This window comes from Callithrix jacchus, chromosome 6 (assembly GCF_049354715.1).
Source record: "Callithrix jacchus isolate 240 chromosome 6, calJac240_pri, whole genome shotgun sequence".
Lineage (NCBI taxonomy): Eukaryota > Metazoa > Chordata > Mammalia > Primates > Cebidae > Callithrix > Callithrix jacchus.
Genome location: NC_133507.1, coordinates 42,301,875 through 42,446,053, shown reverse-complemented (window position 1 = coordinate 42,446,053; position 144,179 = coordinate 42,301,875). Strand labels below are relative to the sequence as shown.

The 144,179-nt window shown below is 36.9% G+C and overlaps 1 protein-coding gene across 2 annotated transcripts; it reads left to right on the top strand.

Moving 5' to 3' along the window:
• The first annotated feature begins 48,228 nt into the window (after positions 1-48,228).
• ITGAV (integrin subunit alpha V) lies at positions 48,229-139,109 on the top strand. Of its 2 annotated transcripts, XM_003733200.4 has the most exons (30): positions 48,229-48,716; positions 61,197-61,324; positions 80,936-81,027; positions 83,398-83,512; positions 88,775-88,836; positions 91,519-91,564; positions 94,841-94,966; positions 95,802-95,846; positions 96,978-97,021; positions 97,108-97,164; positions 99,745-99,797; positions 100,273-100,475; positions 105,305-105,496; positions 108,222-108,267; positions 110,505-110,612; positions 112,566-112,624; positions 114,138-114,292; positions 117,253-117,390; positions 122,108-122,175; positions 122,823-122,970; positions 123,446-123,538; positions 125,262-125,341; positions 125,711-125,791; positions 126,233-126,338; positions 127,287-127,445; positions 128,247-128,360; positions 133,864-133,977; positions 134,068-134,175; positions 135,065-135,187; positions 135,450-139,109. In XM_003733200.4, the coding sequence occupies exons 1-30, from the start codon at positions 48,532-48,534 to the stop codon at positions 135,543-135,545; spliced, it is 3,144 nt and encodes a 1,047-aa protein (XP_003733248.2). In that variant the 5' UTR covers positions 48,229-48,531; the 3' UTR covers positions 135,546-139,109. The 2 variants fall into 2 exon arrangements, with proteins under 2 accessions (XP_003733248.2, XP_078183317.1); XM_078327191.1 differs by lacking the exon at positions 88,775-88,836.
• Positions 139,110-144,179: the final 5,070 nt, after the last annotated feature.

Genomic DNA, 144,179 nt, shown 5'->3' with positions numbered 1-144,179 from the left:
TCTAGCAACAAATTCCCTCAACTCTGTTTGTCTGAGAAAGTATTTCTCTGTCACTTTTGAAGAATAATTTTGCAGAGTATTCAGTTCTAGGTCAGTGGGGTTTTTTTCTCTCAACACTTTATTTACTCCACTCTGCTTGCATGGTTTTTGAGCAGCCAGATGTAACTCTTATCTTTGCTCCTCTATAAGTAAGGTGTTTTTTTTCCTCTGGCTTCTTTCAAGACTTCTTTTTAAACTTTTGATTTTCTGCAGTTTCAATATGATATGTCTAGTTGTAGTTTTTTGGGTTTTGCTTCTTTGGTGAATGATGAACTGCAATTCTGCTTCTTTAGATCTCAATAAAAGTAGGGAAAACTTTTAACTTTAGGGAACCCCCTTCATTCAAAAGAGCCCTGTGGGATTTGATTCGAACACAATTGAGAAAGAGGCAAACTTTAAACACATAATCTCTCACACACTTCAATGATGAAAGGAAAAACATATACCAGGAAAATGACAAATACTTAATGCAAATCAGAAAATTCTGCAACTTTGTTGAAAACAGTCTAGGTTTTTTCTGCCATAATTGGTTTAGTGTTGCAGGATTGACTGTAATCCCTGCTCAAAATCAGCCCTAGAGCTGTTTTCATACTACCAGTTTCAGGAGTCTAGAGTTACATGATGGCTTGCTGCATAGCTTAAGTATTTCGTGTTCACTGGCCACAAAATTACTTCCATATTCTTTGCAATCTTTTGTCACAGAAAGTGCAGTTTCAGTGTTTGTTGCTTTTACAGAGTTCTATCCGTTTCTCTATTTTCTTGTTAACTCAGTGAGTCATGTTTGTCAAGGAGATCTTCTTTTCCTAATACATCATAGGGCCCTCTTTTAGAAAAGGGAGAAGATAATCGTTTTATGAGGTAACAAGGCAGTTGTTGGTCACACACATGAGCCAGTGAAGTCCAGTGCTTAAAAGCGCGGCTCTGCAGCCAGACCATTCAGAAGCAGCTCCCGCCTTTCTTCACTACCACTAGCTGTGCATCCCTGGAATTTTCCCTTGGTTTCTCCTTTGTAAAATTGGCATAATAGGTTTGGGTGTCAGGATTAAATAATCATTCATATTATGAAGTTTTTAGAACTAAACTTGACAGAATATACACTCAATAAATATTATACATCACAATTAAATAAATAACATGAATATATTGTAGTCTTTTGTAGTTTTCTTCCTAGGTGTACCTTGCCTTGGGACTCAGTGTGACCAAAACACATTTGCACACCTACATCATTTTTTCATGTATTTTGTTTTTGTTTTGTTGTTGTTTTTGTTTTTTTGGCCTTTCCGCAAATAATCCTGGGCTTGTCCCTGTAGAAAATCTCCACTATATTAAGAATAGTTCAATATATAAGGGGTGAAAAAGACAAAGCAGAGACGTCTTGGGCAAGATCATGAGTTCATATTCCTTGCCATATATTGCTTTGTTTGCATCAAGTTATGGTTGAGATAATATGTATAAAGTGCTTTAAACCATGCCTGGCTGAAGTGTTCGTTTTCGATTAGGAGAGAGGTAGAGAGAGGCATAAAGTAGCAAAGAATCTGAGAGAAATCTCCAGTTATCAAAATGATTACCAAATCCTCCTAACTACCTTTCTCCAAGTTTCCTAAACACACTATGCTCTCTCCTGATACCGGAGCCCTGTGAATCCTTGTTGTTCTGCAGAGAATGCTATTACCATCGCCAACTTACCCGCTCTTTCACCTTTTTTTTTTTTTTTTTGAGACGGAGTCCTCCTCTGCCGTACAGTAGCACAATCTTGGCTCACTGCAACCTCCACCTCCCAGGATCAAGCAATTCTCCTGCCTCAGCCTGGGATTACAGACATGCACCACCATGCCTGGCTAATTTTTGTATTTTTAGTAGACATGGGGTTTCACCATGTTGGGCAGTCTGGTCTCGAACTCCTGACCTCAAGTGATCCGCCGTTGCCACCTTCCAAAGTGCTGGGATTACAGGTGTGAGTCACTGCGCCTGGCCCACTCTTTTACTTTTTAACACCTGCTCCTCTTTCAGATCTTAGCACAGATGTTGGTTCTTCCTGAAAAAAATTTTTCTTTGATTCCTACCTAAGTCAGGTGTTCAGTCCTTTGTTATAAGGAAACTTCATAGTACTTAACTTTGTCTGCAATTGTGTTTATGATTATTTCTTTAGTCTGTCTACTTGTGGTCAGTCTGACACATGTTAACCAATCTGTAAATATTTATTAAATAATCAATCAGTATTTCTCCCATACTCACACTTTGAAAACTTTCTTCTTCTCACTGTGAATGTAAGAACAGTGACTTTAAAAAGTAGCCACAGGAGAAAAGATTTGGAGGCTATTTCATCATGTGGCTACATCATCTTACGGTTACATCATTTCATGGCTGCATAACTAGGGCAAAAGCAAAAAAGGCATAAATCTTTTTGTTGGTGTTGTTTGTCTGCTTTTTCCTGAGACAGAGTTTTGCTTTTATTGCCCAGGCTGGAGCGCAGTGGCACCATCTCGGCTCACTACAACCTCCACCTCCTAGGTTCAAGCAATTCTCCTGCCTCAGCCTCCCAAGTAGCTGGGATTACAAGCATGTGCCACCATGCCTGGCTGATTTTGTGTTTTTAGTAGAGAGAGGGTTTCACTATGTTGGACAGGGTAGATTTGAACTCCTGACCTCATGTGATCCACCCACCTCGGCCTCCCAAAGTGCTGAGATTATAGACGTCAGCTACCACGCCCAGCCATAAATTTCCTTTTAAAAAGTGTAGGGAGTGTAAATTAGTTCAACCATTGTGGAAGACAGTATGGTGATTTCTCAAGGATCTAGAAATAGAAATTCCATTTGACCCAGCAATCCCATTACTGAGTATTATAAATCGTTCTACTATAAAGACACATGCACACATATGTTCATTGCAGCCCTGTGTACAATAGTAAAGACCTGGAACCAACCCAAATGCCCATCAATGAGAGACTGGACAAATAAAATGTGGCACATATACACCATGGAATACTATGCAGCCATAAAAAAACAGTGAGTTTGTGTCCTTTGTAGGGACTTGGATGAATCTGGAAACCATCATTCTCAGCAAACTGACACAAGAACAGAAAACCAAACACCACATGTTCTCACTCATAGGCGGGTGTTGAACAATGAGAACACATGGACTCAGGGAGAGGAGCAGCACACACTGGGGACAGTTGGAGGGGGCCAGGGGAGGGACAGCGGGGTTGTGGGAAGGGTAGGGAGGGATTACATGGGGAGAAATACTGGATATAGTATGTACCTACGCAACAACCCTGCATGACCTGCACATGTACCTCAGAAACTAAAGTAAAATTTAAAAAAATAAATAAAATATATAAAAAGTGTAAGATACAAGAGTTGTAAGTGTTCTTACAGACTATCTGGTCCAACTTCTTTGGTATTGACAACACAAGAAAATTCATTATTTAGATGTTTGGGTTGAGGACTTTATCCAGCGACCTTCCAAGCAACAACTCTATATACAAATAAAAAATGTGTTTTAACTATAAGAGCTTAACTGTGACTCATCAACATCTGCTTTCATTAAATATTTTTCTCTCAGAGACTAAAACCACTTACAAAGTTAGAATAATACTTGTAACTTAACACATGGCAAAGGGCAAGACTTTTATGCCACTTTCTTTGTAATTCTCTCATTTTAAATCTTAAGTGAATTTCCTCTATCATAGGACTTTTGTGAGAAATATTTGAAAGGATCTGTTGACCCATAGCTGCAGAACTGCTTCAGTTTGCTTTAATAAGGGAATAATCAAAGTCACTTCTAATTTAAGTGAAAAACTACTATATTTTGATATTGTAACCTGAATATTAGAGGATTAAAAAAATTCCAGGCTGAGGGAAGAAATCATAGTTTGTTTTGGTCATCTCTCCTTTTTGTCTTCCTTATTCCTTTCTGAAAATGAGAAATTTTGCCCCAAAACTGCCTCCTTACTGCCCAGAGCCTTCCATAATAGTTCTTCAAATAACAGGGTCACTATGCTGTGTTTCAAACATCCTATACTTTATCTGTACATCTCATTCCTGCTCTGTTCTTTCTCTACTGAGTAAAAAATAATGGAAAAACATTCACTAAAGAACATAATCACTGTTAATGTGTTAATAGGCTAACATCCTGTTTCAACAAGATAATAATATCCTTCACCCAGTTCAAATCCAGCATTCCAGGAAGTCCCTCAAGAATGACTAATCTGGGGGATTCCAATCATGGCATCAGACTCATGGGTTGAAATATATGTTAGCAGTTCAGGCTTTCTCTCCTTGTCCTTTAAATGACACTGTATAAAGAGCTTCCTGTAATTGACTTTGGGCAAAGTAGACTCTGGAGATCAAATAACCAGTTACTACCAGTTAAACAGCCTACAAATCCAAGAAAACAACAAGTTTTGTGTGAATTAAAAGTTGTTTCTTTTTTTTTTACCCTTTATTTTTTTTATTTTTTATTTTTTTTAATTTTTTATTGGATTTTAGGTTTTGGGGTACATGAGCAGAGCATGCAAGACAGTTGTGTAGGTATGCACATGGCAGTGTGCTTTGCTTTGCTTCTCCCCTTCACCCACATTTGGCATTTCTCCCCAGGCTATCCCTCCCCACCACCCCCTCCCACTGGCCCTCCCCTTTTCCCCCCAATAGACCCCAGTGTTTAGTACTCCCCTTTCTGTGTCCATGTGTTCTCATTTTTTATCACCCGCCTATGAGTAGGAATATGCGGTGTTTCATTTTCTGTTCTTGTGTCAGTTTGCTGAGGATGATGTTCTCCAGATTCATCCATGTCCCTACAAACGACACAAACTCATCATTTCTGATTGCTGCATAATATTCCATGGTGTATATGTGCCACATTTTTCCAATCCAGTCTATTATCAATGGGCATTTGGGTTGATTCCAGGTCTTTGCTATTGTAAACAGTGCTGCAATGAACATTCGTATACATGTGTCCTTATAGTAGAACGATTTATAGTCTTTTGGATATATACCCAGTAATGGGATTGCTGGGTCAAATGGAATTTACAAGAGACATCTTCAGCAAAGCTAAAGCAAAGGAGAGACAAAAATAGCAATCAAAAGATTAGTACTCAGACTATATGAAGAACTTCTACAAATTAAGAAAACATAAGCAATCCAATAGAAAAACAAGCAAAAGTGATGAACAGGAAATTCATTAAAAATTAAATGCTAATGATCCACAAATGTATGAAAAGATACTCAGCCTCATTTGTAACCAGAAAAATGCACATTGAAAAATCAATGACACATACTTTTGTATACCAGATTAGCAAATATTTAAAAGTTTGATATTATCAAAATATGGGTAGGAAGTAGGGGAATCCCTAGTTTTTTAATATACTGCCAGTAAGAGTGTAAAGTGATAATGCCATTTCTAAGTATCTACAATGTGTAAAATGTGTGCTCTTTAGAAGCAATTCTATGTCTTCTTTTCATCCTAGAAAATACTTCACATATGCGTCATGAAGCATTTACAAGGCGCTAACGGCAGCATCACTTGTATAACAAAATATGGAATAATACTTCTCTGCTGTCTTATTCTCCAAACTGAAATCAATAAGTGCTAGCACCCTCACTTTCTAGAGGGATCCACTAATGACCCCAAAACTTGCTCCCTAAGGATACCTAAAATTGCAGGCATATAATGTGGGGAGCATGATGGAAAATAGCCTAAGAGGACAAGCAAACAAGCAGAGAAAGAGTCTGAGTCTTTCAGGATATCATTAAGCCAATGACACTAAACTCTGAAAGCCTTACTACCTGGGGATTTCCTTTTTTAAGGTCGTTGATGTCTGTTGCAGGCATTTTTATTAGGTTTCTAGCCTTCCTTACCTAGTCATCCACTAACCTCTAAACCTGATACCTTCATTGACTTTTATGCCCTATTCACAGTCTTCCTCTCCACCTTCACCCATGTCAGTCTCCCCTGGATAAACACTGACATGTGAATCATGAAGATACTGAAAGTAACACTAAATAATACAAACTAAACTTTGAGCCCTGATTAGGTGTCAGGTGTGAGACACTTCACATACATTGTCCCATTTAATCCTCACAACGGTTCTAAAAGCCAAGAACTAATTTGAACTTCATTTTATGCATGAGAAATCAGACATGGTAAAGTTTAGTAACCTGCACAGGGTCACCCAGCTAGAAAGCAGTAGAGCTGGGATTCTGACTGCAAAGCTGATGTCTGTAAACACTGAATCATATTCCTACACAGTCTTTCCTCATTGCTTTCTGGACTTCCTGAAACGGAAGCTCCGCACCTGTAGGTAAGACCCACCTAGACTTACTTGATGTGGTTTCACTTCCAGGACTTTGATCTCTGGAAATTCACAGTCTGACGTTAACTTAAAATACTTCATTTCTTCATGATCATTGAACTTGTTTTTAATCCTACTAGTGTTTGTGTCTTGAACTCTCTCTTTCCTTCAGGGTTTCCTCCCTTTTCTGAGTTTATTTTTAATATGAATAATATGCCAATTCTTGAAGATATCGATACATCATCCCATTTAATTCTCACTCTTCACCACCACACAGCACCTTCAACACCACACAGCATCCCTTGCCATTTTTCTTTTCTCTCATTCCTGTCGTAGCATTTTCAAACTCGGTATAAATAAAAATATGCTTTCTCTACTGTCACTTTCTGGACATTTAACATTCTTAGGGAAAGTGAATATGCTGGATCTACAGCAATTTAATGTGTCTAATTTTAGCTAAATCTAGGTCTCATTACTGCCCAGAAAATATTATATTCAGGTACAGTCAATTCTCAGCCTTTCATATGGCCCTCCTGTCCTTCACCTTCCACTCTATTTCTGGTCATTTCTCAGAATATATTAATCACTTTCTCATTTCCCGGTAAGAGTCAACATATCAGATGTAGAGGTTGTGCAGCTTCATTCTCTCCATCTCAGTGTCTGTTGGTAATTCAGTCTGTTCACCCCTTTCCTTTGCTCTTGCTTCTAATGATAATGGAAGTCCCACCTTGTGAGCTTCAATTTGGGCTCTATTCCCATTCTTCTTCATTTCCTTTAGGATCTTATTCCACCAAGGGCCTCTCTTGATGATGTCTTCATTTGCTCTCCGTTTGAGTTTCTAAAAATATTCTCTCTCCTTATAAAGATCCTTCCTTTGACTTTCTGCCCTCTCAGTTACTGCCCTGTGTTTTTTCTTCTCTTCTTTGGAAAACGTCTTTAAAAAGTAGGCTACCATCATAGCTTCCATTTTTCCTACCACCCACTCATTCCTCAGATCCTTGGAATTTTAACTCCACCCTTGGTTCTCTTTCTAAAACTATTCTCTCAAAGGTCACTAATTACCCCATAATTGGAAAAGCCTGCAGTTTTTCCCAGGCCTCCGTGTACCATTCAGCACTGTTGAACATTCTTCTGTTTCTTGTGACTTCTTCCTTCGTTGGTACTGTGACTGGTATCATTCTGGATCTACTTCTGGATCACTAATCTTTCTTTACATGTCCTTTCCTGTTCTTCTCTTCCTTCTTCCATCTGCAAAGCACAGACACCTAGTAAAGTTCACCCATGCACCTTTCTCCCAATGTTTCCTCAGGATTCTTAAGAATGATCTCTATGCATACCATTCTAAATATACCTAAGGTCGCACGCAGTGGCTCATGTCTGTAATCCCAGCACACTGGAAGGCCCAGGTGTGTGATTCGCTTAAGTCCAGCAGTTTAAGACCAGCCTGGGCAGCACAGAGAGACCCTGCATCTAAAAAAATAAATTCATTTAAGATAAAATATAAAAATATATATACTTAAAGCCCAGACACCCCTAAGTTCCTGATACACATAGGAAACCACCCTCTATATATCTTCAGTTTAAATTTTAAAATATCTGTATCGAGCTGTCTAACAACCAATTTTCTAAGTGAGGTAGGTACTGACAAGGTTCTTTAAAGAACCCATAGTGAATGATGAGATGAGAGTCAATTATCTATCTAATATAATTGCAGTAGTAGTAGTAATTACAGCAATGATAGCTAACATTTATTAAATTTTGGAATATATGCCAGCCATCAGGCTAAATGCTTTATATTTAATAATTTATTAAATCTTCACAACAACTTTATGTGGGAGTTCCTAGTACTAGCCTTTTAAGAGGTTCTACACACAGATATCTCACAAATCATTACAACAACCATTAAAGTAGTTATTCTTATTATCCTCATTTTGAAGATGAGCAAATCAATGTTTAGAGAGATTAAGTATCACATATCTAGTAAGTAAAGGAGCCAGTATTTGAACCTGTCTCAATGAGAATGATGACAATGGCCATAGCTATTATTTCTTAGCACCTACCATGTGTCAGGACCTGTGCAAGGTAAAGTATATGTGTTGGCTAACATTCAGAAATCTATAGGGTTGTCCTTTTAACGTAATAGAAAACTCAGGCTAAGAAAGGTTATATGAAATGTTCTAGATTATGGAGCAAATAAATTGCAGAATTGGTGTTGTAGATATCAAAAATGGCAAAAAGAAATTATTTGCAATTCCTGCCACAAAGAGGTAGAGTCTGTTTCTCCACCACTAGAAGGATAGAATGGAGCTAGAAGTAGCTGAAGTTATTCACTAGAATCTCCCATTAGCATTTCAAACTCAATATCCAAGTCTGAGCTAATTGTTTTAACACTTTTGTTGGTGATGTTTATGTGTCTGACTGACCATAGGATGGGCAGAGGAGGTGTTACTTCTGGATGTATCTATGAAAGAGTTTCCAGATTAGATTACCATTTGAATTGGTAGACTCAGTAAAGTAGATTACCCTTCCCAATGTGCTGTTCATCACCTAATCCACTGAGAGTCTGAATAGAACAAAATGTGGAGGAAGGAGGAATTTTCTCTTCTGCTTCCTCCTGCCTGTCTGCTTGAGCTGGACGTCTCATCTCATGTTCTCTGGTCTTTGGACTAGGATTTACACCATCAACTCTCCTGGTTCTCAGACTTCCAGACTTGGACTGAATTATACCACCAGTTTTCCTGGGTCTTCAGTTTGTGATCCTTCTTAACCTCCAAAATTATGTGATATACATGTGTGAGAAACTAGGAAACACATATCTGTAAATGGATAGATTGACACATATCCTCCTGATAGTGTTGTTTCTCTGGTGAACACTGACTAATATACTTCTCTAAAATAAATCTTTTTTATGTGCTTTATTCTGATATATCATGGTTCAGAATTAAACAGATAGGGAACTAAATCTCTATGTTACACCAGTTATTCTCATCCCCCAGCCTTTTAATTGAATCTGTATTATATACCCTTCCCTGGCTGATCTCCATTAAATGCAACTCTAAAGTTAGTGCCCAGTTCAAAATCTTTCTGTGGCTTTCCATTATATTGCCCAAACATGTCTAGCCTCTTCCCTACTACCTTACTTAAATGCTAAGTTTCAGCAAGAATGAACTACTTGTTTCTCCGTAACTGTCTCCCCACTACCCTCCCTTCCCTAACATACATACATACTCATGCTTTTCTGCCTTAGTGGCATTGTGCTTTGCTACTCCCACCCCATTTTAAATATCCTCTGTTTTAGTCTGTTCTGTGCTTCTATAACAATACCATAAATTCGGTCATTTATAATGAATATAAATTTATTGGATCATGGTTGCAGAGATTGGGAAGTCCTAGATTCAGAGGCTGACATCTTGAGAGGAATTTCTTGCTGTATCATCCAATGGCAGAAATGCAAAGAAGGCCAGAAAGACCAAGAGTGGATTGAACTTACTTTTATAATAAATTCAAAGTTCCAGAATAATGACATAAATTCATTCATGAGAGCAGATCCCTCATGACCTAATCGCTTTTAAAGGTCCCACCTCTCAATACTGCTGCATTGGGGTTTAAATTTCTAACACATAAACTTTGGGGGACACATTCAAACCATAGCATACTTTCTTCCATGAGTTTTTTCTTTTTTTAAATTGATACTTAATTGATGTACATATTTTCAAGGTATATATGATATTTAGATACATTCATATAATTTGTAATAATTGAATGAGGATAATTGGGATATTCATTATTTTAAACCTTTATCTTCTCTTTATGCTGGGAACATTCAAATTATTCTTTGCTATTTTGAAATATACATTAGACTACTCTTTACTATAGTCACTCTGATTATTTATCAAACACTAGGTCTTATTTTTTTCTATCTACCTGTAGTGTTTTTTTTTTTTTTTTTCTTGAGACAGGGTCTCACTCTGTCACCCAGGCAGTGGCACATCATGGCTCACTGCAGCCTCAATCTCCTGGGCTCAAGGGATCCTTCTGCCTCAGCCTCCCAAAGTAGCTGGGACTATGCTCATGCATGACCATGCCTGGCTAATTTTTTTTTTAACTCTTTGTAGAGATGGTGTCTCACTATGTTGACCAGACTGGTCCTGAACTCCTGGCCTCAAGTGTTCCTCCCTGTTTGGCCACCCATTAGTTTTCTCTTCATCCCCCTCATTAGTTTTTTCTTGATGCCTCTGGATGGCAGTCATTTCTCCTCTTTTTTAATTTTTCATAACACTTTGTTTTGCGTTTCTTGTTTTCATTATTCATCTTGTGTTATGGGTATTTATGAAAAGTCATATATTTTACTAGATATCCACCTCTATTAGCAAGAGATGATATCTTAATCATTAGTGTATCATCTATAATAACCTCTCTGAACCTTATACACAATAGGTTTTGAAAATTTGGAAACCCAATAAATAAAATATTATTTTTCTTCTAAGTCAAACCCAACTGAGGAAAACATATTAAAGTCAGATTTATAGAGAAATATCAGCTTTATTACTGATAAAAACTAAATTGGAAAATGTGATTAAATGACTTGATATTGTAACTCTGAAACAGTAAGCTTATTATCTACCTTGTCATGGAAGAGATAGACAAGCCTAAGTCTCCCCCAAAGGCCAGGCCTGCCTGCCTGGTGGAGATCCAGACCAGAGCATACCTGGTCAGCACAATGACAGGTCCACTGACCACACAGCCCAGTTCCTTCCCCAAAACCCATCAATCAAATAAGTCACCCTTCTTCCGAAGAAAAGTGAGTGACATGGAAGAGAGATCTGAGGTAATGGTCCAGCTGAAGTCCCTCCATATAGAAACATGAGGATTGGCCTTGATGAAGATGGTGAAACCTGAAAGGACAGTCTATCTTCCGCTAATACCCAACCAGATTTATGGAACAAGGAATAGATAAAAAGTGATTGATTTAATCTAGAGATGTACATTAATGTAAAATGATGATAGTGATGGTGGCAACATAATTTTACATGAGTTAGGGCATCTAAGGCTTTTCATTGTATTAACAAAATTATCACCCCTATAACTATGAAGCATGTACTATATTATTATATCTTCACTTTATAGCAAAAGAAACTTGGATAAAGAGAGTTTGAAATTTATTCAAGTTCACACAGCTAAGTGTGAATTCAAAAACATTCTTCCTTTAGAACCATTGTAAGCTGAAAATATTAATGACCCTTTTCAAATGTCTGTGCTGTATAAACCTCCCCAGCCCACACACCACTTCCCTGCCCCCAGCAATTTCAATAACTCAAGGTTTATCTCTAAGTAGGTTATTATTGCTTTGATAGTTTGCAAGTGAAGAATGTTATTATGTGGCCAAACCTTAGACAGTTGCATCATTAATGAAAACCCCAGATGCTTTTCAGAATCTAGATAGCCTTCTGTAAGTAACAAATAGTATCTTCCAGTTCTATTTTTCATTGACTGTTTTTCCGTCATAAAATGTGTATTTATTTTAAGTGATAAAACCGTCTTGTTTTCTGTTGCCTCCCTTATTCTCCAACACATGTCGTGTTGATTTTATTTTCTAAAAAGTTCAGTTTACTACTAAGACATTTTGCTTAGCTAAGAAAACATGAAGAGGCTGTGTGGAATGAAGGTATTAACACAGAAATTTTAAAAATCCCCTGATGATTAAATTCAGGCCCTGAAGACTGAAATGATTGTCTCTTGGGACACACTGAGTCAGCACTAATCAAGAGTGACTTGTTATGAAAAGAAATAGGTACATGCGATAGTTATTGAGTGTGGTTGCCTGCTAAGCTGCTACCAGTACAAAGCTCCAGAAATTCACTCCACACGTGTCTAACACCAGAAAATAAATCCCCCCAGCATTGGTGTAAGTGGAGGATATGTGACTACATGCATTCTAGAAATCCCAGAGTACCCTGAATAGGGTAGGGTACGGTAGAGTAGGGAAGCAGGACAAGGTGGAGAGCAACACACACAGACATTTTTATAGTGCCACAGTCATTCAGTTGCATTTTCATAGCTACTTTAATGAAAAGTTTAAATTATCTTTGGAAGTTGGACAAAATCTGGGCAGAATCCCTATATGCCTTGCTACACTTTAAGAGCCCCTTCTCAGCCACAGCAATGGCGTTGGACACCCATAGGAAGTTAGCAATTTCACTTAGCTGCTCAGGGAATGTCTCTTGGTCTGACACCAACCCTTCGTCCCATATTCCATTCACTTTATTTTGGCAAATCCAGTGTCATTATTATTCAACAGTATTTATTGAACAAGGGCCCTATATAAAATAATTAAAAATTCATTAAAGCTGTAGTCTCAGAAAGAAGGAAAATACATTTTTCTATATAAAGCACTTATCTAGTGCTTAGTGCATAGTAAGTGCTATATAGATATTAGTAACAATAGTAATAATGTTTCCTATTTTACTTGCCTAGAATCAGCCTTTCTTCTTATTTCTCTTAAATTCATGTCTTGGTTGAACTCGAATTTTGCTCCTTGGCACTTTCTTGTATCCACTAAACTCCATGTTTTTCAGACAGTTGGCCAATTTCTATCATTCTGTTTCTCAGTGTTCTCTCTCCCTGTCAAACACATACATAAACACACACACACACACACACACACACACACCCCTTCAGGATCAGAGCTCAGGTTCAGTGCCTCAGATTTAAATAGATACTTCTCAACATTTAAATTGGTGAGTTCACAAGATGGATAAAAGATTTAAATGCAACCTCCAAAACTGTAGAAACCCTGGAAGACAACCTAGGCAATACCATTTTGGACATAGGTCCTGGCACAGATTTCATGACAAAGACACCAAAAGTGATGGAAACAAGAGCAAAAATTTACAAATGGAATCTAATTAAACTTAAGAGCTTCTACAGAGCAAAAGAAACTACCAATAGTGTAAGCAGACAATCTACAAATGGAAGAAAATATGTGCGAATTATGCATCTGATGTAGGTCTAATGTCAAACATCTATAAGGAACTTAAACAAATTTACAAGCAAAAAATAAACAACCCCATTAAAAAGTGGGCAAAGGTGTCAGGTATGGTGGCTAATGCCTGTAATCCCAGCACTTTGGGAGGCCGAGGCAGCTGGATCACCTGAGGTCAGGAGTTCAACACCAGCCTGACCAACATGGAGAAACCCTGCCTCTACTGAAAATACAAAATTAGTCAGGCATGGTGGCGCATGGAGGAGGCTGAGGCAGGAGAGTCACTTGAACCTAGAAGGCGGAGAGTGTCGTAAGCCAAGATTGCACCATTGTACTCCAGCCTGGGCAACAAGAGTGAAACTCCACCTCAAAAAAAGAAAGACTGTGGAAAGGACATGAACAGGCATTTCTCAAAAGAAGATATACATGCAGCCAACCAGCATGTGAAAAAAAAAAGCTCAACATCACTGATCACTAGAGAAATGCAAATCAAAACCACAATGAGGTACCATCTCACACCAGTCGGAAGGGCTTTTATTTAAAAGTCAAAAAATAACAGATGCAAGCAAGGTTGTGGAGAAATTGAAACACTTATATACTGCTAGTGGGAATGTAAGGTAGTTCAATCATTGTGGAAGACTGTGGCGATTCCTCAAAGACCTAAAGACAGAAATGCCCTTTGACCCAGCAATCCCATTACTAGGTGTATACCCAGAGGTACATAAATCATTCTACCATAAAGATATATGCACATGAATGTTCACTGCAGTACTATTCACAATAGTTAAGACATGGAATCAACCTAAGTGCCCATCAATGACAGATTGGATAGAGAAAATGTGGTACACATACACCATGGAATACTATGCAGCTGTAAAAAAGAATGAGATTATGTCTTTTGCAGGAACATGGATGGAACTGGAGACCATTATCCTTAGCAAAATAATGCAGGAAGAGAAACCTAAATACCACATGTTCTCACTTATAAGTGGGAGCTAAATGATGAGAACACATGGATACAAAGGGGAAAAGCAGATGCTGTTTAGCGGGGGGCTACTTGAAGGTGAAGGATGGGAAGAAGGAGAGTATCAGAAGGTAAATAACTATCGGGTACTGGGCTTAGTACCTATGTGACAAAATAATCTGTACAGCAAATCCCATGACACAAGTTTACCTATATAACAAACCTACGCATGTACCCCTAAACATAAAAGTTTAAAAAATAAATTTAATGGAATCTTGTTTATATAACATAGATTAACTCATAAAGATTACATAATGATCTGTTACCACAGGATGTTTTAGGTTTGTAAAATTATGCTATTGATTTGAACTATTCATGTTTGCATACTTTTTTAAGGTAGATATATCATCACTAATGTAATTGATAGGTTTTTCCTTGCATGTGAGTTTATACCTATGTTCAAAGATTTTTGTTTACAAGCTAAAAGAAAATATTTAAACTTATAAAATAAAACTAAAGTCATGAGTTTACACCTTAGTTATAACTGAAAGTGAAAAAAAAATACTTTTCTATTCTGAAAAAATTATCTATCTTCAAAAGCATAGTAGTATAGACCTATCTGCTAAAAAACACACTGGTGAATGATCATACTTAATTACTTGAAATTTTGTTTCCACTTAAAATGTAGGTGCTGAATGAGCAATTCCTCTGTTGAGGGATTATATACATCTTTCCAGTCAGGGGGATGTTGTTCAAAATATTTTTTCGAAGAACATGAGTTATGATGATTTCACACTTACCGAAAAGAATTATAATTCCTGTTTGAAAGCTACTGGAAGCTCAAATGCTTCTGACTGTGTCGGATCTGACTGGAAACAGAGCCCTTAAGTGAATGAATCATTGAATAAAATCATTATTAATACTGACATTTCATCAGGAACTCAGCTAAACCCTTGCCTTACAGCAGCTTGCAGTATAATGAGGAGCTAGGACAGATGTATATATAAGATGAACAATACTGGGCGCAGTAGCTCACGCCTGTAATCCCAGCACTTTGGGAGACCGAGGCGGGTGGATCACGAGGTCAGGAGATCAAGACTATCATGGCTAACATGGTGAAACCCCTCTCCACTAAAATTAACTGGGTGTGGTGGCACGCACCTGTAGTCCCAGCTACTCAGGAGGCTGAGGCAGGAGAATTGCTTGAACTCAGGAGGCAGAGGTTGCAGTGAGCTGAGATCACACCACTGCCCTACAGCCTGGGTAAGAGAGGGAGACTCCACTCAAATAAATAAATAAATGAAATTAAAAATAAAGATGAATGCTAACAATCAGCCTGGGTTATGTGCCAAATAAGTAGCATAGCCCAGTACTGCTGACATATCTAAACTGGAGTGTGGAAGAATTATTAGCCCTTTTTACCCATAAGGAAATTTCACACCTAATGGCAAAGCAAGGGCATGTTTTCTCAAGATTCCCACTGTGTATAACATAGCAGCATTTCAGCAATTCCTCCAACACATGGCAAGACAAAATTATGGGAAATTCAGTAAACTTATCCAATATCTGTTTACAACTTATACTTGGGAATTAACTCCCTCTCCACTTTCAGGCTATGCAGTTAATTTCCTAAGCAGCTAATTCCGCTTCTAGCCCTGAAGCATGTTATGCGATACTGACACGACCAGAGTATCGTTTTCTATGGTGTTCATTACTAACTCACAAGCAGGTCGATCATAGTAATGAAACTGTCCCACTGTGTTAAAGCCATCAAGGTAGCAGACTCCTTTCCTGCTGGACTTGAACCAGAAAGATTGTGAAGACGAGGCTGTTGCAGCTCTCATCACCACAAGGAGTCTTAGAATAAAGCCTGATTGTAACATGGAGATTACAGCTGAGCCAAGAGATAGACAGAAGCCAAGCCCTTCCTACTTCTGCATTTTTCAGTTACGTAAGCCAAGAATTAATCTCTTTCTTAAGCTTGTTTGTGTTTGAGGGGTTTTTATTTTTGTGTTTTGTTTTTGTTTCACATAACTTGCAGGTTTGGTAAATTTTATCTTAGGCAAACAGAGGCTAATTTAGGAGCTGGATGTTAAGGAAACTCCCTTCCTCTCCAATCTCTTTCTTCTCAGGAACCCATGAGTCAGATGCCTAAAGCCTCACTGGCAAAATAGATCAGTGTGCCTGCTTTAATGAAACTTATACTATTAAAGTATATATTATACAAATAAGTGTTAATTTTCAATTGAGATAAGTGTTTGAAAAGAGAAACTGATGGTCCCATTGATAAGGACCTGTGAGAGAAGTGGCCCAGTGAGGGAGGCCAGGGAAGCTTTTCTTTAAGGGGAAACTTGAAGGAGGGTAGACATTTCCTAGATGAGGAGGGATTCTGTGACAGAAGAGGTACACAGCAAGGCTGAGATTCTCAAGGACAGTGTGGCTGTGACACAGGCATCGAGGTTTGTAGGATCGTGTGGGATCTTAAAAAATGTGTTTAGGATTTCAACATTGTAGAATGAAATGGAACTAATTTATTTCTGTTTTAAAGAAATAGGTCTCATTTATATCCCTGTTTCTGATCTTATTGTAACAGCTCTGAAGAAAGGCTTATGTTTGTTTCAACTAAGATTATCCAGTTCTTGAGTCTATAATATATCTGAGTACAAAATAATTTAAAAGAAAGAAGGAAAGAAGGGAAGGGAGGGGATGGGAGAGGAAGAGAGGGGAAGGGAGGGAAAGGGGAGGGAGGGGAGGAGAGGGATACGGAGGGGAAGGGAAGGGAAAGCAGCGGAAAGGAGGAGAAGGGGAGGGAGGGGGAGGGGAAGGGAAGGCAGGGAAGGAAGGGGAAAGGGAGGGAGGGGAGGGGAGGGATGGGGAGGAGAAGGAAGGGAAGGGAGAAATGGAGAAAGAAAAGTGGGGAGAGAGGGAGGGAGGGAGAAAGAGAGGGAGGAAGGAGGGAGGGTGGAAGAGAGGGAAGGAGGGAAGGAAAAAAGGAAGGAAGGAAGGAAATAAAAAGAGAAAAGGAAAAGAGATCCAAGATGGCTGATCATTAGCAGCTCGGGATTGTGGCTCCCAGTGAAAGTGCAGAAAACGAGAGGATGCCACACTTTTAGATGAATTTTTGTAGCTCACAGACCAGGAAATTCCCAGAAGAGGAGCCCCACAGGTCGCCACCACAACTCTTGTGGCTGGCATGGCAGTTTTGCCAGCGCCTTGGCACAGCAGTTTTTGGTGCAGTCAGAAAAGTACCATCAATCTTAACACCACTGTTTTAGTGGCGCAGTGGGTTGCTCAGATTCCAGCACTGCTGAATCAATAAATTGGACGTCCACTCAGAAACCTAATTAGAAAGGCAGTAATTACAAACACAACAGATGGATAAATTTATAATGAAGGGAAGAAACCAGCCTAAAAAAGCTGAGAATGCCCAAAATCAGAATGCCTCTCCCTCTACAAGGGATTATAGTTCCTCATCAGCAATGGAACAAGTTCTGATGGAGAAAGACTGTGTTCCATTAACAGAGGCAGGCTTCAGAAGGTGGATGATAAGAAACTTCTGGGAGTTGAAGGAACTTGTTCTAACCCAATGCAAAGAAACTAGGAACTTTGAAAAAAGGTTTGATGAAATGCTAAAAAGAATAGATAATATAGAGAGGAATATAAGTGAATTAACGGAGTTGAAAAATACAACAGGAGAACTTCGTGAAGTATGCACAAGTTTTAATAGCCAAAATGATCAAGCAGAAGAAAGGATATCAGAGGTTGAAGACCAACTTAATGAAATAAAATGAGAAGACAAGAATAGAGTAAAAAGGATAAAAGGGAATGAGCAAAGTCTCCAAGAAATATGGGACTATGTGAAAAGACCTAATCTACGTTTGATAGGTGTACCTGAATGCAACGAAGAGAATGAATCCAAGCTGGAAAATACTCTTTAGGATATCATTCAGGAAAACTTTCCCAACCTAGCAAGGCAGGACAATATTCAAATCCAGGAAATACAGAGAACACCACAAAGATATTCAAGAAGAGCAACCCCAAGGCACATAATCGTTAGATTCACCAGGGTTGAAATGAAGGAGAAAATACTAAGGGCAGCCAGAGAGAAAGGTCAGGTTACCCACAAAGGGAAGCCTATCAGACTCATAGCCAATCTCTCAGCAGAAACCTTACAACCCAGAGAGAGTGGATGCCAATATTTAACATCCTTAAAGAAAAGAACTTTCATCCCAGAATTTCACATCCAGCCAAACTAAGCTTTACAATTGAAGGAAAAATAAAATCTTTTGTGAATAAGCAAGTACTCAGAGATTTCATTACCACCAGGCCTGCTTTACAAGAGCTTATGAAAGAAGCATTACACATAGAAAGGAACAACCAGTGTTAGCCTTTCTAAAAATATACCAAAAAGTAAAGAGTATCAATGTAATGAAGAATTTATATCAACTAATGGACAAAATACCCAGCTAACGTCAAATGGCAATAATCTTTAATTTAAATTGACTAAATCCTCCAATCAAAATATACAGCCAAAACCCATCAGTATGCTGCATCCAGACCCATCTTACTTGCAAGGATACATAAAGAGTCAAAACAAAGAAATGGAGAGATTTGTCAACCAAATGGAGAGCAAAAATAAATAAATAAATAAATAAAAAGTAGAGGTTGCAATTCTCACCTCTGATGGAATGGATTTGAAAGCAACAATGATCAAAAGAGGACATAATGGTAAAAGAATCAATGCAACAAGAAAAGCTGATGATCTTGGATGTGTACGCCCCCAATATAGGATACATAAGACTTGTGAAGAGACGTGAACTCCCACACAGTAGTAGTGGGAGATTTTGACATTATTATTAGATAGATCAATGAGATAGAAAATTAACAAGGATATCCAGGGCTTGAACTCAGATCCAGAACAAGTAAACTTAATAAACGTTTATAGAACTCTCCACTTTAAACACACAGAACATACACTCTTATCAGTACCACATCACACCTACTCACAGGTTTAAATGAAATATTGGTTGGCCATTATTAAGCACAACTGATGGTATGAAGGAGGTTTTCAATACCCATTTTCAGACTGTATTCTAGCCTGGGCAATTAAGCAACACTCCCGTTCTCTCTCCCTCCTCCTCTTCGTCTTTTTTCCTCTTCTCATTCCTCTTTCTTTCTTTCTCTCTAAAAAAAAGGAAAAAAGAAAAGAAAAGAAAGAAGGAAGAAGGGAGGAAAAGATATATGTTTTAAGGTCAGTTGTTTAAACCTTTAGTCCCCACATTTGTCTCCATCCAGATACTCCCCTACATTATTTTCTTTCTCATTCTCAACTTCTCAACTTCTTCATGGCTTCTGCCTTGAATGCCCACATTCTCCCACAACCCACCCATAAATGCTGCCTAAGCCTGCCCTTCCTTACCGTTTGCTATGCTCTGAGTCATTCTCCAACTCTAGGTCCCAATGAAAACATATATACCTGTGTCTTATTCCTCAGGCCTTTTTCAATTTTATAATCATATAGTTGTGATCACGCTGTATAGATGTGGTGAAGACTGCCAGCTGCCTAGCTAATGTCCACTGGTCCCTTCTTTCTAAGTAATATAATCCTCATTTTATTTGATTTATTAAGGTGAATCCTCTCAAACCCTGCTGCTGCCTTTTCAACTTTGTGGAATATTTTAATTTTTTGTTGTTATGTCAATAATATTCACAGCATCTTCATCAGGAGTAGATTCCATCTCAAGAAACCACTTTATTTGCTCATTCATAAAAAGAAACTTCTCATCCATTCAAGTTTTATCATGAGACTGCAGTATTTCAGTCATATCTTCAGGCTCCACTTCAAACTCCAGTTCTTCTGTTTTTACCACATCTGCAGTTACTTCCTTCACTGAAGTCTTGAACCCCTCAAAGTCATACACAAAGATTGGAATCAACTTCTTCAAGATGCCATTAATATTGATATCATGCTGTCCTCCCATGAATCATGAATGTTCTTAATGGTATCTAGAATGGTGACTTTTTTCCAGAAGGTCTCCAATTTACTTTACCCAGATCCCTTAGAGGAAACACAAAACGTATTTCTTTTTTGTTTCTGAGATGGCTTTTCACTCTTGTTGCCCAGACTGGAGTGTGATCTGAGCTCACTGCAACCTCCACCTCCCAGGTACAAATGATTCTCCTGCCTCAGCCTCCAGAGTAGCTGAGATTACAGGCATGTAACACCACACCCAGCTAAGTTTTTGTATTTTTAATAGAGATGGGGTTTCTCCATGTTGGTCAGGCTGGTCTCGAACTCCTGACCTTAGGTGATCTACCAGCCTAGGTCTCCCAAAGTGCTGGAATTACAGGCATGAGCCACTGTGCCCGGCCATATTTCTTAAATAATAAGACTTGAAAGTAAAAATTACTCCTTGATCCATGGACTACAGAATGTATGTTGTGTTAGCAGGTATGAAAATAACATTCATCGGAAGATCCAATATGGCCCTTTTAGGAGCAGTTCCGGATTGCAGCTCCCAGTGAAAGGGCAGAGGGTGAGTGGACGCCGCATTTCCAGTTGGATCTTTATTGCCCACAGACCAGGAAAATCCTAAGTGGAGGAGCTCTACGGGTTGCCAGCATGGCAGCTTTGGCCAGCACGGCTGTTTTAGCCAGCATGGTGGCTCTCCATACAAAATACAGTGGTCTGGTTGCCCTTTTAAGCTGGCCAGGAGATTCCCAGGCAGCACCGTTTTTTCAGCTGGCACAGTGGGTTGCCACATGGGAAATCACACAGATCCTGGCACCCTTTCAGCAGGCAACTGGAACACCTAGGAGAGAGTCAACCGTTCAACTTAAAAAAAAAAAGGTTCTGAGGCAGGGAGCCAGGTGATCAGGCTCGGCAGGTCCCACCCCCACAAAAACAAACAAAAAAAAAAAAACAGCAATTGGAAACGCTCGGGGTTGAGGGTTTCACGGCAAGCACAGCTGAACCCAGGATGGTGCAGCTCAGTGGGGGAGGGGCGTCCGCCATTACTGAGGCACTCCACCCCTACAGAGGTAGTCCACCATTGCTGAGGCAGCTTGCCATTGCCGAGGCAACTCATCATAACAGAGAGAGTCCACCATTACAGAGGCAAGTCACCATTGCGGAGGCAGTTCTAACCACACCCATATAAATAGGACTATAGGGAAGCTCAACGGCAGCAGGGCAGAGCTCAGCAAAGCCCCTGCAGGCAGACAGTAACTAGGCTGCCTCCTTGCTGGGCAGAGCAGCTCCGGAAAAAAAAAAGGCAGCAGCACAACGGACACTCATAAATAAAGCCCTAACTCCCCGGGACAGAGCACCTGGGGAAAAAAAGGCGGTTTATGAGTTCTGCTGCAGCAGACTTAAACATACCTGCCTAGCAGCTCTGAAAGAACAACAGAGCTCACAGCTCAACACATGAGCTCCTACAAAGAAGAGACTATATCCTCAAGCAGTTCCCTGACCCCCGTATATCCAAAGAGTCACCTCACAAAAGCCTGATCAGACTGACATTTGGTGGGCATCATTCTGGGACAAAGATAGCAGAAGAAGAAACTGGTAGCAACCCCTACTGTTCTACAGCTGCTGCAGGTGAACCCCAGGCAAGCAGGGCCTGGAGTGGACCTCAGCAGTCCTACAGCAGAGAGGCCAGACTGTTAGAAGGAAAACTAGGTAACAGAAATAACCTCATCATCAACAACTCAGAGACCCAATCTGAAAATCAGCAACTACACAGATGACAGGTGGATAAATACATAAAAATGGGAAGAAACCAGTGCAAAAATGATAAAAACACCTGAAACCAGAACACCTCTCCTCCTACAGGGGATCACAACTCCTCACCAGCAAGGGAACAAAACTGGATGGAGAATGAGTGTGATGAAATGACAGAATCAGAATTCAGAAGGTGGGTAATGAGAAACTTCTGTGAGCTAAAAGAACATGTTCTAACTCAATGCAAAGAAGCTAAGAACTTTGAAAGAAGATTTGAGGAAATGATAACAAGAATGGACAACTTAGAGAGGAATATGAGTGAATTGAGTGAGCTGAAAAACACAACATGAGAACTTTGTGAACCATGCACAAGTTTCAACAGCCAAAATGACCAAGCAGAAGAAAGGATATCAGAGGTCAAAGATCAACTCAATGAAATAAAATGAGAAGGCAGGATTAGAGAAAAAAGTGCAAAAAGGAATGAAGAAAGTCTTTAAGAAATGTGGGACTATGTGAAGAGACCTAATCTATGTTTGATAGGTGTACCTGAATGTGACAGAGAGAATGAATCCAAGCTGGAAAATACTCTTCAGGATATTATCCAGGAAAACTTCCCCAACCTAGCAAGGCAGGCCAATATTCAAGTCCAGGAAATACAGGGAACACCACAGAGATATTCCTCAAGAAGAGCAACCCCAAGGCACATAATCGTTAGATTCACCAGGCTTGAAATGAAGAAGAAAATACTAATGGCAGCCAGAGAGAAAGGTCGGGTCACCCACAAAGGGAAGCCCATCAGACTCACAGCAGATCTCTCGGCAGAAACCCTACAAGCCAGAAGAGAGCAGGGGCCAATATTCAACATCCTTAAAGAAAAGAACTTTCAACCCAGAATTTCATATCCAGCCAAACTGAGCTTCTTAAGTGAAGGAAAAATAAAATCCTTTGATAACAAGCAAGTACTCAGAGATTTTGTCACCACCAGGCCTGCTTTACAAGAGCTCCTGAAAGAGGCACCAAACATAGAAAGGAACAACCAGTACCAGCCATTCCAAAATCACACTAAATGCTAAAGAGCATCAACATAATGAAGAATCTACAACAACTAATGGGCAAAACAGCCAGCTACCATCAAAATGGCAGTATCAAATTCACACATAACAATATTAACCCTAAATGTAAATGGGCTAAATGCACTAATCAAAAGACACAGACTGGCAAATTGCATAAAAAGCTAAAACCCATTGGTGTGCTGTATCCAGGAAACCCATCTCACATGCAAGGATACACAAAGGCTCAAAATAAAGGGATGGAAAAAGATTTACCAAGCAAATGGAGAGCAAAAAAAAAAAAAAAACAGGAGTTGCAATTCTCGTCTCTGATAAAATAGACTTTAAAGCAACAAAGATCAAAAGAGACAAAGAAGGACATTACATAATGGTAAAAGGATTGATACAACAAGAAGAGCTAATGATCCTAAATATATATGGACCCAATACAGGAGCACCCAGATACATAAGGCAAGTTCTTAAGGAATTACAAAGAGACTTAGACTCCCACACAATAATAGTGGGAGACTTTAACACTCCACTGTCAATATTAGACAGATCAACCAGACAAAAAATTAACAAGAATATCCAGGACTTGAACTCAGACCTGGAACAAGCAAACCTGATAGACATTTACAGAACTCTCCACCCCAAATCCACAAAATATGCATTCTTCTCAGCACCACATCACACCTACTCTAAAATTGACCACATAATTGGAAGTATAGCACTGCTCAGCAAATGCAAAACAACTGAAATCATAACAAACAGTCTCTCAGACCATAGTGCAATGAAGTTAGAACTCAGAATTCAGAAACTAGCTCAGAACCGCACAGCTTCATGGAAACTGAACAACTGGCTCTTGAATGTTCACTGTATAAACAATGAAATGAAGGCAGAAATAAAGAAGTTCTTCGAAACCAATGAGAACAAAGACACAACATACCAGAATCTCTGGGACACATTTAAAGCAGTCTCTAGAGGAAAATATATAGCAATAAGTGCCCACATGAGAAGAGTGGAGAGATGCAAAATTGACACCCTATCATCAACATTGAAAGAGCTAGAGGAGCAAGATCAAAAAAACTCAAAACCTAGCAGAAGACAAGAAATAACTAAGATCAGAGCGGAACTGAAGGAGATAGAGACACGAAAAACCCTACAAAAAATCAATAAATCCAAGAGCTGGATTTTCAAAAAGATGAACAAAATAGACAGACCATTAGCCAGATTAATTTTTAAAAAAGAGAGAGATTAACCAAATAGATGCAATAAAAAATGATAAAGGGGAAATCAACACAGATCCCACAGAAATTCAAACCATCATCAGAGAATATTACAAACAACTCTATCCACATAAACTAGTAAACCTGGACGAAATGGATAAATTCCTGGACACTTGCATCCTCCCAAGCCTAAACCAGGAAGAAGTTGAAACTATGAATAGACCAATGACAAGATCTGAAGTTGAGGCAGCAATTAAGAACCTACCACACAACAAAAGTCCAGGTCCAGATGAGTTCACAGCCGAATTCTACCAGACACACAAAGAGGAAATGTTACCAAACCTCCTGAAACTATTTCAAGTAATCCAAAAAGAGGAAATTCTTCCCAAATAATTTTATGAGACCAACATTATTCTGATACCAAAACCCAGCAGAGACTCAACAAGAAAAGAAAACTTCAGGCCAATATCCATGATTAACATAGATGCAAAAATCTTCAATAAAATACTGGCAAGCTGATTGCAACAGCACATCAAAAAGCCTATCCACCATGATCAAGTAGGATTCATCCCAGGGATGCCAGGCTGGTTCAACATACGCAAGGCTATAAATGTAATTCACCACATAAACAGAACCAAAAACAGAAACCACAGGATTATCTCAATTGATGCAGAGAAGGCCTTTGACAAAATTCAACAGCCCTTTATGCTAAAAATCCTCAATAAATTCGGTATTGACGGAACGTATCTCAAAATAGTAAAAGCTATTTACGACAAACGAACAGTCAATATCATACTGAATGGGCAAAACCTGGAAGCACTCCCTTTGAAATCCGGCACTAGACAAGGATGCCCTCTCTCACCACTCCTATTCAATATAGTACTGAAAGTTCTAGCCATAGCAATCAGGCAAGAAAAAAAAATAAAGAGTATTCAAATAAGAAAGGAGGAAGCCAAATTGTCTCTATTTGCAGACGACATGATAGTATATCTAGAAGACCCCATCATCTCAGCCCAGAATCTCCTGAAACTGATAAGCAATTTCAGCAAAGTCTCAGGATACAAAATCAATGTGCAAAAATCACAAGCATTCCTAGACACGAATAACAGACTTAAAGAGAGCCAAATCAAGAACGAACTGCCATTCACAATTGCTACAAAGAGAACAAAATACCTAGGAATACAACTAACAAGGAATGTAAAGGACCTCTTCAAGGAGAACTACAAACCACTGCTCAATTAAATAAGAGAGGACACAAACAGATGGAGAAACATTCCATGTTCATGGTTAGGAAGAATCAATATCGTGAAAATGGCCATACTGCCCAAAGTAATTTACAGATTCAATGCTATCCCCATCAAGCTACCAATGACCTTCTTCACAGAACTGGAAAAAACCACCTTAAACTTCATATGGAACCAAAAGAGAGCCCGCATAGCCAAGTCAATTCTAAGTAAAAAGAACACAGTGGGAGGCATCACACTACCGGACTTCAAACTATACTACAAGGCCACAGTAATCAAAACAGCATGGTACTGGTACCAAAACAGAGATATAGACCAATGGAACAGAATAGAGGCATAGGAGGCAACACAACATATCTACAACCATACAATCTTTGATAAACCTGACAAAAACAAGCAAAGGGGAAAGGATTCCCTGTTTAACAAATGGTGTTGGGAGAACTGGCTAGCTATGTGCAGAAAGCAGAAACTAGACCCTTTCCTGACACCATAGACTAAAATTAACTTCAGATGGATTAAAGACTTAAACATAAGACCTAACACCATAAAAACCCTAGAAGAAAATCTAGGCAAAACCATTCAGGACATAGGAGTAGGCAAGGACTTCATGAACAAAACACCAAAAGCATTGACAACAGAAGCCAAAATAGACAAATGGGACCTAATCAAACTCCACAGCTTCTGCACAGCAAAAGAAACAGTCATTAGAGTGAATCAGCAATCAACAGAATGGGAAAAAATTTTTGCAGTTTACCCATCTGACAAAGGGCTGATATCCAGAATTTACAAAGAATTAAAACAGACATACAAGAAAAAATCATACAAGCCCATTCAAAAGTGGCCAAAGGATACGAACAGACACTTTACAAAAGAAGACATACATGAGGCTAACAAACGTGAAAAAATGCTCATCATCACTGGTCATTAGAGAAATGCAAATCAAAACTACATTGAGATACCATCTCACACCAATTAGAATGGCGAACATTAAAAAATCTGGAGACAACAGATGCTGCAGAGGATGTGGTGAAATAGGAACACTTTACACTGCTGGTGGAAGTGTAAATTAGTTCAACCATTGTGGAAGACAGTGTGGTAATTCCTCAAGGACCTAGAAATAGAAATATCATTTGACCCAGCAATCCCATTACTGGGTATATACCCAAAGGATTATAAATCTTTCTACTGTAAGGACACATGCACATGAATGTTCATTGCAGCACTGTTTACAATAGTAAAGACCTGGAATCAACCCAAATGCCCATCGATGATAGACTGGACAGGGAAAATGTGGCACAAATACACCATGGAATATTATGCAGCAATCAAAAACGATGAGTTCACGTCCTTTGTAGGTACATGGATGAACCTGGAGAACATCATTCTCAGCAAACTGACACAAGAACAGAAAATGAAATACCGCATGGTCTCACTTATAGGCGGCTGTTGAACAATGAGAACACATGGACACAGGGAGGGGATCACTACACACTGGGGTCTGTCGGGGGGAATAGAGGAGGGACGAGGGGGTGGGGAGTTGGGGAGAGATAGCATGGGGAGAAATGCCAATTATAGGTGAAGGGGAGGAAGGCAGCAAATCATACTGCCACATGTGTACCTATGCAACTATCTCGCATGTTCTTCACATGTACCCCAAAACCTAAAATGCAATAAAAAAAATCTTTAAAAAAAATAATAATAATATTCATCTACTTGTACATCTCCATCAGAGCCCTTGGGTGAGTGATTGCATTGTCAATGACCAGTAATCTTTAGAGTGATACCTTCCAGCAGTATGTGTTAACAGTAGGCTTTAAATATTTGGTAAACCATGCGGTAAACAGATGTGCTGTCATACAGGCTTTGTTTTTCCATTTGTAGAGCACAGGAAGGGTAGATTTAACATAAAAGGGCCCTGGGATTTTTGAAATGGTAAATGAACATTAGCTTCAACTTGAAGTCACTAGCTGCCATCACTCCTTCAAGTCAGTAAGCCAGTCCTTTGAAGCTAGTAATTAATTTCTTCTCTTTAGATAATAGTGACAATGATAAGTCATAGATGACATCTTCCAATGTAAGCCTGTTTTTTCTACATGGAAAACCTGTTGTTTAGTGTGGGCACCTTCCTCCATGATCTTAGCTAGGTCTTCTAGATAACTTGCTGCAGCTTCTAAATCACCACTTGCTGCTTCACCTTGCCCTTTATGTTATGGAGATGGCTTCTTCCTTTAAACCTCATGAACCAAGCTGTGCTAGCTTCAAATTTTCTTCTGCAGTTTCCTCACTTCTCTCGGCCTTCATATAATTGAAGGGAGTTAGTACCTTCTTCTGTATTAGACTTGGCTTAAGGAAGTATTATGGTTGTTTGGTCTTCTATCCAGATGATGAAAACTTTCTCAATATCAGCAATAAGGCTGTTTCACTTTATCATTTATGTGTTCACTGGAATAGACCTTCTTATTTTCTCCAATAACATTTCCTTTGCATTCACAACTTGGTTAATTGTTCAGCAAGAGTCCTAGTTTTCGGCCTATCTCAGCTTTTGATATGCCTTCCTCACTAAGCTTAATCATGTTTACCTTTTGATTAAAGTGAAAGACATGAGATGCTACCTTTCACTTGATCACTTAAAGGCCACTGTAGGCCTGATTTCAATATTTGTTGTGTCTCAGGAAATAGGGAGGCCCTACCAGAGGGAGACAGATGCAGGAATGGTCAGTTAGTATGGTAATCAGAACACGCACAGTGTTATTTGGTTAGGGTTCTTAGTGCCTCTAAACAATTATGATAGTAGCATCAAAGATCACTGATCACAGATCATCATAACTGATAAAATAGTAATGGAAAAGTTTGAAATACTGCAAGAATATTGCGAAGTGAGCACATGCTGTTGGAAAAGTAGCACTGATAGACTTGCTTGATGTGGGGTTGCCGCAAACCTTCAATTTGTAAAAAAAAAAAAATGCAATATATGTGAAGTGCAATAAAGTGAAGCCCAATAAAATGAGATATGCCTATATAACATCAGGTATTCTTCCTGAGAATTTCTGTGGTGTGCTTAGTTATGTGGATGAATTTTGCTTGGGTGACTTAGGTACCTGAAGTTTCTGGACTCTCAGGTATCTAACTCTAGGCATGATCTTTTGCAGGGAGCTTTCACTGTTGTTCATATTTTGGAAATCCACATACCACTTTTCCTGCTTGTTCAAAACTACTTCCCAGGAAATCCACATGCCATTTTTCCTGCTTGTTCAAAAGTACTGCCCATTTCACACTCTACTTTGCCTTGTTTCTAGATGAAATTCCTGAAGTATTTAGGCAATGTGTCTTACTAGGCCATCATTTATACTTCATACTTTGAAAGCTTCTTCCCCTACTAACTAAATATGACAACTTTTATTCTGGGCTTTGGATAACTGGGCTTCATTAGAATAAGTTTGTAATATTGAAATTTGGCTTCTGATATCTGGCCCTTTATTCTGGAAACTAAAACTGGTCCTGATTTACAACTAATCTTGCTAGCTTTTTACCAACTCTCTTCCATCCCTTAGTGATTCATTTTGCTTATTCTCAATTTGTCACCTTTACAAGATCAGGGATATTGGTAGATCCTCACCCTCCAGGTCTCTCCAGTTTGCTAAGAGCAGACCATGACAACCAGAACTGCTATTACATCTGGTAGAGAGATAATTGCCAAGTTAATTTGGAGAGTTGTAGCAGACACAACAAATTGTTGATCTAATAAAATATTAGCAACCATGTCAGAGATTAGTTCTAAGAGAACCCTGACATCCAGACAATAAAGGGTGACATTTATTATGCAGTTACTTATGTAGTTGACATTTCCCCAAGCATTTAAATCTCTTTCTTATTTAATCTTACCGAAACTATGTGTAGTACAGGCTATCAAATTCTGTATTTCACATATGCAGAGATAAGAAAATGGCTTTTATCCAAAAGACAAGCAATTAACACATGCTGATGAGGGTGTGGAGAAAAGGGAACCCTTGTACACTGTTGGTAGGGGTGAAAATTAACACAGTGTGGAGATTCCTCAGAAAACTAAAAGCAGAATAACATATGATCCAGCAATTTCACTACTAGCTATATACTCAGAAGAAAGCAACCACATTGAAGAGATATCTGCACTCCCATGTTTACTAAAGCACAATTCACAATAGCCAAGATTTGGAAGCAGCCTAAATGTTCATCAATAGATGAGTAGATAAAGAAAATGAAGTACATACACAATGGAGTACTACTCAGCCATAATAAAGAATAAGATCCTGTCATTTGCAACAACATGAATAGAACCAGAGGACATTATGTTAAGTGAAATAATTCCGGCACAGAAAGACAAATTTTGTGTGTTTTTACTGATTTGTGGGAGCTGAAAATTAAAACAATTGAACTTATGAAGATAGACTAATGGTTACCAGAGGCTGAGAGGGATAGTGTGTGTGGTGGGGGTAGTGGAGATGGTTAATGAGTACCAAAATATAGTTAGAATGAATAAGATCTAGTATTTAATAGCACAACAGGGTGACTATAGTTCACAACAATTTATTGTACATTTTTAAATCACTAAAGGAGAATATAATTGGAATATTTATAATTGATAAAAAGAAATGATAGATGCTTGAGGGGATAAATGCCCCATTTGTCCTGATGTGATTATTACATATTGTATGCCTATATCAAAATATCTCACATATCACAGAAGTATATACAACTACTAGGTACCCACAAAAATTGAAAATTTAGAAAAAAGTTTAAAGTAAATATAAGAAAAAAATCACTAGTACCTTCTTTTGAAAAGTGTCTGTTCACGTCCTTTGCCCATTTTTTAATGGGATTGTTTGCTTTTTTTATTATTATTTGTTTAAGTTCCTTGTAGATTCTGGATATTAGACCTTTGTCAGATGAATAGATAACAAAAATTTTCTCCCACTCTGTAGGTTGACTGTTCATTTCTGATGACAGCTTCTTTTGTTGAGCAGAAGCTCTTTAATTAGATTCCATTTGTCAATTTTTGCTTTTGTTACGATTACTTTGAGTGATTTTGAATGGGTCATGAAATCTTTGACCATTCCTATGTCCTGAATGGCATTACCTGGATTTTCTTCTAGGGTTTTTATAAATAAAGCTCAATATCACTGATCATTAGAGAAATGCAAATCAAAACCACAGTGAAATACCATCTCACACCAGTCAGAATGGCAAATGTTAAAAAGTCAAAAAACAACAGATGCTAGTGAGGTTGTGGGGAAAAGAGAACACTTACACTCTGCTGGTGAACGTGTAAATTAGTTCAACCATGGGGGAAGATGGTGTGGTGATTCCTCAAAGATCTAGAACCAAAAATACTATTTGACCCAGCAATCCCCTTATTGGGTATATACCCAAAGGAATAGAAATCATTCTATTACCGAAATACATGCATGTGTATGTTCATTGCAGCACTATTCACAATAGCAAAGACACGAAATCAACCCAAATGCCCATCAATGATAGACTGGATAAAGAAAATGTGGTACACATACACCATGAAATACTATGCAGCCATAAAAAGGAACCTGATCGTGTGCTTTGTAGGGACATGGAGCTGGAAACCATTATCCTCAGCAAACTAATGCAGGAACAGAATACTAAACACCACAAATTCTTGCTTATAGGTGGGAGATGAACAATGATAACTTACGGACATGGGGAAGGAACAACACACACTGGGGCCTCTCGAGGGTTGGAGTGGGAGGAGGGAAAGCATTAGGAAAAATAGCTAATGGATGCTGGGCTTAATACCTAGGCAATGGGTTGATAGGTGCAGCAAACCACCATAGCACGCATTTACCTATGTAATAACCTTGCACACCCTGCACATGTACCCTCAAACTTAAAATAAAAATTAAAGTAAAAAAAAAATCATGAACTAGGATTTTAAACGATCTTATACAGCAAACAAAACCTGTAGTCTTGTGTTTTCTGCTTTTGTGTTTTCACTAATTTAGTTTTCCTTTTCGTGAAGCAACCAGATCCAGGAAAAGTTAAGGACACTAACTAAAAGTGGGCCATCTATTTATCCTGGCTGTGTTCAGCAATAGCGCTGGGCTTATCATGCACTCAAGCAGCTCTGGAAAAAGGTCTCTGCAGATATAGTCACTCAACAAGAGAAAGCAGTTTGGTCATCCTTTCAGGCCATAATTATATTCTAGTTCACTGAGCAGTAGTAATTAATTGTACTTTGTGCCCAGTGTTAAAACAAACAAACACAATGGGAAGGGCAGTGTCTGGTAAATGCCACAGGCATTCTTGGAATTTAAGCTAGTTTCTTTGAATGGTGTAAAGGGAGTTAATGGCTCACTTTCTCCCACAATAGAACCAGGTTTCAATAGGCAGCAGACCTATATAACAGCACTTTCACCCCACCCTCAAGGGAGACTTGAAATTTGAGAGCTTCTGATAATAAAACAGAAACTTTACCCAAAAAAAGCATTAGCATTGCTTATATTCTGTCAAAACATAAGTTATTTGTACAGACCTATACAAAGCTTCTCCTAGGTAAGCACTTGGCAGAAAGGCAAATAAATGGAAAAAATACAATTTTTTTTTAACTCTGAGAAGACTGTCAAAGGAAATTAACATATACATTTCCATAGTGATGTGGCTAGGAAAAAAATGTAAAAGCATTGAGGATACATTGAGTGACTGAGTGTGGAATCATAGACTAAAAGGCTAGAAGAAACTATTTAATTTGTGTTTGTTTGCTTATTTGTTTGTTTGTTTTTGAGACGGAGTTTCGCTGTTGTTACCCAGACTGGAGTGCAATGGCAGGATCTCGGCTCACCACAACCTCCACCTTCTGGCCCAGCTAATTTTTGTATTTTTAGTAGAGATGGGGTCTCACCTCGTTGACCAGGATGGTCTCGATCTCTTGACCTCGTGATCCATCCACCTCGGCCTCCCAAAGTGCTGGGATTATAGGCGTGAGCCACTGCGCCCGGCCTGCTTGTTTGTTTTTTGAGGAAGGGTCTGGCTGTGTCACCCAGGCTGGAGTGCAGTGGCACAGTTACAGCTCACTGCAGCCACAGCCTCCTGGGCTCAAGCAATTCTCTCACTTCAGCCTTGAGAGTAGCTGGAACTATAGTCGTGTACCACCATGCCTGGCTAATTTTTGTATTTTTTGTAGAGAAGGGGCTTTGCCATGTTGCCCCAGGCTGGTCTTGAACTTCTGGGCTTAAGCAAACCACCCACCTAAGCCTCAGAGAGCTGGGATTACAGGCATGAGTCACGCGCCTGGCCAGAAACTAATTTATCCTTTATTTCTTGATGGAGAAACTGAATTCAAGGAATCTATGAGAACCTTCCTAGGGTTAGTCAGTGACAGAGCTTGGATCCAACTTTCAGCCTCTGAAATTGTGTCTAGCACCCTTTCTACTTCATAATACTTCCTCCGAGGAAAGAATGAGAAATAATTGTTTTATACTACAGAAGCCCTAGAACAGAATTTGGCAGCGCCTAACATTCTGTTCTCTTCAGGATTAAACTTTGTATTTCTTTTTTAATTTAAACATTTTCATGCAGCTAGTGGAATTATGACTCCAGAGCCTTTTAGTTTTTGTTCTTGTTGGGTTGTTTAAAGTACTCTAGACTGCAACCACTGGCACATTACCGGCATGATTTTTGACACATCTGCATGTCAACTCTACCATGTGCTTTTTAAAAAGATATGTAGGCTGGGCATGGTAGCTCACGCCTGTAATCTCAGCACTTTGTGAGGCTCAGGCAGGTGGATCACCTGACGTCAGGAGTTTAAGACCAGTCTGGCCAACTTGGCAACCCATCTCAACTAAAAAATACAAAAATTAGCCAGGCATGGTGGCAGGCACCTGGAATCCCAGCCACTTGGGAGGCTGAGGCAGGGAGAATTGCTTGGGAGGCAAAAGTTGCAGTTAGCCAAGAAATCACGCCACTAAACTCCAGCCTGGGTGACACAATGAGACTCCGTGAGGGGGAGGAAGGTATGCAAATGTAAATTTTATTTAAAAAGGACATACATTCATAAACAACCAAAATCATTTGCCATAAATAGAAAATAATCTTAGAAATGAACAAAAAATAATGTTACTGTTGCCTGCTAAAACCCCTCAGCCTAAGGCCTACCTTTATTTGTTAAAAGATTAGCAAGGATGAGTAGAGTTGCTAATTCAAGTTAGCACCAATCTGAGCCTTTTCTTTTCTTTTCTTTTCTTTTTGTTTTTTGTTTTGTTTTGTTTTGTTTTGAGACAGATCCCTCTTGTTGCTCCAGCTGGAGTGCAATGGCACAATCTTGGCTCACTACAACCTACACCTCCAGGGTTCAAGCAATTCTCCTGCCTCAACTTCCCGAGCAGCTGGGATTACAGGCATGTGCCACCACACCTAGTTAATTTTGTATATTTAGTAGAGACGGGGTTTCACCATGTTGGCCAGGCTGGAACTCCTGACCTCAGGTGATCTGCCCACCTCAGCCTCCCACAGTCCTCGGATTACAGGCATGAGCGACTACACCTAACCCAATCTGAGCCTTTTCTTTTGCAGTAATCAGAAAGACTAAGAGAATATTGAAAAGAGAATAAAATTCTTACTGTGATTCATTGTTATGTAATATCAAGTTTCTGTAACACTTCAGATAACCTTTTTAATCAGTTTGGAGAAAATTACAGTTCATGCATTTACCATCATTAATATCTAAAACCAGAGTCCTTTAGAATCCTGTTATTCTCCAAGAGAACTACAAAAGGCAATACAGCATAGTGGAGGCCCTAGATATGTTCAAATGTACAGTAGCTAAGCTCTCTTACTCAACTTGTTTGGATTCACATACTATGTTTACCACCTGATTACATGTGTGACTATGGACAAGACATCATTCTCTAAGCCTCATTTTCTAAAATAGGGTTGTTATCAAGTTTTAAAGGTCTAACTGCATATAAAAATTTACAATGTTGAATAAACATTAGTTAATATTTTGTTACTATATTGTGAATTGTTCTGAGTTTTAAGAGACTATGTATGACAGGCATGGTGACACGCGCCTGAAGTCTCAGCTGCTACTCGGGAGGCTGAGGTCAGAGAATTGCTTGAGCCTGTAAGGTTGAGGCTGCAGTGAGTGGTGACTGTGTCATTGCATTTCAGCATCGGAAACAAAGCAAGATCTGTCTTAAAATTAATACAATACAATACAACACGACACACCACAACACAGAAATTGTGTATAAGCCTCCTATGATGGCAGGAAAGCAAACTACCATTATTTAGAACAAAAACGTTTTTAGGCAGCTAACTTTGTATGAAAATTAACTTTTCCTCCTCATTTTGGGAGACTCATGTTGCATCAGAGATGCATTCCACTTTGCCCCAGATCAATTCCAAGCCAAAAGTTTTCCAAAAGGGCACACTAAGGAAAGAACTCATAGTTAAATGTTTGCAAAACAATTTGCCACCCACCCCTAATGGTCTTGTTTTCCTCTTCTGAGTCACCTCTTCAAGTTGGCAGCCTTTCAACCTGCTGATGGTGCCACCCAGTATCAGGGGCATGTGTGGGCTTCTTAAGATTGTTTCCCAAGGCATGGTAGCAGGTGATGGAGTTGGTGATGGGGGCAGGTCATTTAAAAAATCTGGTCACAGATTCTAGATTGTTTGGACACTAAAATACAAGACTGGCCAGCCATGGTGGCTCACGCCTGTAATCCCAGCACTTCGGAAGGCCAAGGCAGGTGAATCACTTGAGGCCAGGAATTCAAGATCAGCCTGGCCAACATAGTAAAACCCCATCTCTATAAAAATACAAAAGTTAGCCAGGTGTGATGGTGAACATGCGTGCACGCACACACACACACACATACCCCCCACAACAAAGAATGTAAAAACTAAGAAAAAGTACAGGACTGAGCAGAGAAGAAATAGGCGGAGCAGGCTAAGAACATATGAGAGAAAAGAATATATGATGAATGAAGTAGACAAAGAAAAATCAAGATAAAAAGAAAAGAAAGAGAAAGATTCCATGGTGCAGCTCCCCGTCATAAAGTACAAGATACCCTAAGGCATTTCTTAGTCTAAACAAGACCACAGAAAGAAAAGACCGGTGTAAGGAAGATGGATGGCACCAAAGTGACAACAATTAGAGGAAAAAAGAGGAAGGTGTTTGGTTAAGAAACAAGGCTTATATAGACATTTCTTGTTATATTGTACGTAAGTATGTGTTATATACATGTTATGTTTATATCAGTTTGAAAGCATACTTTTATATTGCCGACATGTCTTTATGTGAAAGCAACAAAACTTAAAGATTTGATTTTCTTCCGTAAGCCACATTCCTTGACTCTAGTCAAGCCTCACAGAGTACAGACAATAAATTCCAGTCTTTTCCACACCAGTCTAACTCTGAGGCGGTGGCTGTTTGATTTCTATTAGAAACATTAAGAGAAATACATGATTTTAGACTCATGGAAAAAATACTTTCCAACAATCTTAGTGTCACAGATATAAAATTTCCAAATTTGGAAAATATTTAGGGAAAAATATTATAACATTTAAAATAATAAAAATCTATTGCTTTCTTGCCCCTGAGCTTAAGCAAAGAAAAAAAAAATCTATTGCTTTTCTCAGTTGCTTAGAAAGCATAACTGAAAGTGGGCACACTGAAAAGACTGCAGTGGAGATCCTTCAATTTCAGCCTCTGGAGATTATAGTTACTTACCCCATAAAATATATATCTACTATGTATCCAGAAAAATAAAAAATAAAAAAACTAAAACAAAGATTACAGTTACTATGTAACAACCAGCATGCTCCGGTTTTTTCTTTAAGGGGATTGCCTCCCACTAAGGTGATAACAACAAATAGTAACCAGTGTTGCAGTGAACTGGTTGGTCAAAGACAGAAGGTCTTAACATTGGTTGTGCAGAGGAAACAACTGAGGTGCTTTAAAAAAAAAGTGCTGACACCTGGCCACTCCCAGAGATTTGGATTTTATTAGGTGAGATGCAGCCTGGGCATCTCACTGTGGGCATCAAGAGTTTAAAAGCTCCCCAGATTTTTCTAATGTACAGCAAAATTTGAGAAACACTAAAAACCCTGCTACTGACCAGTATGGTCCATGGACCAGCAGCATTGCTATTACCTGAGAGTTTTTACTGATGCAGAATGGTAGGCCTCCCCTCAGGCTGATTAATTAGAATCTGAATTTTTTCAAGGTTCCCATGTGGTTTGGTTTATATATGCATTAATGTCTGAGAAGCACTGCTCTAAGGGAATTCTTGACACTGATTATTTTTTCTTGCTCTGATGTTAGACAGTAATTCTACGGTTAATAAAATATGAAAGAAAAATAACTGAACGTTCATTCTCTAAAACTCAGGAAAAAAAACTTTCATCTGTGACATTCTGTAGCATGATAGAAGGTTGTTGATGTGAAACGAGATCCATATATGTAGGGTTGCCAGATAAAATATGGGATAGCCAAGAAAATGTGAATTTCAGATAAACGATGAATTTTTCTATTTTTAGTGAAAGTATGTTTCAAATATTGTACAGGACCTATGTATACTAAAAAAGTATTCATTGTTGATTTGAAATCCAAATTTAACTGGACATTCTGTATTTTTATCTGCTAAATTTGGCAAACCTACGTATATTCCCAGGAGCCTCTCTTTGCTCTCTAGGCTTTCCTAGTTTAAAAAAAAAAAAAAAAAAGGAAATGATACCATAAATGGCCAAGTGGCTGTCCCCTAAGCTGTCTAGACTGATTGCCTGTAATGTTGTTTCTCATCCAGGCCAGACACAGGACTCTGACTTAAGGAAGTCAGGCTGGTGACTCATCTAACTGGGAAATTTACTTGCTGACTCAGGAGGACATAGTTCTTGGCAAACTTTTGCCTCAATATAAACCAAAAGGGAAAAAAATATATAAGAGAATGTTAAATATAGGTGAATGGATTAGAACACTTTAACTTAAGGCAGCAACTTAATCACATATTTTCTTTCAGTTGATTAAATGAGATTTTCTTGGTTTCCTTTTTTACCATAGTTTATCCCAAAGTGATTTTTGATAACAACAAAAGGTTTTATTTAAATGTGAGAATGGTAGGGAGAATAAGGATGAACTGAATTCAGGTACAGAGTATGAAATTCATCTCTCACTCCAGGAGGAAAGCCAGAGATAGCAGACTTGCCCATGGTTGCACTCAGAGTTTGTTGTCTTTCTTAAGAATTAACTACTATTTAAGTCTTCTCAGAGGCCACTTTCCAAGAATATGTTTTAAATCAATTTTCTCAATATTCCATGTAGCTTGTGAATAGAGTAGCAAATTCTTGGAGCAGAAATGTAGGTGTGGCTTGGGTGGAAGCCCTCCCTTTGCAAGCATGGTGGAAGAGGAAACTAAATTTATGTAGCCAGTTCTGATTTTTTCATATTCGAAAAGTTTTTGATGGGAAAAATCTGAATAAAATAATTGTGAATATATGCAATTCCATTGTATTAATAATTTTTTCTTAAATAAGTCCATAGTTGTTGTTGAGTAGGTCCAAAATGGAAGTTAGATACCAACTCTTTCTTTTTTTCTTTTGGGCTTCTGAATCTTTTCAACTGAGGTTGGACTCTCATATTTAATGACTATTAGCCATGACATTAACAATCCTGGTTTTAGGACTGGAAAGCAAACCAACTCATTTCTAGCAAGTACAGACAGAAATTTCATTTCAAAGCAAAGCCCATAAACAGCATATCCCATAAGTTTCTTAAACACAACAATCCCTGAAGATATGATGGAGAAGATGCTAAGTATTAAAAACTATGGTGTACAGGAAAAATAAATACAGCCACAAAATGCTTTGTGACTGAATCTATCAAGAAATTGAATCTATTTTTTTCTCTGCTTTGAACTTGGTCTGGCCATCTCACTTACTTTGACCCAACAAAATGTGGCAGATACGGTGTACAAGCAAGCCTAGACCTCAGATAAGCTTGCAACTTCCATCTTTGCTGTTTTGGAGCATTGCCCAGAGAAGCTGCTTCAGTCGACTGGAGGATGAAACATCACAAGAACTGAGACGCCCTGCTAACAGCCAGCAGCACTGTCAAATACATGAATGTGGCCATTTTGAACCTTCCAGTCTAGCCATGCCTTTACAGAAGGATGCTGCTTGACTGAGCCCTGGAGATGCCAGAAGAGAAACTACAATGAACCCACATAGAATCATGAGAAAGAAGAAATCATTATCTAAAGCTACTAGATAATGATTTATTGGGGAGGAGTTGCTATGTAGCAATAGTTAACTAAAAAGATGGAATGCCGAAACTTCAGTGTGCATAAAACTCCCCAAAAGAAACCCTTTTAAAAAAAGATCTCAGGTCTCCACCCCAGAAATCCTGATTTAATTTTATACAAAGATCCCAGATGGCAGTGGTCCTCAGACCGCCTTTTGGGAAACACACTCTAGCAGGATTTTCTTCACCACAGAGGAGGCTTGAGGCAGGTAGCCACATAGCTGTGCACTGCTCCTGCAAAGGATGCCACTGTAGCTGTACAGTGCACATTTGTATCACCGTCATCCTATGTAATGTTCCCAGTACTAACAGAGCATTTTTGTTTATACATATTTAATTATATAATGGAAATTGAATAGATTATTTCTATTCTTCCACACTAACCTAATATGGATTATTGGAGAGGGGGTTGAATGGAAGAGCAGAAATAGCATAGCCCCCTGTGGAAATGGGCTTGGTGGAGACTTTGACTGAAATTGATATGGGCTACATAGCAAAAATCCAGCTGAGTGGAGGCAGAAGTGGAATAAAATGTGTGCAGATGTTTTTTGAGTATTATGAAAGGGAGAGAAAGGAGAATACGGAAGGCAGATACTTGAGGAGGTTTATTTGAGTGGAGAACCATATAAATTGCAGGTGAATATGCTGAAATCACTATAGAAAGATGATACACCTATCATGTTGCAGCTATGATGGCGGCATCTAAATAAGTAAAAGACTCAGTTATTTTTCTCAAGCAGATTCATTTTCATCTTTCTAAAGTGCATATACAGTCATATGAAAAAGAGAAAATTGTATTTCAAATTCTGGTGCCAGAATCCTTTTTAGAATAAGAACATTTTAAACTTAGTTTTTCATTCAAAATTTTGAGTCTTGCAGTGTAAGTCCCAAACATGTTCTGAAAAAAATAGGGCAAAACAAAGAGAAGTCTTAATTGCTCAGTATGAAATCTGAGAAAGATTTAGACATGACCACGGCCCAGAAGGAAGACACAGGGGCCTAGAAATGAGGACAAGAAAAAAAAGAAGGTCTGGTGGCAAGGAGTACACACAACACAATGACAGGACGGGAGGCTGTGAAGGAGACACAGTCAATGCAATGTTCCCATGGTAGGAATGGCTGAGGGTTGTAAATATGTCTACTATTCAACTGTAAGTGGTTAGCTGGTCTCCACTGCGTTACCCTAAAATATTACCCTCCACCATCACCGTCAGACTTTCTACAGAATTCTGCTACATGCAACCACCCCACCATGCATTCAGGTTCCTTTGTGGAATAAATGTGAAAGGGGCCATGTTCCATTTTTCAGTTTGGATGAAGTATGTGCAAGGTTGAGTAAATAAACCAGATGCAGAAGGTGAAGTGCCAGTGAGATTGGGAACTTAATGTTGGCTTAAGGCCCTGTGAGAATTCTTGGAACACTGGCAAAAATCCTGGCAATAGTGGGAATTATGCACAGCCCACACACAATCTCAGATGTGCAAGTAACATCACATTATTTACAATAAAATCAACTTGATCTGATTCAGTATCATTATTCCTTCATGACCCCATCAATTTCTGTGGCTTTGCTGCTTCCAAGCAGAGAAATATCTGCTGAATCTGGAAGTTCCTGCATTTAGGATTTGCTGTCCACAACCTAGTACCCTGCCATCACATTTGAAGTTGAGACATGTGTCCCAGAAGAGGAGATATTGAAGGCAGTCAAAAGGAAAAGCAAGATAAAAAATATTGATGCCAGAGCAGCTTGTTTTTTTCTTCCACTGCACTTGGCACACTACTTCTGTGACGATTAAATTAATGAATAAATGAACTCCTAATATTAAAAATAGAAAAATGTGGTACAGTGTGGAGCAGTAATGGAGAATAAGTTTTCTTATTTATTTTTGCTGCTATGGCAATATAAAGTTGGAAGAGACTTTAGAATATCAAATCTGATTCATTAACCTTTGTATCAATACCATCTATAACTAAACTGTCCAATTTGGGAGCATTAGATACATGTGGCAATGAAAAGTATTTTTTAAGTTTAAATTTAATTTTTCCATCATACTAGTCACATTTCAAGAGCTCAAGAGCCACATATGGGTAATACAAGTATTCAGACAGTATAGATATGGAATATTTTCATCATTGCAGAAAGTTATAGTAGATAACACAGATTTATTACATCCCTATCAAATGATCATCTAGCCTTAGTTTTCATCTTCTTAATAAATGTCATTTACTATTGCATTTTAGGCAAGCCATATTGCTAGGTTGTTCTTGAAGTTTCTTCCATATATTTATCCTAGATATTTTAGACATATGAAAATATTTATTCTGTATAGAGAGTACTTCATTAAGGCAACTGTTTAGAAATTTTGCTAATAATATAGTCTAAACTGAAATAGAACAACTAGACAGAACTTAAAAATTAAGTTTCTTAAGGAATCTCCTATCACTAAAGAATAGAATTGATTCATGTAACCATCTCCATACTAGTAATTTAGCCAAAACTCAGAAGAAAAGAAATCCAATTGTAGAAATATCTTTATGCTTCACAAAAATGCTGAAACGAATAAAACCTTTAATTTTTTTGTTTCTATTTGCTAATGTTTCTAATGCAATTATGGAATTAAGAGATGGGTATCTAACATATTAGTGAACACAATCATTTTCTATTAAATCCAAATATATCCATAAAGACTGAAAGATGAAAATCTTTAATGAGTCTTCAAGTTTTAGAGGAAGTAAAGGTGGAGAGTTTAGAAAACCTCCCAGTGGGAACAAAATTAGTGATGGCACAAGAACATCTGAAAATTGGAGTATTGCTCACAATGACTTAATCCATACTTGTTTTATTAATGCCAACAATTGGAGGAGCTTCCACGGAGCATATAAAACATAAAGACTCTAAACAGTGAACTGACTCATCTTTCTGTAAATAATAATAACCTTGTGTCATCAAGAAAACTACCTGACAATGTTTCTCTTTTAGCCACTCTTCTCTTTTAGAGTGATCAGTATATTTAGAATAATTTCCATCTAAATAGGATTAAGAATAAAAATCTTCAGCACTCAAAATTTAAATCTTTGAGGAATTAACATAAGTATATCAGTTAAGATTAGGTTTGTCAAAGTATAGCTAAAAATCCAAGTCATAACAGCTTAACAAAGTTAAAGGCATACTTTTATTCTGCATAATATGGGTTTATAGTTCAAAACTGGTATGATGGTCCATGGCTATCAGAAACACAAACTTTCTGTTCTATAATTCTTAGGTCGTAACCTCTATTACCAAGTACGGCTTCATGTTCACAATGTGGCTGCTGCAGCTCCAACTATCACATCCATGTCTTGGGCAGCAGCTATATAGAAACTGAAGACAAAAAAGGTTCCTTGTGATAGTTAAGATAGGCCCCCTCTAACAACTTTCCTAGAAGCTCTACCTGACAATTTCTACTGACATAACTTGTCCATCTGTAGGAAGCTGGAAATCGTTTCTTTTTTTCAGCTAGACCATTGTTGCCACCACACATGATAGGGGTTTTATTACCAAACAAGAAGCAAACAATGACTATTGGATAGCTAGCTAGCAGTCTCTGTCCAAATAAGTGAATTACCTTTTCTTTGGGCTAAACTTACATTTCTGCACAGGTCATATTGTATATACTTAGTGATATTGAAAACAGAGTTGTGTTGCAGTAGAGAGCACAGGATGTAAATAGAGTGATCTGTGTTCCAGTTTGCCCTAGAGAGTTCCAGTGTATAGCGCTTGTATCAATATAGTTATTATTAGTGCTTTTATTACTCTCTAAAGTATCTCAGTTGGATAATCAATTGTATGGTCACTTTAGCTATTGTAAACTAGAAAATCTCTAACATTTCTTAGCTCTGGTGACCTTAGCAAATTACTAACTTTTATAAACTTATTGTATTAGTTATCTATTGCTGAATAACAAATACAGTTTCCATGGGTCAGTAATTGAAGAGATACTTAGATGGATGGTCCTGGCTGAGGGTATCACTTGAGGTTCAGAGGCTGGCAGGAGCTGCTACCATCTAAGGGCCTCATTAGGAAGCACTATCCACTCTGAAAATTATTTGCTCACATGGCGGATGGGAGGAGGCCTCAGGTCTCATCACGTGGGTTTCTCCATAAGGCAGCTTGTGTGTCCTCACAACATGGCAGCTGGCTTCCCCTCCAAGAGAGAACAAAAGGAAGCATCAGCACTTTTTATGCCCTAGTCAACAAAGTCCCACACTCACTTTCTCTTTATTCTATTCATTAAAAGCAGTTCGCTAAGTCCAGTTCACACTTCAGCGGGTACTATAGGCACATGCTACCATGCCTGGGTAAATATTTTATTTTTTGTAGAGATGGGGGTTCACCATAATGCCCAGGCTGGTGTCTAACTCCTTGGCTCAAATGATCTGCCTGCCTTGGCCTCCGAAAGGGCTGGATTACAAGTGTGAGCCAACACACATGGTCATGCTTTCTATTTTGGTGCTTTGAATCTCAGTTTTATCAGTTTTATCTATCTTCTATCATAGATTATACAAACTCTGAAAGGTAAGTTTGAAAAAAGACTGTTCTGGAAATAGGACCACAAGGAAAGTGCTTAATAAATGTATAACTCTAGGAGGAAATATGGCTGGATATTTAAAATGTAAGTTTAACTCTAGTAAAAACACTAAGTTTTAATATATATTTATGATATATATGTATATGTATACATATATATAGAGAGAGAGAGTTAGCAAGAGAGAGACAGGGTCTTGCTCTATTGTGCAGGCTGGAGTAGTGTCATCATAGTTTCCTGGAACCTTAAACTCCTGGGCTCAAGCAATCCTCCTGCCTCAGCCTCCCATGTTTGTAGGGATGGGGTCTCGCTATGTTTCCCAGGCTGATCTCAAATGTCTGGCCTCATGCCATCCTCTTGCTATGGCCTCCTAGAGTGTTGTGATTATAGGCATGATTTACCTTGCCTGGCCAATGTATATTTTCTTAATCTACTCATTAACTTTCTCTTCACACTTGAGTTTATATAGTGATGTCACTGAATTCTTGCTATGCTGCCCAGGCTGATTGCAATCTCCTGTGCTCAGGTAATCCTCCCACTTCTACCTTGCAAAACAGTGGAAATATGTTAGTTATTATTAAGTCTCTGGACAATGGAATTAATTTCTAAGGTTCCGTAAGCTCCGAGGATGTAAAGAATATAAGGTATGCTTCCTAAGAGAAGTCTTCCTAGGAGACAGGGTGATGAGGCTTAATACAAGCAATGAAAGAAGAGTAGGAAACAGCCACTTTGAGAACATTGTGTATGTTTGCATGTAACGGAAGGATGGAGGCTTGTGGAAAATGGTTTCAGAGAAGAACTCATGTTGCCCAGGAAGATGGAGCCCTTTGAACAAAGATGGCACTCTGGAGAAATGTTAAGTAATTTAATGTGGCTAAATCTCCTCTGTGAGGTGGGACATGGCAAGAAGTGAGAATTGAGAGCATGACAATGCATAAGATCACCCTGAGTAGAAATGCTGTGACTCAAGGGCAGAGACTTGGGGAATCCTAGCACTGAAGGGGCAGTTTAAGAAACATGGCCCAGAAAGGTGACAAGTTTACTGCTTGCCTTCTCTTCTTTCCCATTCACCTAAAGAGCTGAAGTGCTGGCCAGAATCTTTACTGATACAGATCAGATAGGAAAGGGCAGCACTGGGAATGCAGGTGGTTATGGGGGTGAAGAGAGACCAAGTCAATCTCCTTAATAAACAGCCAAGAGAGGAGTGGCAGGAATGACTTAGACAAACAGCAATAAAAATTCTAGGGCAGGGTTTAGTGGGTTAAAGGGTCCAGAGAAATGGAGAATCGAAGAAGGGGATTTCTGAAGTTTCCACGGTTTATGATTGGAATCTCTTTTGAGGTTCTTGGAGAGACAGAAAATTTGAAATTCCTCTTAAATTATGGACTAAATTCCTTTGCTTGCAGAGACAGAGCTGTGTGAAGCCCTGGTCTGATTATGGTTATTGAAGGAACTGTTGAATAGACAGATACAAGGGGAACTAACAGGGAGTAATAATACTCATAAAAATTTACTACTGTTACCATGCTAAACTCTAGTTATAAAAGTATTAATACCAACAAGAACTGTTCAATTCTAAGAGACAGACAGTAGTATTATTTCCCTTTCACAGATAAGAAAACTGAGGCACAGACTGGTTGGATTGATTTGCCCAGGGTCGCACAACTAGTACTTGGCAAAGCCAGGAATGGAACCCAGGTACTTCATTTTACAGAAACCACTGGAATCAAGATTTTTACTAAAATATAGAGTAGTAGAGGATAAAATTCAGAGTCAAAATTATTTTTACTATCTAATATTTTCTAAGAAAAGGATTATATTCAATGGATACTTAATGTATACACAGAAGTTCTTGTTTTAAGTTGGAAGTCTGCTATAATGCAGTTTAAAGAGTAGTGTCATGGGGTGGGGGAGGGGTATCACCATTCTTGCATAGAATAAAACATTCTTTTCCCTCTCCCATGCACACAGTACCAGGTGCAATGTGAATTCTGAATCAGCACTGGCTGAATTGACATATTCGATAATACAATTTGAAGGCCACTGTGTGCGTGGCTGCTCAAGCATGGTCAGGCTTACAAAGAGATGCCAGCATTTATAACCCCAAGCTTCTGAAGGCACTGGGTTAGTCTGCTTCATAGTTTCCTAATTGAAATGTATATTTAATTTTTTTTTTTTTAGACAAAGTCTCACTCTGCCACTCAGGCTGGAGTGCAGTGGCCCACAATACCACAATACCTTGGTTCACTGCAGCCTCCACCTCCCAGGTTCAAGCAATTCTCCTGCCTCAGCCTCCTGAATAGAATGGGATTACAGGCACACACCACCACACCTGGCTAATTTTTGTATTTTTAGTAGAGATGGGGTTTCACCATGTTGGCCAGACTGGTCTTGAACTCCTGACTTCAGGTGATCCACCCAAGGACTCCCAAAGTACAGGGATTACAGGCACGAGTCACCCTGCCTGGCCTGTTGGCTTTTTTTTTTTTTTTTTTTTAACAAAAACAAAACAAATTCCTTGATTTTCAAGACTGCTCATTCGAAATAAACTCATAAGAAATGGCTCAATAATAAGTGCTTTTAGTAGCTGTTCGTAGTCCTATTGGGAGTGTACTGTTCACTCAAGTTTTGGTGGGACTACATGTACTGTCATTTCTTTGGCTTCTTCCTTTCCCTGGTCCTCTCACATTTCTTCACTCCACCCTGGTCTGTTGGACACGTGTCCTGGGATCAGAAGATGAGGAGTGGGAGACTTACTGGATCTATCTAGCCAGAGTTTAAACTCTTCTGTCTTCCTTTCCTGGATGGATTTCCAGGTAGACTGATTCTCATGTTTTAACATATAAAATACCCTTTGAGTTTATGCATACATATCTATAACCTCTTTGGTGTATTAGAAAAAAAGGCAAGAAATAAGGTGTATTTGGATTTATGTGTAAGGATTTGTGTAGGATTTCCTCTCTCAATCTAAAAGTACTTACTTTTAGAAAGATGCTGGATCATGCCTTGTAAAACATGCCAAAGGTTTTGCTGCATGTTTTTTAGTCAAATTTTAAAAAGGAAATATTTAATGTAACTTTTTTTTTTTTAGGCAGAGTCTTACTCTGTTGCCTGGGCTGGAGTGCAGTGGTGTTATCTCAGCTCACTGCAACCTCAGCCTCCTGGGTTCAAGCAATTGTCCTGCCTCCGCCTCCTGAGAAGCTGGGACTACAGGCACACGCCGCCACACCAGCCTCATTTTTTGTATTTTAGTAGAGATGGAGTTTCACTGTGCTGCCTAGGGTTGTCTTGAACTCCTGAGCTTAGGCAATCCGCCCACCTTGGCCTTCCAAAGTGCTAGGATTACAGGCATGAGCCACAGTGGTGGGCCTTTTTTTTTTTTTAAACACAAGGTCTTGTTCTGTCACTCAAGCTGGAGTGCAGTGACACACTCACGACTAACTGTAACCTGGAACTCCTGGCCCTAAGCGATCTAGCTGCCTTAGCCTCTGGCATAGCTAGGACTACAGGCATGCACCACACTCCCAGCTAGCTAATTTTAAATTTTTTTGTAAAGAAGAGGTCTCCATATGTTCCCCTGGAACTCCTGGCCTCAAGCAATCCTCCTGTCTCAGTCTCCCAAAGTGCTGAGATTACCACCATGAGCACCTGGGCCTGGTCCAATAAATACTGTAAATTCAAATTAGGCATTTCACTTCCATTTATATACATATCCCTTTATAGGATTATTTGATGGTTATTAATGTATATTGTCATTGAATTTTAATAGTTACTTTGGGAAAACAGAAATCACTGTTATAGTGCCTACTTGTAAGTTGTTAAGGTCCTCACAATGCACTTAATCTTATTCAACAGATTCTGTAGCACATGAAACACCTGAAATGTGGAAGAGTCACTTCTCTGTGCAGTTTGCTCATTTCATCTGGTATTCATTCATTGATTCAACATTTTATTGATGGATTACTATTTGCATGGCAAGGTGCTAGAAAATAGGAATACTAAGAAAAAGTCGACGTTCCTGTCCTGAAGGCCCTCTCTCAGTACAGTGTTGTCAAGGCTTGGTGGAATACACCAGTGGCAAACAAGCACAAGCGGCCTTATTTCACTGGTGTGCATTACTTCTTCCAGCCCTGAAATCAAGTCTATCCAAACGTCCTAAATCAACAAATGTTTTTTCGAAATCATACAACTGTAGCTAACAAACTAGGAGTAAGGCTTCGGTTATTCTGACTTGATTTTAAACCATCATTGCCCATTCTTTGCCCTGCCAATCCTTTCTTTGACTACTGAAGTTAAGCTTTACACATCTCACTTGCAAGAGGCTATGCTGCTATTCTGGAAATCTGAAATTAAGTTCAGTGTTTGTGTGTGGGGTGGAGTGTAATTAACGACCATTGATTACAGAGTTTCCTTCGTGAGAGCCTGCCAGGCTAAGCAGCAGAAACACGAGAAGCGGATAAAAAGTTTTCCTCATTTTTCAACAAAAGTCGCACGGGAGTTTCCGGCGGGACAAGGGCACGTGGCCGGCTCTTGCTACTCCCGTGAACGCGGCTGGATTGGGACGCTGGATCGTGACACCCCTCCCCCCGCCCCCCGGTCCCCAGTCTGAGGCCTTCGTCCAGAAGCTGAGCCGCTGACCCAGGCTCAGGAGCTGGGAGCCCCGGCACAAGCTCCCGGGCCTCGGGACAGGCGGGGACCGCACGCACGGAAGGGCGCTGGGCTCTCTCGGGTGGAAGGCGCCTCTGCTTCCCCACTTCCTCCTCCAGCTCCGCGGCACCGCCTCCCGGGCGGCTCCTCCTCCTTCCAGTCTCCTCCCTGTCCCGCCGCGGCTCCCGGGCCCGAGGTGCGGCGCTCCCTCGGCAGTCCCCAGCCTCGGACGCTGCGTGGAGCGGCGGAGGGGAGAGAAGCGAGGGGCCGCCTGCGCTGCTGTCCCTGCCCCGTGCGCTCTGCGCCCCTCTTCCCTGTCGGTCGCTCCGAGGCTCAGACCTCCTGCCTCGCTCGGCGCGGTCCGGGGCTCGCCGAGAAGAGAGCGGCTGGCAAGTTTGGGCGCGCGCAGGCGGCGGGCCGTGGGCACCGGGCGCTTCGGTGGGGCGCGGGGAGGTGACCGCCGCTCCGGGCTCGGCGTCCCGCGCGCACTTCGGCGATGGCTTCGCCGCCGCGGCGACGGCTGCGCCTCGGTCCCCGCGGCCTCCTGCGTCTCCTCTCGGGACTCCTGCTACCTCTTTGCCGCGCCTTCAACCTAGATGTGGACAGTCCTGCGGAGTACTACGGCCCCGAGGGAAGCTACTTCGGCTTCGCGGTGGATTTCTTCGCGCCCAGCGCGTCTTCGTAAGTGGCCGCACTTGGAGCCGGAGCCGGCCCCCTCCCCCACCGCTTGCACCCACCCCGCTTTTCTCCCCTGGGATTGATTTCGGAGAGATCCCGGGGTCTATCCTACCTATCCAACCCCCTCAGAGTGGTTTATGTCCTGGGTGAAGGAAATATTTGGGAAGATGAACTCCCCTCGGTACCCATCACCTAGTTACACCCCACTCCTCACCTCTTAAAAGTGATTAGGGGCAGCGGGAAAGTTTTAAAGCGGACCTGTGCTCAAAATTCAGAGAAAGTGGGAAATCAACAAAGGCTGGTCTTGCCGGACTCCCCGCCTCCTGTGCCATTGTCGAGGATTTGCAGTGAGGCTCTTGGTAGCTTTTTTCTGCTTCTCAGACTTAACGCCGGTCCTTTTCATTCTCCCTCAGCAAGCCCTCCCCCACTCTTTCTGCCTCTGTCTGAGTTTGTTTCTTCTCACTCCTTTTGCAAACATTCTGATGACTTAAAATTACCATATTGCCCCACGGAATTCATTGTGTCTTATCTCTGGGACTGTCAAACATTTGCACATTTGAGGTTGAACAGATGAATTAAATGTGTCATCTGTTCTTTTTATAGTGATTCACTATTTAGGTCATTGTTCAGACGGAACAAGGGTGTTTGCTGAGTTTTCACTCACTGCAGGTCATTAGAATACTGCAACATTTAATAATTCAGTTATGTTTTCAATTTGCCAACGTTCCGCGTTGCAGGGACCTTCAGATTTGTGGCAGTTATTGTCATTATTGTCACTGTCTCCGACTTTACTGAATGCTGACGTCATTACCACCATTCCACCCCCATATTAGCATAAGGAATACTGTTTTAATGAGTGTTCACTGGTTGTTTTATGATGTTTAAATCTTATTTTCAAAAGAGAAACTGTTCTTAAGGTGGCATCTAAATGCTTAGAAATTGTAACAACACATTTTTGTTTCCATATTTGCTGTATAAGATATCCCTTCGGGGTGAGGTGGAGGGTAATCTTGACGGTTAGTACTTGGATAGGACCATTTTCCACTACATACATGCCTAATTTGAGGATGGTCTCGTTTTTCTGTGACTGTTAGAACAGCAGAATTTAGCCTTAGTGTTTTTCTGAATGTTGCTGAGTATCATTCATTTTGATAACAACCTTTGCAGCAACGCATAGATTGGATGCAGTGAATGGAAACTTTGTTAGTGGAGACATTATTTTATGTAGCAGGCTTAGTTTTCATTTGTTGTCAGCAGTTAGAGTGCTTTCTGTGAGACCTGGGACACAGATTTTCCAAAATGATAAAAATAATCATTAACTTTGGCAACATTTACCGATTTCACATTCCATTTAGTCATTTTAGTCCGCGTTACCTTTTTATTTGTTACTGTTTTTAACCACGGGGCAAATACCAAACATTATCTTTAAACATTTTTGTTTCCAGATGCTTTCAAGTGTATACCTTTATGATACAGAACATTTTAGTTGCTCCCAAGGGTTCAATTTTAGATTTAATTTGTACAGAAATTCTAATGATTTTGAAAATATATGTCTTTTGTCAAAGATTAGCATTTAAATACTTCAGGCCAGAGGCAGTGGCTCATGCCTATAATCCCAGCTCTTTGGGAGGCCAGGGCAGGTGGATTGCCTGAGCTCAGGAGTTTGAGACCAACCTGGGCCACACGGTGAAATCCCATCACTACAAAGAAATACAAAAATTAGTTGGGTGTGGTGGTGCACACCTATAATCCCAGCTCTTCGGGAGGCTGACATGGGGAATTGCTTGGAAGGTGGAGGTTTCAATGAGTGGAGACTGTGCCACTACACTCTGGCCTGGGTGACAGAGAGAGAACTCTGTCTCAGAAACAAAACAAAAACAAAAAACAAAATAACAAAAAACTTTAAAGTTGATGCAGTGTTTTACAAATGTTACTGTTAATTCTTCAGCAATACTCTGAGTTTAGTGTAAGATGAAGAGAAGCTGATAAACTTTAAGTGGGTTTTCTTAATGGAAAATGCAGTAATGTTGAACTATTTATATTTGTTATTTCTGATTACAAGCCAGGGTGACTACTTTGGCCAGTCATTACAATCAGTGAATATGTTATGACCTCACAGGTTTCCATGACTTCACTCATAGACCTTAAGTGGTAAGGTAAAATTGAACTTGGGTTTGATTTCATATCATATTTTGAAATATTCATCAGCAACTTTGTTACTGATAGACTAGAGAGCTCTAGGTATAGGTAAGTTAAACAGTGGAAACCAATCTTGAGTTTTGTTGTTGTTGTTGTTTTAAAGTATATAAACAAATGTTTTTACTTACTGAGCTTTTCAGATTTAACAAAGATTTATGTAAAATTACGCTGAATTTTCTAAAAGGGCAAATGTTTTTTTTACTTACTGAGCTTTTCAGATTTAACAAAGATTTATGTAAAATTACGCTGAATTTTCTAAAAGGGCAAATGTTTTTACTTACTCAGCTTTTCAGATTTAACAAAGATTTATGTAAAATTACGCTGAATTTTCTAAAAGGGCACTTTATATTTAACAAGCATTGGAATCCAAGGTACATGGGATGCCATTTCCAATATGAATTTATTGTTATTTGGTATTATCATAAACTTCCAAAAGAAAAAAAGCCACATAATGAAAAAGTATTTGTCAATTAAAGGGCACCTTTCTTTCTTTCTTTTCTTTCTTTTTTGAGACAGAGTTTCGCTCTTGTTACCCAGGCTAGAGTGCAATGGCGCCATCTCAGCTCACCACAACCTCCACCTCCTGGGTTCAGGCAATTCTCCTGCCTCAGCCTCCTGTCTTTTTTTTTTTTTTTTTGAGTTGGAGCTTCACTCTTGTTTCCCAGGCTGGAGTGTAATGGCACGATCTTGGCTCACCGCAACCTCCACCTCCTGGGTTCAAGCAATTCTCCTGCCTCAGCCTCCCCAGTAGCTGGGACTACAGGTGCGCAAAGGGTGCCTTTCTTCTAAGGGGAGAAGATTTGTGAGGAGGCAATGGTTACTACGTCCACTTCTGTTGCCTTTTCCAGTTTCAGTGTCCGCATTCCTTGAAGAAGCTGTAGAATTATTTTATGACCATTTTTTTCTTTATAGAAAATTATTATTGAATTATTTTCATAGTTTTGTTGTAAAAATTATTTATGAAAGAGAAGGACAAATAAAGTTCTAAGTAAAATGTTAAGGTTGCCCCTGAAAAAAATCGCTCCAGAAATGAGTCAGGTTTGAAGTCAAAATTCGCAAAAACAGTGATTTTCAAAATTATGAAAAATAAAACATTCACATTCTTTTTTTCTGTAAGCGTTTATTTATACTACGTTGTAACACTTACATGAAATCCAAAGGTTGGATGCGGGCCAGTAATGAACGTCATACTTTTTTTGTGGAAACTAATTGGAAAAATTAAAAATTGCATCCTAGGTTTAATTATAGTGACATCTTATTTTAGTAAGCATTTTATAATTCGCTAAGCACTTATATCTCATTTTATACTATAGCCAAAACCATCAGGGTGAGTAACGGGAAGCAGATATACTCATTCTTACAGATGAGGAAATAGAGGCGGAAGAGTTTGCAGTCTAGTTATTTGAGTAGGTTGGTGTGAGTAGAGGGTAAGGAAGGGAGGGCTCAGAAGGCCAGGGTGTGAAATCCAATACCACTTTTTTTTATTCAAATATTGAAATTTTGAACAAAATAACTTTAAAAATTTATTCTTCAAGTATATGTTATACAGTTCTCATTTTATTTATTTGTTTTAAAATAATACTAAAATGAATAGTACTGGATTCTTGCCTCCTCTGCCCCCATTAAACACTAATGGAGCCTTATCTTACAGTTGACAACTTTTGTAGAGGTGTGTGCCTTAGAAGCAGAAGATCCTTCAGTGGATCTCATTCCTAACTTCATGGTTGCAATACCTGGAAAGTCTTTTAAATAAAACTCCTGCCCTGGCTGTATCTTAAATCTAAAAGTAGATCGCTGACTTGATATTCCAGTGGTCTAGCCTGTGAATCATTTCTCGTTGACTAGCCTGTCTTAATTCAATTTGACTGCAAATGAACTCTTCACTAAAATATGTCAGTTGCACCTCTGTTTCTGTTAATGGAGGCATCCTTTTCTCTGTTACCCTGGAAATAATTTCATTTTCCTCCTCTCATTTTCTATTTTTCTGTACCTTTCCTACTTTGTCACTTTGATATCAGTCAGTGATTAGTCAGCAGGCAGAAGATCCTAGAAATTCTTCCTTTGTAAGATTTCTTGATTCCATGTCTGCTTTCTACTCCTCATTTCAGTATAGGTATGACAAGCATGGTCAGTGGCACTCAGGGCTCCCCCCATCCCTTTGCCCATCATTTGGCTAACCTGCAAAACATCTTATTTGTTTCTACTTGTTTTATCTTTCTGTAACACCCCTTTTCATCCTGGTATTCTGTTGCAAAAATTTTCATAACAATGCTTCCATTGCTAGAGAGAAGGTCCTAACTGCTTAACCTGGATTAAGGTCACTTGCAATCTGTCCCAACCTGTGTGTGTTTTTAAAACTTCATGTTCTGTTTCTCCTCTTACCATTTTAACTGTTTTCACAACACTTTACAAAATGATGCCAGCTCGTTTTTATAAACTTTAGAGTAGTTCTGGTTATACTGGTTGATTTTTCTCATCATAAATAAGATACATATATAATAGGGGACAGAAATTTGTCTATAATTTTATTATTTAGAAAGCAAATCCAATATTGATTACTTCCATTAAGGACTATATGTGTTTCATAGAGCATTATGAAAGACAAGGGAAAATGTATGAAAATTGTAGTTACTGCTTCTGCTTTATATCATGTAGTTGTTAACTGGCATTTTTATATTTTTCTTTTGATTCAAAGGAGAATTTTTTTAAAAAAATGAAAAGTAAATCTGAAACTGGAATTGTAGCCTTGGAATAACATTCAGTACTATTTCATACACATTTATTTCTATATACATGTGTGATAGTTCTTCACAAGTTCCTTTTGGTGAAGGCTCATTGGTCAACTCAAAGTCAGCTAAATATATTAAACATAATTTATCTTAGAAAGGTCAGTGCTGAAAGCAGCCAAACAACTTAGTTTATTTGGAGGGTTTGAAAAATGGGCTTGTCATTGTTTGGCTGGTTGCCCCTCCTTGGTTGTCAAGGTTGCATTCCCTGAATCAACTACCCTTCAAGTACACTTTGGATAGGGAGTGCATCCCAAGGGCATCCTCCTGATTGGTTTCTTAGAGCCCTTGTCTGTCTTTCTCTCACTTCCTCCTCTGATGCCTCTCCCTCCCTATCTCTGTCTCTTTTCTCCTTTTTTTGTCTCTTGTCTTTCCTGTCTCTTTCCTTTCTTCTGTCTCTTTTCCTCCTTCCTGTCCATCTTTCTGTCCCCTCTTCCAAACTCAATCCTTTATATTTTAGCACTTCTTGGCATGGATGTAAACCTTAATTTTGAAGTTTTTTATTTAATGATAAAGAGTTATTTAATGACAGCACTTCCAGTCATTAGAATTTTGAAGTTTTTTATTTAATGACAAAGAGTTATTTAATGACAGCACTTCCAGTCATTAGAAAAAAAAATAGTGAGGATAGGGATTCTGATAATGTTGTTGGACATACTTTTTGGAAGGAAATGGAGTCTATCAGGAGAGAGTTGCAGGCATAGGAAATTAAGTCACTCAGCTTCAGAGTTACACTGCTAATCAGTGAAAACTCTTGTCAACCTTGCCTAACCCTGTGTGTTCTCCCCACCTCTCCACCATTGACAAAAAATGTTTGAGCCAACTTTTCTACTCTTCTTCCTCTTTATCTCCTTCATTTCAGTCAATCACTTGCCTGTTAATGGCCCTTTGAAAAAACTGAGTAAAGAAAAGCCCTTTTAAATATAGAATTTAAGTTTTACATTTTCTATTCTTTTAGGGAACAGCTTATTAATGGTATCAATTGTTTTTAGGACCAATATGATGATTAAATATATCACATTGTATTTTTGTGGTGTTTTCAGATTTTCTAAGTTTGTGTTTATTATCACCTTCAGAAAATTTTTGTTTTTTTTGTTGTTGTTGTTTTGGAGACAGAGTCTCACTCTGTTGCCCAGGCTCGAGTGCGGTGGCGCAATCTCAGCTCACTGCAACCTCCACCTCCTGGGTTCAAGCAGTTCTCCTGCCTCAGCCTCCTGAGTAGCTGGGACTGCAGGTGCTCACTGCCATGCCTGGCTAATTTTTTGTATTTTAGTAGAGATGGGGTTTCACTGTGTTGCCCAGGCTGGACTCAAACTCCTGAACTCAGGCAATCCGCCTGCCTTGGCCTCCCAAAGTGCTGGGATTACAGGCGTAAGCCACTGCTCCTGGGCAGTTTCTTTTTAAAGTAATTACAGTGGGCATTGCTATTTCCGTTCGATAGAAAAGGGAACAGAGATACGAAGTGACTCCCTCAATTGATTTGCAGTGTTTGCAACTTTCAGTTCCAAACTGTTTCCTTTAGACAGTGCTGCTTAGATCACGAAGACCTTTTTTTCTGGTCTCTCAGTTCTCTTACCCTAATTAAGCTGTTGTACATGTTCATTTTACATTCTTAGATGAACTTCAAATAACAATTATTTTTATAGGGCATTTTATTAAATTTGTTTTCTGTAGTATGTGTTGCTTTTTTTTTTTTTGAGACAGAGTCTCACTCTGTTGCCCAGGCTGGAGTGCAGTGGCACGATCTTGGCTCACTGCAACCTACATCTCCGGGATTCAAGCAATTTCCAGCTAATTTTTATATTTTTAGTAGAGACGGGGTTTCACCATGTTGGCCAGGCTGGTCTTGAACTCCTGACCTCAAGTGATGCCTTGGCGTCCCAAAATGCTGGGATTACAGGTATAAGCAACTGTGCCTTGCCTGTGTTGCTTTTTATTCCTGAATTTTTTTATATAGCAGCTTTTATCACCGTGTACCCAGTTTATTATGCAAATACTTGTTTTTCACTATACAACATTATCGTAAGACTTTAACATGTGTCTAAGGTCATTTTACTTTCTCTATCTCTTCATTGTTCTGCTTTAAAACCTTAAATATCTTAATGATAACTATAATATGAAGATGGCATTTTGGGTGAAAAACTTCATTCCTCAGCTTTTTTTTCTCTCACAAATTTAGCATGTAGATACTGACACATTCCTTTTATATTATTCTGCCATTTCTGTGGCATTTCACCAGTATGCAAGTCTGCACCTGGATGTATGCTTAGGAAAACTTAATGAACATTCATATTTGTACACCTGATTACTATCATTTCATACCTATAATGTGCACATAGCCCAATGAAAAACAACAGACTTGCTCCTGGTCTTATCCAAGGGACTCAAGCTATGTGCTGCCTATAGAATGCTATTTTCATTCAGAGAACTCTCCTACTGGACTCTTTTTCTCTTTGTTAAATGGCCATCCCCTAATAACTTTCCAGCTCTCTCTGTTGTATAATGCCAAGTAAAGAAAGTACCTGAAACCCAAAATTAAGTAGAGATATTACATAAGGGAATTGTTTTAAGGATAATTGAAATAATTGTATGTTTAATAGAGGATGCTTTCTGCATTTTTGAGGGGTTAAGACAGAGTGGAAATGACTTATTTATATATGGCTACCTTAAGATTGAGACATAGCTATTGAATTTACTTTGATACTCCACTGTCCATTTAAACTTCTCTTGAGTTCTTATTATGTGGCAGGTGCAAAGATGAATTGGAGTACCCTGCATTCAAAGAAGCAATTTACCATAAGGTGGCAGAATAGTTTTGACCAAAAAACTATAAAAGATATTGTAAGACAGGGGTCCCCAACCCTCAGGCCATGGACCACTATGGGTCCATAGCCTGTTCAGGATAATGCTGCACAGCAGGAAGTGAGCAGCAGGAGAGTGAGCATTACCATCTGAGTTTTGCCTCCTGTCAGATCAGCAGCGGCATTCGATTCTCATAGGAGCAAACCCTGTTGTGTGAACCTACTGTGAACTGTGCATGCAAGGGACCCAGGTTGCATGCTTCTTATGAGAACCTAACTAATCCCTGATGATCCGAGTTGGACAGTTTCATCCCAAAAGCATCCCCCTCTGTGTCTGTGGAAGAAAAGGTTGGGGACTGCTGCTGTAAGAGGGGCTATTTGAAGACAACCCAGAAATGATTTTTGCTTGCAGATTTCCAGGCAAAGTCTGAGAACCAGTTCTCCTATCCTGACCTAGAACCTGGTATTATCCACAATGCTAAGAACGTGTACATACATGTGCTTGTATTACTCTCCTTAGGACTACTGTGGCAGTGACCCAAGCAAGCTGTACTCAAGATACCCTGAAAAGCAAACTTACCTCTTCTTTTGCTCTAGTGGGCACTCAAAAATCATTTCATTCTAATGAAAAGGGGTAGTTGTGTGATTTTGGGGGTAAAATTTTAGACCTGTTGAAAGGAAAAAGCTTTTATATGTAATAAATTTACATATTATAATTTACATACACACAATTTTACTGTGTTAACCAACTCTGCTCTAGAAAAAACCAGTGGGGTTTTGATGACTAGCTGCTCTCTTAGTCATGGGAGGTGTAGATTCTCTTACTCATAGCCTGTGTTTTTTTTGAGACAGTTTTGCTCTATTGCCCAGGCTGGAGTGCAGTAGCGCGATCTTGGCTCACTGCTTCACTGCAGCCTCTGCCTCCCATGTTCAAGTGTTTCTCCTGCCTCAGCCTCATGAGTAGCTGGGATTACAGGCACATGCCACCACACCTGGCTAATTTTTTATATTTTTAGTAGAGATGGGGTTTTTCCATGTTGGTCTGGAACTCCTGACCTCAAGTAATCTGCCCATCTCAGCTGCCCAAAGTGTTGGGATTATAGGCGTGAGGCACTGTGCCCAAACTTTTTTTTTTCTTATGAAAGATTTTTGCTGAATGAAAACTAAGTTCATTTTCTATCCAAAATCATTTTGCTGTGATGAGAGCCAACATTTGTGTTTTACTGATGCCAAACATGACTGCATAAAGCTCTATTAAACTGGGCGTGGTTTGGTTGGGAGTTACATCTTTATTTTGAATTTGTGGACTTTAACATAAGTGTCAGAAAGCAGGATTCTTTGTAACAATACAATTCGTACAGCCAGCTTTTGTCTAGTGTAGATGAGATTTGGCAGCTACTACCCAGAATAAGAAATTGATTTTAAAATTTCAAATGAATACATTCCATATTTAAGATGTAGATTCGCTCTAATTTCCCAAAAAGGTGAAAAGCAATTGTAAATGTTTCCTTTGCCAGAATAATTTAAGTGACTTAATATTTAATGAAATGAAAAGATTATGGTAATAGCATTTTGGGGCTCTTTGTCTACCCATATCCTCTTTTATTTCCTCCTATAATTTCAATCAGTTTCTTGAGAAGAAAGACTGAGGATCTTTTTTACTTTATCCTATTTCTCTTCTTGACTCGTAAATGTTGTTGTCCCTGAGAACTCACTCATTGCCCGTCTTCCTCTGAAGACGGCTGAACTTTCCCGTCTGTGTTCTGATGCAGCATCCTGTCTCTCAGGCAGGGCTTCAGACTACAACTGGATGTCTCACAGATATCTCAAACAAACATATTAATGAATTTATGGTTTTTCTGTAAATACTTATTTTATTTCTTGAGACGGGGACTCGCTCTTTTACCCAGGCTGTTTGTTTCCATGGTAGCACTTGTAATCACAGCTCACTGCAGCCTCAACCTCCTGGGCTCAAGCCATCCTCCTCTCTCAGCATTCCAGCGCCACCCACAGAATTGGGACCATAGGCTCATGCCATGATGCCCAGTGAATTATTTCATTCTTTGTAGAGATGGGGGTCTTACTATGTTGCCCAGGCTAGTTTTGAACTCCTGTAAGTACTTAATCTGCCTTCTGCTTCTCTGCTCTTTAGGTTTTTCTCCCATCAATGCACTCAAGAAGGAAACCTAGGTGGCATTCTTGAATGTCTTTGCTCTCATATTCAGGCCTCCAGCTATTGCTGTTCTACTCCAGATGTTTTTTCCATCTGTCACCTCTTTCTCCACCCACCCTCCTACTGCAGGTCATGCTCACCTGCTCCCTGAGCTGCTGCCAGTCCTTTGCTTTCCTTGTTCCATTTTTGTCTCCCTCTCTCTTAATGCTTTCCCCATAAGGCATACAATTTAGTTTTCTTTACTAGATGATTTTATTCTTCTCCGTAAAAAACTCAATGACTTCACATGAACCTTGGGATAAAATACAGTTTAACCATGGCCCAAAGGCCCTGTTTGACTTAGCTGTTGCTGAGCTCCTTGACCTTATCTTGTGCCAATCCCGGCTTGCCCTCTCCATCAGCCATACCTCTTTTTTCATAGCTTCTGGAGACGAAATGCTTTCTTCCCACAGTCTTTCTACCTCTGCCTCAGGTATTCCCTCTCTCTCTTCATTCCACTTTCCTCATCCCCACCCCCCACTCCCTCCATCCCTATTGCACAAACACTCCTAGACACCCTCCTTCTGATCCTGTACATTTTAATGTTCTGGTGAGTTCCTTCATAACTTCTTTATCTACTTTATCTAAAAGAGGACTTTCCTCCTCATTCTTTGAAAATGATCTCCTTAGAGAGACTTACCTTTACCTGGAGGAAATCTTCCCCCTCTCATCCTTAGAAATAGCTGCTCTATTAGAAGAAAATCTCCTCTCCCTATTTTCAAAAATGTCTCTTGAAAGCGAATTGTTTGCTTACTGGGTTGAACTTGTAATAGTAATTTAGTTTATTTCTTGGCTAGTTTCTTGCTTCTAAGGGAAGGTAAGCTAAATTCCTCCATTAAGAGCAGAAACCCACTGGGCTCAGGGGTTCACACCTGTAATCCCAGCACTTTGGGAGGCCAAGGTGGGCAGATCACCTGAGGTCAGGAGTTTGAGACCAGCCTGGGCAACATGGTGAAACCTTATCTCTACTAAAAATACAAAAATTAGGCATGGTGGTGGGTGCCTGAAATCCCAGCTACTCGGGAGACTGAGGCAGGAGAATTGCTTGAACCCAGGAGGCAGGGGTTGCAGTGAACTGAGATCATGCCATGTATCACCTGGTCTGGGTGAGAGCAAGACTCTATCTCAAAAAAACAAACAAAAAAAAGCAGGAACCATGGTTGTTTTACTCATACTGGTATCTCTAGTAGTCAGGACTTTGCTTTACGTAGAGGAAACATTAAATTCATATCTCTTTTTGAATGAATAGAAAACAGCAAAAGAAAAGATATCTTTATAATTAAAAATTTTACTCCTGATTATTGTGTCTTCGGTTTATTTTATCTTGATGACAAGGAAATTGAATAGTCGTTCTAATCTTTGACCAAGAATTGATTAGATTAATCTTGTAATAAATTTATTATTAAATAGTCAACTATTAAAAAAATTAAGCCATGCAATGTAGTGAGACCCCACCCATATAAAAAATAAAAATTAGCTGAGCATGGTGGCATATGCCTGTAGTTCTGCCTGCTCAGGAGGCTGAGCCAGGATGATTGCTTGAGTTGGGAGTTGGAGGGTTGCAGTGAGTTATGATTGTGCCACTGCACTCCAGCCTGGGTGACAGAGCAAGACCCTGTCTCTTAAAAAAGAAAATAGAATAAAATAAAAATTACAATACCAGTTCTAATACAAGATAATTTTTCTAAATGGAAAAATCATAACATTTATAATTACCATACTTTGGAATAATTTATTTAGAATATATTTGTATTTTTTGCTCAACATTCAGGATATAGAAAATGCATAGCATTTCTTTCTCTTACACACACACACACACACACACACACACACAAAACTTTCCTGAGTCTAGGCAGCATACATTATTTTTAACAGCTTTATTAAGATATGTGACATTCAGGCCAGGCATGGTGGCTCACACTTGTAATCCCAGCACTTTGGGAGGCTGAGGTGGGCAGATCACAGGGTCAGGAGTTTGAGACCAGCCTGGCCAATATGGTGAAAGCCCATGTCTACTAAAAATACAAAAAAATTAGCTGGGCATGGTGGCACATGGGTGTAACCCCAGCCTGAGGCAGGAGAATTGCTTGAACCTGGGAGGCAGAGGTTGCAGGGAGCCGAGATCATGCTACTGCACTCTAGCCTGGGTGACAGACCAAGACTCCATCTCAAGGAAAAAAAAAGATATGTGACATACAATAAACTATACATACTTAGAGTGTATGATTGACCTGCATAAATTCCTAAATGAATTTAACCCTGAAATTGCCTTAAAATGTTATCAGGAGAAACAAACAATATCAAGTAGTGTATACATGAAAGACAGTACCAAATGAATAATGAAGAATATGCCCTCAATGAATAGTGAATGGTTTTTAAAAATATTTGTGGATAATGTCAAGAGAATGATTGCTCCTCATAAATCAGAAGATATTGCTTATGCTTTGTTTCATTTCAAGTTTTGTCTACCTCTTTTGTATTTTAGCCGAATGTTTCTTCTCGTGGGAGCTCCCAAGGCAAACACTACCCAGCCTGGGATTGTAGAAGGAGGGCAAGTCCTCAAATGTGACTGGGCTTCTAGCCGGTGCCAGCCAATTGAATTTGATGCAACAGGTAAATGTTAAAGCACAATTTTCTTTTCATTGATTTCATTTGATTTTTCTGAGCAACTGGTTTAGTTTAAATGTAACCATTTCATATGGTAATATATATAAGCACTTCAGATCCACAGGGAAAATTATATAAAGACAAATGATTTATTCTATAATTTTTTCTACAATTTTTGTAGTAGATGAAAGTATTAAAAGTACATTGTTTTTCTATTGGTTCAGATATCTTCTGCCATAAACTGATAGTATCAACCCGGAGAAATTTGGGGTAAATCTATTAAGATGTTTTTCTACCTTTCTGAGAAGAGGGAGATCATAGGCACAGAAAGGGTTTTTGCTGCCTCTCTGTCAACCAAACTGATTATTGTAGAAGATCAAATCTCTGATCATGAATATATCCAAGCTCTGGGTTGTGCTATAAAAAGCAGTTGAGGAATCTTTCATATTCAAGTAGACTTAGGTGATGTAAACAACACTTATCCAGACTTTGTTGGGAAAATTGTGTGTTATGGTTCTGATAACAGGAGAATTTTATCTTGGAGACACATTTCAGTGTCAGGATTATTGTAGAAAGGAGAAAAATAGCATGAGGAAGATGAGAAATAAGTTTTACATCATTTTTTTTTTTTTTTTTTTTGAGATGGAGTTTCGCTCTTGTTACCCAGGCTGGAGTGCAATGGCGCGATCTCGGCTCACCGCAACCTCCGCCCCCTGGGTTCAGGCAATTCTCCTGCCTCAGCCTCCTGAGTAGCTGGGATTACAGGCACATGCCACCGTGCCCAGCTAATTTTTTGTAATTTTTAGTAGAGACGGGGTTTCACCATGTTGACCAGGATGGTCTCGATCTGCCGACCTCGTGATCCACCCGCCTCGGCCTCCCAAAGAGTTTTACGTCTTTACCAGTGAAATAAATATGCATAATTCTATACACATTTATATTGGTATAGTCATATATATTTGTGAAATCTGAGAGAATCCTTAAGGAAATAGTGTGACATTCTTCTAGTACAGTAGTCTTACACAGTTTTTTAACGATTCTGATTTGCTGGCTTTGACAGAGTGCTTTAAGATAAACCTGCACAAAATTAATTCTTTTTCCCATATTGTTATTTCCTGCCAGTATTAAAGTATATTGATTCTGGAAAATATATCAGTGAACAGGAATCATGATGTGGACTGTTCCATTTGACATTGTGATCAGTGCCAAAATGATTGTTAGTCATTAAACCCGCTGTTAATGTGAACCGGATCACATGCACATGTTTTCAGGGTTTTTTTTTTTTTTTTTTTTCCATTTGAAATCATCTACATTAAACTCTGTTGTATTTTTCCATATTTTTACCATAAATGGAGAAATACCTATGATTCAGAATATGAAGGTTCTGGGACATTTATTGTCTAACAAAATATGAGTGCTAATAAGACGAAACCACAACTTAGATTTTGATAGGTCAAACCGTTCGGATGTTTCTATACTTAACAACGTAGGTTTTTGTGTATTGCAAGATAATTTATTGCTTTAGGTAATTTTTTGTTTATTGAAAATAATATATGCACATGGTAAAACAAATTTTTAAAAGTCTCAAAGGGAAAAATACAATTCACCCACATCAGTCTTCTTAGAGGCAATCGTTGTTTTTTTTTTTTTTTTTGAGATAGGGTCTCACTCTGTCACTCAGGCTGGAGTGCAGTTGTGTGATCATGGCTCACTGCAGCCTCCACCTCCCAGGCTCAAGTGATCTTCCCACCTCAGCCGCAGGAGGAGCTGGGACTACAGATGTGTGCCACCAGCCTGGCTAGTTTTAATTTTTTTTAATTATTACTTTTTAATCTAGAGATGGGCTTTTGCCACATTGCCCAGGCTGGTCTCGAAACATCTGGACTCAAGCAATCTGTCTGCCTCAGCCTCCCAAAGTGCTGGGACTATAGGTATGGCCCACCATGCCCAGCCCGAGGCAATCAATTACTCTTAACAGTTTTAGAATTTTCTTATTTCTGTATATGTATGCATCCTTGAAAAAAAGGCAACTCAAAAATCTGATGCCTCCTCGCACTGTTCTAACAGCAGAAATCTCTTGTAGATATTTCCTTATTGGAAAGATGTCATTTTTTGTAAATCATTGATACTATTCTATTGTATATATGTACCTAATATGCATAAATTTGCTTTCTATGAGTGGATACTTTAGTTATTTCCAGTCTTTTGTTATGAACACTGCTGTAGTGAAAATGTTATACACAAGTATTTGTACAAATATGTGAATATATCTGTATGATAAAGGGGATACGTATATTTAAAGTTTTGTTAGGTATTATAAGTTTTCCCTCACAGAAGTTTACCTCTCCAGTTGTGTTTTTTGAAACCCATGTCAACCTTATTTATTACCATATTTTTAAAATCTTTGTCAATTTTACAGGAGGAAATAGTATCTGTTATGTTAATTTGCATTTATTTAGTTAACACTAAGACTGTGTCTTTACATTTGTTTGTAAGCCCTCAGTAGCCCTTTTCCTGTGAGCTACTTTGTAGTATATTTGTGCATATTTTCTATTAGTTTGTGATTTTTATAAAATGAATCTCAGTTCATGACATTTCATCCTTTTGGTGTTTAGGCCAGAATCTGGAGCTGTTTGACATTGAATCTGTCAGTAGGTCCAAATTTAACTGCTTCTCATCAGTCTACTGCTAATATTCTGGTCCAAGCCACCATTGTCTTCCACCTGGACTTTTGCCCTAGTTTTTTAAATTAGTGCACTGCCAAGAACAAGATGGCACACTTAAATTGGGGTATTTGACTATTTACAGAGGACTGCGAAGGTACCTGGAGATTGATCGTACGTCAGCGCTAGTTCAAATGTGGCCTCTAGGCCTGAAGGCAGTGGTTACCAGAATCCGAAGACAGATTACTAGGTGGAGAGAGCCATGTGACAGGAACTGTGGCTTTTTTCAGAGGGCAGGAGCCAGCTCAAAATGACCAGAGGATTAAATCCATGAGCTCACTCTGCTTCCTCCCTTTGATTCTCTGTGCTGTGCTGTGCCTCATAAACAGTAGGCACATTCCTACCTAACCCTTGCCTGGGCTATGTCTCCTGCCTGGCACATTCTTTCCCTAAATGTCCACTGAGTATCTGCTTCACCATCATTTTGAGAATTACTCAAATATTATCTTCTCAGTGATTCCCTGACCATCTTATCTAAAATTCCAAGTCCCCCTTCTCTCCTTGTACTTCCATCCTCTTCTCTGTTTTTCCTAGTAGTGCTTACATTGTTATATGTTATTTTACTTCCATCCTCTTCTCTGTTTTTCCTAGTAGTGCTTACATTGTTATATGTTATTTATTTGCTCTTAGTGAATTTCTCTTTCCATCAATTAGAATGTAAATTCCATTAGGACAGTTTTTTATCTTTGCTCATTGCTGAAACTCCAGGGCCTAAAACATTGTCTGGTGCCGGCACAGGTTAATACCCAATAATGTATGATAAGAGGTTTTTGTATAGTAAGGAAATAACTAAAATCCTTTAGTTGTCGTAGATGTACATACATATACATATACATGCATATATATATATGAATACGAGATACATATATTCTTATATTTATATGTATAATGCATATATTCTTATATATATATATGTATATCTTTTGTCCCTGTTTATGATATTTCTATAATCCTTTTGTGTAACTTCTAAGACTTCCCCAGTGGAAAAAATATTAAGACTTCATTTTTTTAACATTAATATTTTTATCCAAATGGTGTTAATTTGAATGTAAGAGAACAACATAGATTTAAATAATCCAGTCAAGAAAATGTATATCTAAAACAGCCACATTAAACTATATCACAGCTCATAGCATTCTCCTGAACTTTCCTTATATCGTTCTCCCAAGGAATGCTCATCCCATCCTAGCCCAAACACATAAGCATCCCTATAATACAAATGTCTTCTCTCTTTTTTATCATCTCAAGGGGGTCAGAGGCTGAGCAGATATGTGGGGTTTCTGAAGGCCTGCCTGGGGCTCAAACCCTGGTTCTACCGGATACCAGCGGTTGACGTTGCATGAGTTCCACTCATCTCCCTAGTGCAGTATTCTCATCAAACTGCTCTATAGGTGTGGATTACTACTCCCAGTGAGTTAATCTACATATAGGTGAAAACATGTACAGTGCTTAGAACAGGGATTGGCATGTTGAAGTTGCTCAGTAAACATGAGCGGTTTTATGTTGCTATTCCTCCCTTCTGCCTTCTCAGAGACCCTCCCTTTTCCTTCATTTGCCTCTGTATTTCCGCTGCATTTACCGTTACTGTTTTCCTTTCTTCTCCAACTTTGAAGTATGTTTAAAGTTATTTTTACCCAAAAAAACTAATCAAAAACGGTTTTCCCTTGAAAAGTATCATTTCTTCGTATCAAGAAGTATCAAAAAAGAGAGAAAATTTTTCTTTCCTTTACGTCCATGGTTTTTGAATACATTGTGTCTTCATCACTTCCCATGCTTCAACCACTTTAGCGTGGCACCGACCCAACCCACCAGTAATTCTAACTGCAGTTGTTAACCGCAGCCTATTTGCCAGCTTCTGTGGGTGCGTATGGTCCCTCATCTTTTTGCACTTCTCTTTTACAATTCACCCCATTGGACATTCCCACCTTAAAGTTTCTGCTCTTTGTCTGCTTGAAATGATCACATCCTTTTATCCCTCCTAAGCGTCTTGATACTACTGTGGACTTTCCTCTTTGACTCTTTTTTCATCACTCCATTATTTGTTATACCTCATGGTGTCATTGAAAAGAAATAGGCCTTATAATTCGACAGACTTGGGCTCAAATCTAGCCTCTGTCACTGCTTCTGACATTATCTTGGGAAAATTACCTGCCTTTCTACATTGTAATATATTCCTGGGGTGATCACAAAGAGTATACATTGATTAGTTTATTTACTTAATTGTGTTTCTGAGCCCAGAACAGATTTTAGTGCTTAAAAGTGCCCTGTCCTCATGTTTTTAATATTTGGGAAATAATTTACTTTATAAAATCATCTCAGGAAAATTAGCTCTAATTATAGCATTTCTTCAGTATTTCACATTTTAAAACTTCTGGCAAGACCTTTGGTATGACTTTTTCTGGCCCATAAAACATGAGCAGAAGTGTGTCATTTCTGGGTGGAAGGGTTTAAGAACTGGGGCATTATTCTGCCCCTTCCCATATGTCATAGTGAGTAGTGATAGTTTCACTGGTAGCGCTTCCGTCAAACTGAGGCTTGTAGTAAGGAAGACATAAAGCTTAGACTCTTACTCATATGTGTATATACAAAAAAAAAAATCCATTGTCATTTTTAACTACTTGAGATTTGGGGAATACTTGTTACTCTAGCATAATGGGACCTAAACTGAATAACACATATAGAGACATTAAAATGGAATATTATCAATAATCAGCTGCTAGAAAATGGTCATTAAAACCACTTTCTATTCATTCCAGTTTGGTCTTCTTTTAAGTTTCTAGTCTGATTTATTGGGTATCTGAGTGACTAAATGACTAGGTATTATTGCTTATGCTAAAAATGGCCCCTGATGGTAAATTGCATTTGCATTTGGAGAAACTATAAAAGTACCTGATAGGGATATCATAGCTTTGGGGTTCCTTGAATATAATGACTTATAACGGGCATGTGTCTTGTGGCAAATCTGGAAGCTATGGTTATGGAGCTGTTGCAAAAGCTATCAGTCATTTCTATGGGGCAAGAGGCTTTCAAGCCAGAATGGCTCCTGTGTCTACCAGGTTTTAGTATCTTCATGTCTGAGCCGTCACCTTGCGGGGCAAAGAGAAGTACCCTGGACAGCTGGGTGGACAGCTGTATGGGAAAATTCATGTAAGGATTCTTACCAAAGGGGTATGTTTGGTTTTGTCCTGCTGGAAAGCTGTGGTTCTGTCCTATATCCTTGTAAATAGACTGGTGCTGCAAATGGCCTTTGGTAGTTTTGTGAGTCTGAAAGTTTAGTTGAGCCTTAAGAAGCCCCATGTGATTGTTGCATCAACATTTGATGTTTGTAACTATATGAACTATTCTAGACTAGTTGTTTCTTAGTCTGTTTATCCTTTGAAAAAATAGAATGGTAAATATATTTCTTCTGATAAAAAAGAACAAACCTCATCTGGCTCTAGAATCGCAATAAAAAAAAATTTACAGTAAAGTGCTCGGAGATACTATAAATGCTTGGCATTAAATAATATATTGTAAAATAGTTCTTTCCTCTCCCCCTTCACCTTTTAGGTCAGGTTCTGCCATATTGGTAGTCTTAGGGCACTGAGTACAGTTCTCTTTCTTTATTAAACTGTATTTTTTGTTGATTGTTCTTCCTACTGATGGTATAGTATGTTTGTTTTCCTGAGGAGACTATAAGCTATCTAACAGCAGGGAACACCTTTATTTCCACTGAACATTTATTCCACTTCCATATGGTGGGTTGGCTGTGCGTATATTGCATGCAAGTTTTGGGCTCTTCATGAAGAGTATATTTCTATTACTCTTTATGTAATAGAACAGGAATTTATTGGAAGGATGTTGGTAACTTAATAGTTACCTGAAAAAAATAGGCAGGAAATGAGAAGCTAACAAAAGAACAACTAGTGGGTTTTATTGTTGCTGGAACTGCTATTGCTGAATGTGGAATAGCACCATGAGAATAATTTCTTATCCATCATGCCTCTTTGCATCATTTGCTCAAGATTTAAAGCTTTTATAGTAGTGTCTGTTTGGCTGGGTCTAAGTCTCATATCTGTGAAAGACATGGAAAGCCTGTCTTATCTTGCACAAGTGAGTAGATTAAGAAGATTATGAGCGTGTAGATGAAACTAAAAACTTAGCATCTTTCAAGAGAAGAAAAGGTATCGGAATAAGAGGGTGCCTTTTTATCCTTTTGACTGGAAAACAAGGTAATAGGAAGGAAACATCCTTTGCAAATAACTCTGTTTATCTGTTGGGCTAATTAGTAATTCATAAACTAATTTTACTTTGTGTTTACCAGTGAGGTCCCTGGATATTGGTATATAATTTATTAAAAGGCAGTTTCACTGTTGCTTGTCACATGCGTTAAGACATACACTAGTAGCTAATTAAGAAAGGCTGGATTTTGCTTTTAAGGTACCATAACACAACTTTCTTAGCTTTGGAAGAAGACAGATGAACACTTCTGATGTGCTTTCTTTCCTACCCAGTAGCATGATTTTGGTGGTTTGAATTGGGGGTAAAGGAGAGGCTTTCAAATATATATTTGAGAGACCGGTCTAAAACTTATTTCACTGTAATTCTGAATGGTAGACACAAATAGATTTATACCAAAATAAAGGAAGCATAACTGGAAAGGATGTAACTTTGCCTGGGGACTTTGCAGAAGGCCTCCCAGATTAGCTGGTGACATTTGAGCTAATGAAAAATGAGATGAAATTCTTTAGATGTGAAGAGGGTTTCAGGTTGAGAAAATAGTATGTCCATACTTAGTAAAAGATATTACTGACTGAAAATCAAGTAATTCCATGTACCCTATATATGTGTACATGTGTGTGGGCATATGGGTTATATGTGTATGGTGGTGGGGTTGTAGGGTTGAGGGCATGATGAGGAATAAAGCTGGAAGTAGCTGAGGAAGGGTCTAAATGAGTTTTTAAAAAGATATTCTAAATTCGAGGTCTAGCCAAATAAATTTACCATTAAAGCTTAATGCATATGGATTATTAGAAATAGAAGGGTCTAGAGCTCCATAGGGACATCCTGGTTCCTTGTAGATTTCACATGAACGTTACAGATGAACTAATACTTTCAGTACCCATTTTATTAATTTTCCTAGTCACTTTTTTTGGTAGAATGATACAAGTTACATAAAATAATGAATATTATTATATATATAACATTCAAAATATTATAGAAATGACTTTTTTAAATGTGGAATTTTGTGATACGCAGTTTAATTTTGTAGAAGGTTCAATCCAGGATGGAAAAGTTACTTGCTCCTTTGATTTTTGAATAATATTTATGCTTTATTGAGACTTCATGAATAAAAGGAAACCTCAGTTAAAATTTAGATTTGCAAAATTTATCTCAAAAATGTGCTAGACTGTTAGTTTTCTTTCAAGATCTTGACTCTTGCTTGTCATCTGTATTTTTCTTTTTCCCCCAAATTTGCTTGATAGAATGTATAAATGAAGCCACAGCTAAGATGTTAAAAAAGTTTCCTATTTTATATGTTTATGCAATGATGGAAATATTACAACTTGCCTTTGAAATGGCAGTTCCCTCATGGATTTTTAAACCTTTTTATCCAGTGACTCTTCATGATTTATAGATTTTAAGCAAGATCTGCATAATCATGGAATATTTTTTCCCCTAAATTTAAAGAATAATGTGAACTTTGATATGTGGTGGAATTAGTGACAGTGAAAGAGTTATTTTGGGGTTTGATTTCTTTGTTTTAGTCTAAGATGATTAACACATAGAAAACTCACAAGTGGATGTGGAAAAGTGGAACTGAAGAAAAGATTAATTACATGATTTAGTTTAGGGATTAATGATCTATGTATTTCCAGTAGTAAAGTTATTCCAAAACTATCATAGATTGCTATGCAAAACAATATCGAGACTACTGATGTAGCAAGCTAGTCTGCTCATGTAGTCTGTTATCCCAGTTTCGCCTTCATGGCCGCATTAGTTTCCAATACCAAAGAACAAATATGTTATCTTTAGTCCCGGAGGTCAGATGCCCACAATGGATTCACTGGCCTAAATCAAGGTGAGAAACTGTTTCCTTGCCATTTTCAGCTTGTAGAGCCATTGGCGTTCTTTGTCTTGTGGTTCCTTCCCTTATCTTCAAAGCCAGCAATAACTACTGGGGTCTTTCTCATGCTGCATTACTTGAACATTGACCCTTCTGCCTCCCTGTTGTGGGTCCACCCAGATAATTAAGACTTATCTCTAATTTCAAGGTCCTTAATTTGATCACCTCTGCAAAGTCCTTTTTGCCTTGTAAGGTCACATATTTATGTGTCATTTTCTGGGAATTGGAAGTTGAATATCTTAGGGACATTATTCTGTCTACCACAGTGCCCTTTTATGTATTTTCTTTTATAATTATTATTATTTTTTTTTTCTTTAAAAAAGAGAGATGGAGTCTCACTGTGTTGACCAGGCTGGTCGCAAACTGCTGGCCTCAAGTGATCTTCCCATCTCAGCCTCCCGAAGTGCTAGGATTACAAGTGTAAGCCACAATTGATACTGGTTAAACTGCAAGGTACGCTGAGGCAATAACCATGCTTACATAAGTAGGCATTGCTCTCTCTCTTGTTCTATTTCCCTTGGCAGCTTTGGTTATAAGGAATGCAAACTAGATTTAGAAGATGTAGGCTCAGATTCAGGTGCTAATACTTACTAGCTGTGACCCAGGGCAAGCACCATCCTCAATTTCCCCATTTGTCAAATAAGCATAATACCTACCTCTCTGGGTTGTCATGTAGACAAATGAGATAGTGCTGGTAGGGCATAGTGGCATGGTGACTCATGCCTATAAACCCAGCACTTTGGGAGGCAGAGGCAGGCAGATTGCTTGAGTCCAAGAGTTTGAGACCAGCCTGGGCAACATAATGAGTCCTCATATCTGACTTTTTTTAAAAAAAGATAAAGTCTCTGAAAGTATTAGGTTGGTACAAAAGTAATTGTGATTTTTGCCATTACTTTCGATGCTTTGTAAACAAGAAAGCATTATACAGGTGAAGAAAGAATTGTTTATGTTGTGCCAGTACTAGAACTGTATGGAACTAAAGAATTATGGAAAAGGAAAGAAAGATAATTGTAGATATTCTTAAATGGATTATAGCTTGGTTTGGGTTTTAACTTCTGTTATTGTGACATTTGTGAGAATCCCCTTCTTATAACATGTTTTCCTTTTCTAGGGAAGCAGATGTTACTGACAGACTGATCCTTGGCCGTGTTTCTTAGTAGTGTTTTGGTTTTTTTTTTTTCCAAACAGATAGACTGCTAATCTGCATTGAGAAAAGAGACCATTTATCACCACCTTACCAAAATCTCTTTGCTTAGAAATGTAGGCTTACATTTGTTAGCAAATGCCTGTTTGTTAAGTATGTTTCTTTTTTCTTTTTTTTAAAGAAGAAACTCCTACCTTTATATTCCAAGTACAATGAATGGATGTCACCTACCACTAACCATTTCTGTCATACTGAAGGGTGGCAGTCAGATCTATTCTTCCTACCCCAAACAACTTGCTGGAGTGCTTACCGTTTGTTCCTAGAAGGGCTTGGGTGTAGGCTGAGAGCAAACCTTGCCCATGCCAGTTCTATAGTTGAGAAAAGTGCTGTGGAATATTTTCTGGGTATAACTAGGCTTTGTATTTACTAGAGAATATGAAACGTAGCGGTTTTCTAGCCTGTGCCGTACAATTTCCATCTCATTGCAATAAAAACACTCAGGCAGACCCTAAGCTAATGTCCTTTAAGTTTTACTTCCTTCTATTGGTGAATTTTCTGTCTTCCAGAGTTGTGTCTAGGTATTGCTATAGTTGCAACTGTCCTGTAAATTAAAAAGCTAAAAAAAAAAAAAAAAAAAAAGTCTCCCTTCCCTTGTTAATACAAAACAAATTTATATTAAGAAATTTTTAAAAATAAAAATGTTTCTCCTGATGTAATCTGTCATCCCCTGTTACAGAATTACACAATGAGAGAGCTGGTAAGCACCTTAGAATTTGTTTAGTCTAATCCCTTTATTAGTAATTGACAGTCATACAGTTAGTATTTTAATGTTTTCAGTGTTTTACTGAAACTAAACTCACAAGCTCTTTTAAAGTCTATTTCTTTCCCTGCTCACTGTGATCTGACTCAGTCCCATTCTTTTAGGACTTAACATAGGATTGGCTTTTTTTTTTTTTTTTTTTAAATCCACAGTAAAGAGTTTCTGTCTTAAAATGTTAGATGCTTTCAGGATCATTTCCTTTTCATCACTGGAAGGAAACAAACCAGCATTGATAAAGCAGTGAGTGTTTTGAAAGGGCCTGCATTCTTTGTGCTACACTCCAGCAGGACCATCAGAATTACTCATGGAAGAAGAGGGAGAGTTTGATTCTTTATTCACTGTGGTAGTAATAACTAACTAACTCGATGAATACCAATCCCAGTGAAATGAGCTTCATCCTGTTTTCTTCTGGTTCTGTTTTCTGATTCTTTTTATTTGTAGATAATAGCTGTATCTTATTTTATGTAAAAGATATTTCTGGATAGTTCAAATAAATTAATAACACTTGCGCATGTCCATGGATTATGGTTACAAAACTTAATTTTGTATATATAAATGATTAATTTTTCGAGCACTTTGGATTTGGGGACCTTGGTCTCTTGGCCATTTTAAGTCAGTATATGTAAGCTTCAAGAGACATTCGAAGACACTTGGGAAGTTTATAAAGCAAATTGTCCTTTCATTAATAGTACTAGTTCTAATATCTTACCACTACTTAAAAAAAGTAAGGAACTGTACTTCCTTACTAAGGCAAAGAAATCATTAACCACCATTTTAGTCTTCAGTAGTATCTAGAATGTTTATTTTTTTAATTAGTTATTTTTTGCAATATTCTACTCTAATAATTTGATTCCATAACATAGAATAGAAGTTCCTAGGAAGGTTAATGCTTAAAAAAAGGAGGAGGTTTCTAGGAAGGTTAATGCTTAAAGAAAGAAGAGCTTGCTGATTAAATTTTTTTCTTGTATTTTATGAACTAAAACTATATGTATGACATGAAAATGTAAACGTAAAGTTAATTAAGAGGGGATATAAGAGTGTCAAAATAAGCTTTCAAATATAAGAATTGAGGGCTACTTATCCACACTACTTTTTGAAAACCTTTAAAACATTTTCTAAATAATGCACATCCATTGATAAAAATATGAGAAAACCAGACCTACCTAAATCTCACCACTCAGGAAACCAATAGCCATAGGATATACTTTTGTGTGTATTTGTCATGTACCTTGTGGCCTGTGTATATTCCGTGTGTGTGTGTGTGTGTGTGTGTGTGTGTGTGTGTGTGAATAAATACACAAAATACACAAGTTATTATTTACTCTGTCTCTGATTCTGTTGGGCATTCTTTTGTTTTACTATTATGATAAAACTTTGAACGTGCTTATTAGTCTTAGTTCATTTACAAAATGGTTTTTTTAGTTAATTTTTAAAAATTAAATTTAGAAGTCAAAGGAATGTGTGTTTCAGGACTTCTGATTCATATTTGCCAAATAGGAAAATATTGACAATCTTTGAACCAAATTTGATACTGTCTTTCTTTGTCTGACAGGTGAAACATATATCTTGTTTTAATTTACATTTCTCTCATTTCTGGTAAGCTTGAGTCTTTTTTCATATGCTTATTAGCTCTTTCTGGGTATTTAAATTTTGTTTTCTATTACCCATTTTTATTCTTGGTCTATTACTCTTCTAACACATCTGTTTTTAATGTCGAAAAAGTCTTTATTATATACATACATTTCTGTTCAATGTTGCAGCTACTTTTCCTCCTGACACATTTGTCATTTTTAAAAACAGCTTTATTGACATGTAATTTACCACAACATTGACCTGTTTTAGGTGTATAATTCAATGAATTTTACCGTATTTATAGAGTTTTATAGCATTACTACAGTCTAATTCCAGAGCATCTCCATTACCCTAAAAAGAAATGTGACCAACATCAATCTCTCCTCATTTGTGCCTCCAGCCCTAAGCAGCTATTAATTTACTTTCTGTGTCTACATATATTTGGCTTTGGATATTTTATATAACTAGAATTATGTGATACATAGTCTTTTATATTGTAGCATGTATTAGTGCTGCATTCCATTTTTATTGCCTAACAGTATTCAACTGAATGAATAAACATTTTTTTATATCAGTAGGTACACATTTGAGTGTTTTCCTCTTCTTGGCTATTGTGAATATTCATGCGCTATGAACATTCATGTGCAAATCTTTGTATGGACATATGTTTTCCTTTCTCTTGGAGAGAAGTCTAGGAGTAGAATTGCTGCGTCACATGGTAATCTATATTTACCTTTTTTGAAACTGTCAAACTATTTTCAAAAGTGGCTGCACCATTTTACATTTCTATTAGTAATGTATGAGGGTTTCATTGTCTCCATATCCTTATTGACACTCATATTCTGTCCTTTTTATATTATAATAACCATCCTGATGAGTATGAAGCCATATTTTATTGTGGTTTTGGTTTGCATTTGCCTGATAATGGATAATGTTGAATATCTTTTCTTGTGCTTGCTAGCTGTTTCTTCTTTGGAGAAACATCTATTCAAATTGTTTGCTCATTTTTAATTTGGTTGTTTTATTGAGTTGTAGAAGGTTTTCTTTTTCATATTATTCTGTATACAAGTTTTTTATCCTGTATTTGATAAGTAATTTCCTCAATTTTTGGGTTGTCTTTTCACTTTTTAAGTACAACAGTTTTTAATTTTAATTGGCTAATATATCTACTCTTTTATCACTTATGCTTTTGGTTTTCTAAATCATTGCCTAACCCGAGTTCATGAAGATTTTTTTCCTTATTTTCTTCTATGAGTTTTATAGTTTTAGCTCTTACATTTAAAAATTCCTGTAATCTATTTTGAGTTAATATTTTGGTACGGTTTGAGGTAGGGTTCCAAATTAATTCTTTTGTGTATGAGTATCCAGTTCTCCCAGCACCGTTAGTTGAAAAGACTATTTCTTTGCCACTGAATTTGCTTTGCATCTTTGTCAAAATCAGTTGACTGTGAATGTAAAGATTACTTTGGTGTTAAAAAGTGCTACTATTTATGTATGACTAAAAATGCTAAAAATGTCACCATTATAAATATGTCACCATTGACTATTGTACACATTCAGATTTTAGGCATGTTAGTATCTGAATATTTGCAGCTCTGAATCAATGAAATGTATTATTTCAAAGTAACATTGAGTTACAAATAAGTGTATGATAACAGTAGTTGTCTGACCTCTAAATTATTTTCTCCCAAATTTTCCTTATGGCTCTCTGAAAATATTTTATATAATTATGTATTACTTTTTTCCATGAGGAACAAAGACTTATCTGTCTCACTTAATGGTATATTACTAGCATTTAGACATTGGAGGTACCCATGATTTATTTAAATAAATAATTGGATGCTCAAAGAGTTCTTCCACTAACCTGCCAATTTTTACATAATAAATAAGTATGCTTTATTGGAAGATTTTTTTTTCAAGCAAATTTGTTACAGGAAGTGCAGCTAAACAGAAGTGATGTTTGAAGTAAAAAGCTGCTCACAAAAATCTGTGAATTGTCTATTCTATTAAAGGGTGAATAGAGGGTGGCATTGTTTTAATAGCCTTTTTTTCTTGTTACTTTTTTTTTAAGCAAAAAATAAGTTATTTAAGGACCTGAATTATGTCATTATTCACACAAGTCATAGTAATGATTAGGAACCAATGACTAAAATCACATTTAGTTTCGAAATGGAAGTTTGCTGTCTTGCTTTTCTAAGGCTTTAGCATTCTTGTTCACTTTGGCCTTTTCATGAAAAGGTGACATAATCTTGTTCCAAGGGATATTCTTTTGGCATGAAAAGAAGAAACACAACATTTTACTTGGGATAAGAAGGTAATTGTATTTTAAAAATAAGCATTGCCCGTAATTGTCAAGCAAGTTGAATCCCAAATGTGTTGACAATGCCTTTGGAAACACCAGGGAAAAGTGTTGGCTTCTACTAAAGGGTAGAGTTGAAAGCTACGACAATCTGCTTTTCTTGTTTGCCTCTGTCCTCAAGCATGCAGTCATTGGGAGTTTGATAAAATGCAAATGACATGTTTCAAAACCTGGAAAAGTAGACATGAAATTTGCAAGTCTCTGGTGATTTACTTGCTTATTAACTTCAAGTTTCTCTACCAAAGTTTTCCTCTGTATTTTTGAAAGTGATAGTATAGAGCCTTATGTTAATTTATATAATGCAGAGCAATTTCTTCTCAACTTGAGATTTAAAGATTATTAAATAAAAATATTGAATATTTAGGTTATTTTAATAAATACTTTTATTTATTTAGATAATTAAATAAAAATATTTATTGTGTGAGATAGTCTTTTTTCTTTTTTATTTATCTGGGTGAACAGAGCTAATCTTCCAATGTGTTTTGTGATTATGGACAGAAATCTTTGTATTCTTGGCTGCTGCCTTAGGAAGCATTTCTTCTAGCCCTTGAGTTTCTGTAGTTGTCTGTGTCTTATTTCTTTTTCAAGTGTGTCAGAATAGTCCAGGCCATCTAAGGGGATCCAACATCATCCTAAATACTGACTTCAGGGCTGTGATTCAGAATATTTACTTCACTCATATGCCCCAGAATAACTGCCAGTTTCAGCCAGGTCATGAATGAACTTCTTGTCAGTTTATGTGGCGAGCAGGCTTTCTTTTGCTTTCTCTTCCCCCACTCTGTTTACACTTCCTTTGGGTGAAACTTTTATGTCATATTGAATTAAGGATTTTAAGACTTGGTCTCCAGAAAAACAATTTAGATTGGTAAAGAAAAACTTCCTAATGAGCAAACTTCCTAAAAAGATGGTAATTTGAGATTGTAATTCTGTTGCAGCTGAAGGCATTGAAAGCAGTGGATGATGTTTTTCTTTTTAAAGATCATTAACTAAGTTTTGGGTGCCAGTGTATGCCAATGCATTATATCCAGTTATACTGGACTACTTTGATTTCCAAAATGATAGGTCAAGTTTGTATTGATTTTGCATGAATTTTCTATCTTAAGGCTGATGTCCACAAAGACAGATATCCATAATTGTTATGCCAAGGGATGTTTTTGATACTTTTTAAAAAAAATAGGAAACAGAACATGGTAGCTGTGCAAGCCTAAGCTGCTTGAGAGGACCCAGGAGCATCTTGTGCTACCATTTACATCTACAAATTTAAAGAGAAGTAACGTTAGTTAAGAAAAGCGTTTATGGAGGTAAATTTTCAAAGTGGTAGGGAGAGAGTGGATAACCATTAACAAAAGAGAAACTTCACTTTTCAGGAATATAATAATTGAGAAAAAGTTACATAGCATAGAATGCAATTCAAAAATTCCATAAAGCCCATTCTTAGCATGGCATAAAGGCTCTTGACAAAAGTGAGAATGTATATTAATACAGCTACTATGGAGTACAGTGCAGAAGTTCTTCAAAAACTACAAATGGAGGTACCATATGATCTGGCAATCCCACTTTCAGGCATTTAACTAAAGGAAAGAAAATCTGTATATCAAAGAGACATCTGTGCCCCCATATTTATTGGAACACTATTCATAGTCACCAAGATACAGAATCAATTCAGGTGTCTAACAACAGATAAATAGGTAAAGAGAAAATGGTGTGTGTATGTGTGTATACATATATCTACATATATCTACATATATATGGGGTATGTGTATTTGTATTCCTGTGTGTGTTCAGGAATATGCATATATGTATACACAATGGAAAAATGTGATGTGTGTGCATGTGTGTGTTCAGCCATAAAAAGAATGAAATCTGTCATTTATGGCAACATGGATGGAACTGGATATTATGTTAAATGAAATAAGCCAGGAACAGAAAATTAAACACTGCATGTTTTCACTATATGTAGAAGCTAAGAAAAGTTGATCTCATAGAAGTAAAATGCAGAAGAATACTAGAGGCTGGGAAAGGTAGGGAGATTGGGAAAATAAAATTTGTTTAAGGACATGAAATTACAGCTAGATAGGAGGAGTAAATTCTGGTGTTCTCTACCATTGTGGGATTATTATAGTTAAAAATAATGTATTATCTAATTTCAAATAGGTAGAAAAAAGATATTAAATGTTCCCAACACAAAAAAGTGCTAAATTTCAAGATAAACATGCATATTACCCTGAACTGATAAGTATACATTATATGTATTGAACATAACTATGTACCCCATGAATATGTAAAAGTATATATCAATTAAGAAAAAAAGACTCTTCACTGTGCAGGGTGGCTCATGCCTGTGATCTCAGCACTTTGAGAGGCTGAGGTGGGCAGATCACCTGAGGTCAGGAGTTCAAGACCAGCCTGGCTAACATGGTGAAACCCTGTCTCTACTGAAAGTACAAAAAATTAGCCAGGTATGGTAGTGTGCACCTGTAATCTCAGCTACTCTGGAGGCTGAGACAGGAGAATTGATTGAACCCAGGAGGCGGAGGTTGCAGTGAGCTGAGATCGCGCCACTGCACTCCAGCCTGAATGACAGAGCAAGACTCCATCTCAAAAAAAAAGAAAAAGAAAAAAAGGCTCTTGATAACAACTGCCTTCCTGACCATTCTCTCTAGTTAAGCAGCTCACAGTTCTCTTTAAAAATTCAGGATTATCCAATCTTTCATCTCTTTGCACAAGATTTTTCTCTTGCCCTAGAAAACATTCCCTCACTTGCACTGTGCCCCTCACTTTCCTATAACTCTTTATGGGTTCTTGTACTATTTTCCACCATAATTGCTTATTCCTATTATTATCTCTTGTGTTAGACAAATGTTTCCATAAGAGGCAGACTGTCATTTCACAATGGGTTGTGAATAGACAAACGCACCTCAATTTTCAGTTAGGATTTGAATCCATAGTGGAGGGAATAAAGTTTCTAGGCAACAGGACCTTGGGCACAAATGCCTGCAGATGGGAATAAGTATGAGTTGTTTCAGAGACTGGGGACGAAGGATAAGAGAACTCTTGCACTTAAAAATAAGTATATCATCCTAGCACTTTGGGAGATTTGACCTCCTTGAGCCCAGGAGGTCAAGACTAGCCTAGACAACATGATGGAACCCTGTTTCTACAGAAAATACAAAATTAGCCAAGCATGGTAGCATGCACCTGTAGACCCAGCTGCCCTGGAGGCTGAGGTGGGAGGATTGTTTGAGCCCAGGAGGTTGAGGCTGCCATGAGCAGTGATCACACTACTGCAATCCCAAAATAGAAATATTCCTAAATTTGAAATTGAGGGAGATATGGAGATTGATTAAAAAGGTATTCTATGGCTGTATAATGGGATACTACACAACAATGAAAATGATACCATAGGTCTGCCTTTATAAGTGGCATATTAAGGGGGGAAACGTACATATATTTATATAATAATTTAATGTTATCTTAAATATTGACTTAATATCTTTTTTACACATGAAAGGACATGCATGTATTTATGAAACAAGTCTTTAGAATAGATACTAATGTGTTAACAGAGATAATTTCTTTATAGTGGGGTTTAGTATTTAGATTTATCTTTATTTACAGCTTTGTTTAATGTTTTAGTTTGTTTTGCAATGAGTAAGGCTTTTATAATTAAAGTAAATACATTAAGTGTTAAAAAGGAAAGAAGGTACCATTGGTCTTGTGCATATGTTTTGTACTTGTTGATTGCTATGTTTTAAAAAATTATTTTGAAAATTGTTAAACCTATAGAAAATTTGAATTTCACTAATACAAAGAACACCAAACAATACACTGTTACTTAGCTTCACCCATTGCTACAGACATTCTTACACTTACCCCTAAATAGTGCAGCATGCGTCTCATATAAACTAGGACATTTTCTCATATAACTACAATACAGTCATCACATATTAGAAATGAATCATTATGAATAATGTAATATTAATAGTAATGTAATTATTGCTGAATTATACATTATTACTGTTACGTACTCTGCAGTTCACAATTCAAATTTCCACAATTATTTTGATAAATTCCTCTGTAACTTTGAAAAAAAATTATTTGGGCACAAAATTCAATCAAAATTCATCTTGCATTTGGTCACTATGTCTTATTGGTCTCTTTCAATCTAGAAGTGTTTTCTGCTCTTTTTGTCTTTCATGATGTTGACATTTTTGAGGACTCTATCTCGTGTGTCGTGTAGGCAGGTATACTTGTATTGGTAAGAATATAGTGATGTTTGGTCTGTCCCAATGCAACATTTTATTTTTAACATTGGAGTTTTAGTGTACAGAAATAATTTTCCCAGTAGTGAGGACTGAAGTAATAAAAATAAATGTTTGAGTATAGTGTGTCATATTGAACTCTTTTTTCTACCAACCAAATCAAGCCTCCTGGATTCTCACTCTTGCATTGTTATGTCATAGGCACACATCTCAGTCTTGTCTTTTATACCATTTTACACAAAGGTGTTTCATAGCCTTCAATTTTCATAAATATCTTTATGCCACAAAAAGAATGTCTGGGAATAGGTGACCATAAGTATTTGTTTAATAGTTAATTATCTAAGAGTTGAGCAACTGGAAAACTTTACCGACAATTGCTTTTTCATTCATGTGTATTATAATTAATGGGGCCAATAATAACACTTAGACACTTCTCGGTCATTATGTATTCTATATTTCTGATTAGTTGAAAGTCTCTAATATGTATAAAGTGTATATGAGAAAAATAATCACTAGAGTATTTGATTAATCAAAGGTGTACTATTTCTCAACCTGTCTGGATAGAAATAAACTGTTACATTTATTTCTAATAATAATTTTGTATCTTACCTCTCACAATATTCTATTTTAGGTGATAGAAATTATGCCAAGGATGATCCATTGGAATTTAAGTCCCATCAGTGGTTTGGAGCATCTGTGAGGTCAAAACAGGATAAAATTTTGGTAAGTATTCTGGATATTTACTCACAGGTGAGTTTAGTCCGTTTATGTGAAGACACAGGAGATTTTATGTTTTCAGGCAGATAGTAAAATTCAGTGCTCAAGGGTGCTGCAGTGTGTAACAACATAAGATAGCTCATATCAAAGGCCACTCTATCCAGGGAGGCCATCTCTGTTGCCCTTCTGAACAAGTTTTCTCTCTCATTCCTACATTGTTTTACCTGCCCCACTTGATAGTTCCCATCAGTTTATTTCCACCCAGCCAATTATAGGAAGTGTGGCTTTGGTTGACAAATGCTTAGTACTTCCTCTCTTTGGAAAATACAACATGATGTTGAAGTAGGATACAGAACAAAGAAAAAAAAATTACATCCTGCCTTCACCTCATCTCCCTCTATGCCCTGGCCATTCCTCTGCTCCTCTTCTCAGACACTTTCTGAAATGCTTTCTATGGTAGCCATCCTAGTTCTTCACATTCCCTTTCCTACGTCACCACTGACTTTCAGGTCACTGAAATCCACTAGCATTTATACGTATCTACATACATACATATCATAATGTTCTGCTTTTTCTGCCGGTATCTCTTTTTATCTTTCTTGCATTCTCAGTATTATTCAGAATGGTTAACAACCCTTCTTTTTTAAGTAAATTGTTCTCTTGATTCCTGTGACCTGTATTTTCCTGGTTTTTCTCCTATTTTACTGTCTGCTCTTTTGTAGTCTCCTTTAATGGCTCTTCTTCTGTAAAATTTCCAAATATTGGAGAGTCCTTGATCTCTATTTGGCCCCCTTTGCTTCCTTTAGCTACAACTTTTACCTCGAGGTTCCTAGCCTATCTCATGGCTGTAAGTATAATGCCCAAATCTGTACCTCTAGCTTTTAATTCTCTCTGGATCCTTAAAGGCCTATTTCCAGACTATGCTTTGGCTTCCAAATGAACATGGACAAAACAGGACTCTTCTGTCCTTCCATCAAAGAAGAGAAGCAAATAAAAATCTATTATTGTATATATCTTTCCCAATTTATTTGGAAGCATGGCTTTCCGCCCTGTTCACTAGTGAGCGCTCACAATCTGCCTCAAAAATATATCTCACATTTATTAGTAGATCTTCGTGTCTGCTATTTCTACTCTGCAACAAGCCACCATCATTACCCCCTTGAACCAGTGCAATGGCTCTTCCCATCCTGCTGCTGCTTCTCTTACCCTAACTGCAAGAAGGACCAGTGTGAACCAGAACATTTTACCTTCTTGATTAAAACAGTCAAGTGGCTTTCTATCACTCTCTGAATACGTATGTCAGGCTCATCCTGGCTTAAAAACATCTCCCAAAACAAGTCACTGGCTATGTCTTCAGCCTCCTCTCATTCTGTCTTACCTACTAAAGCCACACTTGTCTTTAATGCTTTCACATTCCAAGTCATTTTAGTTAGTACCTTAGTGTTTCTGTTCCCTCTGCTTGTGTTAGTTGTCTTTATGATTTATACTTGGCTAGCCCGTTGTCATTCAGATTTCAGATTTAATTTAATTTTCTCAGAGAGCCCTCACCCTATTTTAATTACTTACATAGTATTTATTATTGCCTTTATTTTTTCATCTAATTATGCTGCAGAGGGAAGGATTTGTATAGGAGGTGAAGTTTCAGCAGGACTTGTAAGGATGTGCCACATTTCAGCAGTTGGAGCTAAAGGATGGGGTTGAGAATGGGGATATTCTACGCAGAAAGAGGCACAAAGAAGCAGGAGTAAACAATGGGAGCAAGGCACCCACTCTGGGGCATCAAGTACATGTAGAGAAGTAGCCACTATGACCTACTTTTACTGTTTTCAGGGTACATATAGAATAAGTCACTGTTGATGTTCTGCAGTGCTTATGTTAGCACTTTGCTTCAAAAAGTATTATAGAAAATCAATTAAGCCTTTTTCACTGAGTGAATTGTTACACATTTGGTAGATTACTGTGCTGTTAAAGCATTCATTACTGCTCCATGTGGTATTAAAATCTAGAACGCTGAAAACAAAAAGGTCACAGTTTATTTGGAAAGTAAAGAAAATAAGCACTGCACATTTTTTTACTCTCTTCATAAATTATTTGCTGTATAATTTACCGGGTATATTCCACATCCATGAGTGTTAATTAGTTCAAAAGCTAATTAGGTCTCAACCTTTAGCATAGTATATTATGTAAAGAAATATACTACGTGAAATAACTATTTTGCTATTTTGAAAAAAAAAATACATTCCTGCCTGGGCAACAGACTGAGACCCCATCTCAAAAAAGAGAAAGTGATGTTATATTCTGAAATAGTATAGAGCATCTGAAACACTAAATTTTTAGAAATTTAGTGTTTCTAATGGACCAATCCTTTGATTTTAGGCCTGTGCCCCATTGTACCATTGGAGGACAGAGATGAAACAGGAGCGAGAGCCTGTTGGAACATGCTTTCTTCAAGATGGAACAAAGACTGTTGAGTATGCTCCTTGCAGATCGCGTATGTACAGGATATTGTACCAGCTTTTAAGAAGGGGACGGGCAGCCTAGTTTGTTAAAAATGTGCATGTATGTGTGTGTGTGTGTGTGTGTGTGTGTGTGTGTGTGTGTGTGATTGAAACATGTAGACGTACTATTATGATGAGAACAAAATGAAAACAATCCTACTAATGTAAAGAGATTACAAATGTGAAGTGTGAAGTAAACAGGTTTGCTTTTTCTAAGAACTCATTTTCATCTTTCTTTGTTAGTATAGTAATAATTACTATCTGATTTTGAGAACCTATATTTTTAATTACTAATAGTCAAAAGATGCTCAGTTCAGTGGCTCAAGCCTGTAATCCCAGCACTTTGGGAGGCTGAGACAGGAGGATCACGAGGTCAAGAGACCGAGACCATCCTGGTCAACATGGTGAAACCCCGTCTCTACTAAAAATACAAAAAATTAGCTGGGCATGGTGGCGCGTGCCTGTAATACCAGCTACTCAGGAGGCTGAGGCAGGAGAATTGCCTGAACCCAGGAGGCAGAGGTTGCGGTGAGCCGAGATAACGCCATTGCACTCCAGCCTGGATAACAAGAGCGAAACTCCGTCTCAAAAAAAAAAAAAGATGCTCAGTAGGTTTGGGTCAGACCTGGGTACCTGCATTTTTGACAGACTCTGCAAGGCAGTTCTGATAGATACCAAAGTTTGAGAACTCCTGCTTTATATTAATAATGATATTGAAATAAAAAATATTATGCCTTAAAGAGCCAAAGTTTATATTGAAAGATGAACACTGAACTCAGGAGCCTTGACTCTGAATTTTCCTGCTCTTAGTTAGGATTTCTTTGTAAACCTGCTACCAAGCCCACCCCTTTTTGGTGATCCAGAGGATTTTATGCTCTTCACTAATATTACTTGAAATTCCAAAACAAATTAATATCATGGCTAAAAATGACTTCAGGCACTTATAAATTTGATTATGCTTTTCCAAAGTCTGTACATCCTCTTCTCATTGGAGATTCCAATCCTTTTGTGCCCCGCTACCCTTTGTTGAATTGGCTACTACTCCAGATCTTCCTTGTACCAGAAGCATAAAAACAGATTACTGAAATGCAGTATAGTGTTTATACCTGAGCCCTTAGGCCATTATTTTTTATGTTCCACTGCTCACCACATAGTTTAGTAGAGAGAATTAGTAACAAAAGCACAACATGTAAGACTGTTACAACATTTTTTTTTAATCCCTGTTAGGTGACATGTGACACCAGGTCAAAGGGACTCTTCTGTCCTCCGTATTCTAAGTAATTGAACCTATGGGAAACTGCAGATTATTTCAGTAAACACTTATTTTCTTAGCCCAACACTTTGATCCTACATGTTGTAAGTGGGAAGTGAACATTAAAAGAATGATGCCCACTCAGATCGGTATTGTGTGTTAGGAAAGAGAAGAAATTAGGTTAGAATATACTGCACAGGATGGGGGAAATTGAGGCTTTATCCTCAGTGCTTAGATGCCATCTTTATGTTGGTATTTTGGCTATGGTACTGTCATCTTTGGTGGTATGTAGAGAATCTGAAGACCAAACTTGTATTTTTAATTTCTATGTTATAAAAATATTCCCATTTGAGAAGATAATTTTATAGCTATGAAGAATGAGCTAACCCTTGTGTGCCAGGTTTGTTACTTACTATGTGGTGTACACACATACACGATACACCCTTATTTTCATTTGATGCATGTGGGAACTGAGATTCACGCAGTTAAAGCAGTTTTATTTCCACATCTTATGGTACTGAATGGTCAAATGAGGATTTAAACCCGTTTGTCTATTCCAAAGGAATCTTTCCTCTACATTATTCACAGTAGAAAATGCTTTCTATTTCAATTGCTTCTGTATTAAGCACAGCTTTTCTGCAAAGAATACATCCTGCTTTCATGACCCAGGTTTGGATAATTCCTGATATATGAGAATACATGGAAATCTCCTGAAAACATACATTCTAAGATGAACAACAGGGTTATTCACATAATGCTTTTATTTGGTTTAGGCACAGAAATGATAAAGTCATTTAAAGCCATATTTTCTAAGATATTTAACATCCAAATCAGGTGAACGAACTCTGGCTTCTGGGCCTCTTTTTGTGAATAAAGTTTTATTGGCATACAGCCACATGCATTTTTTTATGTGTCATCTATAATGGTCTAGTAGAGTTGTGAGAGTTGAGTTGTTGCCACACTATGTGGCTTCTGGGCCTAAAATATTTATTGCTTGGCTTTTTACAGAAAAGGTTTGCTAAACCCTGATCTAAGTAATAATTCCTCAAATCTTAGGACAAGCTTAAAGAACAATCTCAAAAAAAAGAAAAAGCAAAGTGCATGCCTTTGTTTCTAATAGGCCTAGCGCTTTCAGTAACCCTTGATTATTGTACATGCTTTTTGATTCAACCTTTGAAATACTAAGCCACGTATTATAGGCCTAAATTATGAGGGACATCTTGTTCAGAAAAGATGACTCAGGATTGGAAGTCTGAGAACCTGGGTTCTATGCTGACTTCTGCTGACAATCCACCTGTAACTGTGGGTAATTCACCTAACCACTCTGGGCCTTTGTTTCATCATTGGTAAAACAATAATTCTCAAAAAAAACCTTCAGAGGTATAAATTTAGTATTTTTACCTGTATTATGCTTAAGTAAATTACGCAAACCAATCATTGGTTTTACGAGGTGATGCCAGTTTTGTAGGGCTACACTGCTAATTTCTTAACAACTTTGCTTTTCTTGGTGGCAGATTTTTGGTTGTTTTATTTGTTTGCTTTTGGGTTTATTTTTATTTTTTGGTGGTTAGTTAGTTTGGTTAGTTGGTTTGTTCTGTTTTTAACCTGACTTATATAGACACCCTGGACAAGGAACTTCACTGTCTGTCACTAACTTACCTTATTACTGATTACATTTGCTTTCAGCTTTTCATAACTGCATGACAAAACCTCACATCTTGGGAAAGCCATAAAGAACAACCTCAAAAACAAAAAAGCACAGTTACTTAGGAAATTAAGTATGACCATTGCAAACCAGCTAGTACCTTAAAGTATGGACCTGACCCCAGGCATGTCTACACCACTACACTGCACTGTCTTAAATCAACGATATGCTTATCATTTCCTGAGTAATGACAAAGGGCATTATGCAGTAGACCAGATATTCTTCTGTTTTAAATTGCCTGAGCCATGAATCATATGATGTGAATACCCTTTCCACTCCATGCTCAAATTGAATCTTTTGTTCCTTCTCTCCGCTCTCTGATGCTAATATTATTTGAACATAGGTTTTTCTCAGCAATGATTTCTAGTTGGCTTTTCCTTTCCCTTTGTCATTACTCAGGGAATGATAAATATATTATTGATTTGAGCCAATAATCAATTGTCTCAAATTGATTCATGTCCTACTTTCTATTTACTAGCTTGTTGGCCATGGTCAGGTTACCTAGTTTCCCTAAGCATCAGTTTCTTTAATGTCATGTAAGATGCTTTATCATAATACCTGACTCACAGTAAGGGCTTAATAAACCCTAGCTGATTGTACTGTCAGAATCAATAATATTACTATTCGTAATATCATTACCAGACTTAACAAATGGGAGAAGTATTAACCATCTGCAGGTATAAGTACCAGAACCTGTACCAAAATAGGTTATTTTAAATATGAAAGTCTTTAATTTGGCAGAAGCCCTCAGTTTAATATATTCCTGTTAAGAAAATTTTAAGGAACAGTCATGCTTTTTAGTGGGATACTCTGGGAAACCAAATAAAGTGGATAATTGTACAGTATGATAATCAAAACAAGAATGTCTTTATAGATAGTTTGAAATAGTTCCCCAGATGCAACTTGAATAAAGGAAATAAATAGCTGACTTGCTCTAACTTGAGGTTAGAGCAGAATTCCTTAGTCTGATTCATTAGTTGCTGGAAACCCCAGCCCCACATTTTCCCACTCCCTCTTGGTTAGAAAAATTTACATTGGTTTAGCATTATACTGTTGAGGCCATTTTCTTTCAAAAAAAAAAACTTTAGAAAAATTTAGATATTAAGTGTGTAATCTTGGGGCAGTTTCCATGATTCAAAATTGAGTTCAAAATTTCTGATGGGATTATTTGGCAGAAGTTCTTACAAGTTTGTCCTTATGACTGAAAACAGATTTTTTTGCTTCCTGTATTTGGGTGGCAAATATAGTAACAATACAACTTTTTATGTGTTTGTAACATTGGCCACAATAAGTCTTTGATAACTGAAGGATAGTGTTTTCCATTGTTCTCTGTTATCCTCAAAGTAAACTAAGGGGGAAGTGTTCAGATTCATCCTTACATGTTCTAAGTACCACATTGCTCGTGATTAAAATTAATTTAAATTAATCGTCTAATTGTTCAGAATTAGCCCCTTTCTGTGAGAACTACTTAAAAGGGAGCAACTATAAAAGAGTAAAACTATTGAGCCTGCTGTGGTTGGAAAATACTTGAAAGGGTCTTAAAGATGGTTACTTTAATTAGATCTCCACACTAAACATGTAAAGATAGTTTTGTATTTTACTTTTTGAAGAACATTACGTTCTGGTCTGTCCATTTTCTGAAATTCTGAGCTATGTTATTCATCTTTATTGTTGGCTATAAAATGTATGTATAGGACATGCATGCTTTAGAAGTGTATGTATCTCTTTGCTGCTATTTATAATAACATAGGTCTTTGCAGAGAACTGGCAACCTTAGTGTAATAGGAAGAAAGAGGAATTTCAGATTGGAATTTTTAACTTGCAGATCACAACTTGTTAGTGTTTTATGAAATCAGTGTAGTGGGTTACAATAGAATGAAATAAAATGGAAGATATTAGAATGTATTCTATATAATAAAAATATTGTTTCATGAGATTTTACGTTGTATCTGTATGTTTTATACACACAGTATATGTTGAGTTGTGATATAAACTATAATCTTTTTGTGGATTGTGGTCAAAAAATGAAATGTATCATTTTAGTTGTTTTTTTTGTTGTTGTTGTCTCTGGTGACTGGTCCAGGTATTTAATCTATGTTTCCATATCTGAGTAAATGGTGCTGATAAACAGGCATACTAACTTTCTTGGAATGTGATAATAACCAAGTGCCCGAGTGAATGACCACTCTCAGAAACTAGTACATTATCTTGTGATTGTAGTGATATCAGGTTTTCTCATGTTTTGTTTTGTGTTATTTGTTTTTGGGTTTTTGTATATTTCCAATCTTTTTATTTTAGAAGATATTGATGCTGATGGACAGGGATTTTGTCAAGGAGGATTCAGCATTGATTTTACTAAAGTAAGTTCTCATTTAAGACTGAATGAGATTCAGATCTACCTTATTGATTAAACTGTGGTTAAAAATAAGCTGGCCAATACCTCAGCTCCTTTACAGCTGTTACCTCTTTAATGAAAACAGTTAATAAAACGATCCATTTATTTTGACATTCTTTGTCTTATATTATTCCCTCCCTAGTAAACATTGCTTATTTGAAATAGGGAGACATCCCCCATCACTCTGGGAATGGAGGAAAGTAGACAATCTCCTCAGTAAATGATAGGTAACTATTATGACTTAATATTAAAATTTCCAGTTATATGAATTTACAGCATATTAAAGTTTTCTATTTTTAATTGAAATTGTTTTTCTTACAAAAGCTATCAATGGGAGCTTTATTACAAAATTAGAGTTACATAAAAGCTGAGAAACATGGATGTTTGCCATCTATTATGTGCCTGTAAGCACTAAGTGAAGCTGACAGTATGTAATAATTGTAAGAAATCTCATAGCAGCACTCTATGTATTTTTAACTAAGTTAATATTCTCTTCAGAGTTGTATTTTTAATTTGTTTTTTGAAAATAAGAATTCCATTTGAATTTTCAAAGGTAAATTTTCTGAAGTACTTTACTTTCTTTTGTGTGTTTGTTTATTTTGGTGGGGGGGAGTATGCATATTTGAATATCAAATTGAGAATATTCCTTCTAGAGAAGTCTAAAATAATATATTGATTGATTATATGGAGACCTTCCTTAGAAAGCTTGTATGTAGACTTTCTTAGAAATGTGAGCAAAGAGGAGTTCCTTAAATGTATGAAAACAACTGAAATTGAAATTTTATAATGCAGAAGCACTAATAAAGCATTTTCTTATTTTTAAGAAATTTGTAGGCTGGGTTGTGGTGGCTCATGCCTATAGTCCCAGCACTTTGGGAGGCTGAGGCAGGAGGATCACTTGAGCCCAGGAGACCAGCTTGAGCAACATAGTGGGACATCATCTCTACAAAGAATTAAAAATTAGCCAGGCTTGGTGATATGTGCTTGTATTCCCAACTGTTAAGGAGGCTGAGGCATGAGGATTGCTTGAACTGCAGTGAGTGAGGCTGCACTGAGCCATATTCATGCCACTGCATTCCAGCCTGGGCAAGAGAGCAAGACCCAGTCTGAATTTTTTTTTTTTTTTTTTTTGAGACAGAGTCTCACTCCGTCACCAGGTGCCAGGCTGGAATGCAGTAGCACAACCTCGGCTCACCGTAACCTCCGCCTCCTGGGTTCAAGCAATTCTCCTGCCTCAGCCTTCTGAGTAGCTGGGACTACAGGCATGTGCCACCATGTCCAGCTCATTTTTTGTATTTTTAGTAGAGATGGGGTTTCACCATGTTGGCCAGGATGGTCTCGATCTCTTGACCTCGTGATCTGCCTCCCGTTTTGGCCTCCCAAAGTGCTGGGATTTGAATTTTTTAAAAAAATTATATTTTATCTGTACTTTAATTTTATTAATTTTTTTTTCTAAACCTAGGTATTGATAATTATAGTTAACCTCCTTAGGCAATTTGTTTTTAGTACTCTAAATTCATACTATATTACTCAAAATTTAGAAAGCAAGTAAGCTAAACAAGGAAAGAGAAAGTATATTGATAAATATCAGGTTTAAGCTTGTATGATACATTTCTAAATAGATATTATATATTTTTAAAATATGTAATGTCCATCTTTTCTGTATTTATGCCTATACTACTGTAACCCCAGTAGTATTGTCATACTGTGAAAGTCATTGCTAAATTAGGTGTTCACTTTCTTAAACACATTTCTGAGAAAAGGGTGTCTTTTTAGGGCAGAAAACTTAGAAGTGTCTTTTACATAGCCAAGGCAAAAGATTGTCTGTTGAAAGCTCGGAAGGGCTATGTACATTTGGAGGGAAAAAAAATTTCTTTTCCCCCCAGCAAGAAGAGATTTCTAAAATATTGTGCTCAAGCACAATATAGCTTGGATTAGATACTTTGAGTTAGTTAAATAGAAGAAATAGTAGGCAAGCAGAATTTGTATATGTATAATATACCCTGAACATTTTATTGTTAACTTCACTCTTGTTTAGATCTGAGACACTGAAAATGGCAGAAAATTCTTCAATGATTATATAAAGACAATTTGCTGTATATAGTCACAAATTTAATATATAAAATTAATAAGTGACTTTAAAAAATTGTAACCTGATAATACTTTGCATTAATACCTCATTTCAAATATGTGAAGCAGCCAAGATCCAAAAAAAGTTTTATGTTTTCACATATTAAATGAATATAACTTTTCTTTTTAATTTTATTTTAGAAAAGACACAGTGAAAACCACTGAATATGAGTTAGATGAATTTGAGATTTCTGATTTTGCTTGCTTTAGATTCAATTCGATTCGATTAGACTAGACATAAATCCGGCACTTTGAGAGGCTGAGCTGGAAAAATTGCTTAAAGCCAGGAGTTAGAGACCAGCCTGAGTGAGGGAAGACCTTGTCTCTCCAAAAAAGAAAAAAACAAGTATCGTATTAAATTTTAAAAATGTAATTAACCTGGCAATGATAAAGAAACAATACTGTATTGTTCAGTCATATATATGTATACATATGTATCTTATGTTTTGCATTGATTTCTATTTTGAGAGTTACTTGTTCTTAAATATGTATCTTTTTTGTGTGTGATTTCATCTAGGCTGACAGAGTACTTCTTGGTGGTCCTGGTAGCTTTTATTGGCAAGGTAGGTTAATATTTTTTAAATTACAATTAGTGACTCTGTCACTGGTTCACCTGGCTTACTGTATGCCTATGACATTTTGCAAATTATTTTAAAGAAAGAAATGGAAATACAATTAAAGCATATAAACACTCCATTTTACACAGTGTTTTTAAAAATAATATAACATCTAATACATATTAAATAAGTGTATATTCCTAGAAGAAAATAAAAACTGAATATTTTTAAAGTTAATACATACTTTTATGTTAAGTGTATTTTAAAAGTAAATTAAATTTATTTTTATTGTATGTGATATGTACTTTTACATGTCTGTACTCTAGGGGCCATGACACAATCATTAGGCAGTATGCCAGACTAATCTATATAGGCAAGCTGTGACATTCTTTTTTTTTTTTGAGATGGAGTTTCGCTCTTGTTACCCAGGCTGGAGTGCAATGGCATGATCTGGGCTCACCGCAACCTCCGCCTCCTGGGTTCAGGCAATTCTCCTGCCTCAGCCTCCCGAGTGGCTGGAATTACAGGCACGCGCCACCATGTCCAGCTAATTCTTTGTATCTTTAGTAGAGACGGGGTTTCACCATGTTGACCAGGATGGTCTCGATCTCTTGACCTCGTGATCCACCCGCCTCGGCCTTCCAAAGTGCTGGGATTACAGGCTTGAGCCACCGCGCCCGGCCCAAACTGTGACATTCTAAAAGGTTTTGAAAGTCTTTTGAAGTTGCTCAGTAGGATATTTAAGTGATTTTTTTGAAATTTATTACCGATACTGAGAATGATCTCTTTAAGTGTTTGGGGACTTCTTAAAAATTGAAGATCTTGGCTTGGGTAAAGTAGCTTATGCCTGCACTTTGGGAAGCTGAGGCAGGAGGCTCGCTTGAAGCCAGGAGTTCACAACCTGCCTGGGCAGCAGCAAAGTGAGACCCTGTCTCTACAGAAAAAAAAAAAAAAAAACAGGCATGGTGGCCCATACCTGTAATCTCAGCACTTTGGGAGGCTGAGGTAGGCAGATCTCCTGAGGTCAGGAGTTAAAGACCAGCCAACGTGGTGAAATCCCATCTCTACTAAAAATACAAAAAGTAGCTGAGCATGGTGGTATGGACCTGTAATCCCAGCTACTTGGGAGGCTGAGGCAGGAGAATCGCTTGAACCCAGGAGGAAGAAGTTGTAGTGAGCTGAGATCATATGACTCTACTCCAGTCTAGGCAATAGAGTAACACTGTCTCAAAAATATATATAAAATAAAATAAAATTAGAGGATCTTATTAAGTTTTTAAAAGATATAATTAAACTGGCATTGATAAAAAAGATACATTATTATGTTATTCTTCAGTCTTTCTGGGAGGCCTAATTATATTACCATTTGAACAAATGTACAACAGATTATTGCTGACAATTTCAGAATAGATTAACTAAAACTTTGCTTTCCTTATGTTTCATTTATCATTAGAGATATACAATTATTTATCTCATCTCAACGTGTTTAGTTTCTGCTAAAAAGTGCCATTTATGAGGCAAAATATTATGTATTAGCACTCTGATATTTAAGCATTGTCAATGTTTGGAAGAATTGGAAAACCTTTGATTATATTGATTTGAAAGTTTCAAATTTTACTCTTGCATTCTATTCTATGCTTTCCTAACTTGCTTCTGTGTAGAAAAACCCATGCTTGCTTTTGCCTTGTAGAGAGGGAAGCTAAAGAAAGAGATTTGCTGGAGGATGACAGGATGGAAGGAGAATAAGAAGGAATGAAAAATAGGAATAAGTGAAAAGTTGGAAGGCAAAGGAGGGAATGAAAAAAAGAAAATTCAGAATTCAGGCATTGCAGACAGGGATCAGAATGTGAGACATAGCAAAACTGAAAAATTGGAATTTTTATGGATTATACATCTTTTGGGAAATAAAATGATTCAGAAAAATTTAAATTGAGTTTTACTGTTTTAAAACAAAAAGAGCATATTTAAAGTACATATGAGAAAATGGGGGATATGAATACTTTCTAGTTATATATAGAAATATCGATTTGTTTTTCTTCTTTATTGCTGATTACATCATTCAGTGGAGGGGAAGGAATTATCTGATAAACAGTGCGCATCCCTGGGAACCAAAACTGTCAAGGAAGCTAAATTTTGTGATTCTCAGTTAGGACTACTTGTTAACTCTTTTTAAAAGATACACTGTGAACACAGGAACTTTTCTTTAATGCCTTGGGTATTGCATATATAGGACTTATATTAATAGGAATATGGACATTCCTATTTATCCCAAATTAGGACAGAGAGGTACTATTAATATTAAATATATTAGAATTTTATTATCAGAGGTCTGTAATATATAGCTAAAAGACTCAGTGAAATGGCAGATAGTATTTTTTTTTAATAAGATTAAAATCAGCAAATGTCACCCTGGATAAGTACATTAGAATGAATTTTTCCACAGATTTCAGAATTGTTGCTGTTAGAATGGAGAAAATAATAATGTTTTATTCCAAAAAAACAATGAATTTTCCTCTGTTCCTACATACAAGAAATATTTATTGAATTTCATATTTTCTTGGTACGCTTAAGCCCAGAGAATAAGGTAGTGAACTAGACAGAGAAAGTGTTTCTGCCCTGTAGATTCAATCTCTGTGACTGAACAAATGGGAATGAGACTGAAAATGTTAGCTGTTCCACATTTCTTTCTAAAACAGCAGAAATGATAAGACATTATTTTATCCATATTGTGGAGACAACATTCGATAAACCAGCTAACCTTTCTTGGCATGGAGTGCAAGCTGATTTTTGTGTAGTCATCTAGATTTCTTGTCTGCTTAATAACAAGGTTGTGAACACAAGTGAACTCATCCATTCAGGTTGTTTCCTAAAGATATTTACATTACTAGTTAAAAAATATCAGTGGAACCAATTATTCTGATTATAAAGGTAACCGTATTTAATTGTTTCAGTAAATTTTTCGTGTTTTAATGGATTGGTTGGGTGATAGCCTTTGATTTCATTATTCCATGTATTTAACATTGCTATCTAGTGATTTAAGACAAATCCTGTTTTCTTATATTTTTGTTGTAGAGACTGATTTTTTTAAGTACTAGCTTAAACAGAAATAACTTTAAGAACATCCATTTACAAATTTAGTGTGATCAAGGAGAGTTATGTAAGGCTAACAATTAGAAGTATTATTATCTAATATTTTCTTTCATGCAGGTACCATACATTATCTGCATCATAAAATTCCCATTAGAAGGTTACTTATTACACATATATACATAATTTTTTTAGGTCAGCTTATTTCGGATCAAGTGGCAGAAATCATATCTAAATATGACCCCAACGTTTACAGCATCAAGTATAATAACCAATTAGCAACTCGGACTGCACAAGCTATTTTTGATGACAGTTATTTGGGTAGGTAAAACCAAAATTTACTTACTTTTGGAATTGTGGTGTATTTGTCCTATATCTGCATATGATCTTTTAAGTAGAAAAATATTTTATGCAAAATAGATTAGGATTTTTTAAAACATAAAGAATATAGAATTTCAAATTGTTTATGAGTACTTTGGTTATGTTACATTTCAGTAATTGCAATTGAAGAGAGTGATTATTTGTGCAGTGATAATAATAATAGCTAGCCTTTAAGATATGCTTACTATGTTCTGGGCATTGCTCAAGGCGACTTGGTGAGTATTCACTCATCTAATCCTCACAAGTCAAGCATGCTGTATGATTCTCATTTTGTAGGTGAAAACACCAAGGCACTGAGAGGCAAAATAACTTGCCCAAAGTCACTCACTTGTAACTTGCTGTTCTGACATTCAAATGGAGGCAGTCTAACTCCTCAAATTTATTAAAGTTTTAGTCTTTAGGACTTATTAGCATGTGCTCTCTCTTTAAATTTCTTTCTGATATATTAAAACAAGTAATATATGACAGAAATAGTACTTGCTGACTGAGAGAATTTGTTACTCTTTTTGATGAGTTGTAAATTTGCGGTCTTTAACAGACTTCTTTGTAAAATTAATAAGACAATATTAGTTTTCTAATAAAATGGCCTATTTGAATATTTAACTCAGTTGTTTCATTTAAAATTCATTTATGTATGAGTCTGCTATGACTAGGGGACAAAATATTATGTAATTAAAGGAGTTTCTTGAAAATATTTTCAAGGAACACTTGTTCAGCAGGTCTGTTGAAGATAACTTCCTTGCCCTGATGGTTTCGCTTTTGGTTTCCTGTTCAGGCTACTCTGTGGCTGTCGGAGATTTCAATGGTGATGGCATAGATGGTATGATGCACTTGAACTATATATAATTCTTTAAAAATTAGATTAAGCATTTGAAACATGTGGCATTGAAAATTTTAAGCAGTTTGAGCGACTGAGTGCTGTGGCTCAAGCCTGAATTCTCAGCACTTTGGGAGGCTGAGGCAGGTGGATCCCTTGATCCCTGGAGTTCTAGAACAGTCTGGACAACTTGGCAAAACCCTGCCTCTAGAAAAAAATACAAAAATTTAGCTGGGCATGGTGATGCACACCAGTGTCCCAGCTATTCAGGAGGCTGAGGTGGGAGGATCGCCAGACCCCGGGGAGATTGTGGCTTTAGTGAGCTGCGATCACACCACTGCACTCCAGCCTGGGCAACACAGCTGTGACCCTGTCTCAAAAAAAAAAAAAAAAAAAAAAAAAAATTTTAAACAATTTTAAACCATTGTTATGGAATATAATAGAAGAAATGAGGGAGATGTTAGCACACCGGCAAGAGTTCCGGCTAGGTCTATGCTAAACTTCCACTAGTGGCCGGTGAAATTGAGGTAGCTGCACTTGGCTTCAGTGCCTTTCCTTTCTGCTTTTTAGCCCCCAACACTGTTAATGATTTCTTTAGCACCTTCCTCCTTGCTTTCAGCAAATTCATTCCTCTGGGAGAGGCTTAGTTTTGTCTTTCTTTAGGCATTCTTTGTTACCTTCTGGGCTATCTCTGTACAGTTAGTATCCCATCCTCTCATTGTCCATCCATCTTCCTTCAGAGCTCAATTTAGGAATCATAGTCTTTACCTGATTTTGATCACATTTCTGTGCCACAGCCACTTATGCCCACTTGAGTTTTCTCTGTATTATTTTTCGTTACTGTACATTTAGCTTTTCTTCATTCTTAGGTTACTTTATCTTGTCTATTCTTGTTTAACAATATTATAAACGACTCAAGGTCTTATTTGAGAGCCCTCAGGCATTTGTATTTTGTAAATTTTGATTTTATAGTTTTAAAATGGTGGGGCTCTTTGTTATGGAGTACCAATTTTTCTAAATCGATTGTTTGTTTTGAACTGAAGTAGTAAGACTTAGAGCTTGCTGACATAGTCACTTCTTTTTGCAGTTTCCAATGTTGGTCCTAAAAATGAATAATTTGTTTGTTTGTTTCAGACTTTGTTTCAGGAGTACCAAGAGCAGCAAGGACTTTGGGAATGGTAAGAAAGTTAAAGGTATTGTTTTTAAATCTCTAAGTTATCTTATGTTTTACTAAATTTCATATACTTCTGATTTTCCTTCACAGGTTTATATTTATGATGGGAAGAACATGTCCTCCATATACAATTTTACTGGTGAGCAGGTATGTTTTCAAAATATGATCTCCCTCTCCCACTATAAAAGCAATATCTACTTGGAGAAGATTTGGGAAATAAAAGTGTAAAAAATGAACTATAATCTCATCAGATAGATAATCCATCCAATTCTTATCAATTTGGTCAAATTATTATTTCTCTTTTGAGTGTGTGTGCGTGTATATATAAAAACAAAAATTGTTTTACTCTGTATTTTTCATTTTGTCTTGTCTTTTTCATGCAATATTTTATTATTAGAGTTTCCTAATGTCTTAAAACTTTCCTTGGCAGTATCAGAATGGTTTAATGATTCTGTAATATTAAATATGATAGATATAAGATAGGCTTTAAATATTTCATGTTTGTTTTAACCAAAGTAATTTTGATATTTTGGCTTATTTTTGTTTTTGTTTTTCTATTTTGGCTTATTTTTGTCTGCCTTTTTTTTTTTTTTTTTTTTAGGAAAATACAAAATCACATATACACAAAACCACAAAGACTTCTTTTTCTTTATTGGTAACATTAAATTCTCTTTTAAGGATGATCTATGCCTTATAATCTTGTTAGATGCAGTGCAAAGCATGGCACAGATGTGTGTATTACAGCTGTTACAAGCCAACTTCATTTGTACTACATGAAATTAGATATTTCTCAGCTAAAAAATGCTAGCACTTTTAAGTATTAGGCATTCTCTGTGAGTACATGCATTTCATAATATTCTCTATCGTATGTCTCAGAGAATCAAAACATAAGTTGGTCATGATGAAGAAAATATTAAACAGTAGGTAGAGAAAAAATCCTTCTCATAGTTTGCAGATCTGGGATTCAAGACTTTTTGTTCAGTTGAGATTGTTGGGCTTTGGGATAGGATTGATAGAGTGACTGGCTACACTCTTGGTCCCCAGAAACCTCTTCCCATTTGTGTGGCAGTCAGGATTGATGCACAACCTGGGGAGCCCTATAGTTGACAGGCAGTTAGGGTTGCTGCAAGAGTGGTCCCTTTGTTCAGTTGTGACTTCTCCATCTCAAGCAGCTTCTCCTGTCTGGTGACCCATGTATGAGTCTGGATCCTACTGCATGCAGTCAATGATGCTTTATTCCTCCTCCACTGTTAAGAAGGGGTGTGGCATGTTCTCACTTATAAGTGGGTGTTGAATAATGAGAACACATGGACACAGGGAGGGCAACATCACACTCTGCGGCCTGTCGTGGGGGTAGGAGGACTAGGGGAGGGATAGCAGGGGGTAGGAGGATTGCGGAGGGATAACATTAGGAGAAATACATAAAGTCGATGACGGGGGATGGATGCAGCAAACCACCATGGCATGTGTATACATGTGTAACAAACCTGCACGTTCTGCACATGTACCCCAGAACTTAAAGTAAAAAAGGGGAGTGTAACTAGAGAGTGGGAAATATGGCTTTTAGATGAGGACAAACATAGGTTTTTCCATGCTCAGCCTGTTATTACATTGGATAAGGTATTTGCTGCTGAAAATCTGATTCCTTATTTATAAAAATAGGGATGCTGGCAACTTCCTCGTGGGACAGTTGTGAGAATCAAAAGAAAACATTTCAATCATAGTGCCTGGGTCAAAACGTGTCTCAGTAAATGCCATCATTTCTTTATACTTCCAAGCCAAACACCCTAGGTGACTAAGGCCCATGAATATTATTCTGTGACATTCTAGTCAGCACATCAACCTCATACCCCAAACACAGTGTATTCTATTTCATAGGCTCTGTTCTTGTCATTTAATACAGAACACACCTTTCATTTTCCCAATTACACTGTATCAACCCAAAATAGATAATGTAGGAATCTCCCTTATCATTCTCTCTTGATAGCTGAACCAATCAAATTTAAGAAGCGTTGCTAACTTTCCCTTTTGTGTTTGTTGACTCATTTTTCACCTTTCTATATATTTAATCTGTCATCTCTTTTAGTTTTGTTTTGCACTTTGAGCTCTCTTTAGAGCTTTCCTTTTTCACATTTATTTACAGCTAAGCTGCTCTCCCTATGAAAGCCAATGGTCTCCTTTGGTAGGAAGAGGACATTTCTGCTTCCTGTGCATAACAAGCTCACAATAAACCCAAACACATTTGTACTGTGTGTTATTCAAAAGCAAAACTGTGTGTCAAGTAATCTATAGAGATATGAGGCAAAAATAACTCCTTTTCATATCTTTCCAAACAATAATTTTTAAACAGAAGAATTAGTTTCACATAGGGGAGCCAATTATTATATCTTTTTTAATGTGCTTGTATCTGGTATGTTTTGAGAAATAGAAAGGGAGATAATAGGGTAAGCCTGGGAAGGAGAATTGATTGTCCTTGGACTTAAACATCATGTATCAACAACCCTGGAATGACGTACATGTAATATATTGTGTCCATGATCTAGGAAAACAACAAGTCTCATTACCTGATTGTCACTGTGTTGGTAGAATAAACGAAAGATGAGACACTTGGATTGAAGCACTATATGCAGAGAAAAAAAATAACCCTTTCTCTTTGGTACATACATTACAAATGTTAATGGTCTAAACTAATTGGATGAAATATAAACACTTCATCTTTTTATGCAGATGGCCGCATATTTTGGATTTTCTGTAGCTACCACTGACATTAATGGAGACGAGTAAGTTTAAAAAAAAATGTTTCCAGAAAGTTTTCTTCTCATGTTTATGAATACTTTACTCAAATTAAACATATTTTTTCTGTTTCTCTGTTTTTTTTTCTGCTAATCTTTCTGTTTAAGAAAACAATCTGAAGCAACCTTAATTGTGAATACTAGAAAACCTCTGTGTTTGTTCTAATTTTTTCAGTAGCTTTTGCAACATGAACAAATAAAGTTATTTACTTATAAAATAAATAACTTTATTTGTTCATATTGCAAAACCTGCTGAAACAATTCTTAATTCTTTTAACTATGAATAGTTCTTAAAAGAATTAAAGGAAGGTTTGAATTTGGAATAACTGCTCTGGTAATCATTGGGTGTTTCACTGTGAGTGTGAGATGCAGAAAGAGGAAACGTGAATTATAATAAGAAAGAAAATGCCTTCTAAGAGATGAAATTTGATCTTGCTTTGGTGAAAAGATTCTGTTCTTTTAGTTATGCAGACGTGCTTATTGGAGCACCTCTCTTCATGGATCGTGGCTCTGATGGCAAACTCCAAGAGGTGGGGCAGGTCTCAGTTTCTCTACAGAGAACTTCAGGAAACTTCCTGACGACAAAGCTATACGGGTTTGAAGTCTTCGCACGGTTTGGCAGTGCCATAGCTCCTTTGGGAGATCTGGACCAGGATGGCTTCAATGGTAAGATCAAAGTTCATCAGCTGCAGGTCCCTGATTATCTGTGTCCACCTAGGAAAGTCTTGTATCCCCATTGGTAGAAGTCTACAGAAGCAAATCTCTTTCCTGAAAAGGTGGATTGAGTATCAGTGACTAACACATCAAGTTTAAGGGCAGATTGCTATTTTTCTTTAAAAATCAGAGCAAAGATTTCAAAAATTGACTCTCATGAGTTATTACCCACTCAGGTTCAAATTAGAGGGTCAGAATGATTACTTTCTCAAAGGAACCTTCATTGCCCTGGAGCCCACTGCTAGTTGGTGGCTTTATGTTTCTGCATCCTGCTTAGCAGCAGTGCCCTCTTCTGTCCATTTAGCTGCAAGTGTTAAAAATAATAATAATTATTTAAAAAAAAAACCCTTCCAGGCACGTTGTCAAGACAATGCTGACTAATGGGTACCTCAAAGGTATAATTTGGTATTAATATTTTTAAAGCCACAATTTTAATGTAGCTGTCCAAAATGTTCTGAGGGACGTTCTATCTCCCTTCATGGTAGCATATAAAAAGTATAAGCCTGTTCTTTTGTAATAGTACCATTTTAATAGTTATTGATATCTTTCAAAAGCAATGTTGGCTTTTATTGTAGAACTCTTTTCAGAAACATGAAATATGGGTTACAAATTACCAAGATTTTTCTTAAAAAAGAATACTATTAAAAACCTTTCTATAGATCACAGGATAGAGAGTTGAACTAGTTTGTGTAATCAACGATATAGTAAGCTTATGCCCCCTTAAAACTTATAGGAAAGGTATATATTAAGAACAAAACTTCAAAAATACAGATGACTTATTGTATGCCTCAAATAGTAGTGGAAAAGTAAATGCTGTTTGCCCTCAAGGTTTCACACCTGTCTTGCGGGTAGGTGATGTCATTTACTAGGAGTGTCATCTCGAAGATTAACCCTAGATGCTGCTTTTTCTCTTTTTGTCTTTTGTGAGGCACTCCATCACTCAGGATAGAGTGCAACGCTGCAATCACAGGTCACTGTAGCCTTGACTTCCCAGGGTTAAAAGATGCTCCCACTCTTGAGTAGCTGGAACTACAGGCTCCCAGTACCATGCCCAGCTAACTTTTTGGTTTTTAGTAGAGCTGAGGTTTTGCTATGTTGCCCAGGCTGGTCTCTAACTACTAAGCTCAAGTGATCCTCCTGCCTCAGCTGTGCAAAGTGCTGGAATTACAGATGTGAGCCACTGCTCCTGGCTACCCCTAGAAATTTTAGTGTTAGTGAACGTCTACTTAGGGTCGGAACATTTGCTTCCTAAAACAGAGGCTTAAAGATTTTTACTAGTGAGAGAACTTAGCATAAATCAAATGGAGCTATGGTATGAAGTTCACAATAAAATGTGAACAGAACGCTATGGGACACACCAAATCATTACTTAATGGTAGCAAAAGCTACACAGGAAATACAGGGCTAAGTTTGAAGTTCCACCATGAATAAAGTTAATGAATTATTTGCCATGTAGCTGGACCTCTGTCTCCCAGGTTTTCTGGGAAGCCTGGTCATGTTTGCTTTCATCTTGTTTTGATAATATTCCAGTTACTTTAAAGAAAGTTTTCTCATCTCTTCCTGCTTTGTAAGTTTTTGTTAAAATGTGTTATCTGTCAGTACAACAAATATAGGCAACAGTTAAAAATTTTGAAGTTTTAAGTGATTTTACAAAGGAGTTTTACTTTTATAGATAGATACCATAGAGGATGATTATGGCTTTCCAAGCTTTCTCCTTGGGTCTTACTGCACCAAGTAGTAGATCGTGAATGATAACATATTCAGTGAAAAATTATCTGAGCTGTATTTATGTACAGTATTTAATACATATACATAAATATAGTTACATATACATATATATGTGCTATTTATAACTTGGATCTTTTGTTGTTCATACTTGAACACATTAAGTGTCACTGCTCCTGTATTCCTATATTCCTCTCTTCCACCTACCCCCACCCAAGGTATCATCAAGAGGAATAATGAAAACAATAAGGCCAGACTCGGTAGCTGGCGCCTGTAATCCCAGCACTTTGGGAGGCCAAAGTAGGCAGATCACCTGAGGTCAGGAGTTCTAGACCAGCCTGACCAACATGGAGAAACCCCGTCTCTACTAAAAATACAAAAATTAGCTGGGTATGGTGGTGCATGCCTGTAATTCCAGCTACTCCGGAGGCTGAAGCAGGAGAATCGCTTGAACCTGGGAGGTGGAGGTTGCGGTTGCACTCCAGCCTGGGCAACAGGAGTGAAACTCCATCTCAAAAAAATAAATAAATAAACAAAATGAAACAAAAAAGTTGTGTTTCAAAATTTTATGTAGGCCCAAGGTAATTATGGGCAGTTTTTATCAATACTCTTTCAGAAAAAGCAGAGGAAAAAAAAAACAGGAAGGAGCAACTAAAGAGATCAGAGCAAGAAATCAGTTGCGTGAAGATGTAGGACTTTCCAGACTCGACAGATGATAGCTAAGAGAGAAGATGATTAACATGTGTAAAATAATGAAGGGTTTAGAAAAGTTACAGATAAATTTTATTAAGCAGTCACTCAACATTGGAGCCATCTTTTGTTGGGAAATTATATTTTAACAAATTATTTATTTATTTGTTTATTGATCGATTGATTGAGACAGGGTCTTGCCCTGTCACCCAGGCTGGAGTACAGTGGTGTGATCACAGCTCACTTCAGACTCAATCTCCCAGGCTCAAGCATTTCTACCTCACTCTCCCAAGTAGCTTGGACTACTAGTGTGCGCCTCCGTGCCTGGCTGATTTTTGTATTTTTTGTAGTGATGGGGTTTTGCCATGTTTTGAAAGCTGGTCTCAAATTCCTGGGCTTAAGCAATCTGCCCACCTCAGCCTCCAAAAGTGATAAGATTACAAGCATTAGTATTTATTAAAGTTTTTATAAATACTTGATAAACGCATATGTCAGTATAGAAGTTATGCTTATCTTTTAAATCTTAAAGGATAAAAAGAATACTTTTACTTAGGTACTCATCTTTAAGGATAACAAATTCTTAGTTTGTGTTTACTGCAGGCCAGGCATTCTTCTAGGTGCTGAAAATTAGCATAAATCAGAGTCTACTCATGTCTTTAAGAAACTCAGCATCCAATGGGGACAGCTATATGTTTAAAAAAAAAAAAAAGCACTGCAATATGATTATCACAGTGTTTGAGATCCCAGGCTTAATGATCTCATGTAAAGGATGAACAATCAAGGTATCTTCAAGGGAGCCACGAGACAGTGAGGCATAGCTTATTAAGGAGCTCTGCGACAGCTCATGTACATTAAGGAATTGAGGCAGTTTGTTACGGCTGGTACATAGGGTATGTGATAGGAAAGGTACGACATGTCCTTGCTCTCATGAAGCATATGTTCTATATTCTTATTCTGTGGCTACATAGAATAAATAAACAATGGGGGAATCCAGATAGTGATAAAGATGGTGGATTTTAAAGGCAAGGTGTGTGATAGAGAGTATCGGGATACAGAGAGTAATAGAGAAAGTAGGGGATTGAGAAGGAAGGCACCCTGCTGCATTGGGTGGCCAGGGAAGACCTTGCTGACAGAATGACATCTGATCTAATGACAGAATGACATCTGATAGATCATTTGGACAAATAGAAGGAATAGAGTTTTAAAAGCTCTGGAGCAAAAGCTCTTAAGGCAGAGAGAACAGCAAATATAAGCCCAGAGTTGGCAGCTAGCTTGGTGTGTTTAAGAAACAGAAAAGAAAGTCCAGGATTGCTGGAAAGACTGGATACGGGTAAAAAAACTGGATGGTGGTGGGGGTGGTGCATGGGGGCGGGGATAGGGAGAGGAATGAGATTTGCAGAGTAAACAATGGACAACCAGGTAGGGTTTAGAACTTACTCTAAATGCTTTGGGAACTAGTTGGAGGATTTTATGAAGGGGGTGGGTGTGACATGATATGGTGAATGTTTGGCCCTTTGGAAGAGAAAGTTTTAGGGGCAAGAGTAGAAGTGGAAACCCACTTAAAAGGCTGCTTAAGCGCAGAACATGGCAATGACTTGCTTAGGGTGGTCGCAGCAGCAGCAGAGAGAGAAGGGGGCAGATTGGTAATATAGTTTAGAGGTAGAAAAGATCATTTGGTGTTTGAAGTTTTTTTAAAAAAATTTAAAAAAAAAAGAATAATGGCTAAAACTGAATATAGAAAGTTGGCGAAAGAGAATGGAAAAAAACTCTTAAAAGCTTAAATAAAATATCATGAAAATTAAAAAAAAAAAAAAGAATTTAAGACGTTTTCATTTATCTTATTTCGGTGTTAAGTTGAGCAAGATCAAGATGAAGTCACAACTTTCAAATTTCTGAGCAGATTGGCTTCTATTAAGACAAACAATACCATCCACAAATCAACTAGAATTTTGAGAGTGAAAATAAACTTTAGATGAATCTTTTGATGTGTCTTCCATCCATCCCCTACACCCTAGTTTTAAAGAGGAAACATTTGTAGTCCAGAAGTTTAAGTGATTTGTTTAAGGTCAGAGCCAGATTATCTGTCTCTTAATTAATAATGTCCTTTCTGTGCAGTTTTACTTGAGTTTCCTTGAATTAGATTATTGCTGTGGATAAAGAATACCCTACTGAACTTTGAATTAATGTTTATCATGATAAATGGGTTCAATAAATATTAAGATCTGTAAAAATAATTGTAAGTACTGAAACTTTCTTCTCTTCATTCTTGCCCTCTTCCCCCTTCTCTCGTTCCTTCCTCATTCTTCCCTTTCTTCTTTTTACTACTGTCATTCTCCTTCTCCGTCTTCTTTTTTATTCCCCCACAGATATTGCAATTGCTGCTCCGTATGGGGGTGAAGATAAAAAAGGAATTGTTTATATCTTCAATGGAAGATCAACGGGCTTGAACACAGTCCCATCTCAAATCCTGGAAGGGCAGTGGGCTGCTCGAAGCATGCCACCAAGCTTTGGCTATGCGATGAAAGGAGCCACAGATATAGACAAAAATGGATATCCAGGTGCTTTTTTATCAATACCTAGAGCCCTTAGATTTTTTCAGTCCTAGTAGCAAAAAGTATTAGTTACTGTTCTTGATTTATATTATAAATTATTGCAATTCAGTATTTCACGTGTTGATTAAACTTCTAAAATATTCAGGGCATCATTCCCATAACTGAAGGGGATATGCAGAAAAGTCAGCTCTCTTTCCTGAGAGTGTACAGTACACTCTGAGTTTCTCCTGAAGTCTTTAATGAAATGTCAGATAAGAATATTACTAAAGCTATAAACAAAAATTAAATGCTCATTCTAAGCTGTTTTAATGTTAGCTATCTTTTTCATTATTTGTTTTAAATTACATAGAGTTTATGGACTTGACTAAAAGTTGTGTGTGTGTGTGTGTGTGTTTTTTAAAGACAAGGTATGACTCTTTTGCCCAGCCTGGAGGGCAGTGGCACCATCTTGGCTCATTGCAGCCTCCACCTCCTGGGCTCAAGCCATCCTCCTACCTCAGCCTCCTGAGTAGCTAGGACTACAGGCATGCACCACCGTGCCTGGCTAATTTTTTGTATATTTTGTAAAGAGTGGTTTTTGCCGTGGCGCCCAGGCTGGTCTCAAACTCATGAGTTCAAGCAACCCACCTGCCGTGGCCTCCCAAAGTACTGGGAATAAAGGCATGAGCCACTGCACCTGGCCTTCATTAAGTATATTATTTTATTTAATTCTCCCATTGATATATGAGTTAATATAAGCTCATTTTTATAGCTCATTATTATACCATTTCTGAATGTGAAAAGAGACTGAGAATGGCAATTTGCCTAAGGTTGCCCACTGAATGGGTCCAATAGAGCAAGCAAGATCTTTTTCTGGTTTTTATACACTTTGGAATATTATAAATGGATCTAGAATCAAAATAGGTCTTTTCTTTAAATAAAATACAGTGTAGAAAATTTAGATGACCTTTGTTGTTGAAATAATATGAGCTCAATATACAACTATGTTGATGTGTTTCCAGAAATAAGACATGAAATTGATTCTCATAAATTAGTGTTAAAGAGTTTTTTGTTGGGCCGGGCACGGTGGCTCACGCCTGTAATCCCAGCACTTTGGGAGGCCAAGGCGGGTGGATCATGAGGTCAAGAGATCAAGACTATGCTGGTCAACATGGTGAAACCCTGTCTCTACTAAAAATACAAAAAATTAGCTGGGCATGGTGGCATATGCCTGTAATCCCAGCTACTCAGGAGGCTGAGGCAGGAGAATTGCCTGAACCCAGGAGGCGGAGGTTGCGGTGAGCCGAGATTGCACCATTGCACTCCAGCCTGGGTAACAAGAGCGAGACTCTGTCTCAAAAAAAAAAAAAAAAGAGTTTTTTGTTATAAATTCAGTGTATTTATTATAGAACTTTTAGAAAATACATCAAAGCATATCTTTTCAGTTTCTTTCTATGCAGTTACACATTTTTTTAAAAAAGGAATCATACTTTTACATGCTGTTCATAGTGTGTTTTACTCAAAGTTTCAGAAACATTTCTTCATTATTTTTCTAAAACAGATTTTGTGTTTCCTTTTATAACAAATGGCTGTATGATATTTTATTTGCCTTATTTTGTGGTATTTTTATATTTTTGTATAGTTCTTGTGCATATCTCTGGTTACGTCATTAGGACAAAATTCAAGAATTGCTGTGTCAAGGGGGTGCACTTTTTTTTAAGGTTGTTGATATACCTGATCAAGTTACCATACCACTCCCTCCACAAGAATCTTATTGTCAACATTTTAAAGCACCCACCAGCAATAAATTAGTCATTCCCCACACTTGTGCCTCTTTTATAATAATTTTTAACAGTATAACAGGTGGACAGTATGTTTTAACTAACAGTTTGTAATTCTAGAAATAAGGCATGAGGTTGATTCTTAACTATACATAGATTATTTGTAAAAATAAGCATTTTCTTGTGTGTGTGTGTGTGTGTAGTGTGAATTTCCTTTTTGTGTCTTTTTGTCTTTTCTACTAGGATGGTATTTCTCTTTTCTTTCATTCATTCATTTTTTTTTTAACTTTCACAATGCCTTAAATGTTGAGAATATTAACTTTTTAATTCTTGTACATATTTCCTAGTTTGTCACATTTGCATTTTGGGCATCAGGTTACCAACTTTTATGTAATCAAATCTGTTTTTATGTTTTCTCATATGCTTTTCTGTTTAGAAAGGACTTCCTCAAATTTAACTTGAGTATAATGTGAGATAGAGCTCTCATTTGACTTTTTCTGAATCGTGAACCAGTTGAACCAGTGGCGTATGAAAACTAATGCGCTTCATTCTTGCTGATTTGAATGCTATCATATTTTATACAAACACACACACATATATATAGGAAATAGAAAAGAAATTTTATAATAAGATTGTAAAATCCACAGTGATCTATAAGGCTTTTTCCTTTGTTAGTGTGGATGTTTGGCAGGTGTATACTTATCATTGCTACTTTTTACTAAATATTTATTTAAAAGATTTAGATCCACCTAGATGAAAGCCTAGTTTATGATAAGGCTTTCCCACTGATGGTAGTTTGTTTACATTTTCATATATTTTAGACTTTTATATGATATCTTACAACCATCTCTTAATGAATAGTTTTGAGACTATGTTCAAGTATTTTTATGTTCATTGAAAATTTCATAGAATGATATATACATTTTAAAAACCATTATCATTATTAACATATTTTTCCACTCTTTCTTAAGACTTAATTGTAGGAGCGTTTGGTGTAGATCGAGCTATCTTATACAGGTGAGCATTTTCTGTATCCTGTAATATAGGAATATTCTGAATTGTTTGAACGTTTTTTAGTTAAGTGTCAGTGTTTGAATTTTAGTTTTTTTTTTGAAATAATGATGAAATTTGTTCTTTACATTCATGATTTGCTGCAGGCAAATAGTATTATTTTTATTGTTACATAATAATTGTACATTTGAGGTACATTTGATATTTTGATACATTCATACAATGTAATGATCAAATCAGAATAATTAGGGTATTCATCATCTTGAACATTTACAATTTATTTGTGTTAATAACATTCAGAAGCCTCTCTTCTAGCCTCTCCTCTAGCTCTTTTTGTTTTGTTTTGTCTTGTTTTGTTTTGAAGACAGAGTTTCAGTGCAATGGAAGCATCTCAACTCACTGGAACCTCCACTGCCTGGGTTCAAGCAATTCTTTTTTTTTTTTTTTTTTTTGAGACGGAGTTTCGCTCTTGTTACCCAGGCTGGAGTGCAAGCACAATCTCGGCCCACCGCAACCTCCGCCTCCTGGGTTCAGGCCATTCTCCTGCCTCAGCCTCCTGAGTAGCTGGGATTACAGGCACATGCCACCACACCAGCTAATTTTTGTATTTTTAATAGAGACAGGGTTTCACCATATTGATCAAGCTGGTCCTGAACTCCTGGCCTGATATGATTCACCCACCTCAGCCTCCCAAAGTGCTGGGATTACAGGCATGAGCCACTGTGCCCAGCCAGCTATTTTGAAACGTACAATAAATTATTGTTAATTGTACTCATTTTATTGTACTATACTAGAATTTCTAACTTTTTTTTGTCACACAGTCTGGAGTACAGTGGCACAGTCTTGGCTCACTGCCACTTCTGCCTCCTAGTTCCAAGTGATTCTCATGCCTCACCCTTTGTAGTATGCTGGGACTACAGGCATGCACAACCACACCTGACTAGTTTTATGTATTTTTGGTAGAGACAGGGTCTTGCCATTTTGTCTGGGCTGGTCTTAAACTCCTGGCTCAAGTGATCCACCCACCTCAGCCTTCCAAAGTGCTGGGATTATAGGTGTGAGCCACTGTACCTAGCCGGTCTTTGTCTTTTTAATTATGTTCAAAGGTATTCTCCTGTAGTTTTAATCTCTCTAAAATTATATGGGTTTCCATTTTCCTCTGAGAGGCGGGAAATTAACTTTGTGCTTGTGCCTTGGTATTCTCTGACCACAAGGGCAGTATGTAATGAAACCCAAAATAAATATTTTTATTAGAGCAATATGCGTGAATTCATATATTTCTATTTCCCAATTTCTTATATATCTCCAGTTATTCTCTGTATTTCATCAATTTCTCGTGAATTAGAATATCAGTTGCATCCCAAGTAGTTAAGATGTTCACATCTCTGTGGTCTGAGTTTATACATGGTAGGAACACTAACATTAGTGCTGTGTAAGAGTTTGTGACGGGTCAACTTAATTGTAACTATACAATTCTTAACAGACTTCAGAGATTTATTATTTTGAGACAGGCACATTGATTGACTTGAGCCTGCTGTATTTTTGTATACAATTTAAACCTGTGTGTCTAAACTCAGGAAAACTGTATTTATTTTACTATTTTTAGTTTTTAAAATTGCTGTTAATGACATAATGCCTGTGGTAAAAATGCAAACAGTACATGAAGAGTATACAATAAAAGTGTTTTCCCTCACACCAGCTAATAATTTATTTGTTTCTTCTATTAGAAATATTCTATACATTAAAAATCATATTATGTATATATGTACATATATCAGTAGGCATCCTTTGTACATTTGGGTTTTTTTTCTCTCCCGCTAAAACTATGCATTGGTTATGTCTTATTGATCATCCCACATCAGCACAGCTGGACTTCATGGCACTCATTTTCTCCATTGCAGTGCAGTGAATTCGGTAGATATCTCATAACTTACTTAGTATACTTTAATGACTGAATTTTCTGCTTTAGTGACTGAATTCATGTAGGCCAGCCATTGTCCCTCTTTGCCTGGAACTGAGCGATTTCTCAGGATGTTGGAGTTTCTGTGCTAAAATCAGGACAGTTCTGGGCAACTAACACAGTTGATGACCTACATTTATGTTGTTTCTGTTCCTTTTACCATTACAAACAATGCTTTTTGTAGACATTGCACTATATATGTAGTGAGTATGAACCACAAATATTTAGATCAACCAAACTTTTTAAATAACTTTTTTTTTCATCTTCTTTTTTTCCCCTCTAGGGCCAGACCAGTTATTACTGTAAATGCTGGCCTTGAAGTGTACCCTAGTATTTTAAATCAAGAAAATAAAACCTGCCCACTGCCTGGGACAGCTCTCAAAGTTTCCTGGTAAGGATATTTGTTTAATAATAGTTATTGCGATTATTGTTCAGGCATTGTAAGAGCAATTGAAAATGAAGGTGGTAGGGCTGAAATATTGCTAACACAGTTTCCATGAGTATACTGTTTTTTCTTTTCTTTTTTATTTGAGGCCAGTTCTCACTCTGTTGCCCAGGCTGGAGTGCGGTGGCACAACCTCGTCTCACTGTAGCCTCAGCCTTCCAGGCTTAAGTGATCCTTCCACCTTGGCCTCTCTAGTAGCTAGGACTACAGATGCATTCCACCATACCTACCTAATTTTTGAAATTTTTTGTAGCGATGGGATCTCCCTATATTGCTCAGGCTAGTCTCGAAGACTGCTGTGCTCAAGCAGTCATCCTGCCTCAGACTCCCAAAGTGCTAGGGTTACAAGTATGCGTGACCGACTTTGGCCTTATACTCTATTTTCATGTTATAAATTGGATTATTAGAAACAGTGCTTCAAAAAAGATATCTAAAGGCTATAAAGATGCTCTATAAATTAGTATGAAATTAATTTTTAAAGAGTTATGCATGATCAATGAATATTTTCAAAAAAAAAAAGCTAATAAGATCTTAGTTCATTTATATGTAATTCTAAACAGCCCCATGAACATTTACATTTTTAAAGACATCTTATTTTCAGATTTAATATCTGTGAATAGCTGTATGAAAAAAATTATTTTGCTCTAATATATTAATTTTCTGCTTAGTCCTTTACTAGTTTCCAAAGAAAAATATAATATTTTTATAAGTTAAATGTCTGAATTCTTTTCTACTCCATTCTTTCTCTCATCTTTGTCATTTGTTTTCTACTTTAATAATTTTTTGCTCTATTTTCATTATAGATATTCTTTAAATTGTCTCACGCTTTACTTCACAGTATTTAAAAGCAAAATGTAGAAACCAGTATCTTTCTCATACATATCAATATAAATATAAAACTAATGAAAAATCTTGACCCATGTACTACTAAAATCACCATGAGTAGCCATTCATGAGTTCACACTTTTGGAAACACTGTTCATGTTCCTTACTAATAAAGAAAAATTGCAGAGAAAAAGAAAATGATTGGTACCTAGAAAAGTTTTACTTTGAAAGAGCAAATTAAAGATATTTTTTAATATTTTTGAATTATTGTTATGTTATTAAAATTTTGAAATTATCATTTCTTTAATTGGATTACATTAAAAATTCAGTAATATTTGGTCTTCATTTTTATTGATTGACAGTGAAGTTGTTTTCAAGATTTTGCTATTACTTCTACTCCTTTTCTACCCTGCATGCCTCTGTGAAGTTGCCATTAATTTGCTTATAACTATGCTAGTAATTCAAAGGCCTCAAATGCACTAACTAGAGCTGTAACTTTCATATGATTTTTGACTATGGCACATAGTAAGATATACATTTTGCAGTATAACCCAGTAGACACATGTAAGTAATTAAATTGTTTCAGAAAATCATACTTACCTTTGCTACCTTAGTCACTTTAAAACATTTTTTCTTAAGATGCTGAACACAACCCATTAAATTGATTTCAAAACCTGCTAATAAATTGTGAAAAACACTACTCTAAAGGAGGTTGCTAATTAAAGGAAGCTATGGTAGGTTCATTTGTCAATGAAACAGATTTTAAATCTGAACTGTCATTTTCCTCATTTAGATTTATCAGCAGGTTCTATAAGTTGAGAGGAAGTTAGGAAGTTCTTTTTCTTTTTCTCATCAAGGTACCATGAAAGGAAATGTGCTTAAATTATTGAAGGATGAGTTAGGTTAGTAGGTTAGTATGTATAGTTTCCTGTTTTTGTAATTAATTTTAATTAAGACATGAAGAAAGATTTAGGCTTTACAATATAAATTATTAGAAATATGAGATATGTATGATAATAAAGAAATATGTCTAAACCGGATTATAGGATTTATGTATGTTTTCTTTTTCCACAGTTTTAATGTTAGGTTCTGCTTAAAGGCAGATGGCAAAGGAGCACTTCCCAGGAAACTTAGTAAGTATTCGATGAAAAATCAAATTACTTTAATGGTACTACATACACAGCACTTAAAAAGTATTTTAGGATATTCCAATAGTTACTCGAATTGTTACTCTAATTTTTTATTTGAATACTTATGCTTAAAGACATTCAAGATTTCAGCATAATTGTAATATTTGGTAATTCTTAAGCTAATTCAAAATAATACACTTATTTATGGACATTATAAGCTAAAGAGTCCACAGAATGGTAAACATATGACCTTTAGAAGGTTAAGCAGTTACAAATATGAGATAGTGAACTGTGTTGGAAATATGAATATTATTGTTTACAAATAGATGATCTGTTGAGAAGTCTGTATTTTATGTCTTGGGGCTGCCCCCAGCAATCTCAGGAGTAGAGGTGGTTTAGAAATAGTGAGAATGAGGAGAAAAAGTTTTGGTCAAGCAATTTAATTCACACAGCAAACGCTACCCTTCTTTTCCTAAAATGATTGATGTGGTCCTTAGAGCAAGATAGGAGTGTTAAATAATTATTGTCAAGGCTTGTCAGTATGTTAATGACGAGTGGTAAGGAATAATAACAAAGCAGAGAAGAAACTGAAACTGTTGGGTGTGTGTTTGTGCGTGAAAGCTTACATAGGGCCACCAAGCAAGGTCTCCCTGGAAGACAACTTTTCAGTATAGACCTGAAGGGAATGAGATAGCTATGGGATATGTGGAGGAGTGTTTCACACAGAGGAACTGGCAGTTTCAACAGGCCTGAAGCAGGAAATGTGCTCAGTGTTTGAGAAACAGCATAGAGATCAATGACTGAGTAGAACAGAACATGAAGCAAAATAACCCTGGGTTTTCACCCAAATTTGAAATAAAGATCAATGTTTAGAGAAGCTTGCAGTGCGACTTGTGGTTTTAAAGATTTGCACTCTCTTAAGAAACTACTTAAATAACTCAGTCTTACAAGGCAGTAATCCTATTTGCTACATGTTTGTTTTAAAATAATTCTTGATGTACTTAACTCTGTTTGATCACTTGCTTTCTGAAGGCATATTCATCTGACACTTTGATATGAGAGCTTCACTGGAAGCAGGAGTTTCAAGTGGGGCGAACTGTTCATCATAGTGTTTAATATGATTGCATGAGTACATATTAGCAAATACTTCTTAATGAAAATAAGCAAGACTCTTGCTACTTGAATTCATGGTAGAAGTCTTAATTCACGTTTCATCCTTTGAATTTCCTCCTCGCAGCTTAAAAGATAACATTTCTCCTGTCTGATCATTGGTTTACTACTATCATATTTTAGAATTATTTATGACATTACTTTGGGGAAAGTTGGATTAATTAATTACTATTAAATATTTTTTCAGAATTAATATGTTGTCTTATTACAATGTACTGACATTTTAATTAGAAGCAATTTACTTCTTAAGGAATAAAGATCTCTGTTGACGTGAAAACTCTAGATATCTAGAATAGATAGGTGTCCATAAAGATTATGTTGGTTATAAATCCTTTGGTTTACATAGACTTCCAGGTGGAACTTCTTCTGGATAAACTCAAGCAAAAGGGAGCAATTCGACGCGCACTGTTTCTCCACAGCAGGTCCCCAAGTCACTCGAAGAACATGACTATTTCAAGGGGGGGACTGATGCAGTGTGAGGAATTGATCGCATATCTGCGAGTAAGAGATAACTTTTCTACTACATTGTTGTTCCTTTTTAGTCATTAGTTTTTCTTTTTCATCTAAATGATTTTCACTTTCTGTAAATTAGTGTTCGATCAAAAGGAGAAACAGAAAATACACAAAGGAAATTTAGCTTTGTAAAGTGTCAAACCTGAATGGTGGACTTCTACTTCTGACAGATTGGATATTCCAAATGGCCTTTCTACAACAATACTACTGAACAAATTACGATAAATGTATTTCTTAAATGCAACTGGACTCTCAAGAAAGTACAATAAATCTCAAGAGTCCAAAAAAATTAGCAATCAGCCAGGCACAGTGGCTCACGCCTGTAATCCCAGCACTTTGGGAGGTCAAGGCGGGCAGATCATGAGATCAGGGGTTCAAGACCAGCCTAGCCATCATGGTGAAACCCTGTCACTAGTACAAATAAAAAAATTAGTTGGGTGTGGTAGCAGTTGCCAGTTATTCCAGCTACTCGAGAGGCTGAGGCAGGAGAATCACGTGAACCTGGGAGGTGGAGGTGCAGTGAGCCGAGATTGTGCCACTGCACGCCAACCTAAGTGACAGAGGGAGACCCCGACTAAAAAAAAAATGTAATTAATTAATTAACTAATTAATTAATTTTAAAAAATAAAATAAGCATTCAACTAAAAAACTCCAGTGGCAAAAATCTGAATTGTGAGTTATAAGCAAATCTGTGAGCTAGAGTTGCTGGCAAGGATGCAGCCTGGGGAGAGGGTGGGTGGTAATTGTATAGGAATTCAGACAGTTGTGTATTGCTAAGTGTTCTGAAGACAGGGGTTTATCCTGATTCCAGCAAGAGCCAAATGTAAAATCTTGCTGAAGAGGAGCAATCCAATATGGGCCCCAGGATTTCCACAGGTTAAGTTTGACCAACTATGAATTTACTAAACACACACACACACACACACACACAAAGAAGCCACTATAAGAAGCAAAAGATTTTAGACCTGCAAAGGCTAGTTACAGAGTACAAATTTGTATAAAATGTTTAAGGAAATAAAGAGGCAGAGCACAGTAGCTTAAGCTTATAATCTCAGCACTTTGGGAGGCCAAAGCAGGAGAATCTCTTGAGGCCAAGTTTGAGATCAGCCTGGGCAACATAATGAGACTCTATTTTTTTTTAGAGGAAAAAACAAAGCAAGACAAACATATCTGTAAACATTCAGACAACAACATGATTAATAAACTTGATTTAACAGGCCTGTATAGAACCTATACCCAGCAATAAAGAATATGAAAAGTGACCATGCGTAAGCCATATAGGAAGTATAAACAAATTTTTGAAACTGATATTACAGAATACATGCTATCACAGTGGAGTTGATAGAAATCCATAACAAAAGGATCAGCTAGGAATTGGAAAGTGTGATTTTAAGTAACTTGTGGGTCAAAAACAAGATCATAATGGAAATTTACTTGCAACTGAATCATAGTAAAAATACAACATAGCAAAATGTATAGGCTATCACAACAGTAGAATGTAAAGATAAATGTATAGCCTTAAATGTTATTTAATTTTAATGAAAGATAAGAATAAGTGAAGATAAGAAAACACTACAAAATTAAGAATTGAAAAGGGACATTACAGATAAGGGAGGAATTGACAGAATATTAAGAATGAACTTGAGCCAGCACATAAAAAACTTTTAGACAAAACATGGAAATTCTTAGAAAAACAATACAACTCCCATAAGAAGAAATAGAAAACCTGAATAATCCCCTAAACACTTGACAAATAGAATTGACAGTTAATCTGTACAAAAAGACAAAGCCCAGATTTTTTTATAAGCAATATCTATCAAACATTCAAGAACAAGACATCTCAATTTTAAATAAACTCTTTGAAAGAATAGAAAAACAAAATATTTCAATGTCAATCTGTGAAACTAGTGTAATTGGTTCCTGGACTGGTTGAGAATATTACCAGAAGGGAGAATTTCATTCCAGTCTTACAATAGATATAAAATTATTAAGCCATTATAAGCAAATAAATCTTAACAGTTTGTGAAAAAAGATACATAGACCAAGTTGGATGTATCCTAGAGTGGGTTAACATTAAGTCTAAAAATGTAATTTACCACATGAATAGATTAAAGAGGAAACATGACTGTCTTATTTAGGTATGAAAAAGGGTTTGGATGAAATTTTTTTAAAACTTCATGATTTAAGAAACAAGACAAATACATCATGTTATGACTATGAAGAAATATAATCTTACATTTAAACAAAGTCCGCCAATACCTATTAATTGGTCAAGATGTGAATTAAGAATTGTTATACATTGCTGATGGCAGTGTGAATTGTTGTGAAGACTTTGGAAAATAATGTGGTACTACAGAGCTGGCAAATATACTTGTCACTATGTATAAGAATAATCACAGCCGTTTCTGTAATAGCAAAAATAAAGCCCATAAACAATCAAAATTGCCTTCAACAGAATGGATAAATGAATTGTAGTATATTTATATCATGAAATAGTACTCAACGGTACAGAATTAACATAGGCTACATGCAATAGCATGAATGGATCTTAACAAGAGTGTAGGACAGAAAGTAAGTCGCAGAAGACTACATGTGATCCTATTGAGAAGGAAGGCAAAAGGATGAAGAAAAAGTAGTATTTGGGTAGCTTAAGCCCTTTCAATGTTCTTATGATGTGTGTGTGTTTGAGTGCTCCCAACATTAACATGTCTCATGTACTTTTGTGTGAATCAAATAGTACATTGTAAAAAATTGACTAAAGGTTCTTACTTCATAAGAATAATCTTCTTTTGGGTAGCCTATTTCTACATAAGTATAATTTTCCAGAGAATTTTGTTAGAATTAAAGGTTCAGGGATGAATACAGCTGGCTTTGTAATGTACACTTATGGATTTCTCCAGATAATTTAGGTTAATGTTATCATTAATTCAAAGCTTTTCCATTTCTAGGATGAATCTGAATTTAGAGACAAACTCACTCCAATTACTATTTTTATGGAATATCGGTTGGATTATAGAACAGCTGCTGATACAACAGGCTTGCAACCCATTCTTAACCAATTCACACCTGCCAACATTAGTCGACAGGTACTGTACTCCATTTGCCACTAATGTGATATTTTGTTATTTTTAAAAAAGATCTTAACAATTCATATTTTTAAATATTAGAGGAGATTTATTTTATCATGTTGACGGATGTTTAGTCAAAGTCAGAAGGTTAGGAATCTAAATTTTCTTTTTCTTTTTGCTTTTTATTATTTTGGGAATCTGAATTTTCAAGTCAGATATTTAAAGCCACTCAACATGGAGATATACAGAGAAAGATAGGATCATATTTCAAACATGAAATAGGAACATAATAAAAGAGAACAGTAAAGTGCCAGTTTGTTTAAATAGTATTTTAGTATTTTGCTAAAGATACTTGATGTCTATGTTATCTTTGATAGATATTTTAATTTTAAAAAGTACATATGTAGTAAATAAATAATTCTTTTCAGAAAACCAAGAAAAGCAACAAAATTTGATAGATGGTATTCTAATTTTAGAAAATCATATCTATAATGTGTTTACATGTTAATTCTAGTTACTGTTTCTCCTTTTTAAATTACATGTTCATGTTTTTACATTACTATCTCTTCTTCCATAGATCTCTTTGCCCTAAATTTAGGTTGTCCTTTTTTTTTTTTGTCCTTCTAAGATCCCATAAGCTGTTTTTTTGATTTGTTTTCTGTTTTTGTAATTTGATAGTATAACATATGACAGTAGCAAAAGGCAAATTAAAATATTTTTTAAGTCATTTCTAATTTTTATATATTGATAATTTCATATTTCATTTTGTACGTAGTATATGTGCCATTTTCTAGTATTCATAATATAGAACTTATAACCATACTTCTGTGTTTATATTCTTTTTATTTTTTATTAATGAATGTACAGTATTGTGTTGATTAATAATTTAATAATGACCATCTGAGCTTCTTAATGTCTGTCATTCAGTATTATACTTTCTTTGAAAGTTAATTGTTACTTGTCTCTTTATATGATGTACTTTCATATATGGGTTATGGTTATTTTCTATTTATAGTTTTAGAATTTTTGATAAATCTTTTATTATTATTGTTATCACTACCTTTGATTAATTTTTCAAACTTCCAAACCAATCTCTTTAATGCCACTACCCTCTTAAAACCAGCTAATCAAGTAGGCTCTTTTGAAACCCCTTGGAGGGCCAAAATAACTGCAGTAATATTTGACTTCCTTTTCTTCCCCCTCATTCTTCATTGTTTGAAATATTTTTTTTTGTCTCCTCTGTGTCCTACATTGTTCCGTCAGTGTGACATTATTAATATTTAGGTATATTTCTTTCTGCATTCTTAGCTTTGTTATTCACTCTTGTTTCTATGTTAATTACTTTTCCACCATTATCATAACTTCCTTTTCTCTAAATGGATCCTTCTTTTCATTGGTTATATTATAAACTCTTCTATATACCCTCTTTTTGCTGTCAAATAGAAATATAAAATTTTAATTGTAATTTTAAATTTGTAATTTGTAATTTGCTGGTTAGCAGCATTTTTTTTTAAAGATAGTAAATGTATAGGTGAAATTAATCTTAAAATTATATTATTTACTAGGGCTGTCAAGACAGAGTACCACAGACAGGGGGCGCTTAAACAACAGAAATTTATTCCCTCCTAGTTTTGGAGCCTAGAAGTCTCAGATCAAGAGTCAGCAAGGCTAATTTCTTCTGTGGCCTCTCTTCTTGGCTTGTAGATAGTCACCAGTCACCTTCTTGTGTCTTCACATGGTCTTCCTTTTGTGTGTATGTCTGTGGCCTAATCCCTTTTTAAGCACTAGTCATTGGATCAGGGCCTACCCTAAAGACCTTTAAACTTAATAACCTCTTGAAAGACAATATTGCCAAATACAGTTCCATTCTGAGACACTGGGGATTAAGATTTCAACATATACATTTTGTGGGAGACACAATTCAGCTCCTGACAATATCTAAAGTATTGTCATTTTTACATGGAATCACTTAAAAATTATTTTCACTTTATTTCTTACTGGCTTCAAAATCCATTATATACTTTTAGCACATCAAAATTCAAATACTTAGGTTTTATCAGAAACTTTTTTGTATTTAGAAGTCATGTAATTCACAGCTGAAAAAATAGATTCAAATACTCGAGTTGTTCTAAACATACTAAAAGATTTACAGTAAGAGAATTAAGCACCAGCTTTTAACATTATTAAATTAATTAAAATTAAATGAAATTTAAAAATCAGTTCATCAGTCACACTAAGCCTACTTCCAGTGCTCAGAAGCCACATGAGACTTGCCAGTGGCTACTAGATTGGACAGTGCAGCTCTAGCATTTCCCTTTCTTCACCCTAATCCTTTGGTATTAGAGATTTAGTGTTTTCTGCAGAAAGAGTTGGGGGGTTTTTCCCTCATTTTTTTCATTCAAATACATTTTAAGTTCTGTTTTTTTGAGATGCGGTATTGCTCTGTTGCCAGGGTGGGGTGCAATGGCCCGATCTCAGCTCACTGCAACCTCCGCTTCCCGGGTTCAAGTGATTCCCCTATCTCAGCCTCCCAAGTAGCTGGGACTATAGGCGCACACCACCACACTCGGCTAATTCTTTGTATTTTAGTAGAGAAGGGGTTTCACCATGTTGGCAAAGATGATCTTGATCTCCTGACCTTGTGATTCACTCACCTTGGCTTCCCAAAGTGCTGGGATTGCAGGCGTGAGCCACTGTGCCCAGCCTCAAATACAAAGTTCTTACTTTGTGCAAGATACAACATATATAACAGTAGAGATTTGGTTGTCTGAGCATGGAAGACGCTGCTTTTCCATTTCTGAAACTATTTTTCCTGACAGCGTATTTTAATACTATGGCTGCTTCAATGCCAGCTAAGTCCCCCTACATAGTGATGTAACCAAATATCACCATATTACATATTACATATCACCAAATATCACCATTTTATTAATATTTTATACATCTGTCTCATTGTAAACTTAAGATACTCATCTAACATTCTAACTGAGAATGTTAAACACATACCTTATCACTAGTTAACTTGTTATTTGCAAAATACACACTTTCTTCCTGATCTGATCAAGCCTTGATTTATATTTGGCATGATGGTAAAGAATCACCATAAAGTTCTTCTAATAGTCCTTTTTTAAAAAAGGCTTATAGCAACTGCTTATACCTAGATAATTGAATTAATCCACACATATTTTTGTGTTTTCTTCAAATTAAAATGACAGTTAAGAATCTCTGTTATAGGGCTGGGTGCAGTGGCTCATGCCTGTAATCCCAGCACTTTGGGAGTCTGAGGCAGGTGGACCATCTGAGGTCAGGAGTTCGAGATCAACACATCTTTACTAAAAAAACACAAATATTAGCCGGGTGTGGTGGTGTGTGCCTGTAATCCTAGGTACTCAGGAGCCTGAGGCAGGAGAATCGCTTGAACCCAGGAGGCAGAGGTTGCAGTGATCCAAGATCTTGTTGCCTGGGCAACACGAGTGAAACTCAGTTTCCCTCCCCCCAAAAAACAAAGAATCTCTGTTGTATAATTCTTTTACAGACATTCCTTGTGACTTGGAAGTGTACAGTCATCGTCCTTTTTTTTTTTTTAAAGGACTCTTTCTTTTTCTTTAAATCCTTTTCTCTTTTCTTTTCGTTTGCTACAGTGCTTGAAGCCCTTTGCATGTAAACAATAGATAAAGCAGAAATGGCCTCATCTTTTTTTTCCATTGTTTTCTTAATTTTTATGTTTCTTCTTTCACATCCTACCTGGCTCCTCTGCTTTTTCCCATTGTTTCTCTCTTTCGGGTTTTTTTCCATTTTGCTGTAGCTGGAACACTCTCCTCGCCAGATCTGGAGGGGAAAAAAGTTCAGGTCTTTGCTCTTGTCACTTACCCTGATCAACTATAATGCTTCAAGTTCCTTTTCCTTCATCTTTTTCCAAATCACCATGCAATGCTGGACTTATTTTGTCCCCAGTTTCCTTTCCCATGTGGTCTATCTGCCTGTCTGAATTGCTACTGAATATCTCCAGCTCCTTGTTCTTTTATCCTCTGCAGCCCTATTTCCATGATACTGGTAGAGGCACAGTCCGTAATGAGAGACTCTGGAAGGGAGTCTATTTTGCCCAACATGTCACAACTTAGGTAGCAGCAGAGTAAAAATGAATCCTCATGTGTTGACTGTTACTTTCTCTTCTACACCAGTCTTCATTCTAAGATGATAACAGCTTAATTTGAGATAGAACTGAAAGGATCCAAGGAACTGTATTATATCCTATGAATCTTTTTCTTCTTTCCCATTCTTGACTGGCTACACTGACCTGTTTAAAAATGAGAACACATGGACACAGAGAGGGGAGTACTAACCACTGGGGTCTATTGGGGGGAAAGGGGGAGGGCCAGTGGGAGGGGGAGGTGGGGAGGGATAGCCTGGGGAGAAACGCCAAATGTGGGTGAAGGGGTGAAAGCAAACAGAACACACTGCCATGTGTGTACATATGCAACTGTATTGCATGATCTGCACATGTACCCCAAAACCTAAAATGCAATAAAAAAAATAAGAAAAAAAAAAAGAAGAAAGAAAAATAAGTAGCCATGGCCTCTTTTGCATTCAGGTATATAAACAAGCTGATGAGTATATGAAAATATATACATGTATACTGATACATATATGTATAACCACATAGATATTGATAAACACTGCTTATACAACCTGCATTGGTATTTTTCATGTAGAAAAATAAAATGCTCTTTTCTAGGCTCACATTCTACTTGACTGTGGTGAAGACAATGTCTGTAAACCAAAACTGGAAGTTTCTGTAGATAGGTAAGTTCTGCTTGAAATAATAAATAATATAATAAGGAATTTAAATAGAAGGGCACATTTTTCTATGCAAAGGACTAACATGTTTTAATAAGAACTAGTTATACTGGAGGGTATTGCATGATTTTCTATAATACTAAAACTATCAATATTGCCCTGCTAAAGAAAATACCCACTGTGTTCACTAATTGCCCAGGTTGATGGTTATTACCATTCAACTTTGGGTAATATCACAAAGCAATATTGTATTGTTTTACAGATACACTTCATTGTAAACATACTTTTAACTCAAGGGATATCCTTACCATTTTGTAGATATGTAAATGTTAAAGAATATTGTGAGAATTATGACAATTGATTAGCTTTTAGAAAAATATTGGGGAATTGCAAAGTTCATACAATTCATTTCAGTAATAGATATGGATGATAGTGATATATTAGTGGTATCAATGTTTATTTTTACTGAGAGAAGCATTGGATTTGTAGCCAGTGTGCTATTTTCTGTTTTCTATCAAGCTATGAATTAGTCTTAAAATATCTTGAGACACTGTTGAACATGTCGGTGCTGTGTATTTATCTCTTGTTTCTTTGAAAAGTCATACTCTCCCATGTAGTCTTTGTTCTCAGGCTGGATTTGTATTAACTTGTAGTGATCAAAAGAAGATCTATATTGGGGATGACAACCCTCTGACATTGATTGTTAAGGCTCAGAATCAAGGAGAAGGTGCCTATGAAGCTGAGCTCATCGTTTCCATTCCACTGCAGGCTGATTTCATCGGGGTTGTCCGAAACAGTGAAGTAAGCAGGCTGCCTCTTTAAAAATCGAAATACACTCACAGGTCTCATTAACATTAATGAGCTGCTGTCCCATTTAGTGAAGCACAAGCTTAGCTATTCTACCTAAGGCTAAATTGCTAGACAATGGAGTGTCTATCTTACATAATTCCTTTTAAGCCTAATACTTTGCATAATGCATTGATATGACGTTTTTAGAATTGCAAGCTAAGCGCCTGGGAAGGAGGTTAGATAGATAAAGTGTCTAAGCCTGTCCATCAAATTATTTGTCAGAGGCAGTATGGTTATGTATTGCAGTCCTCTAGGGATCTTTCAGAAATACTTCCACATTTCCATGTGGCAATTGTACCCAATTCTGGCTTTTCTTTTAGCTCCTGGTTTGCTCATAGATTTATTTGCTTAGTACAACAAGAAACTGAAATATCCAACTACATGATGTTTTATTTTCTTTCATATCCTTTTTCTTTGTCTATCAAAGGCCTTAGCAAGACTTTCCTGTGCATTTAAGACAGAAAACCAAACTCGCCAGGTGGTATGTGACCTTGGAAACCCAATGAAGGCTGGAACTCAAGTAAGACAATTTAATTAAACTGATTTTTCTCCCTGGCAAATAAAAGAGAATATCCTCTGGGCTCATGTAATTTTTAAAAATAAATACTTCAAAACAATGTCCTTAAATTGGTTTTGATTTAACAGTTAAATAATTAGCAGAGTTTTGCTTAGGTTTAACTAAGACACAAAAACAATCGGTTGTGAAAGAAGGAACCATCCATTTCTTCTCTCCTGGCCTGTGGACACAGCACACGCTTTGGTTGTTAGCTTCCTGTTATCAAATCATTGTACCCAGTTACTAGACTTTCACTGTATCAACAAACATTTACTTTTTCATTTTTTACAAAAGTGTTTAGTATATAAGGAGGTATGATTATGATTAATAATTGTTGTTAAATAGGCTCTCTTATGGATTGGCCCAGGTATCTTAAGTAAAATAATTTGATAGAATATCAGATTGCAGCAGCTCTTTACACCTCCTTCACTTTGGTAAATGGATGAGAATGTGGTTTAAACTAAGAACTGAAGATAATAATTTTGCTGTTTTACACTGATGCCTTAACGGATCCTCAAGAGCCACTCTGGCAACTACCAAGACTGTCAGTCTTTGGTGAGCTAGACTGTACACAGGCTCCCCCCGACCCCCAGAGGATAAAAGCGAAGGTTAGTTGAATCAGGCTTCCTTTCAGATGATAGAGCAGGGTGTCTGGGAGCTTGAAAAGAAGCACCCAGTGCCTCACTTTCTGAATCCTCTAAAACGTAAACAAAATATACCTTATAGAATTCCTACTAGCAACGACAAAATGGCAGTATATGCTTTGTGACTTTTTCAATAGAATTTATTTAATGACATATTGATACTGGTACTTTAAGATCTATAGTAATATAGGTCTAAATATTTCATGTTTCTTTAGTATGTTTTCTATTACAAGTCATTATTATTTCTAGATGTATGATATCTTAGGGAAGAGAACTTGAACAAATTACCCTAAGTTCAATTTTTCACATGTATTTGATGTTTTATTAACAATAAGCATGCCTTTTATTTTCTCATATTCTGATTTTCTCTAGCTTTCTGGTTATTATATAGTGTCTGTTTATTCCAAGTAGCCAGCTCCAGGCTTTGTGGAGTGGGAGGCAGTACCCAAGAAATATTTTTTTTATATATCATTTATATGATCCCCAAGAAACCATCATTTTTGTACCTGGTGGTTCATTTGTTTTATTTAAAGTCTACTGATTTTCTGCTTGCAGGAGTTACGATATTTGGTGTTGGGAATATTACGAGAGGTGTGTGGAGAAATTCTGGTTGTGGCCCTACTCATGTCTTCCTTAGACAGGTTCTCTTTCTCTAGTAAACCATCCATTTCTTCTCTCCTCGCCCATGGACACAGCACAGGCTTTGGTTGTTAGCTTCCTGTTATCAAATCATTGTACCCAGTTACTAGACTATCACTGTATCAACAAACATTTACTTCTTCATTTTTTAGAAAAGTGTTTAGTATTATAAGAAGGTATAATTATGATTAATAATTGTTGTTAAATAGGCTCTCTTATGGATTGGCCCAGGTATCTTAAGTAAACAGATTTGATAGAAAATCAGATTTAATTATCTTTGTTCAGTTTTATTGTAAACTCAGAAAAATCCCATGTTAGAGCATTATTTTTTATTTAGACATTGGATTTGAAATATTGCTAATTAGACATTGACTAACATTACTATCTTTTACTGTCTCCTTCAGCTCTTAGCTGGTCTTCGTTTCAGTGTGCACCAGCAGTCAGAGATGGATACTTCTGTGAAATTTGACTTACAAATCCAAAGGTGTGAAACAACTTGTATTCACTTATAACTGTTGAATAAATACTATTTGTTGTAAATATACTATGTAATGTACTTCAAATATAGAATAGTACAGATTAAAATTTATTGCTTCATTAAAGCATTTAAAAATCAGTATTTACATTATTAGAAGAATTTTATTGTCAGGTTTGAGTTTGTAAAACAAAATTTAAAATCCAGAAATAAAACATTCATCTTCTTGGAATTAAATATTAATGAAAATAATTATTTTGAGGTATAAGCTTTACATTTGTTTCTTCTGTTGTGTTAATTTTAGTTTCACTGGGTTTGCCTCTGTATGTTTTTGGTGTTATGTGTAATTCAGTTCTGAATATTTTTTTTCTATTTCAGCTCAAATCTTTTTGACAGAGTAAGCCCAGTTGTATCTCACCAAGTTGACCTTGCTGTTTTAGCTGCAGTTGAGATAAGAGGGTCAGTATGAATACTTAGTCGAGTACCACCTTGTCACGATTGCTTTTTAAAGGGTAACCATCAGGCCTTAGCGTCTTCTGGACAGTAGACACTACACATTTAGTGGTGGTTTTACTAGGGCATTAGCTTCTGTAGAAATAAAATCCTAGGTGTGTTCCAAACCCCCAATACTGAGTGATCCTCAAAATGAACAAGACCTAGCAACAACATGCACAAAATAAGTTTACTGAACTTTTACACAAATTATCAATTCACCTGTTATGTGTATATTTCATAAGAGCAGTTTCTGTCCATGTGTGTGTTCATTAGTTTTCTTTTAAACTATTTTTTAAAATTAGATCCAATTTTATTCATTTGAGTAATAAATACAGGGTACTTTTGAAAGTGAACTGACTATATCATTTTGATATTCATGGTAGGTTTTCTTTGGTCATTGTTTAGAGTCTCGAGTCCTGATCATATCTTTCTTCCAATTCCAAACTGGGAGCACAAAGAGAACCCTGAGACTGAAGAAGACATTGGGCCAGTTGTTCAGCACATCTATGAGGTTTGCAGTGTTGGATTTTACCCAAACCTAGTGAGCGAGACAACAAAGAGAGGAACAACTAAGCTATTTTTACAAAAACAATTCTATGTAATTTTTATTTAAACTCTGCATTGGTTAAGTATGTGTCAGAGATTTCTTTGAGTATTTTCCTTATTGATAAGTTCATTTTTATTTGACTAATAGCTTTGTTTAAAGAAAGCAATTTATATAATTGGTTGTTTAAATCAATTAGTTCTACTTGCATAAAAGAAATAAATCATTGGTACTTTGTCATGGGCATTTTGTAGTTCTGGCTAAAATTTAAAAATACCTATGGCAAATAATCAAAACTGTATTTCTATAGGAAGAAAAATTTTTTGTCGTCTTTCATTAATAACTTTTTAACATTTTCCCCTTTTGTTTATATATTTATATATATTTTTTGAGGTGGAGTCTCGCTCTTTTCGCCCAGGCTGGAGTGCAGTGGCATGATCTCAGCTCACTGCAACCTCCACCTCCCAGGTTCAAGCTATTCTCCTGCCTCAGCTTCCCGAGTAACTGGGATTACAGGAATGCACCACCATGCCTGGCTAATTTTTGTATTTTTAGCTGAGACAGGGTTTCACCGACGGGGTTTCACCATATTGTCCAGGCTGATCACGAACTCCTGACCTCAAGGGATCCACCCACCTCGACCTCCCAAAGTGCTGGGATTACAGGCATGAGCCACTTCCCCCAGCCTTGTTTATATTTTTATCATGATGCATTACTCTATGTTAGAGACAAATGTTGAGTTTGAACATTTTTGCATAAAAATGGTCATATTGTAATTAAATTATAGGTTAAGTGTGGAAACTGTGCTATTATTTAAAACCTGTTGTTAATATGATTTCTAAAGTTGATGTAGGGGAATGATTATAGTATAGATTTTTGCCCAAGGTGTGGATACATTTTCTTTTATCTCCTTAGCTGAGAAACAATGGTCCAAGTTCATTCAGCAAAGCAATGCTCCATCTCCAGTGGCCTTACAAATATAACAATAACACTCTGTTGTATATCCTTCATTATGATATTGATGGGCCAATGAACTGCACTTCAGATATGGAAATCAACCCTTTGAGAATTAAGGTAATGTTCTTAGTAGCAGCTCTTCATTATAATGATATTTTATTGCCTTCTTTCTAAACCTATAAAAGAAATTCATAAAACCAACTCTGCAAAAAATGGTTTAGTTCATAAGCAGTACACTCAGGATAAGATCATTTATGTAATGGGTAAGAATTAATTATTGACATCCTAGTGAACCATATCTTCATGGAGTGCTTAGTGAGCTTCATGAGATGTCCTTCAGTGACTCAGTTTGACCTTGGCTCCATCACAGTGTGGTTTGTTCAGGGTACAATATCACATCAAAGGTGTTTCGTTGTTAAAATTTCTACCTTCAGGATAAGAGATCTCATTTTACTCATGATTCTTTTGACTTACATGACCTAATGTCATTTTGTAGAATTATATATGCTTTTGGATATTGTCATCACCATCATAGATTTGCACAACAAACTATTATACAATATCCTCCAAGGAAAGGTAAAAAAATAATAATAAACAAAGTTAAAAATATACCATGATTGACATCACAGATGTACTGTGGAATTTCAGGCTGTTTGTTTATGTTTCGTCAGTTTCCACTCTAGCTAAGCAAGGGCTGAAAACAATGGCTAGGGAGAGCTATTTTTTTGGTACATGTTAAAGACTCTAATCTTTATTTTTTTGTTCTTACAATTCACCATATATTGAGTGGTAAATACTCGGTCATACTAAATTTTCATTCACTATTTTTTAATTATATGTAAGAGTTTATATCAAAATGCTGATGTAAAATGTTTTTCATTATAATTTATCACCATTTTATTCATGTGATTACATTAGATCTCATCTTTGCAAATAACTGAAAAGAATGAAACAGTTGCTGAACAAGGTGAGCGGGACCATCACATCACTAAGCGGGATCTTGCCCTCAGTGAAGAAGATATTCACACTTTGGTAAGTGCCATTTCAAGTATGTGAACTATAAACATTTAAAAGTAAGTGATTATAGGACTGATGCCAAAAAGCAATTCAAAAATAACAACAGCTGTGCTGGAACAACTACATTTATTTTTATACCATGCATTTCACTTACTTTCCTTTTTGCTAGTCAAATTAATGCCATATCTTCTTCAAATGATTTATTTTATAGATGGCTATTAAAACTAATTTATGTCCCAACCTAATTTTCCTACTCCATTCTTTAACTGTCTTCTTTCTTGGCCTTCTCTAAATCTTCGAGGCTTTAGTACAATTCTAAAAAATCTGGAAGGTCCCAACAAAAATACACTAGAATAACAATTAGCATTTGATTAACCTTTGTTGAGTTAGCCTATATAATGGCTATAATGTTTTAAAGATGATTTTGTTTAACTTATTTTTCTTTTAATTAACAAATCTCTAAATCTCTAGTAGAGAACCTGGCGTAGCATTTTTTTGTTTGTTTGTTTTTTATTTTTCTTGCTTTGTCACCCAGGCTGGAGTGCAATGACACAAACAGCTCACTGAGGCCTCGACCTCCCAAGCTCAAGCAATCCTCCTGACTCAATCCCCCATGTAGCTGGGACTACAAGCACCCACCGCCATGCCCAGATAATTTTTGTATTTTTTGTTGAGATGAGTTTTCGCTATTTTCTCCAGGATGGTCTTGTACTCCTGAACTCAAGCGATCTGCCCATCTTGGCCTCCTGAAGTGCTGGGATGACAGGCATGAACCACCTTTACAGTGCTTATGTTATGTTCAGTAGTGATCACTAGTGACTTTTACATTGCGAAATTCTGTGGTTCTTGTTAGTCCTTATCCTGTTCAAGTGCTTAGTGACTTTGGTTCACTTAATCACTTCCTCCTATTGACTCTCATGGCTGCAAATACAATCTGGCGTAGATGCCTTTGATTTATATTTTCAGTCTGATCTTTAGCACTGAACTTCAGATTCCAATATCCAACTGCTTACTAAAAACTCCTTTTAAATATCTAATAGGAATCTCAAACTTAATTCTAAACATAAACTTTTGGGTTTTCCCAGGTCTACTCTTTGCATAATGTTTTTAGTTGATTTTAGTAAATATCAACTTCATTCCGTCTAAAACCTGGACCCCATGCTTAACTCCTTTCTTTCTCCCAAATCTCACATCTTGTATTTCAGCAAATTCTGTTGATATTTACTTTCAAAATGCCCAGAATCTGGCTCCTTCTCAACAGTTTCATCACTGACACAACCTAACCCAGGCTGCTTTCCCTTCTCAGTTGGACTATTGTCAAACCCCTGTTTGGCCTCTCTTTTTCTGCCTTTCTCCTCGCTGTACTTCATATGCCACAGAAGCCACAGTGATCCTTTTAAATATAGGTCAGGTAGTGTCACTCAGTGCCTTCCCTTCTAATTCAATGAGAAAGCAAGAGGCTACAATGACCTTTAAGCCCAATATCTACAGGCCCTTCCTGCCTTTCTGCCTACATCTTCTCTCCTTACTATTCTGTTTCTCACAATTTCTACCTTGCTTTTCATTGAACAGGTAGCCCCAAGCATATTTCTTCCATGCTTTGAAAATTGCTCTTCTATCTGCCTGGAATTCTTTGTCCCGATATCCTTGTGGCTTATTTTCCCATATCCATCTGGTGTCCTTAAAAGTAAAATTACGTCAGAGGACTTCCCTGACCAACCCCTGTGAAATAGAAACTGCTTTCTACCTCCCATCCCCACTTTTGATCCTGCACTTCTTTCCCCCCTTAGAATCTATTTTTTTGAGACAAAGCTTATATAAAATTAATCATTTTAATGATTTTAAAGTGTATAATTTAGGGTTTTTTAGTATGATCACAACATTGAACCACCATTACTGCTATAATTGTAAACATTTTTGTCACCCAAAAAGAAATGCTGTACCCATTAAGCAGTTTATCCACTCTCCCCTATCATCAGCCCCTGGTGACCACTAATCTTCATTCCTACTGATTTGCCTATTCTGGACATTTAATACATATAGTATCATACAACATGTAGCCTTTTTGTCTAGCTTCTTTCACTTAGCATGTTTTCAAGATCTACATTGCAGTGTGCCTTAATACTTCATTTTTATGGCTGAATAATACTCTGTTGTGTGGACACCCCCAACTTTTGTTTATCCACTCATCAGTTGATCAACATTTCAGTTATTTTTACTTTTTGTCTATTTTGAATAGTGTTGCTATGAACATTCAAGCATAAATTTCCATGTAAACATGTTTTTCTGTTTTATTGAGAATAAACATAAGAGTGGAATTGCTGGGTCATATGGAAACTCTATGTTTAACTTTTTGAGGAACTGTCGAACTGTTTTCCAAAGTCGCTGTGGCATTTTACCATCCCAACCAGAAATATATGAGGGTCGTATTTTCTCTACAACTTTGTCAACACTTGTTACTTTCTGTTTTTGTTTGTTTGTTTTTAAATTTTTATAATCATTCTGGTTGGTGTGAAGAGGTAGCTCATTGTGGTTTTGATATACATTTCCGTATAGACTGATGACATTTAGTATCTTTCCAATTGTATATCTTTTTCAGACAAACATCTATTCAAATTTTTTGCCAATTTTTAAATTGGGGTTTTTGCCTTTTATTGTTGAGTTGCAAAGTATTCTTTATATATTCTGGATACTACCTTCATTAGATATATGATTGCACAGGTTTTGTCTCATTCTATGTGAATTGTTTTTTTACTTTCTTGCTGGTGTCCTTTGATGCACAAAAGTTTTAAAATCCGAAGTCCAATTTATCTGTGTCTTTTTTTGTTGCTTGTATTTTTGTTGTCATATTTTTTAAACCACTGCCCAATACAAATGCATGAAGATTTATACCTAGGCTTTTCGATTTTCTAAGTTTTACACTTACAGCTATTACATTTATATCCCTGATTCATTTTGAGTTAATTTTTGTGTATGGTGTGAGATAGGGGTCCAGACTGATTATTTTGTGTGTGGCTGTCCATTTGTCCAAGCATCATTTGTTGAAGAAATTATTCTTTCCCCTTAAATGGTCTTAGCAGTCTTGTTGAAGATGAATTGATCACAAATACATGGGTTTATTTCTGGACATTCAGTTGTATTCAGTTGACCTATATGTATATCTTTAATGTGAGTAACAAATTGTTTTGATTACCATCGCTCTGGAGTTCAGATTGTGAAATAGGAAAATGTGAATACATTTTCTTCCTTTTAAGATTATTTTGGTTATTTAGAGTTCCTTGAAATACCATATGAATTTTAGAATCAGCTTGTTCATTTCTTCAAAGAAGGTAGTTGGAATTTTGGTAGCTATTTTCTTGAGCCTGTCTCAATTTGGGGAATATTGCTATCTTAACATTACATATTTCAGTTCATGAACATGGTATGTCTTTCTATTTATTTTGTCTTCAATTTTTTTTTTGTCTTTTTTGTTCAACTTTTTCAACAACATTTTGTCATTTTTAGTGCACTTGTATTGCATATCCTTGGTTACATGATTTCTATGTATCCGTTTCAGTGCTATTTTATCTCTCTATCTATTTATTTGAGAAGGAGTTTTTGCTCTTGTTGCCCAGGCTGGAGTGCAATGGCATGATCTTAACTCACTACAACCTCTGTCTTCTGGGCTCAACTGATTCTTCCACCTCAGCCTCCCAAGTAGCTAGGATTACACTCACCACCATGGCCAGCCAATTTTTTGTATTTTTTAGTAGAGATGGGGTTTCACCATGTTGATCAGGCTTGTCTTGAATTCCTGACCTCAGATGATCCACCTGCCTCAGCCTCCCAAAGTGCTGGGATTACAGGCATGAGTCACCACGCCCAGCCTATTTTTATTTTTTAGAGACAGGGTCTCATTCTGTCACCCACATTGGAGGACAGTGGCAAAGTTACAGCTTCCTGCAGCCTCAAAATCCTGGGCTCAAGCAATCCACCTGCCTGAGACTCTGAGGATCTAGGGCTATATGTGCACCTACCACACCTGGCTAATTTTCAAATTTCATTTTTGCAAAGATAGGATCTCACTATGTTGCTTAGGCTAGCCTTAAACTATTAGCCTCAAAAGATATTCCCACCTCGTTCTCCCAAAATGTTGGCGTTATAGGTGTGACCCACTGCTCCTGACCTCAATGCTATTTTAAAGGAAATTGTTTTCTTAAATTGTCTTTTGGATTTCTTGTTGATAGTGTACTGAAATGTGACTCATATTTGCATATTGATCTTTTGTCCTGTACCTTTTCTGTACTTGTTTTTTTAGTGTAGTTTCTATATGGATTATTTAGTGTTTTCTATATGTAAGACCCTGTCATCTGCAAAGAGATAGCTTTACTTTATCATTTCTAATCTGGATGCCTTTTACTTTATTTTTCTTTCTTTTTTTTTTTTTTTTTTTTTTTTGTCTTGAGCACAGTCTTGCTCTGTCACCCAGGCTCGAGGGCAGTGGCATGATCTCAGCTCACTGTTAACTTCTGCCTCCCAGGTTCAAATGACTCTCCTGCCTCAGCCTCCCAAGTAGCTGGGATTACAGGTGCCCCCCATCATGCCTGACTAATTTTCGTATTTTGAGTAGAGATGGGATTTCACCATGCTGGCCTGGTTTATCTTGAACTTCCAACCTCAAGTGATCTGCCTTTATCAGCCTCCCAAAGTACTGGGATTACAGCAAGAGCCACTGCACCCGGCTTTAGTTTTTCTTACTTAATTGCACTGGCTAGCACCTTCTGTACACTCTTGAGTAGAAATGGCATGAGTTGACATCCTTGTCTATTTCTGACCTTAGGGGAGCAAGAAGTGTGAAGTATGATGTTAGCTGTGGGCTTCTTATTAATGTTCTTTATCAGGTCAAGGAAACTCTTTTCTATTCCTAATCATCACTGAATGGTACCACTACTGGATGGCACTGTTGTGAGGTGTATACATGTGACATGTCTAATACAGTGTGTTTAGTGTATAGAAGGTGGAGAATATTTATTTTGGCTGCCAACCTTCAAGTTACTGACTAAAACATTAATGTGTCAGAGGCCATCAGCATGTGATTTGATTTCTGTAGGCCCTGCATGGAATAACCATTAAAAATTCTGTTTTCTTTTCCACAGAGATGTTGTAGTCTGGTTTTTAGATGTTAAAAATGTCACCATGTTTTGGGTTTGCCTAAAGAATATTAAGTTCTAGTCACAGAATGAATCTTTTAATATTATGGATCATATCCTTCTATAACAAGTCACGTTAAAACCAACCCCTTCATTTACAAGGAATTACATGAGTGGCAAAAGAAGAAAAAAGAAAAGAAACATACCAACTCCTTCACAATGTAAAGCATTCATAGACTCAACTATTAGCCTGTTTATTTACAAGAGAAAAGAATCTGTATAATCTCTCTGTGGCCATCATACAAAAAGAAAAAAAAAACCAAAATGGTGAATTTTCTTATAAGAAAAACATGACCTTTTCCTTATAAGTAAAGGATTTGTTTTGGCAGGGTTGTGGAGTCGCTCAGTGCTTGAAGATTATCTGCCAAGTTGGAAGATTAGACAGAGGAAAGAGTGCAATCTTGTATGTAAAGTCATTACTGTGGACTGAGACCTTTATTAATGTAAGTAGACAGGTGCAGCTGCCAGTTTTTTTCAAAGAAATAAAAAAGGTCTGACATCTGTGAAATCATCTCATTGTTATTTCTATACAGAAAGAAAATCATAATCATTCCTATTCTTTGAAGTCATCTGCTTCATTTAATGTCATAGAGTTTCCTTATAAGAACCTTCCAATTGAGTATATCACCAACTCCACATTGGTAAGTTATTGTTTAGGCAAATGGAATAAATGTACTCAATTCAAATGCTGTACACGTTTTTATTTTGTTCTAAAAAACAACAGCTTAACTCTTTTGATACTTTAATGAAGTTATGTGATAGGATTATAACCTAGTTTAATATTATCATTTTACTCTTCCACCTCAGAATGATTAAAGGTAGACTTTTTAGTTCACCATCTTGTCCAGTGTAAGAGATTTCTTAGTATATACTAAATTATATTGGGAAATTTTAGGAATTTCCCTTAGCACAGTTAGAAAGTTGGAAATTAACTGCAACAAGTGAGGCATTTTGAAGATATTTAAAGAGTAAAAATGGGATCAGCACATCATAAACTAGATTGAATTATTCAAAAATCATTTCAGGCTGGGTGTGGTGCCTTACACCTGTAATCCCAGTACTTTGAGAGGCTGAGATGGGGAGATCACTTGAGGCCAGAAGTTCAAGACCAGTGTGGCCAACATGGTGAAACCCCATCTCTACTAAAATTGCAGAAAAACTAGCTAGGTATGGTGGTACACACCTGTAATCCCAGCTACTGGGGAGACTGAGACAGATAATCACTTGAACCCGGGAGGTGGAGATTGCAGTGAGCCAAGATTGCAGTGCCCCTGTACTCCAGGCTGGTTATGTACAGGGTGAGCCTCTGTCTAAAAAAAAGAAAAATCATTTTCAGATGCAATCAGAAGTCAGTGTCATTGGGAGTTTGATGTGCGTATGTGCATGCTATTGATACCAAATGTGAAACCACTAAATTATAATATGCAGGAAAAGAATATACTGTAAATTCCATTAAAATAAAATATATTCACTCAAATATTTGTTAAGTCATGGACTGTTTTTAAAACTAAAACCCTTTTTTCTCAATAGGTTACCACTAATGTCACCTGGGGCATTCAGCCAGCGCCCATGCCTGTGCCTGTGTGGGTGATCATTTTAGCAGTTCTAGCAGGATTGCTGTTACTGGCTGTTTTGGTATTTGTAATGTACAGGGTAAGTAATGGACTTAGAGAAAAAGAGGGAGAGAGAGAGAGCAGAAGAAAAGGGAAAGGGAAGAAGGAAAAGAATGAAAAGAAGTAAGGAAAGGAAGAAAAGGACCTATAATGATGATACTTGATCAGCATTATTATTTGAGGGAAGATAAATTGTACAAAATACAATTTAAATTTTCTTGGTGGTAATATAGTCACTCAAAAAATAATTTTCATATTCTACACTGATATTGCAATAATAACCATTTTTCTTCAACTGACAGATGGGCTTTTTTAAACGGGTCCGGCCACCTCAAGAAGAACAAGAAAGGGAACAGCTTCAACCTCATGAAAATGGTGAAGGAAACTCAGAAACTTAACTGCAGTTTTGAAGTTATGCTACATCTTGACCCATTAGAATTAGCAACTTTATTATAGATTTAAACTTTCTTCATGAGGAGTAAAATTCTAAGGTTTTATTCCTGATAGTGCTAATTGGCATTAACCACAAAATGAGAATAATACTTGTAAACCTTCCCCTTATAAAGAAGTTCAGACATACATTTAATAACATAGTGACTTGTGTTTTTAGGTATTTAAATAATAAAATTTCAAGGGATCGTTTTTATTCAATGTATATAAGACAGGTAGTGCCTGATTTACTACTTTATATAAAATAGTGCCACCTTCAGTTACTGTTTCTGATTTAGTGTATTGAACTTTATTTGTTGTTGTGGTTGTTATCGTTTTAAAGCAGTCCAAATTTGGACCTTAGCAATCATGTCTTTTGTATAGCTACTTAATGTTAATACATATTACACTACAGTTTACATTTCGGATACTAAAGACTTTATAACTGCATCACTTGGATTTTTTTTTTTAACACTTACATGGTAAAACTTTAAAAAAAAAACCACATACATGATACCATCAAAATTCTTGCTTTTAATAACAAAGGTACAATGTTTTGTTTTAATATGAAAATTGGGTAGATGCTATTACATTTTTGTTTATATTAAATCAACGATATCTTACTACATTTTAACTTGTATAAATTTTATGTCAAATCCTTCAAGCCAACCTATACTAAAAATTAGTTCCATAATCACAAATGCCTCTTTTGTGTAGTTGTTTAATTTCCCCTGAATATTGCAATGCTTAAAGCCATATGGAGTTGGACATTATTTCCAAAGCATATTTATTCCATTGTTTGAGTCTGGCTATTTATAGTACAAAAAAAAAGCATTTTTATTAAGATACTATGTTTGTAGTTCTTTGAGATAGTTGCTTATGCACATAGTAAGTAATACATTCTTAGAGTAGAGCAGAGGTTTTAGTATTAATTTATTTTCCCCTATTCATGTATTTTTCCTTATATTTCCAAAACTTACTGAGAATGGGTCAAGATCAATGAGGAATCTTTACAGTTGACAAGAACCTGTACCCCTCACTCCAACCTTATGAGTAATGCTTAGAATAAAAACTCTGAAGGTGACTCACTGATTTACTTCTACCAATAGCATGATGTTACAGGAATATTACCTCAGTTTAAGCAAAGTAATGTGTAAAATCAGTCTCCGCTATCAGAATAACTTCTAAAAGGTATTTTTACAAGCAGTTCCAGTTATTGAAAACCTTTTAAATCTTTCTTAGATTTGTTAGTATAAATTACTTTTCTAAGATTTTTAATAAAGCCACATAGGTGGCAAGTTGTAGTTTTATATGGTTCTGTAGAGTGGTGAACCTTCTAGAGGAATATATGATTTATTCACAGTTCTTCAAGGCCTGGGGATGATTATCAGTTATACCTATTTTTGTGCAATTACATCATATTGTGCATTAGAAATGGAGAGTTTAATAGCTCTTTAACTGCTGTCCTCATTAGGCAATGATAAATATTTCCCTTAAATAATTGACTATTATGCTGTTTTAAAAATAATTGTAATTTATCTTACCATATCTCATAATTTCATGCACAAGTGACTGAGGTAATCTTGAGAATATATTCATAAAATTGAAGCTAATTTAGTTGAGGTATCAGGTTAGGACTGAAGACTGTATATTTCACTTCAGTGAGTTTCAAAAGTAATGGGTCTTAGAGTATAGATTGTTATTAGTAGCTTGAAAGAGCTTAATCATATGCAGTAAGTATTTTTATTATCAATAAATTTAAATCTTTTTAAGAAACTGTTTTTATCCTAGGGCCAAGTGTTGCCTGCCACCAGTCATTAAGTTAGTCTATAACAAATTTTACCTTAATAGTTTTACCACATAGTAACAGTCATTTCTGAAAATATGTTGGATAGAAAGTCACTCTTTGACAAAAGTGTTAGGATTTGCTTTTGTGCCATCTATTCATTTTATGGCATCTATCTTGCAAGCAATCTTGTATTGGAGATTATAAGATGCTGTAATTTAGAAATTAACATGATTTCTTAAATTACCTTTATAAAATAGTTTTAAGTAATAGCATAGATTTTCCTTCAAAAAGTGAACATTTATATATCTACAAAAATATGGAGAAGTGTAGTTTGAAAGCCTACTTTCTGAAGAAAATGTTGGGTTTTTTTAATCATAATTAAATATCAAAATATTGTCCTATGAAAACTTTTAATCTCCAAAACATTTGAAATACTACCATATTTGTGATTCATTGAGAATTAAAATCCATTTTGAAGTGTAAAAGTCTTATAATCTGATTCAGTTTTAGAGAAAACATATGAATGAACTAGAGGGTATTAAAAACATGACATTGGTAAGAAATATTGATACTGGCATTGATTTTATATAGATATTTATTTCAAAGTTGATATTTTGAGAAAAATACACAAGTCATTTTTCTTTTTTTTCTTTTACTTTTCTCTTATGATTATCACTGTAATTTTTATTCTGAAAGGTTAAACAATTAGTGAAATATTATTGCCATCATTCTACCTGTGTTATGACACTACTTATTCATAGCTAATTCCTATTAACACTTACATTTCCATAAAGAAAATTCAAGTATTAGTAAAAAGAGACTTTACTGGCTTAAGAGGGCCATGAAAGATTTTTGATGGTGAATGGTGACCCTAAGAGAGATTTGTGTGGTCAAAGTATAGTATCCAATAGATCAGAGATTTTTGTAAGGCAAACAGAAGTTGTAAGTTGGTATATGTTCCTAAGTTGCAAAATATAATGATGAGCTTGGTGGAGAAGGAGGACTCATTTTTGAAATACCTGTGTGCAGCCACTATCCATCTCAGTGTCACCTTGTTTGTATTCTTAGATAGCTTATATATGTAATAGTTTGATAAATAATTTAAACACCTAAAATTTGAAAAGTGATTGTAGGATCAAAAAAAGGTGGATGAAATTATTTAATACTCAGTGTTTCTGAGAGTTTTCCTTTCAGTTTGTTGGTTGGCTGGTTTGAACAACAGAAATATGCAGCATGCAATATTTGCTTATAATTCACTGTAACTTCTGATATATAATGAGCTTCTTGGGAGAGGTACTGAATCTTTGATGTTTTTTGTCATTGTTCTCAAGTGCAATATAACAATGTAACCAAATCTAGATAATTTAAAGTTGTCATTAATTTAGTAAGCCTAATATAAACAAATATTTGCATTATTTTTGTTAGCAGGAAAGAGTGATTACATGAGGTTATTTACCCCTAAATGGTCCATTCTGCATTTTATTTAGGGCTGGAAATAAATTATTCTTTGAAATATCCTAAGGTAACTTGGAAGCTGTGTAGTATATCAAATTAATTTGCTACCTAATAACATAGAAAGTAAATATCTTTGTGGTCACCCACATTGGGTGAGACAGAAAATGAATCTGTTCTAAAATTTGTAATTTGCTAACTTGATTTGAGTTAGTGAAAACTGGTACAGTGTTCTGCTTGATTTCCAACATGTAACTTGTGATTGTATAATAAACTGAAGCATATGGTGCGACTTTTGTGTATCGGGTTTATCATTTCTATGATGTGTTTATTATTATTATTATTATTATTAGAGAGGAAGTCTTGCTGTGTTGCCAGGATGGAGTGCAGTGGCAGGATCTTAGCACACCGCAACCTCCAACTTTCTGGTTCAAGCAATTGTGCTGCCTCAGCCTCCCAAGTAGCTGGGATTACAGGCATGTGCCACCACACCTAGCTAATTTTTGTGTTTTTAGTAGAGACAGGGTTTCACCATGTTGGCCAGGATAGTCTCGATCCCCTGACCTCGTGATCCACCTGCCTCCCAAAGTGCTGGGATTACTGGCGTGAGTCACCGCACCCAGCTTTTGTTTTTTAATTACATGAACTAGCAATAATGAGCTAAAAGGATAACCTCAGAGAGGTAACTTTCTAAAACTTCAAGTCTTGAATGTCAGTTATTTGAAGAAAAGAAACACAGAAAGAGCAAAATGTACCACATTAAAATCCATCCTTAGAAAGGCAAATATATATTTCCTTGAAATATAATTATTTGATTTCTAAACAGACTTACTTCTCACCTTTGTTTTTTTTTACTGTATCAGATTGCCTTTAAAATGCCCATTTACATCTTTTCTTTTATAATTTTTAATTATAGTGTCTATATGCAGCTCTAATATAAAAATACCTATTTTTATAAATGAAAAGTACAGAGAAGAAAATGAAGTGTTGAGGTGCTTGTGAAATTACACTGAAGTAGCATAATACACCACTGTAAAATCCTATGGAAATAAAATAGAGCAATGCCAGCATCTAGAAGCCCCCTCCTGTCTCTAATCATATTTCACCCTGTCCTGCAAAAGTAACCACTGTCCTTCTAACACTTAGAGTGATATTTTCCTTGGACCAGCAAGTCATAATTACCGCTATCCTGACCACCATACTTGATACTTTGGCTCTAATTAAGATGTGAAATGTACAGCACCTACACATGGAAGTATTTTGAATGTGAGAATTAGGAAATCGGCAGAGCCTTTCTGTCTTGTCTGACTTACTAGTTGCTCTTTAGGATCAAATGAGATTGATGACATAATTTTATTTTTCTGAGACAGGGTCTTGCCATGTTGTCCAGGTTGGTCTCAAACTCCTGAGCTCAAGTGATAAGCCTGCCTTGGCCTCCCGGAGTGCTGGGATTACAGGCATGAGCCACCTTGCTCTGCCTGAAATCATTTTGAAAACTATTCAAGCCACTTGGGTTCAAAGCTCTTCCCAGTCACTTACAAATTTATCCTCTGTGGAAGTATGTTACTCCACAGAGGGCAAATTTGTGAGGATTTTGTGAAATGCAAGAAAAGGGGTTATCAAAGGCATATGTTAAGTGCTTATCAAATTAGTCTCTTTAATCATTTACTTGATTGGTCCAATAAGAGAATTTTGAGTCATGGAGTTCTCTTCTCCCAGGTTAATTTTAAACATTCGTCAAACCTTATAATGGTAATAAATCATTAATGAGTCAAGCCATTAATTACAGAGTTGTATTTGTCCATTTTCACACTGCCATAAAGAACTGCCCGAAGCCAAGTGATCCCCCCAACAAAGACCAGCAAGCTGAGACCCACTGACTTGAAATTCTCGCAGCCAGCACCTGGGACAGTCTAGCTTGGTGGGGGAATGGGCATCATCCATTACTGAGGTGGTTCTAACCTTGCCTGTGTAAACAAAATTGCAGGAAAGTTTACACAGCAGCTAAGCGGAGCCTGAGGCAGCTCTGCAAGACCTCTACAGGCAGACTGTGACTAGACTTCCATCTTGTTGGGCAGGGCATCTCTGAAAAAGGCAGCAGCCCATCGGGGACTAAAAAAGCCTCATCTTCCTGGAACAGAACACGTGGGAAAAGGGGCTGTTTTGAGTTCCATTTCAGCAAACTTAAACTGCCTAGCAGTTCTGAAGGGAGCAATGGAGCTCCCAACATAGCACTTGAGCTCCGATAAGGGACAAACTGCCTCCTCAAGTGGCTCCCTGACCCCTGCATATCCTAAAAGACACCTCATACAGTACAGCTCTCCCTGACATCTGCCGGGTACCCTTTTGGGATGAAGCTACCAGATGAAGGAACAGGCAGCAATCCTTACTGCAGTTTTGCAGCTCCCGTGGCAATTTCCAGGCAAGCGGGCTGGAGTGGACCTCCAGCAGTACTGCAGCAGAGGGGCCTATTAGAAGGAAAACTAAAAGAAATAGCTTCAACATCAACAGAATGCCTACTCAGGGACCCTATCGAAAAGTTACCAACTTCAAAGACCAAAGGTGGATACATCAATGAAGATGGGAAGAAATAAGCACAAAAAGGCTGAAATCACCAAAAACCAGAATGCCTCTTCTCCTTCAAGGGGATCACAACTCCTCATGAGCAAGGGAACAAAACTGAATGAATTGTTGAATTGACAGAAGCAGACTTCAGATAGTGGATAATAACAAACTTCTCTGAGCTAAAGGAGAATGTTCTAATCCAATGCAAAGAAACTAAGAACTTTGAAAAAAGGTTAGATGAAATGCTAACTAGAATAACCAGCTTAGAGAAGAACATAAACGACATGATGGAGCTGAAAAACACAGCACAAGAACTTCAAGAAGCATACACAAGTTTCAATAGCCACATTTAGGAGGGGAAAAGGTACATTACATTTGAAGTACTTATGGCATATCCAGAAGGAAATTTCCAGCAGATTCTTGTAAACATAAGCCTTGGTATTCAGGAGAAAGATCAAAGCCAGAGAAATAAAGTTCCGAACTGTAATATAGGTAATAGTAGAAGCAATAGCTTTGGATAAGATTGTTGATGAAAAATGTGTAAAGTAAGGAGACAAGAAGAAGGCAGTGCACTGAATTTTTACATTTGAAAGGAGGATGGGATGGCCAGGAGCCAGGAGGATTGGCTGTAGAAGTTAAAAAGGAAGCCAAGAGAGACTGACACCAGACCGTAAAGAACCCAAGTAAGAGGAATGGAGAAGAGGTTATTGGCCACCTTACAGGGAGCCATTTCAGTGGCATGGTCAGGTACTGCACCCAGATTCCAGCGGGTCAAGCAGTGGTTAGGCATCAGGCTTGGCTTGGCTTAGAAAGGAAGAAAAAGGGCTGTAGTTTGAGATGAAAGCAAAAGTAGGAAAGTTTATTCTACAGGTGGAAAAATGCATATGCAGTTTTATACATTCAGGGACAAAATACATTTTAAAGGATATGATGTAGATAAGGAAAGAAGGAAAACTTGAGGAAAGCAAATCTGGAACATATTGGTGTGAGGAGAGTCAGGATTAGCATCAAGAGATGAGGTAGAACAATCCCAAGGAATATTTTGAATCAGGAGCAGACTCACAAGTCACAAACAGTGGCCTGATTTGTTTTGTTTGGCCTCAAAGTATTTTAAACATAAATGAACTGGTTGGCAGCATTAATGCATTATAAATATTTACCCCAAAGACAGAGACTTAGACTTCTAGGAGCCGCAATATTCTTGAGGATAGGAGCCTGCATTCTTGCTTGGATATAGCATTGGAACTGAGTAAGGACTGCACTAAGATGGTAAGTAATTTTGAAGTTACCACAAATCTTAGAGAGACTTCTGTTTATTACACTAGACTAAGCTCCCATTACTCATTTGCCTAATTTGCCTAGCCACTGTAAGAATTTGAGTTTGTAACTCCTGATGAAGGGCCTGCTGAAATCATGAACGGATCAGAATCACCTGCCGAGTTTACCATAACACTTTTTGCATTTGTTCAATCTGTTAATTGTACATAAGCTAGATGTAAAAACAAGGCAACCAGCTGGGCCAGTGGTTCATGTCTTTAATCCCAACATTTTGGGAGGTCAAGGTAGAAGGTTTGCTTGAGGCCAGGAGTTCTAGACCTGTCTGGGCAACATAGAACCCCATCTCTACTCAAAGTAATTTTTTAATTAAAAACTGTTTTTTAAAACAAAGCAACTTGGTCACAGATATCCTTAATACTTTAACATGCTTGATTAGAGAAAAAAGATTATAAATAATTTTAGTGCCCAAGAACAGAATCATAAATGTTTAAAGTTTAATACGGTTTCCAATGTCAATAATGGCAGAATAGCTTGTATCAGATAACAGTGATAAATTCTGAACTAAATAGGGTGGAAAAAAATTCTTTGAAGACATTGAAGTCACTGAAAGCAGGCAGAAATTGGAGGAAATTTAACTGTTTGAAGAAGGCAGCTACACTTTCCCTTGAGGTTGCTTTCTATGGTGCAGATAGAATACAACAGAAAGCTGTCTTTCTTTCCTGGAATGATGAGACTGCCACTATGGCTAGAAATTGAGGAGAAAAATCCAGGAAAGGAAGCAGCCAGAGAGTGTGAGGTGGAAAGTATTTCCCTCGAATCCTTGACTGAACCCAGCACTGAGTGAGGCTATAAGGGACCCAGAGGAAAACAACAGAGGGAAGTTTGAAAGAACAGAACAGTTATTCCAGCTACTACTGTCCACTGCAGGAGAGACAAGAGATGAAAGCTCATGTCTTAGTTACAGGCCTTGGAAAAACCCATCTTTCCATTGAAACCTCATTGGATCTATGCCTTAGGAGTAAGTAGTACATCCGAAAATTAATTCACCCTAGGATGAAGGGCAAAACCAAAACAGGCCCTCCCTAACAAAGCGTAAAACCAAGCTTCCCCAAGTTTACGATACACCTCTAATTTAACTGACTGCTGGTAAAAACTCACTTTCAGAGAAAGATGACACAACTTAGAGACTACAGTGTATCATCTACAGTGTCATGGAGGGGAGGAGAGTGGGGAATAAAGGGAAGAAACAGGAAAATACGAGAACATATAACCCAGAGTTTTGAGACAAATCGGTCAATAAAAACAGACCCACAAACAATTTGGCAGAGTTGACTTTATTTTTTATTTTTATATTTTAAAATATTTTATCTTTCAGTTTGTTTTTTTATTTCAATAGCTTTTGGAATACAAGTGGTTTTTGGTTACATGAATGAATTGTATAGTGGTGAAGTCTGAGATATCAGTTCACCCATCATCCGAACAGTGTACATAGTACCCAGTGTATAATTTGTTAGCCCTC

Bases quoted from the DNA above. Each gene is read 5' to 3' on its own strand.
- ITGAV (XM_003733200.4), top strand. From the start codon at position 48,532: ATGGCTTCGCCGCCGCGGCGACGGCTGCGCCTCGGTCCCCGCGGCCTC. The intron at 97,022-97,107 runs GTAAGAAAGTTA...TTTCCTTCACAG, and splicing joins CAGCAAGGACTTTGGGAATG to GTTTATATTTATGATGGGAA. The intron at 110,613-112,565 runs GTAAGGATATTT...CTTTTTCCACAG, and splicing joins ACAGCTCTCAAAGTTTCCTG to TTTTAATGTTAGGTTCTGCT.